This window comes from Megalobrama amblycephala, linkage group LG12, assembly GCF_018812025.1.
Source record: "Megalobrama amblycephala isolate DHTTF-2021 linkage group LG12, ASM1881202v1, whole genome shotgun sequence".
Classification (NCBI taxonomy): domain Eukaryota; kingdom Metazoa; phylum Chordata; class Actinopteri; order Cypriniformes; family Xenocyprididae; genus Megalobrama; species Megalobrama amblycephala.
The window spans coordinates 23,504,055-23,648,233 of record NC_063055.1 but is presented as its reverse complement, the minus strand read 5'-3'; the positions used below and the strand labels follow the sequence as shown (position 1 = coordinate 23,648,233).

Here is a 144,179-nt window from a genome sequence, read left to right as displayed (position 1 = left end):
TCATGCTGCCTTAAAATGAGGTCAAAACAAGGTTAATTAGGTCAATATCTATATATACAGACGTGGACAAAATTATTGGTACCCTTGATAAATATGATCAAAGATGACTGTAAAAATAAACCTGCATTGTTTATCCTTTTGATTTTTAATTCATAAAATTAGCAAAAATCTATTCCTTTCATTGAAGGAAAAGTGAAAGTGGGGGAAAAATCACATTATGAAATAAATATTTTCTCCAAAACATGTTGGCCACAATTATTGGCTCCCCTAGAATTTTTTTATGAGTAAAATATAGTATATTCCCATTAATATTTACATTTTTTTAGCACACCAGGGTGATCATGAACATGATATTGTCCAGCCATGACTTCCTGTTCTACAGGAGTATAATCATGAGGAAACACAATGGCCAAATTCCCTTAATCATTCATCACAATGAGTAAAACCAAAGAATATAGTTCTGATGTGCAGCAAAAGATTGTTGAGTTTCACAAAATAGAAAGTGGCTGTAAGAAAATAGCTAAAGCATTGAAAATCCCCATTTCTACTATCAGGGCAATAATTGAGGTTCCAATAAACTAAAGATGTTACAAATCTGCCTGGAAGAGGACGTGTGTCTAAATCATCCTAATGCGCGGTGAGGAGGAAAGTTTGATTGGCCAAAGACTCTCCAAGGATCACAGCTGGAGAATTGCAGAGATTAGTTGAGTCTTGAATCTCAGAATGTGAAGGCCAAGTATGGTAATACTCGGAATTTATCCTCTGCATTTAACCCATTTCAAGTTAGTGCACACACATTAGGAGTAGATTTGCCCGGGGAGTGATTGGGGGTTAAGTGCCTTGCTCAAGGGCACCTCAGTCAATTCCTGCCGGTATTGAGAATCGAACCCGCAACCTTTGGGTTACCAGTCTTCCTAACCATTAGGCCACAACTGCCCCACCAAGCCTGAACACACAGAAAACCATCCTCTGTATCTTACTGAAATATTATAATATTTCAGTAAGAGTTGGCAGTATTCTTGAAAAGCCTGTTTTGAGCAAGTTAAGTAAAAAACAAATGGTTTTATCATCATAATTTTATTTACAATAGACAGAAGAAACTATACATTAATTTAATACAACTTTCTTTCAAAATTTACTGTACAATCCTGAGCAAAAAATAAAATAAAATAAAATAATAAAATAAAGACGGGCCAAGCCAAGAATTGCAAAATATTTAGTGGTCTTTTAATGGTCTTAACCATTTTAATCACTGGTGATTTGCACAAAAATTGTAGATAAAGTAACTTAGCACAGAAGCCTTCCCCAACTTGCAGGGCACAGGAAGAAAAGTTATTGAAGTGTGTCAATCCACTCAATGTTAATGGCTTCAAACAGTTCATGAGTTGTTGAAAAATGTCTTCCAGTTTGTTTGAGTTTAATGTGAGACCAAATATTTACTAGGGTTCAAATCTGGACTCTGACCAGACCAAAACATGAATCTGATGGACTTGTTCTCAAGCCACTTGGTTGTTTTTGAAATTTGGGCAGGAGCATTTTCTTGTTGAAAAATAACATCTGATCATTCCTCTTTAGATAACAACTTTTCATTTGTGGGAAGCAAACCATTCTGCAATATTCTCCTGTACTCTGAAGCATTAAATGTAAAGTAGTGAGGTAGCTCAGCAATACCAGCAAAAGGCTCCTTACACAATGACAGCTCTTCCTCCATGCTACACTGTGGTAAAAATGCATTTATAATTATATTTCTCAGCATATTTTTGAAGACACTGCTCTGGAGCATCACCATGCAACTTCCACACACAAATTCTCATATTCTGCCCAAACTTCATTCTGTCTTTGATGTTTTTCTGAGACACCAATGGCTTTTTATGTAGTTGCATTTGCTTAAATTTTGCAGATTTCCTGACCAATATTTTGTGGACAAATAAAAGTCAAATAAAAGCTTAGTCTTAAGCCTTTTTGAGCTTGGCCCCTTTTTTTTTTTTTTTTTTGCTCAGGAGTGTACGTATAACATTCAATATATCTGGAATATTCCAGTGTGCCATAAATGTTAATATTAAAGCGTGGATGTTGTGTGCAAAATGTTTAATTTAATTATTAAAACATTTTTTGTTTGTCAGAATTCTTTTGAATAGCTGTCAGTTGGAGAAACATGCCGTTTGCCCACATAATAGTGTGACCTGACCACATGGTGTACGTATGTGAATAAGGACATACTGTAGTCCTCACTTAACCACCCACCGCTGACGTCACCTCTCTGCCTTGTTCACGTAGCCACATATAGGTTTGGGCAGCAACATCAAATCTAATCATTAGAGAGTCACCCTTCCTATAAAACATAAAAAGACACAGACCATAAATAGTTTATAAAGTAGCTAACCCACAATGTCTGTGTATGTGTGTGTTTAAGCAGCAGTTGAAGGTCTCAGAGTGCATGGTGTTTATTGATTGGTTATCAAGCCCTACAGTGTGAAATAATGGCTTTGAAAGAGAGGTCAAACTCAGCTGCTCATTTCTGAGTTTAATCAGCCTCAGTGTTGCACACAGTCCCAGTCAAACACTGTTGCTATTGATCCCCCACAGACACACACAGAACTAAAGCATATATAGCCACAGAGCTGCTTTATATTTATTTACCCTGTTTCAAACATTGAATTCAGGAGCAGCTCATTTTGTAGCTGATTGACTATTAAATACAGTTGTTTATAGACCGATCACAGATCATCAAGCGTGTTGATCAGTCACACACTCTAACAAAAGAGGGCCCAATGTACTGTTAATAAGACGGAATGTTCCGTATTGATTTTTCACAGGTGTTTTACCCTTATTTTGAAATATGCATTGCATTGTGATTTAAGATGAAAGGAAATGGCCACCAGAAATGGTTTATTTCAAACATTTTCCATTTGGACAAAGACAAGGACAAGGACAACTGACTACTGAACACTTAACATTTCAATTGGCTGACTGTTTAAAGTAAAAGAAAATATGCAGGAGTGAAATTTGATTTGCTTCTAAGGTCAATATAATTGATGAAAAAGGAAAGATTTGAAGGGATATTTCACAAAAAAAAAAAAAAAGAAAGTCTTGTCATTTACTTTGCAAAGAGCAAAAAATTAGATTTTTACGTATTCCATTTCAATGCTACTCAAATAGAGTCCAAGTTTCTCAAACTGGTACTTAACTAGTGATAAAGTACTTTACACCCCTATGTGCACTGTAAATATTTTTTTCTCTTATGGCATTAGTATTATTTGTTTTTCTCTTTATTCTGGCACTCACAGCATCAAACAGAGTCCACAGTGAAACACCACCTGTCACAAAGCTTGGAGAAACATTGTGATTCATTTTAGAGGCTTAATGTGAATAATATTCCACATATGTGTCGCCACATGGAGTTTTAGAGGAAAACATCTGATTGTAGATTTTCCACCAAGATAAAAGTTGTTCGAAGATGCATCTTTTTGAGAGCAGCTTTGGTAGAGCTTTTATATGTCTTTGAATTGAATCAATCATTTACATCAGAAAAATAGGTCTGACTAAGTCAGTTCTTGCAATGTTTTTAATTAAGTAATGCCTAGCAAACAGTTAGTATTCTTGTCAAAGCATATTTTAATGCACATTTGGCCCTTGCAGTATGTCGAAATAAAAAATGTACTCTCCCTTGATGAGTCGATGTGTTTTAATTTACTCACCCTCATTTCTTCCAAACCTGTATGACTTTCTTTGTTCTTTCAAACACACAATTTAAAATGTTAATCTCTTTTATATAAGTGAAAGTCTCCAAAAATTAACAAAACAATGTATGTACCATGAATGTATCATAAAAGTTGTCCGGACTATATTCCAAATCTTTTGAAGCCAGCTTTGTGTGATAAACAGACTTTAATATGACTTCAAAAGACTTGAAATATTGCATACAAATTGTTTGGACAACTTTTATACATTAATGTGAGAGGAAAGAAAATTGAAACAATATAAGGTTGAGTAAATGACTACTGAATTTTAATTTTTGACTGAATGAACTCTTTGAATTCATTCATTAAATACTCACCCTCATGTCGTTCCAAACCCTGAAAGACTTTCGTTCATTTTCAAACACAAATGAAGATCTTTCTGATGAAATATGACAGCTTTCTGTCCCTTCATAAACATCTGTGCAACTGAAACTTTGAGGCTTCAAAAAATTCATAAAGAGTAAAATTAATATGAATTAAGCAGTTTAGTCCAAATTTTCTGAAGAGACACAATCACTTTATATGATGAACAGATTGAATTTAGTCTTTTATTCATATATAAACATTGATCAGCAAACTTAAACAAAAGCTCAAAAAAAAAAAAAAACCCACCTGTTTGAGGCGCGAGAACAAACCTCTTGCGGAGACTCAAACGTGCTGTGTAACACATGAGAACGAACCTCATTGGTTCTCGGGCGCATCAAGCAAACATGCTTAAGCTTCCATTCACCTCAACTGATGTGTGAGTTGATGAATGTTTATATATGAATATAAGCCTAAATTCAATCTGTGAATATAAGCCATAATTTGGACTAAACTGCTCAATTCATATAGATTAGTTTTACAATCCCTGACGGCAACATAGTGTCGGACCAGATCTGGCCCAAATCTGGGCCGCATGTTATCCACGTGTACCAGATGTGGGCCGGATTTGGGCCACACTATGTTGCTGTCTGGGAAAGTGGTAGTTATGTAACTGTCTATGATGAAAGGACAAAAACTCTCAGATTTCATTAAAAAGATGTTCATTTGTGTTCCGAAGATGAACGAAAATCTTACGGGTTTGGAACAACATGAAGGTGAGTAATTAATGACCGAATTTTGGGTGAACCAAGCCTTTAATTTTAGACCAAGATACACACATACACAGGAAAACTCACCACAACCACAAATACATTTGTTAGGAAGGCTTTAAGTGTGTATGCATGTGTGAATGCGAACATACTACTTCTGTGTTTTAAAAAAAAAATCCATCCAAGCATATGTAATTGGACTGTGAAATCCTTACAGAGGCATGCCTGAGCACTTGTACTCTGACAACAAAAACATGTTGGGGTAAATTAGGCATAGATTGATATACACACACACACACGCTTGCATCTGCTCAGGTAAGTAATACAGAGAAACATTGTTTCACACAGCTCTGCTAATTAATGATGAATGAACTGCTGCACCACGTACAAATGATGTCTGATCTCTGAGGAGAGAGAGCTTGTACTGACTAACAAACACTCCATTCATATTCCCTCACTCTCTCTCTCTCGCTCTCTGCCTAGGGCCTACATTTTACTCTGAACACTTTGCAAAACACAATTTAAAAGACAAGGCAAAACATCATAAAATAAACACTCCACGATACAAGCAGCCCATGTTCATCTACATATAAAGAGACTTTCTCTCGTACTGTAGATATAGCAACCGTCTCTCTGGTGCAGTTTAAAGATCATTCGTCATTACTGGAATGTTCATATCCGCTTATGCTTCTGGAAAATTACTTAATTTCAGTTTACAGCAGTGTCACTGACTGAACGAGTGTGGTTGGATTTGAGGTGCCGCGGTGGATAGAGAACATACTAAGACTCCATTAGTCAAAGTTCAGTTACTCAGATTATCAATAGATTTTGTGCTTAACAGGCATTCGGCATTAATCTCATTATTGCAGTATGTGAATGTCGGATGAACATCTGCCAACCCTGCCAGCCAAGAAGCATTACTGTAGTCATAAGACTCGAATGTTTGCAGCTATACACCTCTAAGATGAGCTCCAATGGGTTTCCATGCATCCGCGGGCAACTAAGCAGACAAGGCTTTGGATATAGTGGATATATTTTGATATTGTTTTGAAAATGAACAATTCTGGGCCGATTTCTTCTTTGCAGGTGTTTGATAGAAGCTGCATCTTACTCAGGCTTTCTGGCTTGCTCCCACATATCGAAAAAGCAAGATGTGCCACTTCTCTAACTGCTATTGATGTTTGGAGCTCTCTTACAAAAATATGGAGAGAAATATCTGCTTGTGGAAATAGTCTGGTGTTTCTTTGACTCTGGGCACTTTTGGCCTTATACTTTTAGAAAAAAGTACTTAAAACACTCTAACTAGTTTAATGTGTTAACTAACAATGTCCAACAGTGGATATAGATACATTACAGAATTCAGTCATTTTTGACATTTTTTATACTTTGTATAATTTATATTGTATTGTTTTACTATTATGTGTCATATGTCTTTGTGTATATTGCATATTTGGCTGCTGTGTACTCGTGTCCAAGGCTACCTTCAGACTACCCAAAAAAATCACATTTTTGGCATTTTCAGATTTTATCCAAGTGGTGTTTTGAAAGTCTGGACAGCAAAAAAAAAAAAAAAAAAAAAGAAAAAAGAAAAAACTCATGAAATCTGATTTTTAAAAGTGATTTTTACAGATTTGTCTCAGTCTGGATGCTCTGGCTGCTCACATCGGATTTCAAATAGTCTTTTGCATCACTCAACATGACACAAAGCGATACCGTCAAAACCGGTAATGGAAATGCCGGAAGTATTCATAAAGTATTTATATGGTAAACTGTAAAAAAATATTTTCATGATTTGTTATCATAACATTTTTTCTTTTTGTCAAATCAACTTAGATAATTAATGTAGTTCACATAACATAATATTTTGAGTTTCTGTTGATTAAATCAATCACCTTTATTGTATTAACTCAAATTTTTAATTTCAATGAACTCAAAATTTTAAGGCAACCAGGTAACTTTTTTAAGTTAAACCAACGATTATTTTTTATAGTGCATTCAAACGGTATGTCCAAAGATTTCGGCCAGGACTACAGCACAGAACATCACAAAATATACCAGTCTCCTTCATCTTACTTGTGCGAGATGATCGAGATGCGAGATCATGGAGAGTGAGATGATGCACCTCCATTTTCCCTGCATCCATTTTGAAAGCCTTGTCACGTGGGATGCCTACGTCGATACCAAAGGAACCCATGCAGATAGGTTGGTTATGTCTGGACACACAAATCTTATTAGATCACTTGCAATTAACAGTGTGGACAGTCTGCTTGAAAAATCTGATTTGCCTACAGTCTGAACATAGTCCAAGACAAATTTACTTAACTGGACAAAACAGTTCTCTGATGGAAATGGTGGTGATGGAAATAAAATGACTCCTTTGTCTTGTTACAATTAAGAATAATTTAATAGCTAACATTTTGGTATCCTAAAAATACAAAGTTAAATTAGATTTTTTTTTAACACCTTTTCTATAATTTGACAAAATTGCAGTTGATTGGAAATGACGCCAGTAAAAATATTTGGTTCACAAATTATATTTACCTTGTTTTTTCTTTGTTTTTCTTCATATCACATCATTTCATTTAAAGCTCTTCAATGCTACTGTTGTTTACTTGATAGACTTGCACACTAATATATTTGATAAAACTTTATTAGGGGCAAAATTGTTGTGATGGAAAGACGCATGTGTCTTGTAATTTAGATATAATATAGATATTGAAATGGTTTATGATTAATTCACTTTGCGTTTAGATCATCATAGTTTTAAATGTAATAATCTATATTTTTATAAAGGACTTTGTTATTTTAATGTTTAAAGTCTTGGAATGGGAGAAGGGTAAAACAATAAAAACAAGCTTTAAATAGCAACTGAAAATTAGCAAAAATAAATCATGATGATGGCATGTCAAATTTAACGTGATCTTTATTTTGTAAGCTGCAATTTTAAATTGGTTGTTTTAATAAAAATCAACCCCTGAGACATAAAAAGTGCTCAAAGTTATGCTTAAACATATTAAATGCATAAAAAATGTCATGATGTAAACACTGGGGGAAAGTGTATTGATTTAAATAGAGAAGTCATTTATGGACATTGACAGAAATACTGAGAATATAGAATGATTGTATATACGGTAAAACTAACAATAGAGAGCCCAGAACACAAGACAGTAGCGTAAACTAGCGAAAGCAAGAAAGTGATGTACATCCCCTATTGGCCAACAGCAATAAGCTGTCAGCCATGGCTTTTCAGCCTGATCGGACAGAATTATGCTTCCACTCGGTATATCAGCCAGCCAGACACAGCTCACTGTACATTTTTAGACAGCGGGAAATCAGAGGTACTCCAGTCGACGTGTTAACCCCCCAGTTACAGTCATTTCCTTGCTGCTTTCTTCTGCAAGCCCCAGCATTTGTGATTAGCATGGCCTTTGCCCATGATTCTCGACTGCGTCCACCCTTGCAGAGCAAGCATGCCCGCCTGAGACTCCAGTGGCAAAACTCACATTACATATTACGTGCACCATGGCAACTTGAACCTCAGCTTTCACGGATCAACTTTACCAGCACGCTAATTAGCAGGTACACTAACCTACCTGTCTAAAATGCCAAAAGGCTAAGGGAACTTTTAAACGTGTTCCAGAGAATATAGCACCTAATGAAGTCAGGTGGCCAGAGCTACCCCATTCATTCTCATCTAAGTGAAAACAGGTGTTTTAGCGTTTGCAAATGAACACGGTCTGTCTAGGTAGGATAATTTCTAAATCTACACTTTTCTATCCCTGCTTTTGTTTAAATTTAATCTTCTTAGATGAAGTGAGCGCATAATGAATGTTAACCTATTTTACAGTTCTGTCGTCATTGAATAATTGATGTTACACAGTCTTGCTGAGAAAGAAATAATATGTAGACATATTAAAATAACTTTCCCAAGATAAAATAAAATTGATTAAAAAAAGGGATGAGTGAAATTAAAGAGTGAGCGAGAGAGGGGCCCTTAGGGTTTGGCTTCGTATTTAAATGAGGAGATAAAGCAGAGAGAGTTCTGTGAAGTTAGTAGACCATTTATTTAATACTAAGGTCTACACTGCTTCTGTAGTATTTATGAAGGCTGTTAACCATTCAGCTGCGTCTCCTTTATTTTATTAAAACCTGTGACTCTCTGACCCTCCAGTTAAAACCTTGAGATTAATACTCACTGATTTAACCATAATCGCTGTAATAAAATAATAGTTATTGCTACAGCAGAAATCATGGATATTACCGATGAACAACAGAGAGGGTAGACATAGACTGAGTGATTTTGACTGTTGCAATCATAATCGGACTTATGACCTGTAACGCTGCCTAAATCATAATTATGCACTGTTCGCTGTTGGCCAGAGGAAAACTGGCCCCCCGACTGAGCCTGGTTTCTCTTAAGGTTTTTTTTGGGTTCCTTGCCGCTGTCGCCTTTGGCTTGCTTAGTTGGGGACACTTGATATTCAACAATGTTTTTGATCTGCCTGCATTGACACCATTGTATGCAAACTTAACTGAGCTGGATGATGACATCATGTTTTCTCCAGTGCTGATATATAGACAAATTAACTAAATTAATAACTATTGATTTTTACAATGGAATGAATCAATACTGAATTTACTTAAGCTGGACAACGACACCATTTTCTTTAAGAGCTGCTGTGCAGCCCAAATTATTTACCTGCTACCACTGTAAAGCTGCTTTGATACAATCTGCATCGTAAAAAGCGCTATATAAATAAAGGTGACTTGACTTGACATAGATGACGCTTGTCTGTAGCAGAGTTTAACCCTTTGTTGTGGAGATACAGGATTTGTAGCAACTTCACTTTTTTCTTTTTCAGCCTAAAACATCATCCACACAGGTGGTTTAAACATGACAAATGTAAAATTAACTTATCATTAAACAAAGACAGAGGTGTTGACGGTCAATTTGACCTTATTCATTACAAGACTCTAAAAGGAAAGCAGGCAAAAAGAAGAGTTATTCTTTTTATAGTTAAGATTTTTTTTAACAAGGGAGAACATTCAATTGATCAAAAGTGACAGTAAAGACAATTATAATGTTTTTAAAAGATTCCTGTTTCCTGTTTTTTTTTATCTTTATATTCATCACAGAATCCAGGTATTTCAGGTATTTTTGGGGAGAAATGGACGCCGTGTGCTCCGGACCAAAGAAGAAAAGGATCATCCAGACTGTTACCAGCAACAAGTCCAAAAGCCAGGGTCTGTCATGGTATGGGGTTGTGTCAGTGCCCTTGGCAAAGGTAACTTGCACTTCTGTGATGGCACCATTAATGCTGAAAAGTACATAGAGATTTTGGAGCACAATATGCTGCCTTCAAGAAGACATCTTTTCCAGGGACGTCCATGCATATTTCAACAAGATAATGCAAAACCACATTCTGCACACATTACAAAGTCCTGGCTGCGGAGGAAGAGGATACAGGTACTTGACTGGCCTGCCTGCAGTCCCGACCTGTCTCCAATAGAGAATGTGTGGCGCATTTTGAAGCGCAAAATGTGACAATGAAGACCCCGTACTGTTGCCCACCTTAAGACTTGTTTGCAGCAAGAATGAGACAAAATTACACCTGAAACACTTCATCACTTGGTGTCTTCAGTCCCTAAACGTCTTTTAAGTGTTGTGAAAAGGTATGGCAACATTACAAAGTGGTAAATGCTTTACTGTTCCAACTTTTTTTGAAATGTGTTGCAAGAACCAAAATAGGTTTTGTTTTTAAAAAAAAAAAAAAAATATATATATATATATATATATATATATATATATATAAATATATATATATATATATATATATATATATATATATATATATATATCATGAGGAACACATTAAATAATGTGCTGTTGTATTGTCTGCAATGAAATACAAGTCAAAGTAAATTTAGAAATCACTACTTTCTTTTTTTTATTTGTGTTTTCCATACTGTCCCAACTTTTTCTGATTTGGGGTTGTATTATTTCATTTATATATATACCTACTTTTAACTTCATTTAACACCTTGTTAAAAACTATTAACATGCATCACACAGCTGTGTTCATAACTATGTGACAGCTAAGTGCTGAAGAGCGTTAATTACAAAAACATGCCTGAATAGATGTATGTGGTGGATTTTCAAGTGGATTTTTCAAAGTATGCAAATTTGCAAGCTTCATTTGGGGAGTTTCTGAGGATGTCATATAGTAGTTCTAGTAGTAAGGGGGAAAAGCATTGTTTTTGAGATATGAGTTGAACAGCAAAGCTGAATCAGCAAGCAAAACTAGTCTACTAAGCTCCAGAAAGCCTGGCTTGCAAATAAATCTCTAGTGTTAGTTAATGCCATTAACTGCAGTTTGATGCTGATCGGCCTCAATTTGCAAGCAACTGTAAAATTACCTGAGCGCCTGATGCTCAAAGCATGCAGACATGAGGGGGTGGCTGCATTCATTTAGAAAAGCTCTGAAATCAGCAGGGTTATGCTGGATGAATCTCAGCACAGTTCACCAACTCCGACCACAACCATCAGCAGAACTTATGTGTGTGTGTGTGTGTGTGTGTGTGTGTGTGTGTGTGTGTGTGTGTGTGTGTGTGTGTGTGTGTGTGTGTGTGTGTGTGTGTGTGTGTGTGTGTGTGTGTGTGTGCGCACGCGCCTGTGTGTGTGTTCATGTGCGTGTGCTTAAGTGAGATGGATGGCTTCGACCCTGAAAGAGGACACCTGCCCTGCTCGCAAAACTCATGACAAGTTACAGCATCTCGAACAGGTTTTGTTGCCTTCAGGACACATAGAGGACAGACATCAGAAACTTGTGCCAACATGTCTTCCAGCTTCCCTGTGACACATGACACGCATCCTCACAACCATTCCACTCACATCCTGAGAGAGAGAGAGAGAGAGAGAGAGAGAGAAAGAGAGAGAAAGAATACAAGTAGCTTTAATTCTGGTTTCACAGGGGTCAAACACCTGCACAACTAGCCCCAGAGGAGCAAAGAGATGGAGAATGAAGGGAAGGAGGGATGAAAAGGAAGAAAAAAACAGGGTTGAGGTGATGAATAGGCCTGACTGCAGCTGTTCGATCGAAACGATTGATCGGCACGGACGCTGACTGATAGTTTCACCTTCCGTCAAACACACAAGGAGCACAAGGAGAGATAGAGTCTGATAGGAGTGTGGATTAATGCTGGGTGGGGTTGGGGGGAGGCACATATAAATTAATCTAATCTTTCAAAACGTCAAGTGAATCTCAGCGCCAGAGTTATTTTCCACAGCTGTCACATAGAAGATTTAGGCCTTTTAATGAACTGGACACCATCTGGAAAATGTGTTTCTTTGCTTCATAAATGTCAAAATTATGCATTAAAGCTTCATATTTGCTTTCTAATTATTTGGGATGTTAAAATACTTTCTTTTATTCCAGATTAATATGCAGAGACATCTATAAGTACTGTAGCTGTTTGTAGGTTGATTTTCCCTGAAAAGTCTAAACACTGAGGCCCCAAGGCACTATAAAAACATCACCTCTTCTGACCAGCCCATAGCAACATTAGATCAAACCATGGGGTACCTGTTTGTCCGAACAATGGCATTCAGAGAGCAATGTTTTCGGAAACCTGTTTGAAAACTGTTGGTGGTACTTCTTCTGCTCTGAGAATGTAAATCAACCTAACCTTCTAAAAACACAAAAGTGAGGATTTTAAGTTCTTCTTGGGCACACAAATTTTTATTTTGTCTAAAAATTGTGATGAAAATGTGCAGTTTTGTTCTGCTAAGATGTTTGTTTGGTGATATTTGGTGATATAATAATTGTGTGTTTTAAAGTCAGAATTGAGGGATATAAAGTTGCAATTGCATGTTATAAAGTCAGAATTGACCCTTCACCAGGAGTTTGATTGACAGGCGATCTAACAAATCATAACACTGAATCCGCCATTTTGTCCGACAAAGCAGTCAGGGTAGTTAGCAGATTAACACAGGTGGACTTGAACTTGAAAAATGGTATGTACTGACGTCTTTCTGCGATTGAAACAACATTCCTTATGAAGTTCATTCATGTTTATTTGATGCTATAAATGAACTAGTAGGAAGAGATGATTGGTTCACGAGCTGCTTGAACTGAGGCACTACAGCAATCTGTCACGACACATTAAAGAAATTTAAATTTAAATTTCTTTAAAAATGACAAAAATTGAAATTTGAGACTTTGTTTCATATCAAAAGTAACTTGCACTATCTTGTATGTCGATGCGTTGTCAGTGTCCTCTTTGCTCCGTGATGTATTTTTCACTGACTTTATTAATTCTGACTTTATTTCTCGCAATTCTGACTTTATTTCTTGCAATTCTGACTATATAACTCGCAATTGCATGTTTTAAGGTGACATTTATTTACAATCAAAGCTGCTAGCTAAGGAGATTGCAATAGCTAGGTTACCTTTTTAACTTTAAAATAGGTCAATTTGAAGTCATTATGCAAAAAAAGGGTGTTCACCTGTTTTGAATTAATTTTTGCTGGCTAAGTTGGCATGAACTGTAATAGTATGCTATCTATTCTCTAAATGTATGTTATAGATTATTATGCACAATTCAATGATGTGTATGCTTCTTTTTTTTTATTTGACCTCATCTTTTTTTCTTTTCTTTTTTTAAAGACTTTTTTAAGACTTCTTTCTGGTATGGAAGGTTGTTTCCGCCACCGAAAAAAAAAAAGAAAAAGGTAATTGCGACTTTTTATCTCACAATTCTGTAGTCTGGCTATCACCAGACCAAGCTCAATTTAAAATTGAACATTGGTCTGGGAAGTTTGCTATGTATTTCCTACTGCACAAGAGGCGTGATCAACGAGCATTAGTCACCCAGTTGGATAGTCCTTCAACCAATCAGATCAACGATCCGGGTGACATACTTTCCAGAGCGATGCGAAAACTCCAGACAGGTTTACCGTGTGTCTCAGTCAGCTCCCTAGTTCAGTAGTCAGGGCACTGTTAAGGGAATCAGCCACATTTACTTGCATGATATACTGATTCACGACCTAGGGAACTAGGAGCTGATTGAGATGCAGGGTTAGTTTGTATTGGTTTGTAGCATTGATCCATGGTTTGCAGAAGCAGCAATGGCATCGAGCGATTTTTGCAGGTTGTGAAAAAAAACATGAAAGTGATCGGTATTTACACCCACTCGAGCAATTTGTTTGCTAACTAAAGAAATCATTCAGTATCGTCGAGAGTTTAAAAGGCGACTCTGATACTGTTCTGGTTCAGTGTAAATGAACGCAGAATATAGCCGCCCTAAACTACGTCATTGTCATGACAACCAAAAAGAATTCCAGTCAGCTCAGGCGGCGCGAGATTCAAGAAGCAGGAGACGAAACATATAGAGCAAATAATAAAAATATTGTCTACCATCAAGGGGCATTGAAGTAAAAGAGTCCTGTGCTCACATCGTGAAGCAAACCACCAAAATAACAGCAGAGAATCATTGTGTGTCATCAATCGCTGTTTGTAATCTTCCTATGAAGAGACTGTCGTATTGTTATTTTGTTATTTTCGAGAGACGGACGTGCGAGAGACGGGTAGATCAGATAGAGTTTGAAAGCTGCTTGCCGTCGCTTCTCTATCGTCATTGTGTTATACCCGCCAATAGCGAGCAAGGTGGATAAGCCAGTCTGTGATTGGTTCCCGCAAAAGTGTAGCAGCGCAGCAGAAATGAATGCACAAGTTTCCAGACTGAGTTGCCGAGCGAAATCAAATCGCCGGCAGATCAGGCTGGGTTTACTCAGACTAACAATTCTGACCTTTTTTCTCAGAATTGTGTGATATAAACTCACAATTGTGAGTAATAAAGTCAGACTTGCAAGTTATAAACAAGTTATAAACTCACACATTCTGACGTTCTGAGTTCATATCTCGCAATTCTGACTTTATTTCTTGAAATTCTGACTTTATAATACGCAATTGCGAGATATAAACTTGCAGTTGTGAGAAAAAATTCAGAATTGTAAGTTAAAAAGTCACAATTACCTTTTTTATTTAGTGGCGGAAACAAGCTTCCATACTCTGGTGATGTATGCTGGACTTTTCCAATCATTTAGTCCGCTCAAACCACGTCCCTTTCTTACAGTCTACTGCAAGCAGGCATTTAGATCTGCCTCCATCCAATCAACAACCGATGAATAGAACCAAGTCCCTGCCCTATATTTTTTCTTTTTCTCAGATGTACATTACAAATACGAAAGAAAATATATGTGCCTACTTCCATTTCATCACAACTTTACAAATCACTGTGTGCTGAGGGAAAGTAAGCTTGAACTTGTTCACAGCCAACTAGTAAATGTAAGGCTATTATTAAAACAATAAAAAACAGGAGTAAAAGTTCCGCTTTTTCTAAATTTGTATGAATTACCTTTAAGAGCCAAGATTAAATGGCCCTATTAAAGTTGTCGTTTAAAAAAATGGAACATGGATACTATTATGCTTTTGCCAAAGTAAATTATTGTAGAACTAATTCTCTATGCCAGTGTCTATTCACTGAATCATGTTCAAATAGATGTTTCAAAAATTAGCAATTTTCAGTTTTATTAAGGAGAGTGAAGGGCAATGTTCACTCGTGGTACAATTACTGCAGCTGTTACTGTCAGTTTTAGCCCAAATCCTTCAGTGAATGCAGCTTTATGACAGACATTAATTTGATGGGGTATAAGCCATTAGAGGCTGCATCATTTTATACTGCTGATAAAAAAGAAATGAAATTACTGTGCTGCAGTATCGGCTTCTCACTGGAGTGTCTCTTAGTGCTTGGTGGGGTGTTTTGGTTGAGAGTGGAGGAAAGATGGGTCTTTTAAACCACGCTTGAAGTGCTCTGCATCATTTACCTCACAGAGGGTGTCCTTAATAAAATAATCTTAATAAATATATATTGTATGCAGACTTTATTCCCCTTTCACGCTGAGTACAGTTTAGGTTGCTGTAGGTTGTCAGGTCCCTGTATTGTCGCTAGTAGTTGCTTGTACTGCTGGGTTAGTGGGATGCATTACTGACAATAGCTTTTGAAAATATCATAAAATGCTGGTCAAAAAAAGATGTCATTCTATTTTGACAAGGAATCAGTTTTTAGTGCTGCTACAGTGCTGACATTCTGCATGGGAAAGTGTTTGTTTATAAATTGCAGCAGTGCTTAATGCATCATATCATGAACAAGATGAATGATTATCAAAGTGTTTCTGACATGGTTTTCAATGCATCATTTTTTATTAAATCGCAATATGTGGGCAGAAGATAAATCATAGAGCACAGTGAAATCATTCACAGTGACACAACACCCAACATGAACAGCCTATTTTTAAGACTTAGCTTACACTACCATTCAAAAGTTTGGGGGTGGTAAGATTTACAGTAAACAAATATACAGTAAAAACAGTAATATTGTGAAATATTATTACAACTTTAAAAAAACTGATTTGTATTTTTATATATTTTAAAATGTAATTTATTCCTGTAATGCAAAGCTGAATTTTCAGCATCATTACTCCAGTCTTCAGTGTCACATGATCCTTCAGAAATCATTCTAATATGCTGATTTGCTGCTCAAGAAATATTTATTATTATTGATGTTGAAAACAGTTATGCTGCATAATATTTTTATGGATACTACAACATTTTAAATGTCTTTTCTGACACTTTTGATCAATTGAATGCATCATTGCTGAATAAAAATACTTACTTACTGACCCCAAACTTTGAATGGTAGTGTACATTATTGTGTCAGCGAAGTAATTTGTTAATTAACCATGTTTTGACATTTTAAAATGAACAAATTTATATAATTAGGTTAAAGGTGCTACAGAGGATGTTTTGTTTTATACATTTTTGCAGTATTACTTGAAACTGTCTTTACTAACTGATAAAAGACTATTTATTAGGTGCACTGAAAGGAATAATATTAATATACCTCATCTGTGCACGAGGTAGGGCCTTAAAAACATCAGCCAATCGTTTATGCGATCATCGCGTAAACGATTGGCCCTCTGGCTTGTCAATCACTGCCATGACGTTCCTTGTGAGAGACGTGCGCGGCTGCGCGCTCCAGTAACTTTCCACACTCTACAGGTGCCGCATGCAATGTTTTTGTCAGGAGACAGGAGTAACAACTACAGATTATGAGTTACCTGCGGTGAGTCCGACATAATGAATCCACTAACACGACACAGCGAATGCCGGTGGTAAACACTCGTGTTCCAATACTCGTGCACGAGTTTTGGGAGGCGTTCCCTCGAAATGAGTTGTGAAGGAGGGGGGTTGTTCTTACGCATGCACTCATTTCAAAAACTTTTTGGTTTCTCAGTCAACTAAAAGATCCTCTGTAGCACCTTTAAATATAATTATATATATTATTAGGTTAAAATATTTATTTAAACATATATGATGAAAACATACTGCATGACAAGAATCCCCCTTCTCAAAATTGTTGAATACTGTAACTGGACTTACCCACATCATGTCATCAATGATCCCAGTCTCTTGTGTCTCTGCAAACTGCCAATTCTCATTGAAAATGAATGAGTTCCAGTAAGTTTAGTCTTATCTCTCTCTCTCTCTGATGGCAGTCACATTTGGTGTGCTGTTACTGTCACGGCAAGCTCTTAAATATTTCCTTTTTCTTGTGTTCTCAGTGTGTATTCTTCACAAAAATCCAGAACTGGAGTATAAATGTGTTTTGAGTATCCATACAGCCAGGGAACACTGATATAATTGCTGCCATTTTATCATTCTGTTCTCTAGCCATTTGTCTTGCTGTCTCCATCCTCTGTTCTCATGTTTTTTTTTTCTTTCTCACTGTTCTGGCTTACTAATTAAGCACCAGCACCATGGGACTCACTTTTTTCCTCTTCTCACCCAAATACAGGTCACAAGCTCTCACAACAGGAAACATCCTGGCGCACACAGGAAGAGGGAAGAGAGAACTGTAAATGGTCTTTTTGAAACTGAGGAACATCAGGTGAATCCTGCTATGCACCACTGAAGGTTTTTGTTGATGAACAAGATTGAGATGTGCAGATGTCTAAACATAAGTTTGGTTTCTGTACTCTTCATCCAAGACAGAAGAAATAAAAATAAACAAATATTATCAGCGTAAATGTATAAATACAACCCCTCACATCAGCATGGTCTCGGCAGATTCACAGGAGCAGGTGGCTAAGAGGGCGACTGTTTCTGTGTACTTCTGCCCGTGTGTGATGAGGCGCACCTGAACTTATTAGTGCCTCATCACCACTGCCATAAAGTCTCCTGCACATCTCTCTAACAGGACACGGGTCTCCCATGTGTATGAACAAGGTGTCCTCGAGGTCCAGGGAGGGCATGACATAGCCAGACCCCTACGGAGACAATGACCGCCTGGTCATGTACCTCTGTACCTACCGCCCCCCGCACAACCTGACCTTCACTTCCCAGTGGACATTTTAAACTCTTGTTATTTCATTTAAAATAAAAGCCTCCCCTTGGTTTCTCACCACAAATCCCACTGTGTTTGGATCATCTTTGTCAGCACACACACGTTCACTCACATAAGCCATTTGTCAAAATGCTTCTGCCCAGAGTGACGTCTGTCAGCATGATCTGCATATGGAATTATCATACACATTAGGCTACATATTGTACATACATGTATAAGAATGTACCATTTATAAAAAAAATATACATTTTTAAAAAACAGCCTTTTTTTATTTTTTATATGAACCAGGGACTTTACAAGTTTTTTTATGCAAAGGACCCTCAAATATGATGGTCACCTTTTGAGGGACCCCTTTCCTGAAATATAAATATACAGCTCAGGGCCCTCATTTATAAAGCGTGGGTACGCACAGATTTGATCTTAGATTGTGCGTCTGCTTAAATCCATGCCAACGCTCATACTTATTTATAAAAAGTATTATTTACTGCAGGTTTTTGGAAATCTAAGCTATTATTGCAGCTCGCCATTTTAGGATTTGGATGATGATTGGTGATCTTTTATATGTAAATGACATTAATTAGGTGTCGTTTACAATGCAGAGAACTGAAACCGCAAGTTCAAGATCATTTGCGATTTATAGATTTTACATCTTAAAGAGAGGCTCGTTTTCTGTGTATGTTCATTCTATGAATCACACATACGCACATCTAAGAAATGATCATAAGATGAAATTTAGGATGGTTTCTGTGCAACATTTTTTTTAATTGAGGCCCCAGGGGCGGCGTTTACATATGGCAGAGTATGGCATTTGCAATACCCTGGCATTCAGACAAAATAGGGGAAATAAACAGCTCATGCTTCTCTGTAGTTCCGTTGCTTGAGTTGGTCTTTAGCAGAAATTGCAGATTTGAAAAGCAAATTTTAATCAGACAAAACACACTGAGTCACAGAAACATTTGTTTTTTGAATACACTTGTTTGTTCACCTTGAGCTGACAGTTTGAACATTGCTGTTTCATTGTATAATTTAAAGATCTGAGGTGAATTATCCATTGTCTCATAAGGGCCACAAAAATGATATTCAAACTTGCATTAAAGGAGTTTACCCAAAAAGAGCACACAAAAAGTATTCTCATCGCTTCATAACATTAAGGTAAAAACCACTGTGGTCACGTTGATTATTTTAACAATTCTGGACATTGAATGTGGTAATTTCTTTGCTTTCAATGGAGGAAAATAAAAACCTCTTGGATTTCATCAAAATATCTTAATTTGTGTCCGAATATGAATGAAGGTCTTACGGGTGTGGAAAGACATGAGGGTGAGTGATTAATGACAGAAATTTCATTTTAGGGTGAACTAACCCTTAAATTTCTGTTTACATTAAATAAATCACATAATCAGTACCTGAGATTAAATTGTCATACTTTGTATGTTGTTCCAGCCTTGGAAATAAAGTAGACGTTTTGTAAAACTGAATCGTTGCATATCGCCGTTGCGGCTGGTTAGTACAAAAAAAAATACATTTTATCGCCTGTCATGTCGCGTCTACATGGTATAGTCTGTGCATGTCTGTGGACTCTGTGCATTCTTTTATTATGGTGGATTTTTGTCCACATTTTGCTTAGATATAATATGATTACTTGTAAATGTCATTGTTGTATGACAAGAGGGAATTATGCCATATCCTAGGTTTTTGTATAAAAACGAAAAGAAAAAAAAGATAAATATAAAATATTGTAAAAAATATTATTTGTAAAATATTTACTTTCTTTTAAAGTTGACACTTAATTTTTTTTTTGTATCTTAAAGTACCTGTCAATATACTGTAATAAATTAATTTGTGATTATAAAGTAAATCATCAGAAAGACCAGTGCTATGAGAGCAGAACAAAACACTAATAATGTAAAATACTAATTTTAATTAAAGTCCCCTTGAAATCAAATTTTTATTTTTTCAGCTTTTAGTATGAATATGTTAGCCTTAATGTTATGAATAAGCTGGTGTGTTCCAAAACAATAACAAAATTCGCATTTATGGGATATAAGCATTCAAAACTTAGTCTCTCACTTATGCTAAAATGGGTCACAGATTTTCATGACATCACACGCACTTCAGCTTCTCGTCAAATCTTCTGTCCAATCAAATACTTTCAAGAATCTGAAGTCCCACCTACGGTGGCCCAGTAGTGCACAACACAACGAAATAAAAAAAAGCAAACATAAGTTTGTGGCTTTATTCCGTTGTGTTGTAGCTTGATTTCGTTGTGTTGTGGCTTTATTTCATTGTGTTGTGGCTTGATTTCGTTGTGTTGTGGCTTGATTTCGTTGTGTTGTGGCTTTATTCTGTTGTGTTGTGGCTTTATTTCGTTGTGTTATGGCTTTATTCCGTTGTGTTGTGGCTTTATTCCGTTGTGTTGTGGCTTTATTCTGTTGTGTTGTGGCTTTATTTCGTTGTATTGTGGCTTGATTTCGTTGTGTTATGGCTTTATTCCGTTGTGTTGTGGCTTTATTCTGTTGTGTTGTGGCTTTATTCTGTTGTGTTGTGGCTTTATTCCGTTGTGTTGTGGCTTTATTCCGTTGTGTTGTGGCTTTATTTCGTTGTGTTGTGGCTTGATTTCGTTGTGTTATGGCTTTATTCCGTTGTGTTGTGGCTTTATTCCGTTGTGTTGTGGCTTTATTTCGTTGTGTTGTGGCTTGATTTCGTTGTGTTATGGCTTTATTCCGTTGTGTTGTGGCTTTATTCTGTTGTGTTGTGGCTTTATTCTGTTGTGTTGTGGCTTTATTCCGTTGTGTTGTAGCTTGATTTCGTTGTGTTGTGGCTTTATTTCGTTGTGTTGTGGCTTTATTCTGTTGTGTTGTGGCTTTATTTCGTTGTGTTGTGGCTTGATTTCGTTGTGTTGTGGCTTTATTCCGTTGTGTTGTAGCTTGATTTCGTTGTGTTGTGGCTTTATTTCGTTGTGTTGTGGCTTGATTTCGTTGTGTTGTGGCTTTATTCCGTTGTGTTGTAGCTTGATTTCGTTGTGTTGTGGCTTTATTTCGTTGTGTTGTGGCTTGATTTCGTTGTGTTGTGGCTTGATTTCGTTGTGTTGTGGCTTTATTCTGTTGTGTTGTGGCTTTATTTCGTTGTGTTGTGGCTTGATTTCGTTGTGTTGTGGCTTTATTCCGTTGTGTTGTGGCTTTATTCCGTTGTGTTGTGGCTTTATTCTGTTGTGTTGTGGCTTTATTTCGTTGTGTTGTTGCTTTATTCCGTTGTGTTGTGGCTTGATTTCGTTGTGTTGTGGCTTTATTCCGTTGTGTTGTGGCTTTATTCTGTTGTGTTGTGGCTTTATTCTGTTGTGTTGTGGCTTTATTTCGTTGTGTTGTGGCTTTATTTCGTTGTGTTGTGGCTTTATTCCGTTGTGTTGTGGTTTTATTTCGTTGTGTTGTAGCTTGATTTCGTTGTGTTGTGGCTTTATTCCGTTGTGTTGTTGCTTTATTCCGTTGTGTTGTGGCTTTATTCCGTTGTGTTGTGGCTTTATTTCGTTGTGTTGTGGCTTTATTCCGTGGTGTTGTGGCTTTATTTCGTTGTGTTGTGGCTTTATTCCGTTGTGTTGTTGCTTTATTCCGTTGTGTTGTGGCTTTATTCCATTGTGTTGTAGCTTGATTTCGTTGTGTTGTAGCTTGATTTTGTTGTGTTGTGGCTTTATTCCGTTGTGTTGTGGCTTGATTTCGTTGTGTTGTGGCTTGATTTCGTTGTGTTGTGGCTTTATTCCATTGTGTTGTGGCTTTATTTCGTTGTGTTGTGGCTTTATTTCGTTGTGTTGTGGCTTTATTCCGTTGTGTTGTGGCTTTATTTCGTTGTGTTGTGGCTTTATTTCCTTGTGTTGTGGCTTTATTACGTTGTGTTGTGGCTTTATTCCGTTGTGTTGTGGCTTTATTTCGTTGTGTTGTGGCTTTATTCCGTTGTGTTGTGGCTTTATTACGTTGTGTTGTGGCTTTATTTCGTTGTGTTGTGGCTTTATTCCGTTGTGTTGTGGCTTGATTTCGTTGTGTTGTGGCTTTATTTCGTTGTGTTGTGGCTTTATTCCGTTGTGTTGTGGCTTTATTCCGTTGTGTTGTGGCTTGATTTCGTTGTGTTGTGGCTTTATTTCGTTGTGTTGTGGCTTTATTTCGTTGTGTTGTGGCTTTATTCCATTGTGTTGTAGCTTGATTTCGTTGTGTTGTGGCTTTATTCCGTTGTGTTGTGGCTTTATTCCGTTGTGTTGTGAACTTATGTTTGCTTTTTTAATTTCGTTGTGTTGTGCACTACTGGGCCACCGTACCCACCCCTCCTATGCTATAAACAGACGCTGAAGCTGTGGCTGAAATCGGTCATTTGTTCACACATTTACTAGTTTCTATATGGTGAAAGGCACATAGTGCACTATATAGAGGATATTCAGACAGTATAAATATGCTTTCCATTGAGGCGAATGACGTCCGTTTTCACGTTAGTGTCACGTGAACGGCCACAGTGCAAGCACAGTCAGCTCGGGTCCAGAGACACAAGAGCACAAAGCGGATCATATGCGCGAGTCGGCACAAACCACAAAACGTTCAGACACATTTGATTTCTACAAACAATGTTATATTTTAATGCAAGATGGAGGATAAACGGTTAGAAATTATGAGGAAAATGGGGTTTTACGAGCTCAACGGCTCTGGCCGAGCTGTGATCTAGGTGAAACGCTATTGGCTATTTTGAAAAAAAAGGGAGGAGCTTCTAGATATATCCCACCCTATCTTCCTGTTTCATTGGAAAATTCGTCAACACAGTGAATAAAGCTGCGCTTTCCAAGGCACTTCAGTGGACCTTTAAATATATAATTATACTACATTTTACTGTTTTTTCCTTTCTGAACTTTTCCACAGATACCCCTGGGGTCCTCAAACGCCAGTTTTAAAATCCTTGCCATAAACCACAAAGTAAAAAGATGAATATGGAAAACTTTGGCAGAACACCAACCTATACACCCTGGACCAAATAACACAATTCAGAGTTTCAAAGCTAAAATACTCATAAAACTTTGTATCTCCCTCATCTTCTCATTGTTTTTCACTTTTCTCTCTCTTTCAGTCATTCTGTTCATCTGTTATGGCTCTGTACTCATCCTCTTCAGTGCTAATGGCTCTGTGACGGGGCCATCTGTTCACACACACTGGACTGTGTGATGCTAAATGGCACTAGTGTCCTAGTATATGATAATCACAACAAATTTAAATAGGGTGTGTAAATGTGTTAGCACTGGGCAAATGAGATTATTCTATAACACTACACTGCATGGTTACACTGGAGCAATGGACTGCATGAATAAACTACAGCATAAGACAGCACTAAACTGCAGACTAAGATGCACCGCTGATCCATTTAATGCATCGTAACACTTAAAAGTGCAACATAACACCATAGCATAAAGTCCAGTGTAAACCACAGTATTAATTAGGCGATTAGACCACAGGATTAAACTCCAGCTCTGGATCACAGCAGTGGAGAATTTTGGCAGCATCTGAAGGAATGTGACCACTGGAGTCATATTAGCTTGGCGAGTCCTACAGGACCAGATTAGAACATCAGAAACTACAAACCCTCACATACTGAACTATTTTCTGCATGCCAGTGGCACATTTTCGGGAAACGTCAAGGAATCTGGGTACAGACTCAGGTACTTAAAGATGAGTGAAGGGAAGCTTCATGTGTGCCAGCAGCAGTCTGGCCTATAAACCAGTAGATGTGACTCAGATAGAGGCTGTTTATTTTAGACTTGCCATTTTAAACCTCTTGTGCTGTTAATATTTTATGTCTGTCACTGAATCAACAACATTCTCAGCATGGATTTCCCTCACAAAAAATATAGTTCATGTAATTAAATTAAACATATGACAGCCCCAGAAACACTCATAAATAAGAATTTAGATCAAATGTGACTTTTTAAAGAGTCTAGCTTCTTTTCATTGACTTCTTCACAGTATATTTATAATTGTTCCCATGGCATTGCTCAAAATTATATCTCCAGTCATGATTAAAACGACTAAATTGATGAAAGATGAAAAATAATAATGTGAATAAGATAAATGTTATATGATATATAAAATATATATATATATATTTTCTTGCCCAATTAAGTACATTTTGTAATATCTTTTGGCATTTGAAGTTTTAAAATAAATATATATTAAATTTGAAAAAAAATATATATATATTTCCTGTACCATGCTGTTTACAACATATATATATAGCAAATATTTCACAGATATTTTGGCCAAGGGCCATAACAGTCCTGCAGTAGCAGAAACGTAAGTAAAATATTCTCTCTCTGTTTATTCAAAGGTACTATTTATGTATATGCATCTAGAGTTAATTTCTATACTGAACTAACATGCTGTGGACACTAAATGACTTGCCTGAGGTAAATGTAATGCTACGTCAGATATTATTCTGCGGTTGAAACACTGGTTGAGAGATTACACGTAAACATATATCTATGCATAGATCATCTGTTCTTCTTCTGCTCTTTTTCCTGTTGTGGCGGTTAGCAAACAGCTTTGCATTACTGCGCGCACACTTCTGGATTGGAGTGGATCGCCTGTGACTAAATGTATTCGTCGTCTGACTGTATGCACTGAACCGTGATGGTTCAGGATGAATACATGTACTGTTTCACCCCTAATACTAACACATTTTAACATCAAACTGTATAAATTAACATTTGTTATGTATTATGAAGAAACGTGAATTAACATTAACAGTACTATACTTGTGAATTAACTAACCTAGATTGGTAAATGCTTTAAAAAGTGCTGTTGTTCATTGTTGGTTCATAATACTTTATGCGTTAACTGATTGTAAAATGTTAATTTTTTCTATCATAGTGCGACTTTCCATTAATTTCTATCACTGAGCTAATGATATTTTCTATCCCCTAACCTTAAATGTAACCCTCACATAACCTTGCTGCATTAAGACATTATTTAGTATGTTTATTATGACATTTTCCTTGTGAGGTCTGTTGGATGGTCCTCATAATGTAGGATATTTCAGGTTTTACTATCCTTGTGGAGCCATTTGGTCCCTACAAAGTAGGCAAAACCAGAACCAACCAGCCCACATACATCTGGTGTTTTCACCAGAGTATGACCCCAAAGAAAACAACAACAACATGCTTTCAGACCATAGCAGTACCAGATTTAGTACTACTATTAAATGAATAATTGATATTAACAAACATGTTAGTTTGATGGGGGAAGAATGGCAGAGGGGTGAGTTAAATGTTACCATGATGCCAGCTGAATTATTAAGATCTGCTAGGTTTAGCTGTGCAGCGTTTCCCTCCAGAAATATCTTGGTGTCCTCTCACATTATTATGCTATAGAGGTTCTTGTACCCACGAGCAGACAGAAAGATTTCTCCTCAGTATTACTTGCTGTTTCTTTTATCCTTGTTGTCAGTGGCATACACCCAATTCACCTATTGGCTTGTCTCTGTTGTTCTGAACACCACAACCCTCTCGGGTCTCTGGAGGGACGAACTCTTCTGTGAGCATGTTAAGAGCCAACTGCAGGTCACAAACATTTATTGTCACTTTGCAATTTGGGGCTGAAACCTTCCATTTTTGCTACACTTGAAAAATGAATGTCCTTTCAGACATTGCTATAGGCTGCAGGATACTGTATGTGACAAACTCTCTTTCCCTCACACACATACACATAATTTTGTGCGTGTGTGTGCTGTGTGTACTGTGCTTGAGTGCTGGGAGATTGCTATTAATGCATCACAATTTAGCCGAACTGCATTAAAGTCCCAACCAGTGTTTTGGTGCAAATTTCCATTCGAAAAACTATGAAGACAACATTTCCAATCTCTATCCAATCTTTCCTCCATTACTGTTCATCTGCCTGGCTGATATGAAAATAATGAGGAATGATGTGTTTTTATCAGCGAACAGTTATGTAGGTCATCGATGTTAAACTTTAGAATAGTGGGAGGCACACTTACATGATACAGCCAGATAAAGCATGATTAGTATGCATTCATCTGCCTCTTTTTGTAGCTATGTGTGTGATGGTGATGATAATGCTAATTTATAATCTACAGATGTTTTTGATTATCTACTCACTTGTAATTATATGCTGATTTATTCAATAACATTTGCATTTTAAAAGTAAAACCTTTATAATTAATAAAAGTAATCCTTTCTGAAATAATAAGCATTGAAACCTCTGTTGCATAATAATTTAGCTATATGGAATGCAGTTCTGAATATCACCATGGATGTGATTTGAATTAAATAATCAAAGCCCTGCTGAATTCAGATCAACAAAACAACTCTGAGTGTGTTATTGCTTACAGTATAACAGTCCAATAAACAATAGGTTAATATTAAGCAACACTGTATTTCAAGTAACTGTGTTGTTTCTTCACCAGCGAAAATGGTTCCAAACTAAGTCAAAGCTGTATTATCAAGCAATACACAGTAGCAGTGTTTAAATCTGTTTTTGAACGAATCGGTTTAGTGAATGATACAAAGACTCACTGATAATGACAGCCGCTTGTTTTCTTTGAGAACAAATCAATGTTTTGAATGATTCAATTGACTGAATGATTCAGTGACTTGTTCCAAAGACTATAGTATAACACAAGACTCGTATTGTTTTGAATGGGAGAAAGTGCAACGTGCAATACGGAGGAATAAGTCCCGCCTCATAAATAAGAGCCAATCGCCAATTGGTAAACTCATCGCATCACTGCAGTGGCCATTAGAAGCTCCGGTTCCTATAGAAACAGACAGACGCGGCTCCGAAATGAGGCACAAGAGATGCGCATTTAGGACTGCGCATGTGCATTAGTTTGATCCAGCCTGAAAAATACAGTTTTTCTGTCATGATTCGAGCATTTAGAAACAAAATTTATGAGACAGTTGTTGTCAGATTTCATTGGTGATTTAAAATATGAAATTTAACTGAAAGCTTGGCAAACAGCTTTGGAGAATTTGATGTTTCCCCATTCAAAGAAATAGGAGCTGCACTTGTCCGAGAGGCGTTTCAAAGATGGCCACCAAGTGAAATGACTTGTCTTAAAGGGACTTTGCTTGTTCTTAAAGGTATAGCAACTTGTCTCCAGCTACTAGCGTTACCTATGTAACCTGCAGAAAGAGTCAGTGAAAATCAGGCACTCTTGGAATGCCTCTCATCCAATCGGATTTGAGAACTGTAACTCATTGTATACTATTTTGCAAATGGCAGCAGGTAAACATGTCACACCCATCATACAGTAATCACATTAATAGCGATTAATCGCATCCAAAATAAAAGTTTGTGTTTACATAATATTTGTGTATACTGTGAATATTTATGTATATATAAATACACACACATACATGTATTTATTTAAGAAATATTTACATGTATACATGTATTTTATTTTGGATGCGATTAATCGCGATTAAAACTGCAACCAACGGTGCTCACCCCTCCATTTCTAAGCACATAGAGAAGCTACGGTGGCCGTCTGGCTGACACAAGACAGATGTTGTCATCTGAGACAGCAGAGAGCAGCCATCAAGCAATGAGGTTTCTTCTTACTTCTAACAAAGAACGGTCTCTGCTTCTAATAAACCAGACGACTACTACTACTTCTTCTTTGTGCGTATTCAACGTAGTGATGATGCAAGCTGCCTCTAAAAACACAAACGATTTAGAAGAAGACCAACATAGTGACAAAATGTGCTCTGTAGAGCAGTTTGTCCGTTTAGGGCTACTGTAGAAACATGCCGGCACAAAATGGCGACTTGACATGTAAGGGGACCAGCAGTGTATGTAGATAGAAATGACTCATTCTAAGGTAATAAAAACATAACGGTTCATTATGTAAGGTCTTTATACACCACTGAAAACATAGTTATGCATATTATATTGCATTTCTGTCAATAGATCCTCCCAAATATACACATTGCACCTTTAATCGTTTGACAGCACTTATTCATATACATGCACCTCTTGAGTACTCATGTTTTATATACACACTTTCATACATGAATACAATGTGCTTCATGCACAAGCATAGTCATGCAACAACTGTGCGACGATTCTTCCCGCTTTCTCTCTTGTCTTCTTTCTTTCTTATTTATTCATCTAGCTCACATTTTATTTTCGTCAGTGCTGTCAGAGTGTGTATGGTATCTCTCCTGGCCTTTTCCCTCTGCCGTCAGACTTCATTAAATCTGCAAGTTGTATTTGCATAAGCGGCACCAAGTCTCAACACCTACATCCCAGGGTGACGTGTCATTTTCTGGTGTGTGCGAGTGAGAGACAGACAGTGCGGTGGCAGCGTCTGACAATATATGCATGCAGCTTTGTTCACCTGTTTGTATTTTGCCAGATTCCTACTGATTCAAGGTAGCCCAACAATCCCAGATGCTTTAGAAGTGAGCTACGCCTATTATTATTCCACATTGTTCTGTTGAATTTTAAAACTCACTGTCTCGCTGTTGTGCGGGGGGAATTTCTGCTGTGGTGAGCTTCGGTGTACGTGCGCCTGTGGGTGTGTGTATCATGATATCATGTATTACGATATCAGCATGCATCTCCATACACGGCCTATGCATCATTACACTTTCAAATATCTCTCTTTGTGCCTCTCTCTGTGCTGCCATTGTGGTTGGTATTAATAAATTGTATTTTGGGCTAATTTCTCTAATCTCTTAATGACATGCGCAAACGTTCTCAGGATTTCCTCAAAGCTCAATGGCACGAACAGATCTGAGCATTCGATTAGACAAATACAAAATGCAATTTGTTGTCAGAAAGGGAAAGACAGAGAGAGGTGGCGCATATACAGCATAATGTTTACACTGCAAAGAATTATTTTAGTTCCTTTTGAAACATGAGGGTGTGCATTTGGAGTGAATGCGGTTTTGACTTTAGGAGTAAAGGTCAGACAACATGATACATATATAATGCTGATTATGTTCTTTTCCCGTGTATCAGTACCAGTGGAGGAAAAGCGAATAAATAAATCATGTTATTTGTGGCACAATAAGCCATTAGGTTTCACTAGCTTACAGCCTCTGAAATCAGAGTACGGAGAAAAATTATTTTCGACATTTTTAATTATTGAATATAATACTGACACATGTACTCAATAGCAGTTACCAGGCTGGATAAAAACATTGATAATAAAAGTGATAACCTTTAAACTTTATTCTGCTTGTTTTGAGAATAACACTTTGATCTTTTACACTTTTACATTTTCTAGAATATACTGGTACATCTAATCTGTTATTTCAGACTGTGGGGCTGAAAAGCTTTAATTTAGAAACAAAACAATATACAGAAGTCCGTTAGAGGTCCAGATCGATTTTACATGTTTAAATGCTGTTTCAAAGATTCCACAAGGAACGATTGGACCTTCTGATCAGGTAGCGCAGGATGGAACTGTGGGAAGAACTGAAGGGCAAGGAAGGAGAGCATGTCGCCAAAGAGCTTAAACTCCATTGGGTTGCAATGGTGTAGATGATCCAAACATCTTCTGTAAAAAAAAAAAACAACAACAACTGCATACGTACATCGAGACCCCCCAGCCAACACATTCCAGCGGCTATAGATCCACACCCAGAAGATCGAGTGTCCAGAAGGCCAGGAAGTCCATCGAGGAGGACACATTTACTTTAGGATGGTCCTAATGTTTATGATGGATATATTTCTGGAGATCAGTCTGTTCCTCAGACGTTTTGATTTCAAATAATCTTCGTATGACTAATACTGATCGATCCTGTTAGCTGAAGCCAATGGTGTCTCTAGTTTGTCTTCACTTTCAGCACTTTTGTCCCGGTAAGTTGGGTCTGACGGTTCTTTGGAGCGTAGAACTATCGGGTCACCTGAAATAGAGAATGAGTTTATGTTTTTTCCATTAGACACACCTGCACCTGTGTTTACCAGCACATCTGACTCCAGTAAATCCAAAATATTAACCATTACATGGTAAAACCGAACAGTGAAATTAATTAAACGAAATGACTTTGTTTCACTCAAATAAAAATGAAAGGTCATTGTACTTAATAGAAAAAAAAGTTGCGTGAACTCAAAGTTTGATTGTATTAAACTGAACTTAATATGATTGAGTTGCAGCAGATTTCTAATTCCCAGCATGCTTTGTGGCAGACTGTACAAGGGAAATAAATACAATTAAGTGTTATTTTGTGTGTTTTTGCACAAGATTAGCATAGGGAGACATAAGTTAGTGTTTAATGTTGTGTTATGTTTGGATTTACAGGGGGTACTGTTTTGTAATTTTTGTAGGGTTACCATTGTGGTTAAGAGTAGAGCCTGTGGTTAGGTTGAGGATGGGCTGCAAAGCTTTTAAGACCATATATACTTTATGTGGTTGATTATATACATGCAAGTATATAATGAAAGTCTCTTTGATAGTTATAATAACGTGTTATTTGCTATATATCATTTAACCATGAAGATCTGAATGTGATGTTTATGTAAATGAACTATATGTAATTAACATTATGATGAGTGCGGCGAGGGTGAGAAAAATGCCGGTGACGTGATTGTTAATGAGAGACACCTGTGCACTACTCTGGCCTTGCTCCAATTCCATGGCTCTCGGCCCCACCCCACTTGTTACAAAATTTTTAAGTTCTACTAACTTAACAAAATCAGTTAGTTTACTTAAATGTTTTGAGTATTCTGAACTTGAGTTTTACAGTGCTCCTGTTCTGTCATCATTTTGTGCCAATGTTAGGTTTTGCTTAGTCTTACGTAACTTTATTACTTTGAGTTTGATGAACTTAAACCATTTACGGCAATCGGTTTCCTCAAACCATTAAAGTAACAATAAAGTTGTTAAGACTTAGTTAGATTTGTTACCTGAATTCAAACTGAATGAATAAAATAAACTTAAAATCTTTAAGTTGAGTTTAAAGATTGACTAAACCAACATTAAAACATAAGTGAATTTAATGTATATGAGTTTACAGTACTCATACTTATTGGTTTTAAAACTTAAATGGTTTACAGCAATCGGTTTCCTCAAATGGTTTGAGTTACTGTAACTTATCTGGGTTTTACAGTGTATGAACTATACTGCCTCATTTCGTACAGAGGAAGAAGTCGTCTGGTTCTCCATCTCTGTTAGTACAGATTTCATTAATGCTTGACATTTATCTGCACAGACTTGTTGTCCTGGCTGCTGATGGGCATGGTCCACTGGAGCTGTGGGTGAAACAGTTGGCGCCCAAGCAAACTCATTCATTTAGAGCCTGGCACCTTGCCTTTCAAGTTGGCACAGAGGGACGACTGAGGAGAGTGGCATGGCACAATGCCCGATACTTGATCCACCCTCTCACTCGTCCTCTTTCTTTCCTCTTCCCGGTGTCTCTTTCAGTTTTGGCAAGTTTTATGTTGCGAAAGGTGTGCTGGCATAGAACGAACAGTTACCGTGCTGATCAATCATTTTAAACATCCATAATTAATCAAAGCATTTCTCCTCTCTTATATTTTCACAGACCTGTGCTGAAAGGTCTTTGGAATATATAGAATCGGCAGGTGTTCCAATACTGAATACAGACATTTTTTGAGTTTATTTAAAAGCATTATGGAGTGAGTTAAAGAGCTGAAAGTTCAGTGCTGTAGGTCTCATTTTGAGCACAGTTGCATCTGTAATGAGAATTAATGTGTTTGTGTGGGTTTATGTAGATACACTTTTAAAGGTCCTGATAAAACCTCTGGGGATGTCTTCAAATGTAAAAATGATTCATAAAGTAATTTCTATTTTTCTATAAAAAAAGACAATATACCTGCTGTAATATAAATTAAAAGAAAATGTTAGTGCCGCCATGAGGCTATAGGGTGCTGTGGGTGGTTTTCAGCGTGTTGCTATGCTACATTGTGGGACCAAAATCTACCCACAAAGAAAGAGACAGAATGTGTGTGTGTGTGTGTGAGAGAGAGAGAGAGAGATCTGACAGAGGGCTATGTGTGTGGATGGTCCCAGTTAGTACAAAAACCAACTAACACATACGCATGTACACTTCTGTTAATTTTGGACATATCACTTCATCTTAAGGAACATCAAACACATTCAAGTACAGTTCATCACACACATGTAGGCTCACGTGAATTCACTGTGATGAAATATGGATCATTGTTATGTGTATGTCACTGATCATATCAATCATTGATCATACCAGACCCTCTCTTTCTCTTCTGTTCTCCTCTCTTGTTTTATTTTTTATGTCATGGAAAAATATATATGAAATCACCATGACGCTCTTTTTTTAAGGTAATGTATGCAAACGTCTCCATGTATCTATATACACACACACACACACACACACACACACACACAAACCATGTATTTTGCTATTCCTAAGGTAAAAACGTTTTTTAACAATTTTCCTCACATTTTCCGCTTGGCAAGAGTTCGTTTTACCCTGCTCCAGTGACTGAAGATTAGAATAAATGTTGACATCATGTCTTCTGGTCACTTCATTTTATTTACTGCTTTGTTCTGCCTTTGACTTTTTCTGTTGAGAAGAGTCTCAGTCAGTCACTTCACATCTGTCACTCATAACATAAGTGCTTGTGTGTTTGTTGCTAGGCTTGTCTCTCTTTCTTTGTCTCTGTCTCTCTTTGTCAAGTTTCAAGACGCTTTATTGGCAGGATAAAAAGGGGTTGTCTCTGTTTCTCTGTTTTGTTCTTCTTCTTTTTTTCCAAAGCAGGCTCTACTATGTTTGATGTCAGTTCCAACAAACTTCAGGCTCTCTCCACATGAACTCCTAAGGTATGGTACAGAGCGTGTTCACAACAAGAAGAATTAGGTCACTGAGAGAAAGAAAGACAGAGGCTTTGTTCCAAAATCGAGTGAGCTGCCTACCTAGACAGTATTTCAAATACTGACAAACGCCAGCCACATTATAAGGCAGCATTGCTTGTATCTTTCACAGAGAGGGCAATCAATGCAAAAACACTGTAACAAGCCCAGTGGAAAAAAAAGATGATGAACAAAGTGAGATAATATTAATTATGAGTCCTAATATTTGTGTGTAATATGTATTTTATGGTGGAGTGGGCAGTATTATCTTAGCAATATGTTAATGCCAAATTATTATGTTGTGCGTTTTCTGTTTATTCATTCAGAAATTGGAGTTTAAATGACCCTGACAGATTTCAAAGTAACGGCATTCTCAGGCCAAAAGTACAGTGTGTGTGTGTGTGTGTGTGTGTGTGTGTGTGTGTGTGTGTGTGTGTGTGTGTGTGTGTTTGTGTGTGTGTGTGTGTGTATACTAACCTTGGTGGTCTTCACCTTGTTGCCTGTGCTGCAGCTCCAGCCTGTGAGGTCGGGCAAGACTTTACACTCCTCACCATCCAAACATGGCTGCATCTGACACCACCACTTCTGAGCTACTATAGACGCTACACACACACACACACACACACATCACAGGGAACATGAACAAGACCACTAAGGTTAGTACATACAGACATAGTCACTTTCTGGAAGTATAGGGGTCATATCATTGAATGGGGGAAAAAAAATATCAGGCAAAATGTTGTGCTGATCCTGGCTGGGTGTAGCACCTACAACTCTGCATATCCTTTTGAAGAAACTCAACATTACAAATGTATAGGTCCCAAACCAACTCAGTGTGGATTGTTTTGTGAATTTGTCACAATGTAGTGCAGGCTCATGCTAACGAAACATTTAGAAAGACAATTTACAAATATCACTAAAAATATCATGTTATCATGAATCATGTCAATTATTATCGCTCCATCTGCCATTTTTCGCTATTGTTCTTTCTTCCTTACCTAGTCTGATGATACAGCTGTGCACATCCAGACGTCCTGCCCTTGTCTAATGCCTTTCATAATGTTGGGAACATGGGCTGGCATATGCAAATATTGGGGGCGTACACCCCGACTGTTACGTAACAGTCGGTGTTATGTTGAGATTCGCCTGTTCTTCGGAGGTCTTTTAAACAAATGAGATTTATATAAGAAGGAGGAAACAATGGAGTTTGAGACTCACTGTATGTCTTTTCCATGTACTGAACTCTTGTTATTTAACTATGCCGAGGTAAATATAATTTTTGAATCTAGGGCACCTTTAATTTCTAAGGTTTGGAGAAAGGGTGGAAAATCGACCTAAAAAACTAAATTACTAGGGCTGTTGATTTAAAGTGTTAATTTAGTACACTTAATTATAAAACATTAATGCATTTAATCATGCTCCCTGCCATGTACACTACTACAAAAATCACACGGCGCTTTACCACTGTGTGGTACTAATCGGCTCTTCTCGCTTTACTTTTGCTTTTCCACTGCAGTTTAGTACCGCTTCAAAGTGGGTGGGATTATAGACTAATCTTATATTTGCGCAGCCTCTGCTGCCATGGATCTGCTCCTCAGCTACCAACGAGAGGAACATCTGCACCTCGTATAGGCTACTGGTGATACAGCCATTTCTTTTTTCTAGTTGCGTGCGACAGTCATTTAAAGCAAGTCGTTTTCCGAACAAAGGATACTGCGGTGGCTGTTACTGATTATTTAAATCTAGCGGGTTTGGTGTCTAGTGTTTCAAATCCAATGACGCTAGTAGTGACGATTCTCTTTGAACAATCAGTGATCGGTGATCGATCGTTACAGCACGCTTGGAACCTCAACTGAGATGGTGCTATTTAAGTGAGCCGTACCAGTCCGTACAGAGCCGTCCCATGCAGTGGAAAAGTGCCAAAAAGTGAGCCGTACTGAACCGTACCATGCAGTGGAAAAGTGCCATTACGAGAGCAGGCAGTACAGAATGAGTACTCAAACAGGATGAGACAGGACAGCAGGGGTCCTGAGATGCGTTTTTGAAAGCTAGACTGTTTTAAGTAGGCACAGTATTTTATAAACGTGCATATTATGATGCAAACGTGACTCAACAACCAAAGGTGTCCATCTAGTAATTAATTATAATAATTAATGTAATTAATGTAATTAAAATTCAAGCCCCATAAATTAAGATTATTTTTGTACCTTGACTTAAGCTAAGTGGACTCCAGGGAAGGACTTAAAATAATTAAAAAAGAAAATAGGATATGACCCCTTTAAATACAGAGGATCATGGATCAGCTCAGGAGCAAGAAAATGGCAAACAGATGAGGAGCTATTTGAGATGATGCCGAGAGAAAGAATGAAGCATGAGATGGGGTGAAACGTGGCTTATTTGACATTTCCTCTCACGCAGAGCGCTGTGTGTAGAGACACTTGAGCTATTTTTTCCTGAGCTTACAGTCAGGCAAAATAAGATAACGATCGATTTCTCTGTCAAGTGGACAGTGTTGACACAATATTAAATGAAACAGCCAGACAGCTGAGGGAGACAAAGAGACCGAAAGACAGAGAATGAGAGAAAAAGAGACGGCGGAGAGAGAGAGAGAGTGAAAGATGCAGCGCACAATTTCTCGTTTGACCCTTTATCATCATACATATAGGGGCAAATTTGCTAGTTGCATCAACAATCCAGTTAATCCAGACAGCAAATGCACTGAACCAGCTCTGTCAATGAGTATTTAAATTAAGTCATTATCTTTTTTTTCAGCACGCTATGTGAATTAGGCTATTATTAAAACTCAGCACAATTTGCCTGAATAGAATTGAAATGAACTGAAGATCCGTTTTACCATCCACACAGGAAGGTGCAGCCCTTGTCGTTCCAGCGACTTGTCCTGGGAAGCAGGAACACTTAACCGTCTGTGATCGCTCCTCAATCTTATTTCTGTTACAGCAGCGGTGGGCTGCAATCACCTCACATGTGCCAGCCTTCACGTGCACTGCAACAAAGAACACACACACATTTCAGAAGAATATTTGTCTCTGAATGACATCGCAGTCAGCATCTCATTTACACAGGCACACCTGCAGTCAGTCATTTCACCACAGTCTGTTACCGAATAGACTGTCCCGCTGTTATGCTAGGTACAGCTACGTTTTATGCAATATTTATAGTTAAGCCGTCAAACAATTAATTTTCTATATATAATATACAACTTAAAAATATTTTAATTTGTCATGTAATTCATTTGATATTTTAAATTATTATAAAATTAATCACATTTTATTTTAATTTATTTTTACATATTTTTTTATTACATTTAATTTCAATTTAATTACATTAATCACATTAAAAATATTTCATGGATTTTTTAAATATTTTTCAAAAAAAATTTTTTTTAAAGTTTTGTCTTTTCACAATGTTTTTTTTTTTTTTAGCATCTTACACCATGAGCAGCACCATTTTTCTTAAAATGTCTTGTGAGTTAAAAGTAGTTTAAATTAAATGGTTGTTGTAAGAACCTTTTTTATTATGGAATTTACATACACATCAGGGGGCATGATTAGTTGCACACATTATTTGTTGTATTATTTTTTATATATTTATTCGTACTAAACTGCAATGTTAAAATGATAGCCATAATTGATAGATATCTTTTATAGCAATACTTTAGCCTACTCAAATAATCTAGGCCTGTTTTTCTTCTGCAGGAAACATACGAGCTTCCTGGTATTTTTTGCAAACTTTAATTAAAGCTCTGAGGGTCACGGAGATTAAAAGAAGACATAACCAAAAAATTAATAACAGAACTGCTCTGGGTGCCCGACGGCTACTTGCTAGGACATCAAAATTATTGAAATTCTAACAGAGATCTTCACCATCTCACTATCTCAATATCACATCAATGAAAAGTGTTTTTCTCTTTCTGAGTGTTTGAAATTTGTAGCCATGCCTTTGAAATGTTAAAGCTGAAATTGCAAGGCAGAAAAACACTGAGCTCCATTAGAGAAAGGAGAAAATGGCGATAATGAGTTAAAAACAAACGTCTGAATTCATTTTTTTCAAATATCACTTCTGATCTTTCTCAATCCACCCATCTTGTCTGGAGCATTCAAAACAGTTTATTGTGGATCAGTACAGCTTAGTGGGTTTCACCCTACAAAGCACTAGAGGCTTCAGTTGAAATTTAGCCTAAGCTATTGAACATGCCCCTAATGTTTGGAGCGGGTCTTAGCATCAGCCGTCGTGTTTACAGGGGGATACTCTTCTAACGGTGAGGTAGTGTAAAGTTTCTGATACTTGTTTGTGGAGGGAGTTTTAGTACAGGGACAGTTATGGGCACAAAGATCGATACTGCAGCTTTGGGGCGCTTTTCTTTAATATCGCCCAAAATAAAAACTCTACATCTGTGCTGGGCCATCTATTTAAAATCTCAATTGCTTGGTCCAGATTTATTGGCTATGAAAGTAAGTTGTGCCTTAGTTTTTGGCTTTAGTGTCTAAGAAAAAACATAACAAAAAAAGCCATGTTCTAAAGCAAGCTGTTTGTTCCAGTCAATTCATATGTAGTTTTTGGATATGGATAACATGACATCATAGTTCTGCTGCTGCATTTCCTTTATAACTAATAATAGAGATACAGGACGGACAAGTGCAGACAGAATTGGTGTACAAGTAAAGGCCTATTCACAACAAGTGAACATTTTGATGACATTTTAAGCAAAACATTAGATCTCTACGAACTTCTTGACATTGAGTGTGAAATATTAGACTGTGGTTACTCGTTTTTTATTCAGTGGTTTATGTGTGGATGCTGAGCAGTTAATTCAGAAAGAGAATTACGCTGAATAATAAAAAAAAAAAAAAATCATTTTCTTATTTTAGTGCAGTAAAGCTTTGTAAACGTCCATAAAACAAAAAGATAAATTTGAGTTGCAAAATTGGGTATAATAAGACTTAGAATAGGTTTCAAACTCTAAAAAATGCTGAGTTGTTTCAACCCAAATTTGGGTCAAATATGGACAAACCCAACCACTGGGTTAAAAATTTAATTAGTTGGGCTTATCCATATTTGACCCAAATTTGGGTTGAAACAACCCAGCATTTTTTAGAGTGTAAGTTTATTGTTCTTACCCCACTGAAAAGGTTTATTTAACTTATAAAGGTAAATAAAGGTAAATAAATAATATATATATATATATATATATATATATATATATATATATATATATATATATATATATATACACAGTGGGTACGGAAAGTATTCAGACCCCCTTAGATTTTTCACTCTTTGTTATATTGCAGCCATTTGCTAAAATCATTTAAGTTCTTTTTTTTCCTCATTAATGTACACACAACACCCCATATTGACAGAAAAACACAGAATTGTTGACATTTTTGCAAATTTATTAAAAAAGAAAAACTGAAATATCACATGGTCCTAAGTATTCAGACCCTTTGCTCAGTATTTAGTAGAAGCTCCCTTTTGATCTAATACAGCCATGAGTCTTTTTGGGAAAGATGCAACAAGTTTTTCACACCTGGATTTGGGGATCCTCTGCCATTCCTCCTTGCAGATCCTCTCCAGTTCTGTCAGGTTGGATGGTAAACGTTGGTGGACAGCCATTTTTAGGTCTCTCCAGAGATGCTCAATTGGGTTTAAGTCAGGGCTCTGGCTGGGCCATTCAAGAACAGTCACGGAGTTGTTGTGAAGCCACTTCTTCCTTATTTTAGCTGTGTGCTTAGGGTCGTTGTCTTGTTGGAAGGTAAACCTTCGGCCCAGTCTGAGGTCCTGAGCACTCTGGAGAAGGTTTTCGTCCAGTATATCTCTACTTGGCCGCATTCATCTTTCCCTCGATTGCAACCAGTCGTCCTGTTCCTGCAGCTGAAAAACACCCCCACGGCATGATGCTGCCACCACCATGCTTTACTGTTGGGACTGTATTGGACAGGTGATGAGCAGTGTCTGGTTTTCTCCACACATACCGCTTAGAATTAAGGCCAAAAATCTTCTATCTTGGTCTCAACAGACTAGAGAATCTTATTTCTCACCATCTTGGCAAACTCCATGCGGGATTTCTTGTGTCTTGCACTGAGGAGAGGCTTCCGTCGGGCCACTCTGCCATAAAGCCCAGACTGGTGGAGGGCTGCAGTGATGGTTGACTTTCTACAACTTTCTCCCATCTCCCAACTGCATATCTGGAGCTCAGCCACAGTGATCTTTGGGTTCTTCTTTACCTCTCTCACCAAGGCTCTTCTCCCCCGATAGCTCAGTTTGGACGGACGGCCAGCTCTAGGAAGGGTTCTGGTCGTCCCAAACGTCTTCCAGTTAAGGATTATGGAGGTCACTGTGCTCTTAGGAACCTTAGTGCAGCAGAAATTTTTTTGTAACCTTGGCCAGATCTGTGCCTTGCCACAGTTGTGTCTCTGAGCTCTTCAGGCAGTTCCTTTGACCTCATGATTCTCATTTGCTCTGACATGCACTGTAAGCTGTAAGGTCTTATATAGATAGGTGTGTGGCTTTCCTAATCAAGTCCAATCAGTATAATCAAACACAACTGGACTCAAATGAAGGTGTAGAACCATCTCAAGGATGATCAGAAGAAATGGACAGCACCTGAGTTAAATATATGAGTGTCACAGCAAAGGGTCTGAATACTTAGGACCATGTGATATTTCAGTTTTTCTTTTTTAATAAATCTGCAAAAATGTCAACAATTCTGTGTTTTTCTGTCAATATGGGGTGCTGTGTGTACATTAATGAGGAAAAAAATGAACTTAAATGATTTTAGCAAATGGCTGCAATATAACAAAGAGTAAAAAATTTAAGGGGGTCTGAATACTTTCCGTACCCACTGTATATATATTTTGTATACTTTTAAAACAAGAAGGAAAAAAATACCAGTGCAGTACAAAATATATAAACTTACTTCAAGATATATTGTATAAAAACAAGCCTTTATACCTTATGCAATTTTGTATCTTTTATCTTGTTTTAAGGATGTTTAGATATTGTTTATTGCTGGAAAACAAGACAAAATTTAAAAGTTTTTATTAAATTTGATACATTTTGTTAAAAATTCTGAATTGTGAATAGTTTCTTGCAGAAAAAAAAAAAGTAATATTTTTTGGTGTCATTTAATTGCATCAGACTTGGTTTGAACAGACCTTAACCGGCAGTACAGCATGAGGAACAGGCAAAGCAATGTGTTGTAAAGGACTAAGATGAACCAACCAACATGATCAAATGTTACATCAGTGTTAGAATGTAATGACCTTTAGCTGAACATGAAATTCTTGTGAGTGCTGGAATGGAATATCCTTCTGAACAGAGCATGCTTTATGTTGCTTTAAGGAATGGCTCTGTCCTTCAGTGGATGGGCAGCACAGGGTGAAACAGCCAATCAATTCAATCTGCGCACACATTACCTCACATCAGATTAATCCATCCTGACTGGGTCAAAATGGGGGCTGACGCTGCTGGTCAACAGCCTGTGCTGTGTGTGTGTGTGTGTGTGCAAAATGTGAAAATGTCAACCGTCCCGAGAGATCGACTTCTCAGCTGAGAAACGGTTCTTTCAACCATATTCTTTCTCATCATGCATCTCACTATCTGCAGTGACAGAGCATTTCATTTCTGTGTTCCCAACATGATGGGATTCCACAATATGGCCCCTGAAGATTTGAACAAGGGTGTTGTTCTCTCTCTCTTTCTCACACACACACACAGCGCCTGAGAGGAGTTCGGGTCAGGGGTCTGAAAGCGTGTGTTTGTCCTTGGGGAGTTATGTTTCTTTATTTCTTTCTTTCTCATCATTTCTCACTTTCTCACCTCCCACTATCTCCTTCTTCTCCCTCTCTCTGTTCTGTTTTTCATTTATTTCTATCCTGTAAAATATGAATTTCCTACTCAGAATTGTTGTCTTTTATCAAAAAGGTTTTTGCTGAAATCTATCTATCTATAGACATATTTTATTTTAATTTCATTAATAAATATGTACTATATTATTCAATAGTAAATCCATTTTAAATACTTTATTTAATAATATAAATATTTATGTAATAATATTAAATTTAGCATTTTAATATGGTTTTTTTTCCCCCTTTCAGTTTTGAATCTATTTTATAGTGAGATGTTCTCTCATTCAGTGGAGGTTTTAAAGGATTAGTTCACTTTCAAATAAAATTTTCCTGATAATTTACTCACCTCCATGTCATCCAAGATGTTCATGTCCTTCTTTCTTCAGTCGAAAAGAAATTAAGGTTTTTGATGAAAACATTCCAGGATTATTCTCCTTCTAGTGGACTTCAATGGACCCCAAGTGGTTGAAGGTCAAAATTAAAGTTTCAGTGCAGCTTCAAAGGGCTTTAAATGAAACCAGATGAGGAATAAGGGTCTTATTTAGTGAAACGATCTGTCATTTTCGAAAAAAAATGTAAATGTATATGCTTTATATAAACAAATAATTGCCTTCCAAGTGGTTCCGCCAAAATCGCACTTTCGTATTCTTCAAAAAGCTTACGCTGTATGTCCTACGCCTTCCCTATTCAACTTACGGAACGAACGCAGTGCCAGTTCCATTTTTTCCGTTTATTTTTTCCAGAATAATCCTGGAATGTTTTCATCAAAAACCTTAATTTCTTTTCGACTGAAGAAAGAAGGACATGAACATCTTGGATGACATGGAGGTGAGTAAATTATCAGGAAAATTTTATTTGAAAGTGAACTAATCCTTTAATACCAACTTATCAAACTCCACTGATTGAAATGTCAAGATATAAATATTGTGAGTGTTGGATCCTCTCAGAAGGGTGAATTATATTACTCAGTCATTACAGACAGAAATCCTTCAATTCGTGAGGGAAACATTGCGAAACTCAGAGGGAGCGCTGCCCAAATCAGCTGTAAATGCCAAATGCAAATATTTGTGTAATCGGAATGAGAGGGCGATGGCTTTCCTGTATCGTGGGACCTCAAGACGGCAGGGAGACAGGTTTGATGCATTAGAAATCATCAGGATGGAAAGAAAAGATTTGTATTCTGCACCTTACTAGCCACAAGAGATGCTGTTAATTGCTCAGTATGTTAATGATATCGTCATGGTGTTTGCCGGCTTTACTTAGACATTTCACTTAGTCTCCAGAAACTGTCTATCTTGGGCTCTCATGCATCACTGCTCTGGTTTTGATATCTCTAGGTTTATCCTGCCCAAAGTCAAATACACAAAAGCTTCACACACAGTGAACCCTTCGCATAATATGGAGGTGCATTACTTACATCGCTTTGGCACAGTTCTCAAAACAGTCTTAACATTCTCTCAACTGAGTGCAATTGAAATTGTCACAACTGTTCGCTGAAACATCAGAACTCTGTTGCATGTCTGCAAAATGTAGTTACTCACCCAAAACAGTTAATTCATGCTTCAAAACCTAGTTTTTGTGTCAGTAAATTGGTCAATGCCACCAAAATAAAAAAGTCTTTTTTGTCATCGTGTGAGCCATACTGGTCAAAATGTTCAGATGTTTTTTCATCATGGAAATATTTTTTAAATACAAATTTCATGTGCTTTCTACTTTTTTACACTGTCTGTTTTCTACACTATACAAGAAAGTCAGATTTGTCTATCTGAATGCCCTTGTGTCTAACACTGAGATTTTTAGATTTTTAGATTTCAGCATTAAGTAAAAATGTACTAGGAAAAGTCAATACTGTAGTACTCAAAAAGAAAATGGACATTTGGTCCCACTTTATATTAGGTGTCCCTATCTACAGTACATGTACTCACATAAAAAATAAGTACAGTGTACTTATTGTGTTCATATTGTATTGTAAAACACTTTTGCTGCTATTGAAGTGGAATACGGGTAAGGTCAGGGACAGGTTTGGTGGTATGGTTTAAGGGTGGGTTAAGTGGTAACGGAAGGCTCAACAGTGTAATTCTAGGTTCAATTAGCTGTAATTACATGCAGGTTTAAAAACGTACACAATAAGTGCATTGTATCAAATTATTCATTTAAATGTTTGTACATATTAGTTAAAGACTGAACATTTTTATATACACAGCACATATTTGTAGAAATGTTTTACATGTAAACTGAAAATTCACATCTATTATGTCTTCCCCTGACACCACACATTCTTACATATCTTGCTCTTCCATAACAAGCAATTGTGAATTTTCAGTTAATATGTAACACATTCTACAAAAAAAAACTGCTGTTGCTGTTTAGGGATTTAGACGTTCCTCCATGTTCAAAAATGGCAGTGATTGGGAAAACACCATATAGCTGCACATATAGCTATACACTGATTCATTTATGCTCTGAAGCTTCCTGAAGCAGTGTTTTGAAATCGGCCATCACAAAATAAGTCGTTTTTTTTTTTTTTTTTTTTGGCACACCAAAAATATTCTCGTCGCTTTATAATATTAATATTAATATTGAACCACTGTACTCACATGAACTGATTTAAATATGTTTTTAGTACCTTTATGGATCTTGAGAGAGGAAATATCATTGCTCCCTATGCAGGCCTCACGGAGCCATCGGATTTCAACTAAAATATCTTAATTTGTGTTCCGAAGTTAAAGAAGGTCTTACGGGTGTGAAACGGCATGAGAGTGAGTAATAAATGACAGAATTTTCATTTTTGGGTGAACTAACCCTTTAATGTTTTGAGAAATAAAAGTCTCATTCGAGAACTGAGCCAAAGCAATTGAGAAAAACTCTATTTAGTTAGTTTCTTGATGTACAGACTTATCAGGGTTGGACAAAATTCTGAATTTAATTCACAAGTGTGAATTTGAATTCATTTGGCCACACATCACAGGGTGTTGAATTGAAATGGAATGAAACTCTAGATGACGCAGGATGATATGTCACAGCTGATTGGTTCCTGCTGTATCAGCATTTTCTGTAGTAGTTGTGGCGCGCTTTCAGAAACCCTCCACCTTCCCCAGTTCCACCTGTATAGATCTGCTATGGGTAATTCATGTATGCTATTTTGTATATCAGCAGCATGTTTTATTTATAGTAGCAGCAATAACCAATAGCAGCAGCAGTGTAGCAGATCTATTCTGCCAAGACCACTGTCATACACTGTCATATCCATTACCATGCCAAAAAATATTTTTAACTACTAGTTTTAATACTATTTTTCTCTACATCACAATGTCCACCAGACTGTTTTCATGTCAGTTTCTATAATTAAATACTGGCAAAATTTGAATCCCTTAATTATATGTTGATATTATAATTGGCTTCATTTTAAAGACTTTTAGTGAAATGGCAATCTGGGAAATGAAGTTTTCTTCTACCATGGGCCTTTAAATTAAAATATGAACAAATTTTCATAGTTGGTATTTCAGACATTTTTTATTAATATCATATAATGTTTCTGGAAATGCCTTCTGTATTATGTATGTATGATAGCATGTTTATGAATAATAATGAAAAATGACATGAATTTTACACTTACAGAGATTATAGCAGTTTTAAATGCAACCTTAATTAAAATTCAGCTCAAATTTTGAAATTTTGAAATTTTGAAGGCCTCTTAAATTCTCAATAACACATTACTATAATTTCTAGTGGTCATTATGATGATGATGATGGAAAGTTTCTGATTTGCCAACCCAAAACACACAGCCTTCAAGAAGCAGTTTATCTGTATAATTATACAATCCCACACTGATATATCAAACAGTTTCTTGTTCAAAGATCTCAAATGTCTGTGGGGAAACTGACAGTCATTATGTCTCTGAAGGCGCATCCCCTGTGGCGTAGCTTTAAAATCATCTCTTTAGAAGAAGAGCCCTCGAATGCATAAACATATTCATATACACATGCACAAAGACGAGCTAAATCATTTTACAAACATGGGCACAGATCCTTTAAGGAGGTTCACACAAAACCAGCAGAGACAACATGAAATATACAACGGTAATTGACTAAAAAAAGAAAGAAAGAAACAGTGTTTTTTTAAAACTGTGTCAGGTTCGGTACAGGAATCTAAATGTAGCTTGGGTTTCTTCTCTAATCAAACACATCTGAAGCAGTAATCAAGTTCTTTGGGTTCATTTGAAAATCACATTTTATAGTGCAGGGCTGAATCTAAACTCTGGAGGAAGGAGGATCTTCAGGAATAGGATTGACTATAACTCTCTATATTCATACAGAAGTATCCTACAGATAAACAGAGCGAGAAAGGAAAAAGGAAAGAAAAAAATACATAAAAAGAGATATTCTACCAATAGAGAAAAGCACAAAGCCATTGTTGAACTTACTGTGTTATACTAGCAGGTCTAAAGCTTTCATTTCATTATCGATCTTTTGGATGGCTTTAATATATCACTGAATTCACTGTGTTTGTGTGTGTGTGTGTAGTAATAGTAGTTGTGCATTGAGTTGTTTGTGCACTGCACTGTAATACACTTTGAGCAGATTGCTGGCAGGTATTATTAAACAATGCAGTGAACACAGACACATGTTCTCATATAACCTGTTTGACTGTTCATAAGACCATGCATAAAGAGACACGTTGCTGAAGCTAATGGGTTTTTGTGAATCTTGCTCTGTCTGTAGGTTTGAAAACACATTCAAATTGAAAATATTTCTCAGCAATACAGACTTACACATTACAAACTATTGCACTCAGGCAGAGAGAAATAATGTCATGAAGTGCTAGAAATGTGGCAATGTGTTGTGCTTATATGGTTTTCATAAGGTCATGTTTTAGGGTCAATTTTATGTCCCAGTAGCTGATTTTTATTAAACCTAACACATTGAACTTTATTTTTGTTATATGAAGGCCACATTAAACTAAACTAAAATAAATAAATAAATAAAAGTGTACAGTTAATGTACAGTACTTGTATACCAAGGAGACAACAATGTCCTTGAAGAGCATGAAATATGAGACATGTGATGAGTAAAGTGTAATTATCATATACATTTTTATTGTGCATAATTTCCAAAAGCTGTAATTTTGTCCATTTATGAAAAAATAAAGAAACAAATACATATCTTTGTATTTTAGGACACATAAAATGCTAGATATGAAAGTAGTCTAAGTGAAACAAAAGAGCCTGCCATTTTATTCCAAAAATGTTTCAAATATCATTTCAACACAGAATATTATTCCACAAAATAAATAATTTAAATGCCCACTTGAAAGGTGCACGCTCCTTGAACACAGTCTCAAAAGGAATGATTAATGTGGCAAAATGTATTTGTTCATCACAACAGTGTTGCTTTGAAGTCATTTTAAACTCATTTCAGATTATTATTCCGTAAAGGCTATTTCGGACATCTTTGCTAACTGTGACTGTCCATATATATTTATTTTTTGTATTAAATTACTGGTACTATAAACGTATCCACCTGCTAACTTTCATACACGATCATGGTGGAGGGGTAACTTATGTAAGCGCGCTTACTGCTAACATCTGTGATATATTATGTATGTTGAGCACAGCGATCACGCAAACTTATGTCATTCATACAGTAACTAAAAATAACTCCCCAAATGGCACTAGCATATTCTGTACATGCAATCCAATACATTATTCAAACTTGATAGCGTGTGTGATCGAGCGTGTATGTTTTATTTATTTATTTATTTTTGGTCTTACGTATATATATTATAGTGTGTTGAGGGGGTGTGCTGGTTTAGATGTCATATATAATATAATATAATATAATATAATATAATATAATATAATATAATATAATATAATATAATATAATATAATATAATATAATATAATATAATATAATATAATATAATATAATATAAATCTATTGATGTATCTGTTGTCTAATATCTGCTTTGATTGCTTGAGGACTGAAAGGTGAGTCTGATGACATCTGATCTCCTCTGGAGATCCAACCCTATAAACATCCCCAGAGACATATTTCACTTTTACAAGCGGATTTTTCCTCCCGCTTTGTGAGGGGGAGTTTCATGACATGGCTATTAAAGCCTGTGTCATTTTATGGCCATTTCAATCAGGCTCTATTTCAGAGGACAAATTGAGCTCCACCCCACAGCAGGGTTCACCAGATCCCCACACACATCACAATTTATAGATTACAGAATACCCATCATAGAAAACTTTCTGCATTTTTACATTCTCAAAAAACGTCACTTAGTATGATTCATAAGCTGATTTCAAAGGACCAAAACATGCTATCTTTGTGGGGACATTTTATCCCCATAACGTAGGGTTATGGGCATCTTAAGGGATACTGTATAAAGTAAAAACATGAAAAATGACCACAGTCATCATCATTATCAGGTGGATGCTGACAATGCTCTTTAAATGTTGTATTTTTGGTTGGGTTTGTTCAGTTATATGTGTGTATATGTGTCTGCCAGAGCAAGTTTCACCAGCCGTGTGCTTTATTGCAGTCTGCATCAGTGGAGGCGTGTTAAAAACAGACGCTAGATGGATTGGGAATATGGGTGTCCCATTAAAAACCCTTTTAACCTGCTCTCTAGTGTTGTCCACTATACAATACCCTGCTCTACTGTAACAGCTCTCTCCACATGGAACACCAGAGTGGTTTATCTCTCTCTTTTATTATGATTTTTTTTCCTGAGATAGTGAGCTGCAAAATTTTAATTTTTGCAACGCTTTTACAAAGTCTGCGATGTTTAAATACAGGCTACGCTGCTGCAGAGCAAGTACAGGACCTGCTACTGCCAATAGGTACACAACACTCTGCTGTGAGCAAGTAAGACATGCTGCTGCCATAGCATACATGAATTATCCGTAGCAGATCTATACAGGTGGAGCTGGGGAAGGTGGAGGGTTCCTGAAAGCGCGCTGCAACTGCTACAGAAAATGCTGACCAGTATTTGAAGTTTGAGCAGTGAGCTCATTGGCTACTGATACAGCAGGAACCAATCAGCCGTGCCCTATAGGGAATGATGTGATTGCAAGGAGATTGAGTTAAGGACATATTGTCCTACAGAACTTTGTATTTTTCACAAAAAACAAGCAAACAAACAAAAAACTGAACATTAAAATGCATCAAATACACAGAAGTGTCCCATATTCATGTTTTTTTTTGTGAAAAGTGCATTGTGTGTGTATATGTAAGTGTGTATCCTGGCTGTCACGACAGCCACTTCTGAACGGCCCATTAACCAAGAAAGGATGAGTCACTTTAAGAGGCTTTTTAATCTGTGGGAGGGACTGATCTTGAGCTATCATCCAATCACAGTCTGCACTTGTGCAGTTATTATATTCATTAGCGCAGATGATTATGAAGCCTTGATGAGAGGAAACGCCCTGCTGCTCTCAAGCATTGCCGACACCTGGAGCAGTTACACTACTGAGAGGGATAATGGAATTACACCTGCACCAGTGCACTGTCTTTTTCTCTCTCCCTCTCTCTCGTTCTTTCTCCCTCTCTCTCGCGCATTTTCTTCAGTCATTAAGAGGTTGTTTCTCTATTAAAGTACAAGCCCATTGCTCCTTTGTTGTAGTGTCTATTGGAGCATGTATAAACCCGATTAAAGCAGGATGGTTCTTATGAATCCTACTTTCCCTAATGAGTTCTACAGATATAATAGCTCTGTTTCAACAGTTAGTGAGCTGCCTACCTATACAACATTTTAGAATTTATTTATATAACAGTATATAAATAATACTAAAATAACACTGTATACTGCATTCACTATCAAAAATTGCCAGCTTGGTCTTAGTGTTAATATGTAGGTATTAATACGTAACATAACACAGATACAAAACATACATTTTTGTATGTTTGGTTATATGCTGAAACATCTATGTATTAACATTTGAAATGTAATGACAACATTTAAATGTAAACATTATTATGTATTTAAAGCTAAAAATATTTATGAATCTTTTATGTAATTAAGATGCTCTTTTACCATTTTATACATTTTAGATCACTTAACCCAGACCCCCAAACATAGTCAATTTATAGAGGATTTAAAAAGAATATAAAACACAATGGACAGAAATGTATGGGAAAATTACAATTTTAGTAATTTTAAAAAGATATTTTGAGCCCCTAATCTCACTACTTCATCTAAACCTACCCATAACAATTTCTTATACATACTGTAAACAGACAATTATTTATTGCAAAAATGTCAAAAGAGGTAATGTCAAAAGTAGTCCAAATGACAATGTGTTGCAGTCGCACTCCTATCTGATGGTATATAATCATATATAAGTACCTTTTTTAAAGGTACACTGTGTAACTTATTTTAATCAAAATTAACCAAATTTAAATAATTTATTATTTTAAATACAATACATCAGTCAATACATCATCCCTCCTTCTTCCAAAATGATGTGTTTTGTCTTACCCTGATTCACTATGGTAACCCTATTATAAGTGTTTATATTTTAGACCTGTTGGGATGGTTTCCGCTGGACATTGCGTACATACGTCACTCGCCCGTGCCGTAAGATGGGGAGAACTGAGGTATTTTAAATGTTGAAAAAGCTGCCATTTGTATTACTCAACAGGTGAGTAAGATATGTTATTGAACAGATGAATTTCCATATGGAGTTCATTGTAAAGCATTATCTATATTCATCCGCAAAGTCCCACAGAGCCGAAGCACAACCAAAACAATGTTCTTCCACAAAATGCAGGCAGTTTTGTCAACCGCTAGATGGCCAAAAGTTACATAGTGTACCTTTAACTACATTAGTCAATGAAACCTGTACAGCAGTCTCTGGAAGTTTTCCACTTACGAATTTGAAAAACAATTTAATAAGGCATACAATGCAGCTATTTAAATGTCAAAAACTATTTGAATGTCTTTGTGTGCTAATTTCCCCACAGAAATTTGGAGAAAAAAACAAAAAAATAAATAGTATTCCATCTGCACCAGCTTGTCATTGTTGTTAGCTTAGCAGCATGCTAACTTATGAGTGAATTTTCCTTTGCACTTCCTTCAAGGACCATTATAGACAGATATATACCATATAATACATATTATAAACCAGCCATTTATGAGGATCCATTTTGGTTAGGGTGATGTTTTGGAAAGCTCCTGCCTATGTAGGTAGCAGACAGCAAGGCAGCTCACTAGGTTTAGGAAGAGAGCTAATGTGTCATTTTGTGTGTCATGAACAGGTGAGATGATGACGGTGTGCGGTAAATGCAACAATTCCATAAGACTAAAGCTTGAATCTGTCAGGCAACATCAGGCAATTGAACCAGCCTGAACAGTTGTTGTTGTTTACTGTTTTCCCTAAGCAGATTTCTGTCATGTGTGATTATGCGTCACTTTTGAAAATCTCTATGGCTCTGAGCAATAATGACCTCTCTCACACAGAAAGTAAGCGTTTAGACATCCTGTTCCCAGAATGTGTCACAAATATTACTATGACAGATGGCGAGAATGTGCTGTTTATGACATCACTTCCTATGTAGATCATTAAATATCAAAATATGGCAAAAAAGCATCTCTCCGACTCTCTCTCTCACACACATACACAAGCTCTCTTTCTCTCTACCCAGAAAGAGTATGCAATATTAAAGTCGGATTAGGGCAAAAAAAGCGGATTAGTAGCATTTGTGTTTTATTTAAAGTTCTAATATTAAAGGACTAGCAAATATAAACCCAGCTTAAGCATATTTCTCTCACACATTTCAGATCACTGCCATGTTGGGGATATTTATTCTCACTTTTGATCTGGTTTGTGTCTTGTCTCCTTCCGGTGCAGCTGGCAGCGAGAGGTCTGTGTGCGGCATTGCAGGTGGAGATCCGCTCTACTACTCTCTAATCTGCTAATCTGTTAAAACATGCTGTCCTCCAGCATACGCTCTCTTTGGGACAGTGTGGTGTTAGATTATTTAAGCCCCCGTAGCAGGAGACAGGAGATCATCCCATCCTGATAACTGTGAAATGGAGAGGTTCATGTAAAATGACGGCTGAGCGCAAAATCTGCCCAGCAAGCACTTTTCTCTAACCCGTCCCCCACCACTCTCTGTCTCTATCAGGGCATCGACAGCATTGACGTTAATTACAGACCATCGAATGGAGGTAAAAAGCTCCATCCATCAAAGACAGACACTGAAGATGTGTGAATTATTGAGAGTGTGAGACACGGTAAGGATATAAAATACAAACACTTAAATCCCACATTGAGATTTTCATTGACTCTGAGAAGAGACACAGAGGACAAGATTCATAGGGTTGTATTGGGAACAAAATTTTTTCTTCGCTATGATGCCAGACTCTGAATCCTCAATAATGATACTAAATTTTTTGATAATCCCCTTTACTTGAATGTACTTCACAATGGAAAAATTATTTTCTTTGTAACTTTAAATAACAAATAACTTTAAATAACAAATAACAGGTCAAAGTTTAAACTAATTGTTATATACTATTGAACTAGCATATTGCATATAAAAATTAGTTCAAAACTTTGACCTGCGGAGGGCAGTAATACACTTAGTAGCGTCTACAATGCTGGAATTCAAATAGAGAAGAAGATGAGAGCTAGTTCAAGATGAGCATTTATGATTAAAACTTATATAATGTTCAATTTTTTCAGAAAATGAGTGATGGTTTATCTAGATAAGACCCTTATTTCTCATCTGGGATCGTGTAGAACAATTTGAAGCTGCAATGAAACTAATTTTGACCTTTAACTGTTTGGTGCCCATTGAAGTCTACTATATGGAAAAAAAAAAATCCTGGAATGTTTTTATCAAAAAGTTTAATTTCTTTTCGACTGAAGAAAGAAAGACATGGGCATCTTGGATGGCATGGGGGTAAGTAAATTATCAGGAAAAGTTTATTTAAAAGTGACTAATCCTTTAAGCTCTCGTCTAGTGATCCCAATGCTCCAAATAGCAATTAAACATCGAAAAGTATGTTTATTTGTATGTTTTCTGAGAGGAGTACCTTTTCTTTGACCATGAAAAATGCTGTTTTTATCTGCTCGCTTCTGAATGACCGGCACTTCCCTCAGCAAAAGAAGTTTGGTATTGTTGTAAAGTGCAGCATTCCAACTTTGTGAATATTGCAATGAAGCAATTGTTGCTGCCCATCAATCTAGGAAGGCCATTTCCAAACAATTTGAAGTCCATCATTCTACAGTGAAGAACACAGAAAACATCCAAGACAGTTGCCAATCTTCCCAGGAGAGTGGACGTCCAAGCAAATTCACCCCAAGGTCAGAGAATCTACAAAAAGCCCTAGCGCTACATCTCAGACTCTACATGACAGCACAATTAGAAAAAGACTGAACAAGTATGGCACAAGTATGTCTTGTTTGGAAGGGTTGCCAGGAGAAAGCCTCTTCTTTCTAAAAAGAACAAGGCAGTGTAGGTTTGCAAAGTTCCATCTGAACAAAGCACAAGACCTCTGGAACATTGTCCTTTGGACAGACGAGACCAAAGTGGAGATGTTTGTCCATAATGCACAGCGCCACGTTTTGCAAAAAACAAACACAGCATATCAGCACAAACACCTCATACCAACTGCCAAGCACGGTGGTGGAGGGGTGATGATTTGGACACCTTGCAGTCATTGAGTCGACCATGAACTTCTCTTCATACTGCAAGTACTTTAGAGCCAATTGTGAGGCCATCTGTCGGACAGCTAAAGCTTGGCCGAAACTGGGTCATGCAAAAGGACAATGATCCCAAGAACACCAGCAAATCTACAGCAAAATGGCTGAAAAAGAAAAGAATCAAGGTGTTTCAATGGCCCAGTCAAAGTCCAGACCTCAACCTGATTGAAATCCTGTGGCAGGACCTTTAGAGAGTCGTGCATAAACAAATGCCCGCAAACCTCAATGAACTGAAGCAATGTTGTAAAGAATAGTGGGTCAAAATTTCTCCACAACAATGTGAAAGACTGATAAAGTCATACTGAAAATTATGACTTCAATTTATTGCTGCTATAGGTGGTTCCACAAGCAATTAAATTATAGGGTATACTTAGTTTGTCACACATGGCTTCTCCATTTTGGCTTTATTTTTGAAAGGGAGTACTTTCTTTTTCACATGACTGTATGTTGGAAAAGAGGAAATAATTGGGTGTACTTACATTTTCACAACACTGAATTTACATAACATTTAATGAATCTCACGTGCCATTGCATACATTTTTGTGCTTCATGTCACAGTGCCTAAAACAAAATGCTAATATCATACTGCTAAAGTTTTGTTTCCACAGTAGTTTTACTGTATTATATGCCATACAACCTTACATATGTTTGTGTTTTTTCTTGTCCTGTTAACAGAATGCATATAGACTATGGCTTTCTGAAATATTCTGAAATGCCAGACAGATGCCTGTGGGAATAGACGAGAAGAGAACATGGCCAGACATGAGTATCACACGGCCTGTCTGCTGTGGTCAGGCCTCTTCCAATAATCCAGAGGTCAGTGTTCCTTCCTTCTCAGCCTGACCCACATTTACACACCTCAGTCAAACCCCCAGTGCAAACAGCCAACTCTCAAACAAATATTCTCCAATACACTTCAGACCCTTGAGATAGACAAAAGGAGGGGTAAAGAGAAAAAAAGTGACATTTTGACGGCTGTCCAATCCCGTTGAAGCTGAAGATGTTATTCTTTCGCTTCAATTTGAACCTTTCCCCTTTCCTGTCATCCCGCACTTCTGTGTTTCTTACTTCCCTCCGCAATCATCTCTTCCTCATTTCCGTCTTGTCATCCAGAGTCTCATCAAATGTCAGAGGACAGCGTGCTGTCCCAGAGTTCTGGCTCCGTCTGCATCTTGAAATACATATTTGTGGTGTGACCGATCTACCTCAGGTCCAGTGGAAGGGGTCAGCACTTTTATTCAAAACCCTGATGAGACCACCTAGTGATGGAAATGTCCCAGGAGACGCCACTCTCTCTCACCATCGCTTGTATTTTACATTTTTTTACTCAGTTGACCAAAGCTCTTCAGAAAGCCCTTCACAGACTGGTATGAGCAATAGAAGAATAGGCTGATTTTATTTGACAATGCTGTCATAATTTGCTCTCGCTCATGTCGTTCCAGACCTGTGTGACTTTCCTGAAATATATTAGATGAGTCTTATCGATTCATTTCAAGCTACCATTTTCCATTTTGCAGTGTTGTTAAACTTGAATGAAAATTAGAAATGTTGCCTAGGCAACTAACTGAAAATAAAAAAAAGCTGAAGTACTAAAATTACTAAAACGGAATAGAAATATATAAAAACAAAAAAATAATAAAAACATCAAAAGCACATAACAAAAGTACTAAAACAAGCTTAAAGTTAAATGAAAACTATAAATATGTAAATATAAAAAATATATAAAAATAAAAGCTAATTCAGAATATTAATAAATGTCATAATAGCATACTTAATACTAAAATAACACTGCTTTTTTGGAGCGTTTTGAACCCCCATTGATATAGACAGAATCAGTTGAGACATACTTCATCATACATGCGTCATCTTTTGTGTTTCACAGAAAAAAAAGCCATGCAAGTTTGGAACAAAGTGAGTAAATGACAGAATTTTAATTTCTGGGTGAACTATCCCTTTAAGAGAGTAAGAAGAGAATATTTCAAGTCAGTCTGCTTTTCCAAATTCTCTAAAATAGAAGTAGCTTTTCAGTACTGTTTCTCTGCACTGGAGGACCTAACATTAAAAACATTAATCTATTAGCAGGTTCACAGGTTGGGTATGATAATGTTTTGCATAGTTATATAAAAGTTCCCTTTCAACAGCTCTCTCTCAAAATAACACCTCCACAATGTGAGCACAGGAATCACACTTATCAGCATGATTTTCTTTATGCCATAAAAATAATGTGTCAGCACCTTTTCTCATGCTGAATTCTGCATGAACACATGTTTGATTCTGCGGTAATCAGGACGCCTGATGGATAGGAAGCTGTTTTTGTTTATGGAGAGTGTGAGCTCGCTGCCATCTGCTCAGAGATTAAACACCATGCTCTGATGGAATACATGAATGCCCATCAAGCTCAAAGCAGCCTGCTTAAGACACTCATAACCACCCATTTTAAATCATTTACTCCAGTGCATTCTTAACACACGCACACACACAGAAAAGTCTCTTTTGACCAATCAGGGGTAAGAGTGCTAAATATGACCAGAGGCACTTCTTTTCTAAAGCAATAGTCTCGCTAGAATTATAGTCAGCAAATTATAAATAAAAGCACAAAAGACGTAATAATGTTGTTTTGAATAATCAAACACTAATGAAGCCTAGAGCCAGTTGCTTAAAAGAGTGCCGCAGTCTAAAAGAAATTGAAAGTGAATGCTAATAATTAATTAAACAAGGGTTGCAAAAAATACTTTAAAGCAGTGAAAATTAACTAAGCTAAGATGAAAGCTGAAAGTAGCTAGTTACACTACACCTTACATGATAAACGTAGCTTGCTACATTTAAGCTAGGCTACTATATATAGTTTTATGAATATTAAATATAAACATAAATACTTAAAATATGCCATTTAATCTAATACGTGCAGTAAGTGGTTTCAATTCATTGTATATAAATGTTCCACTTCATCTAGCGCTCTTCTCGTACTGTATTCTAAAGTAACCTGTTACAGAGGCTATAACTAAATTTTGGCATGTAGATGTCTTCAGGCCAGGGCACTTATCAAACATGTGAAGTTTGAGGCAGATTGGACATTGTATGCTTGAGTTACAACAACTTCCTGTTTCATGAATGATAATAGCATGCTTTAGCACTCAGCTAAGTGTTGCTAGCATGTTTTAGAATTTTTACAGCATAGCAAAAATTAGCACTCAATTCACAGTCTTAAACATGACACTTCCTGTTGCCAGTGGGTGGCGCTATTACTATAGCTTAACTGAATATTGTCATGTAGATGTGTTCAGGGCAGGACTCTTATCAAACGTGAAGTTTGGGGCAGGTTGGACATTGTATGCCTGATTTACAACAGCTTCCTGTTTCATGGCGAAACATCAGACTTTGTCAGGCCGCCACGGACACACCGTTCAACGAAAACTCAAGATCTTTGCCATTTAACATCACTAAGGCCTTAAGATTAGACTGACCAAATATGATGTTGATCTGGTTAAACTCTATGAGGAGGTAATCACCGTGTTAAACATGACATTTCCTGTTGCCCACAGGTGGCGCTATGATTGTATGCCCGAGTTACAACAACTTCCTGTTTCATGGTGAAACATCGAAATTTGTCAGGCTGCCAAGGACACACCCTTTAGTGAAAACTCAAGATCTTCGCAATTTAACGTCGCAAAGGACTTTAAATTAGACTGATTAAATTTGATGTTTATCTGATAAAATCTGTAGGAGGAGTTTGTTAAAGGTGCCCTAGAATCAAAAATTGAATTTACCTCGGCATAGTTGAATAACAAGAGTTCAGTACATGGAAATGACATACAGTGAGTCTCAAACACCATTGTTTCCTCCTTCTTATGTAAATCTCATTGTTTAAAAGACCTCCGAAAAACAGGCAAATCTCAACATAACACTGACTATTACGTAACAGTTGGGATCATTAATATGTACGCCCCCAATATTTGCATATGCCAGCCCATGTTCAAGGCATTAGACAAGGGCAGCCAGTATTAACGTCTGGATCTGTGCACAGCTGAATCATCAGACTAGGTAAGCAAGCAAGAACAATAGTGAAAAATGGCAGATGGAGCAATAATAACTGACATGATCCATGATTACATGATATTTTTAGTGATATTTGTAAATTGTCTTTCTAAATGTTTAGTGATTTAAAGGGGCCGCGCGCTGAATCGGTGCATAGTTAATGATGCCCCAAAATAGGCAGTGAAAAAAATTAATTAAAAAAAATCTATGGGGTATTTTGAGCTGAAACTTCACAGACACATTCAGGGGACACCTTAGACTTATATTACATCTTGTAAAAACTGGTTCTAGGGCACCTTTAAAGTACAACGTCTGGAAATGGCAAAACTGCAAAAATTTTGCAGAGAAAATTCAAAATATCTCACTCCTGTTGGGTTTTCAGATTTTGCTCCTAATTACCGAATTTCATACTTGTACGTGAAATGTAGCGCAAAGGCGCTTTATTAAAATTTTATAGGTGGCGCTATCGAGTCATTTTCCCACACCTAATTCTGAAACCCATATCAGATGTAAATTTTCACCACTTCTGATACGTGTGCGAAGTTTCATGAGTTTTTGAGCATGTTTAGGCCTTCAAAAATGTGATTCATTTCAGAGAAGAATAATTGACCGAGCAATTACAATAGTGTCCTCACACCATCGGTGCTCGGGCCCTAATAATAAGAAATGTCTCTTGAGCAGCAAATCAACATATCTGAATGATTTCTAAAGGATCAAGTGACATTGAAGACTGGAGTAATGTCTGCTGAAAATTTGCTTTGCCCTCACAGGAATAAATTACATTTTAAAACATATTAAAACAGCAGACATTGTAATACTATTTCACAATTTTTACTGCTGATCAAATAAGTGCAGCCTTAATGAGCATAAGAGATTTAATTCAAAACATATAAAATTCTTACCAGCCCCAAATAGTAGGCTAATGTAAAATACTGGACACACAGCTTGACTGATGAAATATTCATAGACAAAATATACCATTTGTCAACGCTTCCCTGATATGTAATGAACTAAATACAATAGCTTTGCTACTGAAGTGACATGATTTCAAAAATAGTGACACTAAAGCCCAAAAGTGGTGAAAAAAGATGCTTGAATAAAACTGAATGAGGCTGGGGAGCTCTGGGAGGGTTTGATGGTAGTGTGACCTACATGTTTTATCCAACAGATGAAATGGAGCAGCGTGCTTGAAAGTTTCACATTTTTAATTCTCCTTCTGTGTCTCTCACAGGCCATATGGGTGTCTTGGACAGGCTGTGAACAGTCACAGAAAGAGCTCACACACAGCAGTGAATTCATGCTAGAACTTAAGAAAAAAGGAGTTAAAGAATTGTGAATCTTTTTTATAATCTTTTTTCAGACAGTCTGAAATGGTCTGCTTTTTTAGAATTATTACAGAACAAAAAGACCTTCAACGGTATGACATGAACAGCAAAACTCATATACCACGGAGATCTGATACGTCAGTCGCAATACAACAGCTATTGAATATAAAAAGAGTATGTACGTGTGACAAATGTTTTCTCTATATATCATCTCATTTGCGAAAATGATCTCAAAACTGAAAAACAATGTTTTATACTGACAAACACTGAGTGAAAAAGCTAATTTTCTTTGTCACAGTTATAGTGAAAGCAGAGTGTTAATCACTGTAAAAACACAAATAGCAGCAGGGAGAAAATTAACAGCTTCTGTTGATATGTTTTATATAATTTTCTAAACATACATTACAATTCTTAATTACTCAAAAAGCCACGCTGACATCTCAAAGATCAGTGCTTGAACATAGAGAGAATGTGACTCAGAAATGTCTGGTTTCATTGTTGATGTTCAAATACACAGAAAGAGAGAGAATATAAGAGAGGTGGCAGATTGGGGATAAAACAAGGTTAGGGGTGACAGAAATCATAAAAACATGACAGCACCTTCGGTCAGTGAGCTGTGTGACAATGTGACCGTCACACACACTCAAACACACAATCAGTGTTGGAGAAACAACTTTAAATCTCAAAGCTCATCATTTTGAGTGTTAAACAGTAAAAGCTGCTATTGGAAAAGAAGCTTGCTATGCTACAAGCAACAAATAGCAGTTACATTGAAGCTACCCACTGAGCAAATTAGGTCCAGAAGACGTCTTTTTGAGGTCTTGTCTCAGGTTGAAAAGACGTCCACTGAGGGGCCAGAATGAAAGTTTTTATGACGTCTTTTTTTGACGTCTTCTGAACATCCGATATAGACGAACACGCAGAATCACCAAAGGAGAAAAATCACAATTTTTAAGCCACCATCGTGGAGATGAGTGTTTGCTTTAGTTGGGCTCTTGACCCTTGACTTTTTCTATTAGATTTTGTTTGGGCTGTTGTAACAGCTAATCAAGCAAAGAAAAAAGATTATCAGGTGTTGGTTATGTTTTCACATAATCATTATTTGACCTGAATCACTGAGCTCATTTAGAGCCCAATCTCTGAGTTAGATTTACATTATTGATTACAGCGGCACTGTGAATCTACAGCAGAGGATCTGCTTTTACAACATGATTCAGAAAAGGCGTGCTGAACAAATAAGAAAAAAGTTTTTTTTTATTTATTTTAGGCACACACAGACATCAAGGATCATCCTGTGAATCTCAACAGTGGTGACCATCAAAAAGCATGTTGCAGTGCATTCTGGGAGCCACCAATCAAAATTCACACATGGCTCCCATCATGCATTGCTTCATGAATAAATTATGAGCTTAACTGTCTTAGTAATTTTCTTTCCTTTGTCACCGTCATTGAGATTCACAGGCTGATTCTTGATGTCTGTGTGTGCCTAAAAGAAGGATTTTTTTTTGCTCAGAACAACTTTTAAGAAATCCCTCAGATTATATTGGTAAAGCTGATCTTCTGCTGTAGAATCACAGTTCTGCTGTAATCAATAATGTAAATCTAACTCAGAGACTGGGCTCTAAATGAGTTCAGTGATTCAGATCAAATAATGATTATATAAAAACATAACCAACATCTGATCATTTCTCTTTACTTGTCTGGCTGTTATGACTCCATTAACAGCCCAAACAAACTCTAATATTAAGAAGGCAAGGGTCAAGAGCCCAACTAAAGCAAACACTCATCTCCACGATGGTGGCTTAAAAATTGTGATTTTTCTCCTTTGGTGATTCTGTGTGTTCGTCTATATCGGATGTTCAGAAGACGTCAAAAAAAGACGTCATAAAAACTTTCATTCTGGCCCCTCAGTGGACGTCTTTTCAACCTGAGACAAGACCTCAAAAAGATGTCTTCTGGACCTAATTTGCTCAGTGGGTATGTAAGGGGGCAAAAGTCTTTAAACACATTACTTTCAGATTATATCATTTTAATCAGAAAAGTATTTGTGGCTAGTATCTGGCACAAAAAGGCTTTCTGAATGAATGACTCTCAAATAGGATGCAAGTGTTAAACTTTGACAAATAAATTTACAAAACTCAAAACTCTAAAAACTTATAAGTTTGTAATCTCCACTAGAGTTTATAACATAGTTTGTAGCAAACAAAAGCAGTGTTTAACAAAGTATTTTGTTACAAAAAAGACTCAAGATGCTATGCAGTGACCTGAATCAATGAGTCGTGTCTTTTTAAATCGGTTCATGCACACAAACAATCCAAAAGAAAAATGATTTCCAAACATAGTTATTGAAGTATTTTGTTACAAAAAGTAGTCTATTTTGCTAATAAAAAAAAGAAAAAAAAGAAATATGCTAGCCTACACAGCGACTCAAATTGCTGATGCGATTCTTTTTGAACAGGTTCATCTCCATGAATCTTCCAATTGAACAAATTCACTAATTAACATTGTTTTTTCAGACCAATGCTATATATTGAACAAAGGAGTCAAAAATGTAGTTAATAATGTTTTTTGCCATTCAAAAAAACCTTCCAATGCTACTTTTTAGACTAAAATATAAAACGAGTCGAAAACAGTTATGTACTAATTAACTGAATCAGTTTCCAGTGCTACATATTAAACTAATACGAGTCAAAAAGGTATTTTGCTACACAAAAGATGCAATATGCTACAGTTACTCGAATCTTTGAATCAATTCTTTTTTAAGTTTAATTTCTATGAATCTTCCCATTGAACCAACTCACTAAAACCAGTGCTACATATTAAATTAATATATAAAATGAGTCAAAAACATATATTGCTACTGTAGCACAAAAAGCAACATTGAATTATTTCGCTATTAAGATGCTAAACACACAGCGATTCGAATCAGTGAATTGATTCTTTTTGAACATGTTACTCTCCATGAATCTTCCTAATTAACCAATTCACAAGTTTTTCAGACTTTGCTCCACAGTTTGCTCCGCTATAAAGCTTCTTTTTTACAATTATAAACTCTTTCCTCTACGTCCTTGCACCACACCATTCCCACTGAAATCAACTATTCCTCTTCATAGTTTTGATGTCACTGGTCTCAGTGTCTTGCTTAGGGTGGGCAGGTTTAGGAGATGTCAGAGAGACTCATGTTTTACAGGGCAGAAGGGCACAGGACACACACACTCACACACACACACTCAGAGGGCATGAGAGCTCAGGACTGCAGTCATCCACAAGAGCCGTGTCTCTTCCTGCATTTCATCTCATGACACACTCATCTGTCTCGGTCTCTCTTTCCACACTTCTGTCTCTTTCTCTTCTTTATGCCCTTCAATGGATCTCTGCAGCCCTTCTCCCTCCTTTACTCTCTCTCACTCTCTCTAGGGATATTAGTTTTATTGAGAGGATGAGCCTCATAAAGAATGACCTACAGTAGCAGCAAACTTTCTGGCTATATTCCCTGTGTATGTGTGTGTGAAAAATACTTCACTCTCATTTAGCTCATTGTCCCTGAAGCCTTTGCTGCTCGTAGAGAAGAAGAGTTTGGAGTTATTAGTTTTTTCCTCCCAGTGGTTTAGTGTGTGTGTGTTCAGTCACCTTGCTCTGACCTGTTAGCAGTAGTGTGTAATTAACTGATTGTCTATTGAACTATTTCCCACCTCTGATTGGCTCACACGTTCAACTTCTGGACTACTTTTCCAATCAAAATGAAGAATTACTTTGTAGGGATGGTGGCCAACAAAAGCATGCAGATTTCATATTCTAATGACAAATAGGACTGTACACACTCCTAAACTGTAAACAGAGACACTATGTGTGATTATAGGGACCTCCATCAATGCATTCCATGAGTATGTTGTAAAATTACATTAATTACATGTATTTTTAAAGTTACAATAAAAAGCAATTCATTTACAAATCATTGCCTATGTTTTAATATTTCCATTCGTGGTTCCCTCCACAAAAAAAAAAAAAAAAAGTCTGATCCTCCATTCTGCAGCGAGACAAGAGAAGTTCACACAGTGGGTGAGTCATGTTGTCAAGAAATGAAATCTGCTCACCACAAAAGAAAAGAAATAAGCAGGCTCAATGCATTATCAGACCGTTATTTTCAAACAATTCATATTAAGAGTATCAGGCAAATAGCCTAAAATTATGGCACAAGGATGCATAAGCAGCTTGTCTACAAATTCAGCATTGCAACATGCTTAACATAAAAATTAACAAATAACAAGGCTTACATTTGATTTACTACCGATCTAAGAGAATGATAAATTACATTCAAATGTTTAGGTTTTTTTCAACAAGGACTGCTCTTTTGAACTTTCTATTCATCAGTAATAATAATAATTTTTCAGTTTTCAAAAAATATTAAGCAGCACAACTGTTTTTAACACTGATAATTCGGTAGCAAATCAGAATATTAAAATTGATATTAGAAGGATCATGTGACACTGAAGACTGGAGTAATGAATGCTGAAAATTCAGCTTTGCCATTATACAAATTATATTTTAAAATATATGAAAATATAAAACTAAAATTAAAATGACTACATTTTAATAATATTTCATAATTTTACACTTTAGTTTTTACTGTATTTTTGATTACATAAATGCAGCAGTCACTCCCCGGCTGAAATAAAGGTGAGAAAAGGACCTAAGCGCAGCAGTATAAAGTTATTAAACAGAACTCAAAAACCAGAACTCAGGGCACAAGAACAGAACAACCGGGGTATAACGTGATGTGAACTGACTAAGAACTGAAAGAAACACAGGGTCTAAATACACAACCAAACCAATCAATGAAGTGAACCACAGCCAAAGCAAAGATGAAGGTGGGAGGAGCCAGGGCAGAATTCCCAGCAGGAGGGCCAGGACACAGGCCAACGGTGGAGTTGAGGGAGGGAGGAGCCATGGTGGAGGCTTGGCAGCTGGAACCAGAGGGATGACTGACTGAGAAGCAGCTGGTTGAGGAGACCCAGGTGAAGATGACAAACTGACTAGGCAACATAGAAGTTCCTGAAGGGCAGGGCAGCATCGCAGCAACAAGCCACCGATGTGGAGTCAGTGCCAGAGGACTGAGATGAAGGCGGAGTGACTGAGGACCAAGGCGGACCTAGGGGGAAGGAGGAGCCCGACTGACCCAAAGGGGTGAAGGGACAAAGCACAGCTGCAGTCCCAGAAGTCCATGGCGCAGGTAGAGCGACAACTGACCAAGCGGCGCTCAAGTGACAAGGAAGCCCAGGGAAGTCGTAGGGACAATGGACCCGAGTGGAGCCGAGAGGGCGAGGAGCCAAGCTGGAGCCAACTGGTCAATAGGCCGAGGTGGAATGATGGACACGGAGGTTCTAGGCTGAGATAGTGGGACGACTCTCCAGGGCTGGGCTAGCAGACACAAAGCCCATAGCACATCCAGGCAGGGAGGTGGAGCCAGTGTGGGAGAAGCTAAAGGGCTGAGAGGAGACAGTGCAGGCAGGGCTGAAGGACTGAGGAGTGCAGACAGGAATTTCACAAATAATTCTCTAGGTAGACACAAGAAAGACAAATCTCTCAGGAAAGACACTCTTGGCCAACACAGAACAGGCAGATATTTCTTAGTAGGCTTACTTGTCACAGACAGAGGTGATGGAAGTGAGAGGCAGGGCGGGAACACAGACTTCAGTAAGTTAACTTGGTGCTGGGTGATGTAACAGGTTCAGTGCAGGGTGACAAGACAGGCAGGATACACTCAAAGTCAATCAGTAAATCTTTTTTCACCACAGTAGAGGAGGTAGGGCTCTACTTCATGCCCTCAAACTCTACTGAGATTCCCACTGGGACTGACGATGTGGCCAGCTCACACACCTGGTCAGATGTTTCTTCGGGCTCGGACTCCGGGAAGATCATTGGCACAGTCTCGCGACGAGCTCTGGCTCTGCGTCTGCGTTGGGCTCAGGCTAGTCCTTCGCTGGGGTGGTGGCGATGTCTGGCACACTCTTTTCTTCTTCACTCTAGAAGATGGTGAAGGGGGAACCATTGTGGAGGAGTATCCACTCCATGTACTCCTTAAAAGTCCCTAGAGGCTCGACACTAGGCAAGCACATTCTCGTTTCAGTGTTCAAGCTTGTTTGGAAAACCACACACAGGCAGTCATCATTGTAGTGGACAAGGTGGTAGAGATCCAAAAATGCCAGTGTGTGATTCTCTAGGGACTGGTTCCCATGTGAGAGGAGGAGGATATGATCTGCTGTTAGATCCATTTTTGGTCAGTTCATTTGTCACAGTCTGGTTGACATAAAGGCCAGGAAAGGATCTAAGAGCAGCAGTATAAAGTTTTTATTAAAAAATAAATCAAAAAACAAACACTCAGAAAACAAGAACAGAACAACAGGGGTATAACGTGAGGTGAACTGACAAAGAACTGAAAAAACACAAAGGGCTTAAAAACACAACCAAACCAATCAATGAAATGAACCACAGGTGTAACTGAATCAGTAACCAAGGCGACACACATGGTAATTAACACCGACGGAAAAACTAGAACAAAAGAAACATGCACAAAACACAGGAAAACTGAATATATCCCTGACAGCAGCCTTGGTGAGCATAAGAAACTTTTTTCAAAAACAGAGACCCTGAACTTTTGAATGGTAGTGTAACTTGCCCACAAAACAGCTAATCAGAAGCTTTTTGTATATATCAGAATCAATATAATCTTTAATTATTATAAGAGAAACAAGTATTTAGGACAAATGAACTCTCATCATTTCAGCAGCTCTTTCTACTGTAACATTCTGCAGTGGCCTCCACATGACCCCAGAGACGTCAGTGTCCTGCGGTCCATCAGCGCTTCTCCTCATAAATAGAGAACGTTCTCTAGACTATTTTAAGCTGATCTAAGCATCTACCTACCACTGAGCCGTCTACAAAACACACTACTTTCTGTCTTTGGGTTGTGCTCATCTTGTTCAAATTTCTGGTTTAAAAAGATATAAGAACCAAACAAAAACTTCAGATCCTTAAAATAAAAATAGAAGGAAAATATTTATGGTAATAGCACCCCAAATCTGACTTCATGCAATCCACATCAGCTGTTTTTTAATGAGATGGGTCATTAAAAGGATCAAAGTTTAAATGAAAATAAAACAATAACAACAGGCTTGACCGAATGAACTTTGACCTTGACTTACCGATGTGACTGCGGTGAGAGGAGGCGTCCGACAGGTGACCCCAGAGAGACAGAAGGGTCAAAAACACCAGCAAGAACCACGCGCACACCCTCTGTACCGCCCGCTGCTGCATTCTGAAACACACAAACAAACCATATCAGCACAGGAGCATTACACTGATCAGAAAGGCTATTAGACCGCATGTTTCTAAAGGGGATCTCATTCTCTCCTCTAGCGCTATCTAAATGTCATCATGCTCTCGCTGAATGTGTTCTGATACACTGCTGAGTGCACCAAAACACTGAAATATACAATTACTTACAGAGAGAGAGTAAGCTTTCAGGGTGGGTCTGGGTGTTCAGGGCAGATAATAAACCCCTAGTGGCTGTTGTTGGTACTGACGGTGGTACTCTTCTGAACTTTCATGCCTATTTGTTAAGGCTGCATTTATTTAATCAGAAATACAGTAAAAACATTAATATTTTGAAATATTATTACAATTTAAATCTGCAGTCCGTAAGTTTTACCTCTTGTCGCCATCTCTGTTTGAACCCTGCAATTGCAGTTATTTGCGGAATTATCATCTTTACGTGGGTTGTGCATCAATACGGCCCCTCATTATTACAAGCTTACCATTGTGAATCAGGCTAAGGTAAGGATATTGTTTTGAACACTGGCTGGTTATGTACTTGCTCAAAATTCGATTTTATAACAAAAAAAGTTATAGACTGCAGCTTTAAAATAACTGTTTTCTATTTTAATGTACTTAAAAATTTAATTTATTCCTGTGGATGGCAAAGCTGATCTGCTGATTTAGTGTACTACTGCTTAAGGAACATTTCTTATTATTATCAACGTTGAAAACAGTTGTGCTGCTTAAAGGTGCCATCAAATTGAAAATTGAATTTACCTCGGCATAGTTGAATAACAAGAGTTCAGGACATGGAAATGACATACAGTGAGTCTCAAACTCCATTGTTTCCTCCTTCTTATATAAATCTCATTTGTTTAAAAGACCTCCGAAGAACAGGCGAATCTCAACATAACACCGACTGTTACATAACAGTCTGGATCATTAATATGTACGCCCCCAATATTTGCATATGCCAGCCCATGTTCCCAACATTATGAAAGGTATTAGACAAGGGCAGCCAGTATTAACGTCTGGATGTGCACAGCTGAATCATCAGACTAGGTAAGCAAGCAAAGACAATAGCGAAAAATGGCAGATGGAGCGATAATAACTGACATGATCCATGATATCATGATATTTTTAGCGATATTTGTAAATTGTCTTTCTAAATGTTTCGTTAGCATGTTGCTAATGTACTGTTAAATGTGGTTAAAGTTACCATCGTTTATTACTGTATGCACGGAGACAAGAGCCATCGCTATTTTCATTTTTAAACACTTGCAGTGTGTATAATTCATAAACACAACTTCATTCTTTATAAATATCTCCAACAGTGTAGCATTAGCCGTTAGCCACGGAGCACTATCAAACTCATTCAGAATCAAATGTAAACATCCAAATAAACACTGTACTTACGCGATTAGACATGCTGCATGATGAACACTTTGTAAAGATCCATTTTGAGGGTTATATTAGCTGTGTGAACTTTGTTTATGCAGTGATAGAGTCGAGAGTTCTGGGAGAGCAGAGAGCGCGAGCAATTAAAGGGGCCGCAGCCTGAATCGGCGCATTTCTAATTATGCCCCAAAATAGGCAGTTAAAAAAATTATTTTAAAAAAATCTATGGGGTATTTTGAGCTGAAACTTCACAGACACATTCAGGGGACACCTTAGACTTATATTACATCTTGTAAAAAAACGTTCGATGGCACCTTTAATATTTTTCTGTAAACAGTGTAAAATTTTTTTCACGAATGGAAAGTTCAGAAAAACAGCATTTATTTGAAATATTTGAACATTTTTGTAATATTACAATGTCTTTCATTTCATAAAAAAACCCATCACAGTTCACACTCTGACCGAGAATAATTGAGACTTCTGAGGAATATTTGTGTTGGGTCTGAAATTAAATCGCAAAACTACATAGACCATTGGTTTAGATGGAAACTCTGCAAAATAAAAATCTTCTTCTTTCCCGTTTCTTTCATATCCTGATACTATTTTAATTCTACAGACAGATTTAAGTATTTCATTTGGAGAGAAAAAAGAAAAGTAGATCATTTATTCACAAAAGTGTGAAATCTGAAAATGCAAACGATACAAACAAACTCTATATATACATGTGTGTAGTTGTGTGTGCTTATGCTATTACTGTAAGCATTACTCTAAAATTCTGTATCACACATCTGAGAGGAAGTTCAGAAGACATCATGTGAGAGAGCATTTAATAGTATCAGCCAGCCAATAAGAGCACACTTTCATCTTCTGTGGAAAACAGACGGTTAACAGAATTTTGTTACAAAGAGAAGTTTGTGTACATTTTCTATTGATCATAGCAAAAGCTATTTATCCAATGATGATCAAATGATGGAGAAAAGTCTTATAAATGGGCACATATCCAAAAACATGGCATTGATGAGAATCTGCATTTTAAAGAGCTGATTCAGGTGCTTGGACTGCAGTGGTGGAGCGATGTTCAGTGTTGCCAAGTCCCCGGATTTCCCGTGGAATAGGGCTAATTTAACAGCATTGCCACGGGTTGTTTTTCATGTCCGCGGATACTAACGTGATACTTAGCCCCTGGAATGCTAATTTTACCAGGGGAACCCCTCCAAAAGAATGCAGATTTTACCCCATGGGATGCCATTTTTACCAGGGGACCACCCCTGAAACGTTAGTTTTGAGTAGCAATCGGGTGGGTTTTGTTGTAAAAACCTGGCAACCCTGGCGATGTTGTACAGTAGTTTCTGCATCCTCCACAATCTCTAGCATGCAGAATCGGCTTGCAAGATGGGGAATTGTGCTGTGCAAATGACGTTCAGCACTAATTTTGGGCATGTTTGCACCATTACCTGATTTGCATAATTCCTTTAGTGAATTGGGTGCTAACACAACACAAACAGCATGCACAAATAAATGACATTATTACTGGGCACAGTTCATTCTTAGTGAACTCTCCCCCGTTATTCCCCCCTGCAGTTTTGTAATGGAGGTCTGTGAGTTGCTCCTTTGATTAGTATCAATGTGTTTAATAATGAATTTGCCTTTTTACATTCATGGTACACAATGCACACATAAACTAATGAAACTTCAGACACAAATAGCTATTCAGCAGATTGAAATAGATAGATTTTGTGTGGGAAAAACAGAAAAGTGTGTGTGGAAGAAAGAGAGAGAGATAAACAACATGAAGAGGTGATTTGGAAATGGTCTGCCTGGCTAAGGGAAGTCTATGAGTCGCTGTGGGAATGTGTCAGATTATGCAGATTTAGCGTACTAATTATCTTTCAACCAGCAGAGCTCACTAGAAATCTCTCCTGTTAAAAGCTGAGGGGTGGGGAGGAAAGCCCCTGCCTGGAGGGAGTTATTACAGTGTGCAGGTGGACAGACAAGAAAACACAAAAAAATACTGACTGTCATTTATGTTCTCACATCATACCCAGAAATCTGCAGTTTAATCTTTGCACCACTAGTGAAACCAGTCCTTTTCCAAACAGGTTTCCCACATACTCCCTGGCCCACATTGCTGTACAAACAGATAGTTCCTGGGTTTACTTATAGTTCTGTCATGACAACTCTCAGGTAATTGAGATTGGCATGGTAATGGCTATGGCAATGTTAATGTATTTGGTCTTGGCGGAATAGATCTGCTACACTGCTGCAAAGCAAAGCAAGTAACGAGACTTGCTACTGCCGATATATTCACAGACATTGCTGTGAGCATGTAAGACATGCTGCTGCTGCACATACACAAATTAACCCCCGTAGCAGATCTACACAGGTGGAGCTGGGGAAGGAGGAGGGTTCTGAAAATGTGCTGCAGACTGCTAACAGCAAAAAAAGCCAAGATAAATGTTTGAGCTGCAAGCTCATTGGCTGCTGATGCAACAGCAACCAATCAGCCGTGCTGTGTAGATAATGATGTGATCGCTACCCAGCAGCCTGCACCGTCTAGAGTTTCATAGCAGAACTAGGTAATCACTGCATATTAAGTTGGGATAGAATTATTTTAGCATAGAACATTTTAAACACACTCATATTAACATTTAATTCTGTAATCAGTATAGGCATGTGACGGTATCAAATTTTCATGTTGCGATAATTGCTGAAGCTTTTATCATGGTATACGGTATTATCGCGATATTGAAATAAGTTCATAGTATAAGTCAAGGTGTCATAGTATAAAAGGTTTAAGAAGTCTTTTTCTTATAACAAAAAGAACTTTGAACGCTATTAAAAATATTACAATAACGCAATACATAAAAAAATTAAAAAGTAACATTTTTCAAACATATTAAAGTGTAAAAGAATTATAAAGAACAGGTAACACTTTACAATATATTAGTTAATGCATTAACTAAGATTAAGAATGAGCAATAGCTACATTTGTTAAAGAAAATATTATTTTTTGTTAATGTTTGTTAAGAAATACAACTGATCATTGTTAGTTTTAGCTCAGGTCCCTTATAACTTTTGATTTTAGTAATGTTATTAAACATTAACTAAGAAATTAACATTAAGATTAATAAATGCTTGATGAGTGTTTTTCATTGTCAGTTTGGTAGTAATGAATTAACATGTTAACAAATGAAGCCTTCAGTGTTACTGAACAATAACAAATAATCAGAACATTTTCAGTCATTACAGGGCATGCTGTAGTCCAGATTAAAATATAAAAATGTTAAAGTTTGAAAATAAATAGTATATTAAGTCTTTAAGTATTAAGTCTTTGGTGCTGTGATGAACAACATTGCAAATACATAAAAAAAAAAAAAAAAATGAATGGCTGTTTGAAGCATTTGAAATACTGTTCAGTAGCACAGCTGCTTTTTTTATGGTATTTCCGGGGTAACCGCAGCATTTCAGCAGTTCCATCAGCATCCTTTGCTGTCCTTCACTTGTTCCGCCATGTGCTTCTCATGCATGTTGGGCTTGTTTACATGCGCATATCTCTTTGACGCAGCTTACAGCGGTGCATTTTATTATTTGTGCATTTTATACTCTTAATGGGGAGAGTATTCTTAAAATGCATTATAAAAAATTGAATAATTCGATATTTTGAAGTGCCCGTGATAACAATATTGTGCATATTCATTATCGTGATATATCATATTACAGAATATCGTCACATCTAAATCAGTACTATAAAAAAGTAAATAGTGAAATTAAAATTTACAGTCAAGTCTCATTCCATTTAGACTGTAATCAGTCAAATTTTTTAATTAATATCCACAAAGCTTCATTACACAAAGCTTCATTCCTAACATTGTCCTTTCGGAATCTCAACAGACTGATCACACAGCAGAAGGGCATTGTGCATGTAAGTGTGAGTAGTTGTTGTTGGTGGTGGTGTTTGTGTGTTGAGTGTGTGTATATCTGTGTTTGCTCTGGCTGCTCTTCTTTGATAGCTAAACTTCCGCTGTGTGTTCATTAGTTCTTTAGGAGCTCTCAGTAAACACTGCCAAACACCCACTGGCTAGCGTCATCAACATGTCTCTGCATTAATACCAGTCAAGCTTAATCACTAGCAAATCTACAGCAAGACTTTAATTGCTAGCTATTTAGTGTTTGCAATTCACTTTTCAATGTCAGAAAAAGGCGAAGAGTCTTAAACGAATGTGAATTTTCACTTTAAAAGATGTTTACTGTACTGGTATGGGTTTTTTTAACCCTTTTTTTCATATTTACTTTTTTTTTTTTCAGTTCTCCGCTAACAAAGGCCTGCAATTGCAGCAAATTTACTGTTATTTTTCAGACCAAAAGGTACACTGCAAATGACATTGACTGTAAAAGAGAAAAAAATAGAGAGAGAATGATTATGGTTGGAATTGCGCAACTTTTTCTTTTCTTTTTTTGATCAAATGATTCAGCAAAAACATTTCACTCACTTCTTTCCTGCATTCAAAAGTATGACAATCTTTCTTTGCCAAATACACTAAACTGTATTGAAGATAGAGGTACAGTATTTGTTAAACTGGTAGAATTTTAGAGTTAAAACCTCAGTAATTTTAAGGAAAAGCGGCAATATTTGAGAAATTGCAAAGCAGTATTTGAGGGTAAAGGAGTTTAGGATTATATAGTTGAACATAGTTGTTTTCAAAGACATAAGTACTGTACAGTATTGTAGAGTAAGATTAAATTGCATGATAGAGGAGCAGTACTTCAGATATAGGAAAATATTTCAAAGACAGAGCAGCAGAATTTCAGAGACAATATTTCGGAAACAGAGAAGCAGTATTTTAGACAGTATTTCAGAGAAGGAGAGGCAGCAATTCAGAGGTACAGCATAGGAAACTATTTCAGAAACAGAGCAGCAGACTTTTTAGATGTATAGGACAATAATTCAGAGGTATAGGATGGTATTTCAGAAACAGAGCAGCAGTATTTCAGAGATAAAAGTGCATTAATTGAATGTTAAAGGATGTATCGTGAGATACGTTTTCCAGAGATATGGCTACAGTATTTTAGAGTTATGGGTTGTATTTTGAGCTGGAGATTTGCATTTCAGAGGTAAAATGGCGCCCACTTAAAGGTATAACAGTAATATTTGAAGTGTGAGGGAGCATGAGTGTTACTACAGTATAACTGTATTAAACCTATACTTGCAGTGAGGGTTTTTTTTTTTTTTTTTTTTTTAACCCAGTTAGTGTTTCACAGTACAGCAGCTGCATCTTAAACATTTAGAGAGAAAGAGAGACAGGCAGGCATTTCTGTTCCATTCATTTAATTAGTCCCACTGGAATTTTTGCAGATGGTGACATCATCACACGCAGACATTTCTGTTTCATTTTCTCCCCAAATACAGTATATGTCCACATCAAACCTCTCTCTCTTGCTCTCACTGTTTCTCTTTCTCTGTCTCTTTCTCATGCAGCGTCTTAAATCATGCCCTAATGGTCCTGTCCTTACTCGGTTGGCCAAGACTGAAACAATCATGCCATGTCAGAGAGCTCACATCATTCTCTGTAACATTTTAGGTTCAAACACTAGCTAAATCTACAAAAATAAATAAATAAACACACACACACGCGCGCACACACACACACACCACCTCCATACAACTTTTGCATTGTAGACCTCATTATGACCGACAGACCAAAAGGCATCAAAGAATATTCAGCCATCACCTAAAGCCCCTTTCATCTTCCCTTCCTGCTTCTATTCAGACAGGTTTTCCAGTCCTGTAACAAATGCTGCAGGCTGGTAGCTGTGCTGCTTTGTGCACTATAAAATTAATGTGTTTGTAGTTCTTCTGTTCTGCCTCTACTTTCCCTTTTTCTCTCTCTCTCTCTCCTCTCTCTCCCCCTAAAGGAACAATCTGCATATCTGAACACAAAGCTGCATAAGAATGTCTAAAGATATTAATGCATCAGCACTCATAAGAATGTATTTTTTTTTACCTATCAGCAGTCTTTAAAATCAATGAACAATGTGAATGTTGGGGCCTAATGTGCAGTAATCAATACTGACATGTCAGGTCATGCTGGCAAATAAAAATTTGTTTTGAAGTGACCTGTCTGGTTAAATATTTAGTAGTTCATTTTATTCCCAGACCCATCAATATTTTCACCGTCTACAAAGCCATAAAAATGCTAAATCAAAATTTCAAACTGGGGTACAGGGCCACAAGGGAGTGCTAGTGAGTTTATGAAAAAAAAAAAAATCACATTTTAGGGCTGTCAAAGTTTATATGTTAACTTAAAGGGTTAGTTCACCCAAAAATGAAAATTCTGTCATTAATTACTCACCCTCATGTCGTTCCACACCCGTAAGACCTTCGTTCATCTTCGGGACACAAAACACTGCTTCATGAAGCTTTACGAATCTTTTGTTTCGAATCAGTGGTTCGGAGCGTGTATCAAACTGCCACGTGATTTCCGTAAACAAGGCTTTGTTACGTCATAGGCGTTTCGAAACGTTTTGAAATTTCAATAGTTCACGTGACTTTGGCAGTTTGATACACACTCCAAACCACTGATTCGAAACAAAAGATTTCTAAAGCTTCAAAGCTTCATGAAGCAGTGTTTTGAAATCACCCATCACTAGATATTGTTGGATAAAGTCGTTATTTTTTTTTTTTTTTGTTCACAAAAAGTATTCTCGTCACTTCATAACATTAAGGTTGAACCACTGTAGTCACATGAACTGTTTTAAATATGTCTTTAGCAACTTTCTGGGCATTTGAAAGTGTTAATTATCTTGCTCTGGCCTCACTGAGCCATTTGATTTTATCAAAAATATCTTAATTTGTGTTCTGAAGATGAACGAAGGTCTTACGGGTGTGGAACAACATAAGGGTGAGTAATTAATGACAGAATTTTCATTTTTGGGTGAACTAACCCTTTAAGACATTAATTAAAAATTATACAATATAATTTAAAAGACATTTGCCTCCTTTTTATATAGCGTATAGCGTATTCGTTTACGAAGACTATTAAAGTCGTTCTCGCAATTTCACCATCTATAGATTAGATAATGCTCCTTTGGTGGCATTTAAAGGTCCCGTTTTTCGTGTTTTTTTGAAGCTTTGATTGTGTTTATAGTGTGCAATATAACATGTGTTCATGTTTCGCGTGTAAAAAAACACAGTATTTTTCACATAATTTACTTATCTGTATACGGCTGTTTCCACTGTCATAAAAACGGGCTGATGACTTCCTTGTTCTATGAAGTCCCTCCTTCAGAAATACGTAACGAGTTCTGATTGTGCCAGCGGTTCCTGTGTTGTGATTCGACAGCAGTTTAGCGCATCTTGCCCGGAAAGGTCACGCCTCTTACCATAACGTGGAGATGCACGCGCTCAGTGTTATTGTAAACATGTCTTTAATTTTACCCTATCAATTTGAGCCGGAATCAGACCCGGTGATTGGACTGCGGGATGAAAATAACAGCGTTTCGACGACATGGCGACAAACACACTCTACAAACGCAACTCTTGCGTATTCCTGTGGGCGGAGGTTAGTCAAAGAACTGTTTTAGTGACGTCATTAAAGAAGGAAGTAGAGGGATGTAGTCCAAACTGGCCGTTCGATGTAGGCGACTTCTGTTAAATAAAATATCTCGCTTGGCATTGAACTTTGAGCTTTAAAATTTTACAGATTTTATTTATACTCTAACAACAACATTACACACTAACTAAAGTTTAAAACATGGGATCACGAAGAACGGGACCTTTAAATCAGCGGAATTTGACATTAATACACCACAAACATAAAAGTTTGCAATACATAAAAACACATGAAGATAAAATTCAATACTGATCCAGACAGGGCAAGTCAACTGACCCCAAACTCCCCTACAGTGGACCTATCCATAATGTTGAAACCTGAATAGTGCTTCAGGAGAAACCATGTCTCAAAATAGTAGAAGAAGAATCTGTTGAGTTATCTCCCAAAAGGACGAAGCTTTTAAGAGACTCCTGGGTCTTTATCTGTGTATGTGTGTGTAATCTGTATAACCCCTACACTAAAACGCAATGTCTCGGTTGTGGGTTGATAAGATCAGTTAGTGTGTATCAGTTTACTCAAATTGCCAAAAATCATGTCCAACACACTGGTGGATATCAGCCTCAGAGTGAACCAACTCACTAGAATGAGAAAGACAGACTTTGTGAGAGAGGGGGTGGAGGATATTTTTTTCCACATGGATATTTTTATTCGTCTGATAGGTGTTTGTGGCCAGTGAGGCTGGCAGTGACAGTGCTGGTGAAAATAATGACCATGAGTTGGCATGCGTTCTCTGTCATGTGGCAGATTCTGTCAGGTAACGGACATCTGATGAAGATCTGAGCTAGAAAGGGCGACTCACTTTCTGTGCCAGTGGACCGAACAGGTGGTCGAACCTGGCCACCAATAAATATGATGCTTTAAATCGGCCATTTGATCCCACCCACACACACCTGATCTCAATCACACACTGGCACCAGACATGACAACCAATTAAAAATGAGAAAACTGCGGCCAGGACACCGACACCAGACAGGAGGGCAGAGCCGGAGGAAGAGAGAAGCTCCTGGAAAACAGAACGGAAGACCTCCTAATGAAGTCACGCTTCAAGAAAATACTCATTAGGACTCTACAATGCCAGTCATTATCCTTAAAACAAACATGGCAACTTGTTATAAATGATTTCATGAATATCAATGCAGAAATTACAACTTTTAGTTGTTTTCCTCACTAGATTTCAGATATTGCCATCTTTGTGGGGACATTATGTACCAATGTAGGGTTTTCAAGGACCACACACACACACAGTTAGTTTGCAGTTTTCAAACTATCTCTGTCACTGTGTGTGTGTGTGTGTGTGTGTGTGTGCGTGTGCTTGTGTTTGTGTGCGGCTGATGGAGCAGCTTCACTGATGCAGCACAGCCAAGCGCTGATATTCTCAAACCCAGTGTGAGGAGTTTTACACAAATGAAGTCTTTGCGCAGGATAAAAAAGTATAAAACAAGATCAAAGTGAAGCAGCACGGTGCATCTGCAGCCTTTATATTCATCTTTCAGGATTTACAGGGAGAGAAAAGTCCCTCCAACACTTTGAACCAAAGCAGGATTGGTTCCGGGACACGTTTGGGAATTTAAGAAATATATCTGAAATGCAAATAGCACAGCGTGAAAGTCTTTGAAAAACAATCAGCGTGTGGAGACTGAGGGGAGAGGTGGAGAGAGACCACCGATATCAGGTTTACTCAGAAACCCCTCAGCCTGCCCCCAAACAGGCTCTAATCCACTTTAAATCCACACTCTGTTCGAAATGAGTCCCATGGATTCAAATAGGATTGACCAAGTGCTACTTTGAACTCTGTCGGTGTCTTGGCCCAAGTCAAAATGCCTCCTAGAGGAATTCTCTGGCAGTAATGATCAAATGTCTTAGGAGCATCTCGCTTTCTCTCGCTTACATCTTTATCTTTCTCTCACTCTTTTTTTCCCCCTTCTGTTTCTGATTGTCATACTTTAGCATTAAAGCCTTCCAATGGGAAATTCACATTAGTCGTTTACACCTGGTAAGTATCCATTTTTTTGGGGGCGATCCAATTACAAGAAGGATGCACGATAAGACAAAACGTACCTAGACTAGTGCTGGTGCAGGTATATATTCACCCTGAGCATTCAGGGCAGACTATCTTGGCCACTTTGAGAAACTACAGATGAAATATGCACTAAAGGTTTATGAGTCTACCGTAGCATCAAAATGGGCTGTGAAAACCGTGCTAGTGCTGAAGGTGCTGAACTTGAATGCTGTGGTTTAAGAACAAAACCTAAAATGGAGGTTTTTCAAGAACCAAAAAGCAACAACATGGGACTCTGGGTAGTTTTAAAAGTTAATGAGAGACTCTGTGGGGCTAGGTGCACGCATGCTGAATCATTTATGCAAGAGCAGCTCAGTGTCTGTTTCTGGTGAGGAAAAAAACACTCTGCATGCAGTTATGAATTATTGAGAACAGAAAGGAGCATCCCAATGGGAGAGCATTCCAACTCTCACTGCACATAGGAGAGGACAGGAGATGAGAGTAGATGAGACAAGAGGAGAGGAAGTGAGACGAGTGGAGATGAGAGGAAACAAGATGAAATGAGAGTAGTTGAGAAGAGGGCTGATGAGAGGAAATGAGACAAGAGGAGAGGAGGCGAGATGAGAGAAAAGAGACAAGATGAGAGAAAATTAGACGAGAGGAGATGAGATGAGGTGATGAGTCAAGAGGAGGGCAGACAAGATGAGAGGAGATGGAGGAAATGAGACAAGAAATGAGATGAGAAGAGGGAAAGAGACGAGAGGAGTGGAGATGAGAGGAAAAGAAATGAGACAAGATGAGAGGAGGTGAAGATGAGATGAGAGGAAATGAGACAAGAGGAGAAGAGGCAAGATGAAAAGAACTGAGAGAAGATAAGAGGAGAGGAAGTGAGATGAGAGGAAACGAGACAAGAGGAGAGGAGGCAAGATGAGAAAAAAAGATGAGACGAGGTGAGAGGAGAAGAGATGAGTCAAGAGTAGGACAGACAAGATGAGAGGAAATGAGAGGAGGAGAGGGAATGAGACGAGAGGAGAGGAAATGAGAGGAAACTAGATAGGGTGAGAGGAGTTGAGAGGAGGGCAGATAGGGTTAGAGGAAATGAGACAGGAGAAGAGGCGAGATGAAAAAAATGAGAAAAAATGAGAGGAGGCAAGATGAGAGGAAACGAGATGAGGAAAGGAGGCAAGATGAGAAAAAAGATGAGATGAGGTGAGAGGAGAAGAGAAGAGATGAGTCAAGAGAAGGGCAGACAAGATGAGAAGAAAATGAGAGGAGGAGAGGGAATGAGACGAGAGGAGAGGAGATGAGAGGAAACTAGATAGGGTGAGAGGAGTTGAGAGGAGGGTAGATGAGATGAGAAGAAATGAGACAAGATAAGAGGAGACAAGAGGAGAGGAGGCAAGATGAGAGGAAACAAGATGAGGAGAGGAGGCAAGATGAGAAAAAATAAGACGAGAGGAGATGAGATGAGGTGATGAGTCAAGAGGAGGGCAGACAAGATGAGAGGAGATGGAGGAAATGAGACAAGAGGAGCAGAAACAAGAAATGAGATGAGAGGAAATGAGACAAGAGGAGAAGAGGCAAGATGAAAAGAACTGAGAGAAGATAAGAGGAGACAAGAGGAGAGGAAGTGAGATGAGAGGAAACGAGACAAGAGGAGAGGAGGCAAGATGAGAAAAAAAGATGAGACGAGGTGAGAGGAGAAGAGATGAGTCAAGAGTAGGACAGACAAGATGAGAGGAGACCAGATGAGAGGAAATGGGAGGAGGAGAGGGAATGAGACGTGTGGAGAGGAAAGAGAAAAAAATGAGAGGAGACAAGAGGAGAGGAGGCGAGATGAGAGGAAATGAGACAAGAGTAGAGGAGGCAAGATGAGAAAAATATTAAGAACACGATGAGGTGAGAGGAGAGGAAATGAGTCAAGAGGAAGGCAGACAAGATGAGAGGAAATGAGAGGAGGAGAGGGAATGAGACGAGAGGAGAGGAAATGAGAGGAAACTAGATAGGGTGAGAGGAGTTGAGAGGAGGGCAGATAGGGTTAGAGGAAATGAGATGAGGAGAAGAGGTGAGATGAAAAAAATGAGAAAAAATGAGAGGAGGCAAGATGAGAGGAAACGAGATGAGGAAAGGAGGTAAGATGAGAAAAAAGATGAGATGAGGTGAGAGGAGAAGAGAAGAGATGAGTCAAGAGAAGGGCAGACAAGATGAGAGGAAATGAGAGGAGGAGAGGGAATGAGACGAGAGGAGAGGAGATGAGAGGAAACTAGATAGGGTGAGAGGAGTTGAGAGGAGGGTAGATGAGATGAGAAGAAATGAGAAAAGAGGAGAGGAGGCGAGATGAGAGGAAACAAGATGAGGAGAGGAGGCAAGATGAGAAAAAATAAGACGAGAGGAGATGAGATGAGGTGATGAGTCAAGAGGAGGGCAGACAAGATGAGAGGAGATGGAGGAAATGAGACAAGAAATGAGATGAGGAGAGGGAAAGGGATGAGAGGAGTGGAGAGGAGAGGAAAAGAAATGAGACAAGATGAGAGGAGGCGAGATGAGATGAGAGGAAATGAGACAAGAGGAGAAGAGGCAAGATGAAAAGAACTGAGAGAAAATAAGAGGAGACAAGAGGAGAGGAAACGAGACAAGAGGAGAGGAGGCAAGATGAGAAAAAAAGATGAGACAAAGTGAGAGGAGAAGAGATGAGTCAAGAGTAGGACAGACAAGATGAGAGGAGACCAGATGAGAGGAAATGGGAGAAGGAGAGGGAATGAGACGTGTGGAGAGGAAAGAGAAAAAAATGAGAGGAGACAAGAGGAGAGGAGGCGAGATGAGAGGAAATGAGACAAGAGTAGAGGAGGCAAGATGAGAAAAAATAACGACACGATGAGGTGAGAGGAGAGGAAATGAGTCAAGAGGAAGGCAGACAAGATGAGAGGGAATGAGACAAGAGGAGAGGAGAGGAGATGAGAGGAAACTAGATAGGGTGAGAGGAGTTGAGAGGAGGGTAGATGAGATGAGAAGAAATGAGACAAGATAAGAGGAGACAAGAGGAGAGGAGGCGAGATGAGAGGAAACAAGATGAGGAGAGGAGGCAAGATGAGAAAAAATAAGACAAGATGAGGTGAGAGGAGATGAGTCAAGAGGAGAGCAGAAAGGTTGAGAGGAAATGAGACGAGAGGAGAGGACATGACAGGAAACACGATAGGGTGAGAGGAGTTGAGAGGAGGGCAGATGAGATGAGAAGAAATAAGACAAGAGGAGAAGAGGCAAGATGAAAAGAAATGAGACAAGATGAGAGGAGACAAGAGGAGAGGAGGCGAGATGAGAGGAAACGAGACAGGAGAGGAGATGAGATGAGAAAAAAATAAGATGAGATGAGGTGAGGGGAGATGAGTCAAGAGGAGGGCAGACAAGATGAGAGGAAATGAGACTAGATGAGAGGAGAAAAGATGATAGAAAATTAGACAAGATGAGACAAGATGAGAGGAAATGAGACTAGAGGAAAGAAGAGGAAATGAGAGGAGAGGTGAGCAGACAAGATTAGAGGAAATTAAATGAAAGGACAGGAGAAAAAATGAGAAGAGAGGGATGGCAGATGAGATAAGAGGAGATGATGAGAGCAAACAATATGAGAACATGAGAGGAAACGAGAAGAAAGAAGATGAAATAGGGAGACAATAGTAAATAGGAGATGAGACAAGATGAGAGGAAATGAGACAAAAGGATAGGAAATGAGACAATAAAATAGGCAATGAGAGGAGATGAGATGAGAGAAATCAGACGAGACAATAAAATGAGATGAGAATATATGAGAGGAGAGGAGACAAAACAAGACGAAGAAGACAAGATGAGATAAGCCATGATGTGGAGAGGACATAAGATGAGAGATGAAAAGAGGAAAGAAGGTGCAAATAATTATTGAACATAACTGAAGCAAACATTTTTTAAATCATTTCTGTGATTAACAAACATACTTAAACAACTATTTTTCAATATTTGACTAATGAAAAAGAGACATGAGAGATCAAACAATGGTGTAAAACATGTTTTAACTCAATCTGTTTTGAAGGGATTTCTCTCTCTTACCAACATACATTAACACTCCCTGCAATCAACCTCAGGAGGATTTCATGCACCATTTTCCTTGACAAGCACAAGTTTAAAAGCAAGCAGTACAGTTTCCTCCTTAATAAGCTCTGCATCAGCACTAAAACACAAGGATGGTGCCAAAAACGCAATGCAAGACCATGAAGCTGAATGAGTTTTTACTTCTGTGACAGTAATGAAAAACCCAGGTCCCACCAGGTTCCAACAGCATTTGATCACTGCATTACCAGTGAGTTTTCCATTACTTTTCCAGTCATTCATGACGAATGGATAAGGAATCGGTCAGTTTGCTGTGGTGGAATTATTATTGATATATTTACTAATGTACATTAGTACATTTGTACTATACGTACATTAGATTTGTACTATATGTACATTAGTATTTTTATAATAAAATATAATTTTTATATTTATTTATATTTAAAATATTTATTTTTTAATAATATTTTATATGGTATTTCATTGGAGCCCTCTTACACATGCATACAGCACACTATGCACACATCACACTATTTGTATTCCTGAGAATACCTAACCATTTATTAATGGAAATGTTCATATTCTGACACAAAACTATCTTGGTCAGCAGAAACAAGTAAACTAGTCTAGCAAAGAGCCTCAACAATTTGAAAATTATGAGTATGCATGTATGCATACACACACACATGCGCACACACATTTCCATAGACACAATGATTTTTATATTGTACAAACTGTATATTCTTTCCCCTAACTATAAACCTGTAATATGTCTGAGGAAGGGGTTCAAGCTTTCTGATTGGCTGGCTGATTTGATTGGCATGTCCTAATGAGCCTTTATAAATAAGGTGACTTATTTTTCACAGTTTGGAAAACAACACTAAGATTGAAAGTGTCTATAATATTGTTTAGGTAGGCAGCTCACTAGGGTTTTTTTTTTTGGTAATACTTTATTTCAATAGTCTACTTTAGACAGTCTACTAACTATAAGTAACTCTGCAACTAAGGGTGCGTTCACACTTGTCATGTTTGGTTCGATTAAAACGAACCCTGGTGCGATTGCTCGGTTAGTGCGGTTCATTTGAACATATGTGAACGTTGCCATCCGAACCCTGGTGCGCACCAAACAAGCGGACCGAGACCGCTGAAAAGATGGGTCTCAGTCCGCTTCCAAACGAACTGGTGCGGTTCGAATGATATATGAACGCAACACGGACCAAAGACATGTAAGCGAACCAAAAACAGGAAGACGAGACCCTAAAATGGACAGAATCCTCACGTATGTCGGTTTATGACGCGAGTTTGCCCATGACAGGCATCAGACGCGCGTCTCCACGCAGCAGATCGTTTGTGTGTGTGACGGAGGGATTCTCGCCGCTGTTTTGACTACTTTACACATTTTATAAACTCTTCACGAGTTTTCAGCTGGCCAAAATACCATCACATCCAGGCTACGGACAGCTACGCATAGGGCTGGGCGATATATCGCATGCGATTCTCACGTGCATTTCGTCAGTAAAGCCGGTTCCCTGATTACCGCTAAATCGCCATCACCTGCTTTCAAATGGAGCGGCATTTAATAGACAGAGCCGTAGATCACTGAAAAGCCACGCAATATCGCGTTCATTATCGAAGGCGATTCATCTGCGATAATGAACGCGATATTGCGTGGCTTTTCAGTGATCTACGGCTCTGTCTGTTAAATGGCGCTCCATTTGAAAGCAGGTGATGGCGATTTAGCGGTAATCAGGGAACCGGCTTTACTGACGAAATGCGCGTGAGAATCGCATGCGATATATCGCCCAGCCCTAGCTACGCACACACAACGAGCGCATTTACCTCAGCAAACAGCACTGTTTTGGATGTTCGGTAAGTTCCATCTCAAAATAGGCAATACGTCATAAAATCCGACCAATCACGTTGTGAATGTATCCCTATGCCTGAAGGTTCGGTATCTTTGGTTCGGTGATAAAATTGACAATCTGAACGCTAATCGGACCAGGACTAAATGTTTTTTTTTTCTTCTTTGGTCCGGACCAAATGAACCAAATGAACCGAACTACAAGTGTGAACGCACCCTAAATGTCAATTACCAGGCATTAGAGTATTAGTGGACTGTCTGCTTAATATCTGCTAACACTTTATTTTGATGCTCCTCAACAGACATTCTATTGACTAACTCTTCAAGTACATCAACTTATTCCACTAACTCTAACCCTAACCTTATAGTCTACTAACACTCTAATTGAGGGATAGTTGACATGTAGTTGCCAAATTAATGAAAGTTAGTTGACATCTAGTTGAAAAATTGCTTATAGTTAGTAGAAAGTGGACTGTCACGGGTGAGCGTGAAGTATATCCACAAAAGAGACGACGTGACGCAGAATGAACAATTAAATAGACTTCAATAAACACAAAAGAAATAACAATACACACTAGTGTTGTCAAAAGTACCAACTTCGATGCCAAGTCAGTATTGAAATTTTAAAAATGTTATGCTTTGAGTGCTGTTGAGTGGTTTCGTAAACACCTCTGCATGGCCATTGTGTTCACACACTCAACATATATGTTTATGATTGGCTACAAAGATCAACACTTCAAAAACATGTTGTAAATCGTCATCACCGAGCGCTTAGATACACATAGAAGCGTTTGAAAGGAGACGTCTATCAGCAGACTGGTCCATTAATAGATTTCTGCTTTCAAATGCTCCCGCTTTCAAAATGCTTTCAAATTCAAACTCTTACGTGTGCTTAAACAGAACATGAGATGACTGTGACATGGACTATCAAACTGTTTCTTTTTTTTTCTTTTTCTTTTTTTTTTACAAACCATATTTTGACAAGCATGGCAGGGTGAGAGCCGTGAGAGAACGGTGCGAGGCCGGTGGGGTGATTGCTAAGGAGTGCCACCTGCACACTGCACCGGTCTCGTATCTCTCACGGAGGAGCTCCGGAAGCATAAATGGAGGAGCTTTGACAGTAAAGGATGAGAGAGGACCAGGCCTGGATTTATGTTATGTTTTTATTATGTTTGTGTGTGCGGCAGTTGTACATGGGGGACGGTCACCATTTTCATTTTGTATTTGTTTATTTTGTATTGAAGTGTGTTGAACGTTCGTTGGTTCTCGCCTCCTCCTTCCAACATAAACGAACCGTGTTACACATATATTTTATCTTGATGAGCAGGGCTTTAAATGTTGACTGCTGTATATGAGAAGACAGATTCTATTACTGTTTCAAAAGTGTATGTAGTAATGTTTTTCTTTCATGTAGTGATGGTCTAAATTTTATTTAAATATTCAGATCACATTTGGCTTTACTCAATCCATAAATATGCACTCTGCATATCTGGGGCAGTGATGGTAATGAGTAAAAAATTCTAATGACATCTACAGAGGAAATGTGAGTGGAAAAGGTCAGAATGAGCACATGAGATTATCCACACACACATACAAATACACAACAAAAACAAATCCATCTCCTTGCGTCTCTCTCTTTCTCTCACTTAAATTAGCACATATATAGAAGGGAATTAAAGGGATAGTTCACCCAAAAATGAAAATTTGATGTTTATCTGCTTACCCCCAGGGCATCCAAGATGTAGCTGACTTTGTTTCTTCAGTAGAAATTAAACCAATAAATCCAAATTAAACCCTGCGGCTCGTGACGACACATTGATGTCCTAAGACACGAAACGATCAGTTTGTTTGAGAAACCGAACAGTATTTATATCATTTTTTACCTCTAAAACACCACTATGTCCAACTCTGTTCAGCATCCGGTTAGTGAGGTCAAAAAACACGTTCTGCTGATGGAACTGATGCCTCGCGCTTTGCTTTAATGAGTGCGAGAGATCACTTCCGTTGTCAGAGTGTGTTCAGACCTCACTAACCGGATGTGGAGGGCAGTTGGACATAGTAGTGTTTTAGAGGTAAAAAATGATATAAATACTGTTCGGTTTCTCACACAAACCGATTGTTTCGTGTCTTAGGACATCGATGTGTCGTCACGAGCTGCAGGGTTTAATTTGGATTTGTCTGTGCATGTTTTTTTGACTCTTATAGATGGAGTTCCCATTTACACGCATTATTCGGCTGACAGACCACGACAGTTGGAGTTAAAAATCATCATTTGTGTTCTACTGAAGAAACAAAGTCACCTACATCTTGGATGCCCTGGGGGATAAGCAGATAAACATCAAATTTTCATTTTTAGGTGAACTATCCCTTTAACAGTCTAAGACCACACTGAAAATCTGAGATTCAAAATCTAATTTAAGCTAAAAAAGGTAAAAAGTAAGTTTTAGGATTTTGTTTTAAAAAACAGTAGAAAAAGAAATAAGGTCAATTGAATATGATATACTGAAAATCCTGCACTACTACTAAGTCACATATCAAATTTGTGACATTAATCGTGTGAATGTACATTTTGATAAATGTACCAGTAAAAATATTTATCTAAACATTAGAAAAACATAATGTAATTGTTATGCTGAAATTAAATTATAAATACATAACACATAAACTACCGGTCAAAAGTTTGGAATAATTACGTTTGTCTCAATGTTTATGAAATAATTCTTTTATGCTCACCAAAGCTGCATTTATTTGATCAAAAATACAGTAAAAACAGAAATATTATTACCATTTAAATGAACTGCTTTTTTAATTTATTATCTTTTAAAATGTAATTTATTCCTGTGATGGCAAAGCTGAATTACTCCAGTCTTTAGTGTCACATGATCCTTCAGAAATCATTCTATGATGCTGATTTACTGCTCAAGAATCATTTTTTATTATTGTCCATGTTGAAAACCGTTTTCGCTGCTTAATATTTTTGCAGAAACTGTGATACAATACCATTTAAAATTAGTTTTGTAATTAAATGTTTATATTCATTATTAAAGATTAACATGAATTTCAGAATGTTTTATCTTTTTGATGTATTTTGAGTGACCATGTTATATTACACTATACATAATCTCATACACATTTTAATTACTCAAAAATGCAAATTAGAAGCATTGTCACTAGCAGTCTCAGAATTTTAGAGCTTACCCAGACTGTGTCAGAATGCGTGGCATGTTAATACCATGATGACTGCGACAAATCTGCCTCTGTGTTTAAGTAAATAATCATCTATAAATCTGTCCCCAGTAATCCATCATTTCATCTGCTCCCACCAGTACATTACCAACAGCATAACAGCAGCCTGATCCAAATTCTCCCCTGCTTCTTTTCACACGCCACGCCTCAGCATTTGCGAAGAAGGGAGTGTGCAAAGAACAGAAGTGCAAAAAGCCAGAACCTAAGCAACCTCTCACCTTGCAGAGTCGAGTTATATTAAACCTGCTTTTAAGACTGCAAGGGCTCAATAAACCCAACCCTCTCCACATGCACTGCATATCACTCCCTCGCTGTTAATTAGCATGCTGTGTGAACCAGGTGTGATTCTAGCCCTCTCACTCTTTTTATGCCTTTCTTTCTTTCCGTTATTCTTCCTGTGTGTTCACGGTGAACCTTTAACACTGGGGTTTGCGTAATTACCTGTGTTATGGCCTAGTCCGTCTGCCCTCCTGCCTGCGGAGAGCTTATGAGATCGCTCACCCCACCTCTAAGAAACCGGGCCAACACTGCTGGGTTTTATTACCGGCTGGATGGTGCACTAATAATGTCTCTGCTATCATACTTAATGAAACAGTGTGCACAAGACTAAATCTCATTCATGCTAATTTTATAGGCGTGGCCGCTGTAAAAAAGACGAAGGCTTTGCATGATAACACACTCACACTTAACCAGGGGTCCTCGTAAGTCTCTTGAATAATTCCTGCCACACTTCTGCTATGCATGATAAATCAGACACATTTTTTAAGATACACTCTCTGCCACACACACATCCTATCATATGGGAGTGAGTTAATAAGGGAGGGAAACTAAGATCAAGGAAGATGTGGCTCTCTGGTTCCAGACTCCAGAGTCTCATTAGAACAGAGGAGAGTCACAGCAACATCAGAAACATCCCACATCCCTCTATGAAATAATTTGGGCTCTTGTAATTAATGTGACTTTTGTGCAAACCCTGCAGCTGCCAGATCGAATAACAGGAATTGGCATTAGACTGTCATAGAGAGGTTTATAGTGTTTTGTCTGGGTCTGAGCTGTATAATTTATTCATGCTGATCATTAAGGCTGAATTAATGGCGGAAACGTGAAAAAGTATTCTGCCAGTTCCTTCCTTGTGTCATCCTAAGTCTTTATATAACCCTAAACATTAGAAAAACGCTACTAAAACAAGTGGATAAACCTGCTGTTGATGACAATGACACATGATGAATCAAAGTTTCAATGACTTGAAATCAATTGGTTAAAAAAGCAAGAAATGATGTCATAGAGAGGACCTCTGCAGACCCTCATGAGTGTGTGGCAAGGTCAAAAGGGCTGCATCTGAAATCGCATACTTTCCTAAGATTTCTTTATTTTCTGGTTTTGTTTTTAGTTAGTTTAGAGGGCGGGGAATTAGTTAGTGAATATTTTGGTTTTGTTCTTTTCGTTTGTTTAGCGCCGCTCATTTTCTTTTTCTCCGTGGCTTGTTTCAATTTATTATAATTTCTTTGCTTTGTATATAGCTGTAAATAGAGATTTTTGGTTGGTGTTTCCATTTGTGTAAACTTATATTCCTTTGTAAATAAAGCGAACCACTTTTTGTTACATTGTTTGTCCTTGTGTCACTCACCCACAGTACTTCCCAGAGACCAAGACTATAGGTTGTTTAATTTTTTTATTATGTGCGTCTCCCTCATACCTCTATGCGACCAGGGGACGTAACATAATATGGGGGCTCGTCCGGGATCCTTCCTCAGTATTGGGGAAGTTCCGGTAGTTAGCAGCTTGTTGTTTTGCTCTGGGGACGTGTGTGGTGGAGTGATTCAAGTGACTTTAGTAAGTATTGCAGCATTGAATTTTGTATGTTGTGTATTTAGGGCTCGTTGTCGTAAGCTTCGCGATGTCCTCGAATGTACGTAGTTTTATCGAGAATCCGACATTAGATCTTTTTGAGAAATGTCGTAAGGATGATTTAGTGGCAATAGCTGAACACTTCCAAATCTGTCCAATTCGGTACTTCCAAGTATGTCCGAATTCACAGTATTCATAAAAGAGTAGGCAAAAAGTACCGGATGACCTACTACTTCCAGCGAGATTCTTATCTGTGCATATGGAGGACACTTTATTATTCCATGAGGCCATGGGAGAGGATTTGTGAATGGCAGTGAAAGGACGCAACTGACGCTGGTAGATGACAACATGGTGAATGTAGTACTCCCAGATTACTTTCATACTACACACATTCATACTATGTAGAACATACTTTTTTAGCAGTCGCAAAGTGATTACTTATTCAAAATAAGTACATAGAGATAGTTTGACCCCCTTATGACAAGACAATGGCAGTTCAGACTATAAAATGTAATATAAATGTAAATCCCAACAAATGTAATGATATTTATGGATTAATAATTCACAATAATTAAAACAGAAATAAAATAAAACAGAAAGGAAGTTCACATTAATAATTCATTGATTTATATTACATTTGGAAATAGCTAAATGGAAAAAAATGAAATATTTTTACTTGGACAGTTGAGCCACATTAACTTTTTTAGAGTTAATAAATAAATAATAAACTTTTCTTGATGGTACTGTATAATTTTTTTTTTTTTTTTTTTTTTTTTTAAACCCGAATGAAACCAACATGAATACAAAGAGCACATTTCTAAGAAGTGCCTTAGAAACGTGCTCTTTGTATTCATGCTGGTTGTATTCACAGGACTTTATTTTTTTATTTTTTTTATAGATTTTCCTTTTCTTGTTCATGGATACTTTTATTCAGCAAGGATGCATTAAATTGATCAAAAGTCACAGTAAAGACATTTAAATTAAGTTTTCTATTTGAAAAGGAATTTTTTTTTTTTTTTACTTTCTACTGATCAAAGGATCCTGAAAAAGTTTATCACAGTTTCCACAAAAAAAAAAAAGTTTTCAATGCTGCCTGATAATAATAAGAAATGTTTTTGAGCACCAAATCAGCATATTAAAAATGATTTCTGAAGGATCATGTGACACTGAAGACTGGCAGATGGCTTCTGAAAACTCAGCTTTATTTTAGTAATTACTAATTAGTTTAATTTTTGATTAAATAAATGCAGCCTTGGTGAGCTAAAGAGATTCTTTTAAACAAACAAACAAAAAAAAACGTACTAACCACAAACTTTTGAACGGTAGTACACGTATACAAAAACATCCAAATGTTCTTTTTTTGTGGGGCAATATTTTTTTAAAAAATTGTGCAGTTGTTTAAGTGTATGGGCTTCATGAAATATACAAATGAATGTGATGAAGGTGATAGAGAGAGAAATTTGAGTCTGCGGTAAAGTGACGGCCCAGCTCATGTGAGTCTTCTCTCCGGAGGCCATGCTGATTTTCACAGCCAAACCTCTACCTGCCGGGATACTCGACACCATGGCTAACTTTAGCAGAACATGCCACTGACTCTCACAAAATGTGAGAGGCTAACAGCTGTGTACCATAACTAACAAGACTTAGAGGTCATCCAGCCGTAACAGATCCGAACTCTGATGACGCCCTGTCAGGATCTGTGAAGAGACAGGAAGACGTTTCAGAAAGAACAGAGTGTGTACATGGACATGAGGGAGAGAGAAATGGAGGGTTTCTGATTCTTCAACCAACACATATCGTGTCCACCAGGGGCCCCTTATATGAAAGCTTGGGCTCTATCTCTCCATCTGTCTTTGTGGCTAATGGAGCTTACTCATCTGTCATCTGCCTGTTTTACCCTGTTATATGCAACACCTAGAACAAGAGAACGCTTTTAGACAGAGTTAAGCTCTGACATCACACTGTCTGATAAAACAGACCTGTCTGAAGGAGAGAGAGAAGAGCATGAGGGAATTGGCAGCGTTTCAGGTCATTTCAGGTGCCAGGATCAATATTTCTAGAGGATGTGTGAAAACTGTAATCTTTAAGTAACATGAGCTCTGGAACAAGTCAGTCCATTGAATAAGAGCATATGGAGTCCAACTATGATGAAATGCAGAGGAAAGATTGTCAATCACACAAACAATTACATACCACATAACTGTACAAAGTAAAAATTGCCTTAGTATATACAAAAAAATGGTTCGAAAGCTGTCACTGGAATGGTGCTCTAAAAAGGTTCTAATACCATTTAGGTACTGATATGTATACTTTTGGTACCAGTATGTACTTTTGAAGTACTAATATGCACTCTTTTGGTACAAAGGTGTATCTTTTAGAACGGTACCTTTTTTTTCTGAGAGTGTGAAGTAAAAAACTGCATTATATTTCATTGTACTGTAAAATACTGTCAATTTTATTATTTTTAAAGTAAAAACTATAAATTGACGTTTACTTTATGGAGAAAAATAGTAAAAGGACAAACAAAGTGACACATGACTTTATAGAAATAATTTTGTTTCTTCTAATTTTGTTATCAGAAACATATATTAGTGTTTTTTGTTAAAACTACAGCTGCCATTTTTTTTATTGTAAATGTAACAGAATATTTTTACAGTGTTAAACATCAAATATGTTCAAACTCACTATGATTGTTGTTTCATGTTTAACATTTTTACTTTCAGTGTGGACAAATTACTTGTCACTGCAAACGTAGATCCCACATAGAAGCGCTGCATTGCGTTTACTACATCAACAGTGTAGGAGAACGACAGGGAAGAGAAGAAATTGTTGAATAAATTCATTATTTTTGTTTTGTTTTTGTGCACAAAAAAATATTCTCGTCACTTCATAAAATTAAGGTTGAACCACTGTAGTCACATGGACTATTTTAACGATGGCTTTACTACCTTTCTGGGCCTTGAAAGTGCAATAACATTGCTGCCTATGTGTAGTTCAGAAACCCTTGGATTTCATCAAAAATATCTTAATTTGTGTTCCGAATATGAACAAAGGTCTTACGTGTTTGGAACGACAAAAGTATGAATACACAGTGCTTGAAGTGGGCTGATATGTGTCAGTACGCACTTCTCTATTTTTACCTTCAGTTTTCCATGCATATCGGCACTTCCGTACAGAAGCCCGCCACGCCCTCCCTTCTTCAGGAACACATTTTGAACTGAGCATCGGGAGTACCGGCACTATAAGTACATAATGACAGAAATTACATTTTTTGGTGAACTAACCCTTTAACAACTTGCCTTCAGTTCACTATGTTACAGATAAAAAGTCACAATTACCTTTTTTTTTTAAATTACAGTAACAAGATATGTAATGATTTCAAGTAAAAAAAAAAAAAAAAAAACTTTTGAAACTCCATCCTCACAAGTTACAGTACATCAGTTCTTTCTCTTCCCTTGGAGCTGTTTTACAGAAGAGACTTTGATGTGACCCCATTCACACCAAAATATCTCATTAAACTTAACTAATTAACAGAACGAAAGTTAAGAAAGGTTGAAAGACTGGTTTGAGTTCAAAGCTCACTGAAGTTTATTGGCTTGTCTACAGATAAACAGTGTTTAATGTAGAGCAATTAATAGAGAGATAATAAAACACGCTTAAGAAAATCAACACATTATCAAGAAAATAACACATTACTGTATTTGTGGTTATTGCTATATGTCTGCAGGGGCGTAAATTTCATCTGACAGTTGTGGGGGACAATAAACATACATTTTTTTAAGAGCAGTTTTTGAAGGGGACTCAAATAATACAGCCAAAATTTTACTTATAAAGGACATATGTAATGTTACACAGAAGAAAATCTTACTACTATTATTAGTGTGGCATGGAGACTGTGCCATTATGCTCAATGTTTCTCTTTGGTTAATTTTTCTTCTTCAAAACCATTTATTTATTGGAATATTTTTGAAGTTGCTTACAACCAAGTCACCAAAATACAATGAATACACATTGAGCAAAACCCAACACTTATCACAATGTTAGTTGTTGTTGGTGTGGGTGACTTAGTATCCAACAAGCTATTGTAAACAAGCTACCAAACAAGCTAGGTAACATTATGATCGCTAACATAGCGGACTCACGGAAAAAAAAAAAAACATCAGTTATCATCTTTTTTTTTAAATGTTATGACTAATTACTATATATATATTTTTTTAATAATTAAAAATGATTATTATTTTAAAATAATAATCATGAATAATCATAGATGCAAATGGAATCCCAGAATTAATTACAGAAAAATGTGATTCATTACATTAATTTTTATCAATTTACAGCCCTAGTAAAAATATTACAGTATTTGTAACTTGAAATACTACTGTTAAAGGATTAGTTCACTTTAAAATGAAAATCACCCCATTATTTACCCTCAAGTGGTGTAGTAAAGGTGTATATGACTTTCTTATTTCAGAGGAATACAATCGGAGTTATATTAATAATCACCCTGATGCTCCTAAGCTTTATAATGGCAGTGTACAGCAGTTCAAAGCGCTTATGCTACGTCCTACACCTTCCCTGTTCAACTTATGAAACAAGCGTCAAACGTCAAATGTCAAGCGTCAAACGTCAGTTACGTTTTTTTTTGTAAGTTAAATACGGAAGTCGGAAGCTAGTTATTTTACTTTATAACGTGTTAAATATGGATATTTTCCTACACAAATGCATTGCTTCACTTCAGAAAGCCTTTATTAACCCCCAGGAGCCATGTGGAGTACATTTATGTTGGATAGACGCACTTTCTTGAGTTTCAAACAGGTGGTTTCCGTGTACTGCCATTATAAAGCTTAGGAGCATCAGGGTGATTATTAATAAAACTCCGATTATATTCGTCTAAAAGAAGAAAGTCATGTACACCTAGGATGGCTTGAGGGTGAGCAAATCATAATTTTCATTTTAAAGGTGCCGTAGAATTGAAACTTGAATTTACCTTGGTATAGTTGAATAACAAGAGTTCAGTACATGGAAAACACATACAGTGAGTCTCAAACACCATTGTTTCCTCCTTCTTATGTAAATCTCATTTGTTTAAAAGACTTCAGAAAAACAGGCAAATCTCTATCAACATAACACCGACTGTGACGCAACAGTCGGGATCATTAATATGTACACCCCCAATATCTGCATATGCCAGCCCATGTTCAAGGCATTAGACAAGGGCAAAACGTCTGGATCTGTGCACAGCTGAATCATCAGACTAGCAAGCAAGCAAGGACAATAGCGAAAAATGGCAGCTGGAGCAATAATAACTGGCATGATCCATGATAACATGATATTTTTTGTCATATTTGTGAATTGTCTTTCTAAATGTTTTGTTAGCATGTTGCTAATGTACTGTTAAATGTGGTTAAAGTTACCATCGTTTCTTACTGTATTCACGGAGACAAGAGCCATTGCTATTTTCATTTTTAAACACTTGCAGTCTGTATAATTCATAAACACAACTTCATTCTTTATAAATCTCTCCAACAGTCTGTAATGTTAGCCCGTTAGCCACGGAGCATAGCCTCAAACTCATTCAGAATCAAATGTAAACATCCAAATAAATACTATACTCACATGATCCGATGCATGCATGCAGCATGCATGATGAACATTTTGTAAAGATACATTTTGAGGGTTATATTAGCTGTGTGAACTTTGTTTATGCACTGTATTATAGTCGAGAGCTCGGGGGGTGGGGAGCGTGAGGATTTAAAGGGGCAGCAGCCTGAATCAGTGCATTTATAATGATGCCCTAAAATAGGCAGTTAAAAAAATTTATTTAAAAAAATCTATGGGGTATTTTGAGCTGTAACTTCACAGACACATTCAGGGGACACCTTAGACTTATATTACATTTTGTGAAAAAACGTTCTAGGGCACCTTTAAATTAAACTAATCCTTTATTAATCCCCAAAAAAAAAAAAAAAAAAGAATGAATGGATGGATGAAAATGACAACAATCCATTTAATTTATAAACTCAATAAGGATTCTTAGATTACGTCTTGGTGTTTGATTGTTACTTTAAATGTGTGTGTCACTGTCTACTGTACTGCCACTTTACTGCACTAATGGCCTTCAGGACCTAAGCAGTACTTTTTTAATGAATCTCTACAGCTGTTCCGGTTCCAGAATCCTTCTCCAGGTTGATGTCTCTACAGCTTAAACTGTAATCACGGATTTGAGAGCACAGAAACATTTATCCACGCACAGAGCAGCGAAGTGGCTCGACTTGTCTTCTGCACTTTTTATTATCCTTTCAAAAACACAAGTTGTTCTGGATCACGGCCAATCCGTTCATAGCACCGGCTTATTTGCATGTATTTACATAAGTGGAAGCTTATGTCCAGAACTGCCCTAATCCTCTTTATTCAAAGAGAGAGACAGATAGAAAAAGAGAGCTTTGACCACTGCCTGTGGTCCAAGGTCACTAACAGAGATTTGTGACAGAAGAACTCACTGTTAAAGCAGCACATGGTGATCACCAGATGGGCCGGACAAACACATGTATGCTGACAAGCCATACAGAGATATTGCCATACACTGACTGCGGCAGTGACTGCAGAAAAACAATATCTGTAAATGAATCACTGAAGGTGTCTGGACCTCATCAAACTCTGGTTTGCATTATAGGTGAAAGTGAGAGAGGAGAATCAAATTGTCGACCTGTTAGAAAACCCCAGTGGGCCACATGGAAAACTACCACCTCTGCCTCCATCTTTCTCAATTTCAAATGTAATTTCAGTTTTCAATTTAGTGAGCTTCATAACAAAAACTGTATACAGTATTTACAGTGTGTTTAAGAAGCATGAAGATTTGAATAAATAATATTAATATGAAGATAAATGCATTATATATTTAGTTTTATGGTTTAATATTTTCTTTATTAAACCATAAATTGATTATTTTTATTATTTATGATTATTTATTTATTTATTTTGATAGTTTTATTTCTATTTTATTTTTACACTTTCTGTTGTTGTACTTTGCATATGGGAAAAGCACATTATAAATACAAAATCATTTTTATTGTTATTGTTAGTATTATCATTTTTTTTATTATTGTTTCATTAATAATAATAATACTCAGTAATTGAATACATTTTTGATTTTTGATTTAAAGTTTACTCTGCACTTATTTCATTCTATTTTATTTTTTATTTACTGCGTCTGCATTTTCTGTGATTATTTATTTATTTATTTATTTTGATAGTTTTATTTCTATTTTATTTCTATTTTTTTGCATTACACTTTCTGTTGTTGTGCTTTGCATATGAGAAAATCTTATTAGAAATACAAAATAATTTTTATTGTTATTGTTACTAATTTACTGCATTTATTTACTGCATCTGCATTATTATTATTGTTGTTGTGATTAAATAATAACAATAATAATTATTATTATTAATATTATTAAAGTGTGTATATATAATTATCATTATTATTAATATGGGGTAAATGAAATTAAATAAAAATAATGGGGGAAAAAAACGGTAATCAAACAAACAATAAAGAATTACATTACTGATGTAATATTAAATATTACAATTATTCATATTTTAATTATAAGTATTAAATTAAAAGAAGGATAAAGATAAAAAATAAAACTAATATTGCAGATAATTCTAAAAATGAACATAAGCGTAGTGATTCTTGTGCCTTCTGATCTCTCGCTCATCCTCTGTGAGAAGACAGGCATTACAGCAGGTAGAGAATCTGGTCTTTGTTGTAAACCCTTGGTGCAATAAACTACATTATATTAGTATTCTCTGACTGCAGCCCCTCTGTAGAGCAGTGACAGCAGGTCAGATCCAGAGGGGCCGAGGGCAGAGGCTCCAATAGCAAACTCTGCTTAGGGCTCTACCATGTACTGTTATGGCAGGGCTCATTGGAAACCACATCAAAAAAGGGGTTACAAAATAAAATAAGTGTCTAAGCTGTTCAACAAATCAATGCTATTCTCAGTCTCTACCTGTACTCCAGATCCACACAAAGTACAGTAGAAAATCATATGTAACTATATAGCTACACAACTAATTGCAATATTTTTAGCTATTTGACAATATCCGTCACCATAGTTTTTGCTTTAGCTCTAAAATAGCTTTAAAAAGTAGGCAACACAAAATAAATCTAGTTAAAAAATAATCAAGCTTAAAAACTTGTGCTTAAACTTAAATATTTATCCGCATATATGTTTACTAAAACATTTTAATAAATGAAAAATGCAATGCAGAGAGTTACAAGGACATTTTTGAGTGCTGATGCAAATGAAACATTGATTGAATCATAGTTTTGATCACCACATCAGTTTTACTACATACTACATAGGTGCCCTAGAATTAAAAATTGAATTTATATTGGCATAGTTAAATAACAAGAGTTCAGTACATGGAAAAGACATACAGTGAGTTTCAAACTCCATTGTTTCCTCGTTCTTATATAAATCTCATTTGTTTAAAAGACCTCCGAAGAACAGGCGAATCTCAACATAACACCGACTGTTACTTAACAGTCGGGGTGTATGCCCCAATATTTGCATATGCCAGCCCATGATTGAGGCATTACACAAGGGCAGGACGTCTGGATGTGCACTGCTGAATAATCAGACTAGGTAAGCAAGCAAGGAAAACAGCGAAAAATGGCAGATGGAGCAATAATAACTGACATGATCCATGATAACATGATATTTTTAGTGATATTTGTGAATTGTCTTTCTAAATGTTTCGTTAGCATGTTGCTAATGTACTGTTAAATGTGGTTAAAGTTACCATCGTTTCTTACTGTATTCACGGAGACAAGAGCCGTCCTTATTTTCATTTTTAAACACTTGCAGTCTGTATAATTCATAAACACAGCTTCATTCTTTATAAATCTCTCCAACAGTGTAGTGTTAGCCGTTAGCCACAGAGCATAGCCTCAAACTCATTCAATATCAAATGTAAACACCCAAATAAATACAATACTCACATAATCCGACGCATGCATTCAGTATGCATGACAAACACTTTGTAAAGATCCATTTTGAGGGTTATATTAGCTGTGTAAACTTTGTTTATGCTGTGATAGAGTCGAGAGCTCGGGAGAGGGCGGAGAGCGCGCGATTTAAAGGGGCCGCAACCTGAAATCGGCTCGTTTCTAATTATGCCCCAAAATAGGCAGTTAAAAAAATTATTAAAAAAAAATCTATGGGGTATTTTGAGCTGTATTTTGACACCTTAGACTTATACTACATCTTTTAAAAAAAAGTTCTAGGGCACCTTTAAACCAAAGACGGTCTGAATGTTCTCATACTCATAAGGAAAGATTACAAACTTAGTGGCAAACTAAGTCACCTTAAAATTGCTGTGATTTTAAATTAAGTTTACTTAATTTTATATTACCAACAAAAATAATTGTAGATACTGTCTATCACTCAGCCCTAAACACTGTTACTGTACATATGTGAATTTACAAGGCAATTCAATTCAAAATGTCTGTAGAGCTCTATCATGCTGTCACTTGCACAATTAACATGTTTTGTCTAAAATGTGTTTGCTTATGCCTTGTTGATCCCGCCAGCAGTGGCAAAACATTAGCGCCTGTTGTGCTATTATTTAGTTTTCAGCGCTTGTTTATTGATTGCTGCGAACCACAGTTAAACAGCAGGAAGTCAAGTGGAAAAGTGTTTCATTTCCATAGTGTTTCTTCTCCATCTTCCTCTCTATACATCTGTCCACACTTTCTGCAGAAAGACCATCTGGTCATTCATTTTCAACATGTTACTTCAGTCCTTCTCTTCTCACACACACACACAGGATGTTTGCAAACATTATCGATGTGCCAGGGTGAAGTGACTCACAAAACATTAAAATCAATCTGTTAACTGTGACATATATATATAACAGATTGATTAATATATATGTATAATATATGAAACATGAATTAGAGAAAGAAAAAGGGAGAGTGCATACTAAGCATTTCATTTTCATTTTGCGCGCACACACACACACACACGTACATGCCACTAAACAACAGCAATCCTGAAATGAATCAGACAAACCATCTTTAAACTAGAAGAAAGATGAAGCAGGCAGCTGCAAAGCTTCTATTCAAACTTCTGCGAATATCCTCACATTTTTGCATTTCCTGTGTTTGTGCAGTAGAATCAAGAGCTTTACGTGGTAAGTCTACGAGAGAAAAGGCTGAAATAAACATACAGTCGTGCAGAGACACTTGGGGAAGGATTCCACACCAGCCTCTGTTTTCATTTTTGAGCTGCTTATCCATTTCTGAGTTTCTGATTCTGTGATCTGAAAGCTTCTCTGCAGCCTCTCAGCTCCTCCACTGTTGGGATGTTTGGCTGATGCTTCAGTATAATCTAATCTCAAACATCGTGCAGAAACGCAAAAACAACAGAAGCTGCCATAACAGCAATTCAAGACAATCTCACAAGACACAGAGCCTCTCGTAACATTCAAAAAAAATCACACCTTAGTGTAAACAACACTCCAAATGGGAGCCAGAGAAGGAAGCACAATGTTTTCTTTCTTGTTTGCATCCTCTTTCTAAGATTATTTTCTAAGAAATTCATAAATAACTCAAACCAACACAATGAAAATAGGAGAAACAGAAAGGGTGATTTGTCAATTTTATGGAAAAATATATTGACATCATACACAAAGTGAACAAAACTACTTTGAATTTGATCAGTTGATCCGATTCACAAAACCGGTCTGGGGTGCGTTTCCCAAAAGCATCGTTGGTGAACTATGGTCGTAAGTCCCATTGAACTCTATTGGTAACGACGGAACTTACGACCATAGTTCGCTTTGGGAAACGCACCCCTGAATGATTCGTTGGGACAAAGTGAATCTGAATCCGGTCCTTGATTTCAACTCAACCCTTTTGTGGTGTTGCATAGAAGAAAGAAAGTAATACAGATTTGGACCTTTTTGAGAAAGAGTAAAAAAAAAAAGAAAAAGAAAAAAAAGACATACATTTCATTTGTGATTGAACTATCCCTTTAAAGGTACAATTTGTAGGACCTGCCACTAGAGGGCACACTACCAAAACAATAACAATCGCGTGGTTTGATAATGCTAAGATGGTGCATGGAATGATGGGATTTGTTGTCTTCTACCCAATCGCTGACGGCCATCAATCAGACGGAAAGATAAATAATGGATTTAACGGATGAGGTAAAGTTTTATATATGTATAAACTATGGATCAGACGCGTCCTCGCGCGGGTCTAGAGACGCGATGCCCGCGTTTGCCGTGTAATACTAGCCACTAGGATACTAATACTAATACTAATACTAATCGTGTTGATCGTTATAATGGCATACGTTTTCTGTAAAGATACGAATCAAAACAACTCACCTGTCGAGTAAAACACAAGCGAGATCGGCCTCTCTTTCTAGGTGAAGTTTGTCGCGAAGCTCTCTCCATCTAGAAAATGCAACACTGATATTGATCCTCGCTCTTTCTCTCCTCTTGTCCTAAACTCTTCTTGGGTCGTTTGGTTGGCCCGTACGCTTACGTTTACGGGAGCTGTCCTTGTCGACAGAACCAGCGGAAGATGGTAAACAGTAATTATGTTCCATAAATAAGTAACACAATCCACCATAAAACGTGCAAGAAGTAAATAAGGAACTGCTTGAAGCAAGCTAGTGGTTTGCTGGACGCTAGACACTACTTCCGCATTTGTCCACGACACTGTTGTCATGTGGTTTCTACGTCAGTAAAGGCGGTAACAAAGGGTAACTGACGTCATTGACAGGCGACTGCACTGCCCCGTGTCACTGTTTAGAATGGGAATTTTCTCATGATTTACAAGTAGTTGAAAACATTAGAGATATTGTTTGTAATCAGCTGGACAAAATATATAACACTAGCCTAGTGGTTTTTGGATATTTTACTGCGAATATCTTACAAATTGTACCTTTAAGTTTAAAAAAGTGTTACTCTGTGTTATTTGCATTCTTAGCTTTCGCAATATTGATGTTTTGCAGTATTATTTTTCATTTTACAATATTATTGTTTCCAATAAACTGAACTGAATGAACTAAACGGAACTGAATTGAATCTGTAATGATTTTAACAGAACTTAAATGAATGAACTGAATTGATCTAAATGGAACTGAAATTAATCTAACTGAAATGAACTCAACATGAACTGAATTGAACTAAACTGAACTGGGGCCATCTGCAGAAACTTAGCCACTATTGGCACTTTTCCACTGCGTGGAACGACTCGGCTCGGCTTGGCTCAGTTCGGCACGGCTCGCTTACTTTCGCTTATGCTTTTCCACTGCAGTTTAGTACTGCTTCAAAGTGGGTGGGATTATAGACTGATCGTTGTAGTTGCACCACCTTTACTGCCGTGAATCTGCTCCTCAGCTACCAACGAGTCACCTCGTGTACTAACCATGATTTCTTTTTTCAAGTTGCGTGCGACAGTCGTTTAAGGCAAGCTGTTTAAAAAAAGTTGCACGAGCAAAGGATACTGCCGTGGCTATTAATGACTATTTAAATCTGGCGGGTTTGGTGTCTCGTGTTTCAAATCCAATGACACTAGAGATGTTCCGATACCCCTTTTCTGATACCGAGTACTGATCCGATACCAGGGTGCAGGGCGCTAAGCCGGTTCAAGGAAACCGGAAACGAACGAAATTTTGACCGGAACGTAACCAGAAACGGAAACTGAATCAGATTTAATCGTTTTGAACAGAAACACTCATTTGAAATGGCCATTAACCAGGCTCAGCTGTCAAGTCATCATAGGTTAGGTAAGTTACAATGGCAATGCCCTGGCATTAGTTTTTCCGTTGACATATGTCACCATTAGGCCTACATGAAAATGAATGTCAAGTAGGCTAATATGCAGCTTTTTGTGTGTTTTGAAACCAGCGAAAATTACAGGATATGTAGAAACAGACATTCTGCTTGTTTTCGTTATTTAAATGTCTTTTGTAAATGTATGAATTATGTCTGGGTTTTAAATTACGACCATAAACCATAAATTACAAAGTAAAGTTTAGGAAAAAACGTTCCAGTGGTCGCGACGGCACCTCATGCGCGTGCACACAAATTCTTGCATTGCTTACTTGATATCGCAGCTGTTAAATATTAAAATAAAATACAATCAACCAAACATATAAAACTTTACACTGCTCAATTCAATTCTGTAATACAATCTGCCGTCCTGTGACCACCGCCTGACTGTGCTGTTATGTGAAGAATGATGTCGATAATGCGAGTGAAGTACAAAGCTTACATAATAGTTTAGCATTCGTCTCGAAAATGGAAACAGTGCCGAATGAGAAAGGTATGCTTCAGATTCACTTTAAATTAATTCGTTTAGCATCTTACCCTGTTTTTCACTTCTTCACTGCTCTAAACAGTGGTTGCTTATGGCAACACAGCACAACTTCCTGTGTTTGCATTCTGAGAAGAATTGATTTCCGATTTGCTGCGTTAAGCAAAGATAGCGGGCACAACTAGATATTGTTTAAGAAAATGGTATCGGATCGGTACATGAGTTTACTCGCCGATACCGATGCTGGAATTTTTTCTGGTATCGGTGGTATTTCCGATAGTATCGGAATCGGAACAACCAACCCTAAATGACACAGTAGTGACGATTCTCTCTGACCAATCAGTGATCGGCAGTGTTTATATGTCACATTTATTTCGCTTGGAACCTCCACTGAGGTTGTACTATTTAAGTGAACAATATTGTTCCATACCGAGCCGTCCCATGCAGTGGAATGCACCAAAAAGTGAGCCGTACTGAGCCGTACCGAACTGTACCATGCAGTGGAAAAGCGCCATATGTTAAGTAGGGCAACCTTTTTATGTAACTGACTTTAAAAAGTTAGGACAAGTCTTGAATAAAAAATGAACCTTTAAGACTAGTCTAAGCAATTTATGCAACTGGCCACTAAACTGAATCTAACTGAACTGAACTGTGCAGAATTGAACTGAATGAACTAAATTGAACTAAACGGAACTAAAAGAGGCTTTCGCAAAAGAACCTTTTCATAGTTCCTAGAACTATTGGCTGAAGTACCCGGATTTTGGCGTGTTCACACTGCAGGAACTAGGAACAATTTTAGTTCTAGGAACTAAATTAGCTCCTACTTCAGAGTAGGGTCTAAACCAGCACTATAGGAACTACCAGTCACATAAATGTACACTGATTGATCAAACGCATGTCAAACATATTTACTTAACAAACATGGAAAACAGCGATAACGGCATTTATCTGTTGTCTGCATTGTTGTGTTCTTTTTTCCGCCTCGATGATATGCAATACTGAAAGTTGTCATAGGAGATTTTGTCTCTTAGCCCCACTTTTTGCGCTTATTAGTTCCCGGGGAACTATCCTAGTGGCTAATTCTTATAACTGAGTTCCTAGAACTATTCAGTGTGAAAGCCCCTAGACTTAATCTAACTAAACTGAACTGAACTGAGTTGAAAAGCAAAAGCCAATTAATCTCCACAAACTGTCCACCGTTTTCCTCAAAAGTCTGGCAGCAAGACTTGAAAAGCAGCACATGAGAGAGAAAGACGATGCTATTAGACAGTTGTGTTCCTTTGTGTGTTCAGTTTGTGACACATCTTTACCCCATTAGTTGTAAAGCGCTTTAATTAGACAGTATCACTTTAGTGCTCCATGTTGCAAGGTATATTGCCTCAGAACATCAAGAACATTGTCCTTGAAGAAACAGCTCTAAAACACAAAACATCAGCTGGAAGTGAAGCCACAAGATCTGCCTGTAACAGCCACATGGGGAAAAAGAACTTTTGATTGTTTTTCAAGGACATTGCTCAAGCTACATCTGACAGATCTCACACAGCTGAGGGCACAAACCTATCTCCATTTCATCAGGCGGCATGCTTTTCCTGATCATATGTTTAACCCACGTGTCAGCCTCAATCTTACAGAACTAAACCAAACCGCTCTCAAAACAGTGTTTCGGAATTCTCATATTCACATAAACGCCATGGTTTCCTTGCCAGCTAAACGTGGTGAATTATGGAACAAATCACAGAGCAGTGCCCCTTATTTCCACTCTTAATAGTGTTATTAGATGCTTCAGCGACCTTCTCACATTAAATCAAACAGAGAGTTCATCATTTTCAGAGCTCTGAACCCAAAGGGAAAGATTCTGACAATGGAACCACAAACTCAATTCCCTTCAAGTCATCTTAAAGAAAAGAATAACAAAAACCCAGAGCTTTCTGATCTCCAACCATTAGATTTAAGAATTATTGGATTCTAAAAATTATTGGAATGCAAGACCATTCACACACAGTTGCATATGTGTGTGTGTCTCTCTCTCTCTCTCTCTCTCTCTTTCTCTCTCTCTCTCTGTGTGTGTGTGTGTAAAAGGTGTCCTTAAGCAGGGTAACAGGAGAGGATGGCAGAAGACTTGTCCTGAAGCCAGTTGATGGTACTTTAGTATTCAGCAGATGTTCTTCATGGTGTGTGGTGACAGGATTATAGATGTGCTGCTCTCGCTAGCCTGTCTGAAACAAACACATCAAACCAACAACCAACACCACACTAAACCAAACCTAGCCATCACAATCCAAAACTAATAACTCCCACTCAAAAGCATTACACCTGAAACAATACAGTATAATCACGAGATTAACCATTAAAAATTGAAAAAGACTGCATTTGAAAGTGCCCCAAATATGCTATTTTCAAGGTCCCTGATTTTGTTTTGGAGGTCTCTTACAACAGGTTTACATGCATCCAAAGTCAAAAACACTTTAATTTTCTCATAATATACATTACACATCAACTAATGTCTCAAAGAGTCAGAGTCTGAAAACTTTTTTTTCGAAGATTCAATCTCTCTAAACCCTTCCTTTCCGTAAACCTACTCTGCTCTGATTGGTCAAAGAGCCAGTCTGTTGTGATTGGTCTACTGCTTACAGCATGTGTCAGAAACAAAATGCCTATTACCATATCTGAATTTCAGCTCAGGAGGCTTCCTTAGCATTGAGTAGCATTTGTTACATTGTCACATAGCTATGTAACAGAAAGTGAGACTGGAATTACTGATGACTCGTTTCGGCAGTTAAGAATCAATTCTTTCTTATAGAAGACAATGTCATGCAATTTGATGTTTAAAATTGTGCAGACATTTTACAATCACAAACAGCTATATTACACACTACATCAAAGGTAACATTTGTAAAAGTATAATGGGCCATTTTAAAGGTGCCGTAGAATGTCTTTTTAAAAGATGTAATATAAGTCTAAGGTGTCCCCTGAATGTGTCTGTGAAGTTTCAGCTCAAAATACCCCATAGATTTGTTTTTATTAATTTTTTTAACTGCCTATTTTGGGGCATCATTAAATATGAGCCGATTTAGGCTGCGGCCCCTTTAAATGCTCACGCTCCCCGCCCACGGAGCTCGCTCTTGCCTTAAACAGTGCATAAACAAAATTTACAAAGCTAATATAACCCTCAAAATGGATCTTTACAAAGTGTTCGTTATGCAACATGTCTAATCGCGTAAGTATGGTATTTATTTGGATGTTTAACTTACATTTGATTCTGAATGAGTTTGATGGTGCTCCAAGGCTAAAGCTAACATTACACACTGTTGGAGAGATTTATAAAGAATGAAGTTGTGTTTATGAATTATACAGACTGCAAGTGTTTAAAAATGAAATAACGACAGTCTTGTCTCCGTGAATACAGTAAGAAACGATGGTAACTTTAACCACATTTAACAGTACATTAGCAACATGCTAACGAAACATTTAGAAAGACAATTCACAAATATCACTAAAAATATCATGTTATCATGAATCATGTCAGTTATTATTGCTCCATCTGCCATTTTTCGCTGTTGTCCTTGCTTGCTTACCTAGTCTGATGATTCAGCTGTGCACATCCAGACGTCCTGCCCTTGTCTAATGCTTGAACATGGGCTGGCATATGCAAATATTGGGGGCGTACATATTAATGATCCCGACTGTTACATAACAGTCTGTGTTATTTTGAGATTCGCCTGTTCTTCAGAGGTCTTTTAAACAAATGAGATTTATATAAGAAGGAGGAAACAACGGTGTTTGAGACTCACTGTATGTCATTTCCATGTACTGAACTCTTGTTATTTAACTATGCCAAGATAAATTCAATTTTTAATTCTAGGGCACCTTTAAGATTGCTTCCCGATTCCTGAATTTATATGAAGATGCAAATTTTGTCACTCTAAGAAAGCAGAATTACTGTGGAATTAAATTTGAAAACATTCACATAATTTCTGTAAATGTAATTTTAATTAATACATTTCATGACCAATAAACATGTAATCAAACACACATCATATGGGGTATATTAATGATGATTGAAGACTACTACACTTTCCAAAATGGTCAAATTTAGCCCAGAGCGGCCAACAAATGAAGCATTCTTGCAAAATGCCATCTGTTCAAGTCCATTTGTTGAACTGATAACATTTGCTGAATATTTTTAAATTGCAATGAACAAAATTTTTTTCTCTTGTCATTCCAATTTAACATTCTGTGGAATGTGGCGAATTTGAATCAAACGACAACTCATGAGCTGAAATTGAGTCAATTCTGAATTTTAGCTAACAATTCCTTTTCAAATAACACAAACTACAATCAAACTCACACATTTACACATACAAACCAGCGAAATCAAAAGTAAACACCTTTTTTCACACCCTAAAAAGAAAGGTATTATGACACATTGAGCTTCACAAGTGAACTAATTTTAAACGGTGTGGACACTGAGACACAAAGTATCACAGCATTTTAAAAATACTTCTTTTCCTGCATTTTACTGTGTTACATAATGACATATGGCAATACAATAGAGCAGGGACATCTCATGGGAAGCAATGACATCTTTTGGGAAGGTGCCAGAATATCTGTAGTAATCAATGCCTGGGTTCCATCTTTTAAAATATCACAAAGTTCATAATGAGCTAGTTTATCCCATCAGCACCCTGATCCTGTAGAAGGCTGTGAACTTCACCTGTGACACAGAATCTCTTATTTTATTTAAATAAGACGGTGAATAATAAGACAGTTGCCCTCCTGAAACACAAAGAGTCATTTTGTGCAATATCCTCTGGCTGATATGATGATGCAACATTCAGAAATGTATCTGGCTTACCCTCTGTTTCGCCGGCTACACAACAAGTACTCAAATCACTAACCAAAAACCACCAGTCACGAATCCAAAGTACAATGGACCTCAATAGGGTTGCAAACCCTTTTGTTATTCAGAGCCAGTTCCAATTATGGTCGGTTCCATTAACGGCTCTCTCATGTGAATTTCTTCACTGATGAGAACAGAACACCATAATGAAAATACTTTGACAGAATTTCCTGTACTACTTACTTAGTATGACACAGACAGTGCAAAAGGAGCTGATCTGCCGGGATGGCAACTGCCACCCTAAGAAAAAGCATTGCCACCCCATCTGCCACCCCAGATTTATATATGAAAAAATATGAATGTAAATTCTGGTTCTATTTAGTAAATCCAGAACATACAATGCAACCCGGTGCAGTCTAATTCCTGAACAAATAACTCTTATATGAGCCAGTTCTTTTTAGTGAAACATCCCTAGGCCTCATTCTCATTTGTATGTAAAAACCTTTCTACATGAGAATGAATTTATGAACAATAAGCACAAAATTATTCTTCTTTTGTTATATGACTGAGGCCTAGTTTCAGTTCATGTACCCAATCAGAATTACAGGTTGAACAAAAAAAACTGCATGCAAAGAGTCCTGTCTTAAAATCATTACATTAGTAGCAGTTTTCCGTCTGCTAAATGCTAATTGATTTTCAGCAGTATAACGGAGTATATCTGTGTGAGGCTGTTCTATCCATGCGCTCATGTGCATGTCCTGTTCCAGACAGATACATAGGGGGGCACACAAGGGCATAATCCACCCATGAAAAAAGGATTCTCACCACCACCTGCCCAATCTGGCAACCCAAACTGGCACTGTAGACACTCAATCTGGCAACCCAAACAGCAGCGCACAGCTGGGCGGTGGTCTGGTCCAGCCTCTTCATTTGCTTGTTTGAGCTTCTCTTCTTTTCACAGTAACATTTTTACCCTTCTCATTTATGAGAAAATGTGCTGTCCTGCTTTCACCCAACAGTTATTGCTTTTAACAGCATTAGAAGTAATCTACAAACACTTCTCTTGCTGTAGGGCCCAGCTCTGTACTAGAGGGTTATTTAGGGATATATGTTGAAATTCTGTGAGTAATGCAACATGAAAATTGCTCAGATGTGACCAGAGATATAACTCTGATTCACTCATTAATATTAAACACTCTGTAAGGAACAAGAAAGTACATAAACATTGTACGGCCAGCTAAACCTACATTCTTTATGCTAAATCAAACTGACTAAATCATCCAATGCTGGTTTAGCTTATTTAACATGCTCTTGTGGTCCAACAACAACAAATATTTTAACGCTTGTGTATGGAACCTACATGTACATTTACAGTAGGTAAATGTTTCTAGCTGACAATCCCAGTGTTATTACCTATTGAAAGCTGTTAAAGGTGCCATCGAACGTTTTTTTACAAGATGTAAAATAAGTCTAAGGTGTCCCCTGAATGTGTTTGTGAAGTTCAGCTCAAAATACCCCATAGATTTTTTTTAATTAATTTTTTTAACTGCCTATTTTGGGGCATCATTAACTATGCACCGATTCAGGCTGCGGCCCCTTTAACTCCTCATGCTCCCCGCCCCCCGGAGCTCACGCTTGCCTTAAACAGCATAAACAGAGTTCACACAGCTAATATAACCCTCAAAATGGATCTTTACAAAATGTTCGTCATGCATGCTGCATGCATACATCAGATCATGTGAGTATAGTATTTATTTGGATGTTTACATTTGATTCTGAACGAGTTTGATAGTGCTCCATGGCTAACGGCTAACATTACACACTGTTGGAGAGATCTGTAAAGAATGAAGTTGTGTTTATGCATTATACAGACTGCAAGTGTTCAAAAATGAAAATAGCAATGGCTCTTGTCTCTGTGAATACAGTAATAAACGATGGTAACTTTAACCACATTTAACAGTACATTAGCATTTAATATATATTTAATATAAATAGCAATTTTCCATTCGATGGCACCTTTAACACTGAAACAAAATTGATAGACACATATAAGACTTGCAAAGTATATAGGCCAAAAACATATTTAAGCATTTATCATACTCTCACAATCAAAAGCAACTTTTTGTTTCCAAAAAAAAAAAAAAAGGTCATTTTAAGACATTTTAATATACACAGATTTACAGAGTTATAACAATGTGTGTGATATACAGTAGAAAAGCATTTATCCCTGGACATAATCATTATAAAACACTGTGGGAAAATGATTATGCTTTCTTATATGTATGTCTTAAAATTTGCAAACCTATAAATAACACAATATAATACTACTATTTAGGACTATTCAGAGCTGAATACAACTTAAAGGGATAGTTCACCCAAAAATAAAAAAATTCTGTCATCATTTACTCACCCTCAAGTTGTTCCAAACCTATATGAATTTCTTTCATCTGCTGAACACAAGAAAATATATTTTGAAGAATGTTTATAACCAGACAGTTGACGGTAGCCATTCACTTACATAGTAGGAAGAAAAAATACATTTTTGGGTGAACTATCCCTTTAAGGTCAATATCTGTGGCAAACTGTTGATTTTCACAAAAGTAATTTTGATTCATCCCTCAGATTGGAGCTGAGATTTTGATCTCCTCAGATTGGATAAAAAGGGAAAATACATACAGTAAATAGTAATGCGCTTACAATGGAAGCGTTGACCAGAGGGTTTTATAGCTGAAATGTATTTTATTTACTTTAATCACATTTACCATTGTAAATATCTGGGATGTAAAATTGTCCCTATGAATTGAGATAGATAGACAGACAGACAGACAGACAGACAGATAGATAGATAGATAGATAGATAGATAGATAGATAGATAGATAGATAGATAGATAGATAGATAGATAGATAGATAGATAGATAGATAGATAGATAGATAGACAGACAGACAGACAGACAGACAGACAGACAGACAGACAGACAGATAGATAGATAGATAGATAGATAGATAGATAGATAGATAGATAGATAGATAGATAGATAGATAGATAGATAGATAGATAGATAGATAGATAGATAGATATTTAACCAATGAAACGTGATTTATACTATTACTTACTGTCAGAAATGTAATTTCTTTAATGACGTAATTATCAGTGAGGAGTAACATGATGTGATCTTTATAATACATCCAAATGCACAAGTAAATTGGACACTTTGAGTTCAAATTGTAATTTAATGCCTTTCTCATTTCATGCGCTCTATCCTCAGATAAATGAGGACTCCTCCTGATCCGCATTGATTAACTGGTCTGCCCTGTTTTAATGAATCCAATCGTGACTAAGTATCTGTTGGCGAGATGTCTTTGATCACAGATGATCCTCTAATGGAATCTTTCTGATGCGCTCAGTCAGTTCTCATCCCTCTTTCTCTCTTGCTCCCTCTCTTTCTTTCTCGGCAATGGCCCCTGGAGCAGTTTTGTATGGTAAGCTGTCTGTGCAGTTGGAGAAAAAGCAACGCTTGACACCTTCTTCTGAAAAATGTGGCCAAATCAATGTTTTATGACCCCTTTTGGCTTAGAGCACATTATGGATTTGGGAGGCCTTTCCTTCAGAGCGTTTTTTAAAAACTGTTAGGTCCATTGGAAGTTAACTGCAAAAACACAAGTGAAGCTGCAGAGAAAGATAGAGAGTGAGTTTGAGAGGCAGAGAGAGAGAGGATGTGTTCAACAGAAATGGAAAGAGAATAGACTTGGGAGGGCTACTTTGAAAATGTATTCCAGTACAACTGACTAATTACTTACATTAAAAAAAAATACCTAAAATGAAAATTAAGTAACCTAATTTGACTAACTTTTCTTTTAAAGTCCCCCTGTAGTCATTTATTTTATCTTAAAACTCATCTTTGATCACCAAAATGACATATTTAAAAAAAAATTCCAGTGTAAAAAATTTCTTCATGCCTTAAAATAGCTTGAATCTAACTCTACAGCCTTGCCTCATTTAATATACATGGATCAATGAATATGCAAAATAGCCCCGCCTCCATTCGCTCACGCCAGCTCAGAGGGTCTACTGTTGCATAGTGACGAGCAATTCATTGTTTGTGTTGTGGATATTTAAGAAAAAAAACTTGCTTCGCTTCATATATTCAGTTTAACAGCTGTGTAACTGAACTGCTCACATATTTTTGACGCTTAAATTGGATTCTGAATTATGAATTGGTAAAACGTCTTTGCAAAAGCCACTCGCATTCGTCTGGACTGCTCTCTCACTGAATCACCTGAAGCGATTTCTCAGTAAAATAGACAGTATCGAGCGAACAGGCAGCGCAGCCGTTTTCCTCTGTGAACATGCACTAAATGGATGTCTGACAAACTTGTTGCTGTTTGGAGTTTTCAGATTTAAAAACGTTTAAAACATCTAGAGCTACATTCGTTCTGCGGTACCGTTGCTCTCAGTGATGGTCCGAAAGGTGCGTAATAGTTAAGCTATATATGCTTATTCAACTTCATAGTGTTAAAGGGTTAGTTCACCCAAAAATGAAAATAATGTCATTCATCTTCGGAACACAAATTAAGATATTTTTGATTAAATCCAATGGCTCAGTGAGGCCTCCATTCACATCAATGACATTTCCTCTCTCAAGATCCATAAAGGTACTAAAAACATATTTAAAACAGTTCATGTGAGTTCAGTAGTTCTACCTTAATATTATAAAGTGACAAGAATATTTTTGTGCACCAAAAAAACAAAATAACGACTTTTCAACAATATAGTGATGGGCCGATTTCAAAACACTGCTTCGGAGCTTTACGAATCGAATCAGTGATTCGGAGCGCCAAAGTCACGTGATTTCAGTAGTTTAGCCGTTTGATAGCAGATCCGAGTCACTGATTCGATTCGTAAAGCTCCGAAGCAGTGTTTTGAAATCGGCCCATCACTATATTGTTGAAAAGCCATTATTTAGTTTTTTGGCGTGCAAAAATATTCTCGCCGCTTTATAATATTAATGTAGAACTATTTTTTAATTTTTAATTTTTAGGTGAACTAACCCTTTAAATAAAAAACCCTTTGTGCGGACCGTCAGATGAAATCCTGCAGGCCCGTGCCTTCTCCGTACATGCAATAAATGAGCGCGGATGGATTTCCAGCGTATTTACTTGAACTTATCAGGTAATATCTATGGGTTGACCCATTCCAGAGGCTGCCAAAATCAGAATTTATAATGGACTGAATAAAGCTTTCTCAGAACTTGGCGTGCGAGGACACTCTGACTGACATATGCACATGAATCACGGTCACACGCACATGCTCAGAGCAATATTGTTTAGCTATGTTTTATAGTATTAAAATATTTTGACGGACAAAAACATGAACATTATTGACTTTACTTCAAGTCAGCTGTCACTTTGGCGTGAGGCCTCATGTGCTTGCACACTTGGCACAGTCCTTGACACGGTTTTGTCGGACACAGTAATTAATATGATTAGCCTTTTGCTTGGCTATGTTATCAAACAGCTAATAATGTGTTGCTAATGTTACACAAACCATGTTAACGTTTTGACATGTCAGAGTCAGACAGCTGCCTTCTAACAATCAGTATCCTTACAAACAGTTGTTAAAGACAACTCAGAACATCAGTGGAGAAAGGCATATAGTTTATCATAACATCATAATATACATCACAGACTCGCTATACTGCTAAATCTACACAATTTTTCATATCAACAGAAAATATACCGGGATAACCTGGCTTCTCTCGAGACTCTCCTGCTTCAGAGCGGACATGGTTAATGATATGCTAAAGCCCACTGGCACGTTGTCTTGATTGGTTACAAAGTAGTCTGTGACGTCACAAACATCAGTGATTTTAAACAGCAGGTCCAGGACAAGTCTTTTTTTCCCTGCAGTTTTAAACATAAAATACTCAGCAATGGTGTTGACTTAAGAATTTGCACATGATTTGTCTTAAAGCATATTAAAAAACACCACATAGACATATAAACAACATTAAAAACTTGATTTTCACCACAGGGGGGTCTTTAAACGATCACAAAGTCTTGTATGCAAATAAAGGCAAGAGAAAAACAATATCAAAAGCTAATTTGTTCCCCAGTGTAATTTAAAGGGATAGTTCACCCAAAAATTTAAATTCTATCATCATTTACTCACCCTCATGTCCTTCCAAACCAATAAGACTGGCTAATTTTTTAAATACAAATTCAGATATTTTGATGTAATCAAAATGGTTTCTGTATTATTTTTTAACACTAAAATCATGTTTACCTGCATAATGTTTACATCTTATAGCTTTACTTATGTTTAAAATCTATATTTTTGCAGTTTTTTTTTGTTTGTTTTTTTTAAGAAAATGAGGTACCTTGACACTCTTGACTGAGTTTAACCTGAAATATTTATTTATTTGATTAAGTCAGAGAGATCAGTGGAGAGAGGTGGACATCAGAATTTTTTTAAGCGTATACACATACTCATTAATCGATAAACCTTGGTTCAGTGATCAATGCCTTGTTATTTAGCCATGACAGTACCTGTATCAAAATCAAGATCACAGTATATCACACCCAACTGGAAAATCTTCAAAGAGCTTCTGTTCTCTTCAAAATGAAAGGAGAGGAAAAGAAAGAAGAGGACAGGAGAGGAGGAAATGTGTATACTAAACACTGTGTGTGAAAGAGAGAGAGCGGATAGAACACGAGTTCTAAAAGAGTCAGTGCAAGACTGTTAAAGCTGAGACTGATCCACAATGAGAAATACTTTGAGAAACTTTTCAGGCTTATACCACGTTTTTTTAAAATGACTTTAAAATGAACAATTGCAATTGCCTCCAGGGGAGAGTCTTATGCAAGCACTGCAGTACATTTATATTACAATAATATACATCCTCTAGAGCAGAGGGGAAAATAATTTACTTTGATAGCTAGTTTGATTAGTTTTTTAGATGTTTATGTATGCCTGTGTGATTTTTTTATATTAGATATAGGGCTCGATGGATTAAAAAATTAATAAAAATGGAAAATGACAATTATTGGCATATGTTCATATTAGCTAAGAAAAGTCCCCAAATGAAGATAATTCAAAGACATAATTGTGCTAGATGAGTAAAGCATTGAACAGACCAGGGATTTTCAAAGACCACCAGGGGTTTGCAAATGCAAAATTGGAGGACTGTTAAAAATCTGAGAGGATTTGTTTTTTTACCAAATGTATTGTTTTTTTGTTTTTTTTTGTCTAGCAGGTTATGTTAACTCAGGATATTAATTAAAACTTATGAACATAAAATAATGTTAAAACATTTGTCCAATTTGAAATTTGTACCATTTCATTCCGAAGAATGGTGGGAAATCATGAAAAAATGCTTTCAAATTAATCAAGTAAATATTTTTATTTTAAAGGTGCTAAATAGGATGTTTTGTTTTATAAATTTTTGCAATATTACTTGAAACTGTCTTTACTAACTGATAAAAGACTATTTATTAGGTGCACTGAAAGTAATAATATTAATATACATCATCTGTGCATGAGGTAGGGCCTTAAAAACATCAGCCAATCGTTTACGCGATCATCGCGTAAATGATTGGCCCTCTGGCTTGTCAATCACTGCCATGACGTTCCTTGTGCGAGACATGCACGGCTGCACACTCCAGTAACTTTCCACACTCTACAGGCGCCGCATGCAATGTTTTTGTCAGGAGACAGGAGTAACAACTGCAGATTATGAGTTATCTGCGGTGAGTCCGACATAATGAATCCACTAACACGACACAGCGAATGCCGGTGGTAAACGAGTTTTGGGAGGCATTCCTTTGAAATGAGCTGTGAAGGAAGGGGGGTTGTTCTTACGCATGCGCTCATTTCAAAAACTCAGAAACAGTCTTTGGATTCTCAGTCGACGAAAAAATCCTCTCTATCACCTTAAGTAAGTATTATACAGTAAATATTAAAGTAAATATTTATACAGTCCTGGTCCTGGTCCGAATTATTGGCATCCTTGGTAAATATGAACAAAGAAGCCTGTAAACTACATCTGCTTTGTTAATCCTTTTCACCTTTTATTAAAAAAAAAAAAAAAAAAAAAAAATAGAACATTTTATTCTAGTAAAACAATTGAAAATGGAAGGAGAATCTCATTATGAAATCAATGTTTTTCTCTAATCCACACTGGCGTCCTTTTGGCAAGATAACAGCTCTGAGTTTTCTCCTAAAATTCCTGATGTGTTTGGAGAACACCTGACAAGAGATCAGAGACCATTCCTTCATACAGAATCTCTCCTTAACAATTCTCATGTTGATACACTCTCCTCTTCAATTTTCTATAGGGTTCAGGTCAGGGGTCTGGAATGGTCATGGCAGAATCTTCATTTTGTGCTCAGTGACCCATTTTTGTGTTTTGTTTTGGATCATTGTCCTGATGGAAGATTCAACCATGGCATAACATTTCTAGCAGAGGCTGTCAAGTTTTGATTTTTTTTATCTGTTAGTATTTGATAGAATCCATGATGTCATGTACCTATCTGAACAAGATGTCCAGGACCTCCAGCTAAGAAATAAGCCCATAACAATTAAGATCCAGCAGTTTATTTACTCATACACATGGGGTATGGTTTTTATCCCTGTGTGCACCAAACCCATCTTGTGGGTTTGCTGCCATAAAGCTTTTTTGTTTTGTTTTTTAGTTTCATCTGACCATACAAACTGATCCCATTTGAAGTTCTAGTAGTGTCTGACAACTGAACATGCTGGAGTTTGTTTTTGGATGAGAGTAGTTTTTTTTTCTTGAAACCCATCCAAACAACATGTGGTGATGTTGGTGCTATTTGTTATTTTTTTAGGATTTCTGACACCAAAAGTATTTTCTGCAATTCTCCAGTTGTGATCCTTGGAGAGTCTTTGGCTGCTCAAACTCTCCTCCTTACTGTGCATTAGGACCATATAGACACATGTCCTCTTCCAGGCAGATTTGTGACATTTCCTATTGATTGAAACTTCTTAATTATTGCCCTTATGGTGGAAATGGGAATTTTCAATACTTTAGCTATTTTCTTATGGCCACTTTCTATTTTGTGAAGCTGAACAATCTTTTGCTGCACATCAGAACTATATTCTTTGGTTTTACCCATTGTGATGAATGATAAGGGAATTTAGCCATTGTGTAACCTCATATACTCCTGTGAAACATCATGGCTGGATATTTTCATGTTCCTCACCCTGGTGTCCTAAAATTGTAAATATGAATGGGAATATACTTCAGAATTTACTTACAAGACTTTCTAGGGGTACCAATAATTGTGGTCAACGTGTATTAGAGAAAAAACATTTATTTCATAATGCGATTTTCCCCCCACATTCATTAGTTTTACTTCAATGAAAGATTTTTTTAATGAAAGATCAAAAACATAAACAATACAGATTTATTTTCACAGCCTTCTTTGATCATATTTAGCAAGGGTGCCAATAAGTAGTCCTATACTATTATAGTAGGTATTATATCTACTATATTATATATAATTTACCATTAATGCATTTTGTATTTTATTACTAACTAAAATCATTTTTTATTAATTTAGTAAAGTTAAATCTAAAAAAAAATCGTTGTTTCTTTTTACTCAACTCTATAAACTCCACCCATTGTTGATGATATAGTTTACTACCTGTTTTCTGTTTTCCCTCCAAACACTGTTCCTGTATTGACTGAGTGCTTGACAATACTGTCTGGAAGCCAGCCATGGCCATAAAGAACATTGAATTGAAAAACTGAGATAGTGTGAGTGCTGAAAGAGAGAGAGAGGGGCTAGCTAACGCACTGAAGCATTGCTACATACTGTCCTCTCCTTTTCAGTCTCACTCCTGAACTAAATCCACTAAAAGCTTAAAACTCTTGCCTTCACCCTCCCTTTCCATTTCTCAAATCTGTCCTTTTTGAGTGCAGCCGAAACCTATTTTCCATCTCTTCCTCTGCGACCTCCCCGATGAACACACCCCAAAAAAAAAAAAGTGAAGACAGAGAGAGTGCTGGAGAAGAAGGAGGAGATAGCAGCTCTCCAGCAGGGATTCATGCATCAATTAATGAGTTGGGTTTGGCCGCAAGTCCACCCAAATGTGTGTATGTCTATGTGTGTGAGCAAAGAAATGTGTTACGACTGGCAACAGTAGTATATAAAAAATTCAGGTTTTAAAAGTTGAAATGAATGGGTGTAGGGGGTGTTCTGTGTGTTTTCATGAGGAAGACTCCCTAAGTGCCCTTAAAATGGAGGAAGCAGGAAGTTGGCCATTGTAGACAGGAAATTAAAAATGTATCTGCATTAGTCTTGAAACACTAAGATGCCAATACGTCAGCATTTATCCTCATTATAAGACTGACTTCGCTACATGAGAACCTCTTACAGAGAACACCTTAAATTACACTCTTTATACACACATTTATCAAGTTAAAATGAACTTGGAAACTTCATCATTTATTTTGCTATACATTTCAAATGATTTTAAGGTAGATGTAATTATTTTACTCTTGTCCTAGGGCAAGACTTCCAATCTTCAAATATTAAGATTTATCATAAAAATATGAATTATTATATTTAAATTCATTATCATTTCAATATTCAAACTTAAGAATTTCACACAATAATAAAATGGCCTCAAAATATTTTACAGCCCTTTAACAGAAAATCACAAGGCCGTTCCAAATTAAAACAGACTTTGTCTAGTCAGTTGTCATTCTTTTTCCCGATTCTGAACGCAGACCAGATTTTTTAGAGCTGATATTATATGATGTACACACTGTCATGTCACTATAGCTGTAGGCCATCCAACAAACCTTCTCAGCGACGAATGGAAGACAGACAACGGGGGAAAAAAATGTTTCTCCATTTCCTCTGGTGCTCTTTCTGTTGATGTGCGTGAGCGCTCTAGTCAGAGTGAAGTCAAAGCAAGTCTTGCTGTGTGACATGTCAGAGAATCAGAAAAGACTGGAAAGATACATGGAGGTTTTATCAAACGGCTGCAGATGCGCTGTGAAGCCTGAGAGCAGTGGATGATGGGATATCGTCTCACTCTGCCCAGGGATCTGAGCAACGTCAGAGTACTGCAGCGTCCAAATTCATTTCAGAGAGCTTAAACTACCCACACACACACCATGTAACTCTATGGCAGTAAATATGGTGTGTCAAATTAGAATGAGAAATTGTCTATGGAGATTTGTAGGGATCTTGCAACAGCTTGTCAACTCTGTGACTTGATTCTCATACAAAATCAAACCACAGAGTTTAGGGGGGGAACAAGTTGGAGGCTATTTACTTAATATAGTTCTTAAGAACAGAATGTTTGAAAGCTTGATTCTGATTGGTTGACAGACATTCCAAGGTGCCGACTAATATTCTATACAGTAACTGCTTGACAAAGAAGTGGCATTTGGCCACATTACAGATCCATATAACCAGTGCATGAAGTGGAAAAATAAAAGTGCCGGTACTTCCGATGCTCAGTTCAAAACGCGTTCCTGAAGAAGGGAGGGCGCAGCAGGCTTCCGTACATGCAACGAAAACTGGCGGTAGGCTAAAGGTAAAAATAGAGAAGTGCACCGGCCCATTTCAAGCACTGCATATACACAGTAAAAAAGAATTGTTGGTTTAACTTAAAAAAGTAAGTTATCTAGTTGCCTTAAAATTTTGAGTTCATTGAAATCAAAAATTTGAGTTCATACAATGAAGGCGATTGGTTTAATCAACAGAAACTCAAAATATTATGTTATCACAGGGGTAGGCGAGTTCAGTCCTGCTGAGTTTAGCTCCAACCTTAATCAAACACACCTGAACAAGCTAATCAAGCTCTTCAGGGTTACTAAGGCTATAGGCAGCTGAAGGGTTTTTTTTTAGGGTTGGAGCTAAACTCTGCAGGACAGTGGCTCTCTAGGACCAAACTTGCCTACCCCTGTGTTATCTGAACCACATTAATTACTTTGGCAAAAGTAATGTAATAATTACTTTGGCAAAAGTTGATTTGGCAAAAGAAAAAATGTTATGATAACAAATCATGAAAATAATTTTTTACAGTGTAACTTCACCATTCTCTTTGTTGCAAATCAACGAACCTTCAAAGAGGCCTACAGTCCAACATAGCAAAAGACTGACCGGGAACAAAAATTAAATAATAAAAATCTTTTAGTCTTTTAATTTTTTTGGGCAGCTGGGCATTAACAGATACTTTTGATTCCCAGCATCTGTTAGGTCTGCAGTGATGAGACGGGTGAACGAATGTGCTGTTAATAGCGATCTTTCATCAGTGTAATTATAGGCTGATAATCATGAGAACCCTCTGCGGAACGACCCTGAGCTTGAGTCATTCAACCCCAGAATGTTATACATCTGGGGTTGAATTCAGATATAGAATAAAATAAATTAAGTTGTCTGAACTCAAATCCTAACCCAAAAATATTTAGTCACATCTACAAACTTCACATAATCTTATGACATCAGAGCGTCTACACATAAACATGAAGATAGATGAGCTAAATTACTAGAGCTTTTAGTTCTAAGGAAAGGATGTTGGAAGCGGAATGGTTAAGGATCTATGATGCTGACATAAAGGTTGCAGGTTCAAGCCCCAGTTTATCTCCATTCTGCCCTTAATTAAGAACCCTAACCTCAAGTTCCTCAGGGGATTTCAGCACATCGGCATTAGATGTAATGTGAGTCACTTTATATGAGGCAGGCATCAAACAATGAATCAAGTGATTTGTTAATTAAGTCCAGATCAAGAGATAAAAGCAATTTTGTGTTTGTAATTAATGAAATGAAATGCCAGAACTCACTTAACTAAAATTGCCCAAGCATGCAGTGATGTTACTACTGATATAGCTAAAAATATCTGATTATTCATTTGGAATTATGCACACACAAGAAAAAAGAGTGAAAAACTCTCAATGTAAAGGGAAAAAAGAAGGTGAGAGAAAAAAAAAAATTGATGATATTCATTGTTTTTTCAGACCTGAAGCAGAAAGTCCTCTTTCCAGCATGAATTCCCATAACACCCTCACAACAGAGAAAAGACAGAAAGAGAAAATGAAAAACTACACACAGTAAGAGACAAAGAGAAAACCAAGTGGTTCACTGAAAACAAATTGTTCTGAGTGAAAGCTGTCTCACACCAACATACATGAGAGGAGAGAACAGGATTGGGAGAAAGATAAGAAAGAAAATAGGGAAAACATAAAGAATGAAACAATGCAGTATTATAGCAAACAAACAAGTTAGAAAGAGAGGCAAAGTGGGTCGCTTCCTTTGCAGATAACAAAAATATGTTCTAAGAACGTTTTGCTAACATTCCCATTTATTTAAGGGAATGTTATTTCTGAACATTCTGAAACAATCAGTAACACTTAAAGGATTAGTCCACTTTTAAATACACTTTTCCTGATAAATTTACTCACCCCCGTCATCCAAGATGTTCATGTCTTTCTTTCGTCAGTCGAAAAGAAATGAAGGTTTTTGAGAAAAACATTCCAGGATTATTATCCTTACAGTGGATTTCAATGGCTACCAACAGGTTGAAGGTCAAAATTACAGTTTCAGTGCAGCTTCAAGGGCTTTAAACGATACCAGATGAGTAATAAGGGTCTTATCTAGCGAATCGATCGGTCATTTTCGAAAAAAATACAACCGTTTATGCTTTATAAACAAAATATCACATTGAACGTACTTTCCGCTTCCGCATTCTTCATAACGTTTACGCTGAATGTTCTACGCCTTCCCTATTCTACTTACGGAACGAACGCAGCGCCCGTTTCGTTTTTTTCCGTAACTTGAATAGGGAAGGCGTAGGACATTCAGCGTAAGCGTTATGAAGAATGCGGAAGCGGAAAGTACGTTCAAGGCGATATTTTGTTTATAAAGCATAAACGGTTGTATTTTTTTCGAAAATGACCGATCGATTCGCTAGATAAGACCCTTATTACTCATCTGGTATCGTTTAAAGCCCTTGAAGCTGCACTGAAACTGTAATTTTGACCTTCAACCTGTTGGTAGCCATTGAAATCCACTGTAAGGAGAATAATCCTGGAATGTTTTCCTCAAAAACCTTCATTTCTTTAGACTGACGAAAGAAAGACATGAACATCTTGGATGACATGGGGGTGAGTAAATTTATCAGGAAAAGTGTATTTAAAAGTGGACTAATCCTTTAAACTAAAATGCTTCAGAGAAAAAAAAAAACATTCCATGAACAATGTATAAAAATAATGTTTTTGTGCTAAAATTTAGACCAAATAACTCTGAATCAGCATTCTATTAGTGTTACTGGAAGAATGTTGGCTCATAACTTTGAGAGAACCTTGCCAGAACGTAAGCCTAAGTTCTGATAACATGCTAGCTAGTTTACTATTTATTACAGCTTGACTGAGTCCAGATTAGTCCAGCAAAAACCTCAAACTGAATGATTTATGGCCGTCACACCCATACGTGTTTGTCCCAAAATAAACCTCAAAGGTGGATCCGTTCTTATGCAACATCCTTCAGCAAGCCTTCACCACTGTTTGCTTTCATTCTGGCTGATCCGCAAGGTATGTGTGTGTGCATGTGTGCTATGTGAAAATTCACATCAGACAGTGGTTTGGGTGTAATTAGGCTCAGAGGTGCTTGTTTTGCCTGAATTCTGGCAGACAAGATCAGTAGCCACGACATCAGGGACCCTTAGAGTGAAACTCAGCCAGAAGCACCATATACACCAACCCGCTATGATACTGACACACGCTCAAACACAAACTAGATCACAAGTGTACAGATGCGTCCAGTCAGTGATAACACACTTGACAGATGTAGGAACGTAAGGTGTGCTGATCGATACATCAGTGAATCTCAACCTTTTTTAAGTAATGGACCCCCGTCATATCTGGAACCATCCTCAAGGACCCCAGAATAAAATTGGCTCCTTGGTATCATTAATGTCTTTGTGACAAACAAATGCAATCAAGTGTAATTTACTGCTACATTAGTTGACTTGTCCTATATTCATATAGTCTATATTGTCTTCTTTTATGGAAACATGTCAAATGTCAAAATATACACAAAAAAAAAAATCATATTCAGATATTTTATAAGGACCCCCTGGCATTATGTCAAGGACCACTAGGGGTCCATGGACCCCTGGTTGAGAAACACTGCGATACATCACTGTGCCAAGATACCAAAATCTGCAATGAAATGTAAGATATTTCAGTATGAACACAATTATTTCTCATCGAATTCTCCCAAGACCAAATCTATCTGAGCGACGCTATCCTCTTTCATTTTAAAGTTCTAAGCTCTTACTATATATATATATATATATATATATATATATATATATATGCTGCATCTGCATCTATTTTTATTTCTGTCTTAGAAGAAACACTTTGGATAAAGTTGATACTTAAATGAAGCATAACTGAGAACTCCATCAAGTCTCCAGAGCATAAAGAGTAGCTTTCTCCTTTGGGTATTTCTATTTTATTTGTTTACCTGTTCTTTTCTTAGGCGCTTATTTCGCTCTCTCTCACTGGGAAATAAAGATTCCTTCAACAAATAAATACTTCAACCTACAAACACACACACATGCTTATACACAACCTCTCCACCCAGCTCACCCTGTGACTGAGCAAGTCATCCATTTATACGGTTCACCTCGGGAAACACTGGGGGTCACTTACTCTCTATTACTTTCTTTCTCTCTATCTCTTGATTCCTGCAGAGGCTGTGTCATGACAGTAATGTTAATCTTGTCCTGTGAGACAGAAATGATGACTGAATGAAAGAAAGGAGGGCAAGACTGCAGTAATAAAGTGCTCTCTATCTCTCAGCCAAGGTCTGGTGAACTCTTGAGGTGAGGAGTGAAGCTGTGGTCAACACTGCCCTTATTTTCTCATTGGGAGATCATCTCTGTTTGATTCCACATGATGGGATCATAATGTAGGGTGAGGTTGATGCAGATAGTGTTTGTTTTTGTGAAGGTGCAGATTTCATCTGTCTGGTGTTTTGTTATTCTCTCATTAATCAACACTTTGGCAGATGGCTCAGCTGCACACAAAGCAATCTACTGAAAATAACCAATCACCAATGTGAGAGCCATCAAACTTTCATGCATAAATATTCAGAAGTTTCAAACATCGCCGTTTGTTCTTCTAAATTACGAAATTACCTTCTAAACCAACACATTTTGTATAAATAATTCAGTTTAATCAATTCATTTACATCATGTTTTTGAAGGTATATCAATGTATATAAACTTGCAAATTCACCACTTATGGAAAACTAATGCATAAAAAATTAACCTCATTATAGCTATAGACCATGTCTGCCAAAAAAAAACCACATCACAGCTGCCAACTAAACTGAACAATTCCTCAATTCTACCTACAGTCATCGCACTCAAGAAACTGCAGATCCACAGCAGACTGTTCTGCCAACGTTTTGACAGCATTGTCATGTTTATTTAATAGTTGATAGTCATTCATTTTATATAACTTCCTATTCAGACGCTGACGCCATAAAGTAAAGAATCAAGTAATCATTTTCTTCATTTCATTTTTCATTGCACTCCAAACACATCAAACAAATGTTATGTAGTATTTCATCACCTTATGAGAGGAGAACAGGTGTAAAACACTTTAAATCAATTTGAAGAAAAATATACATTTGTGTTCAAAAACAATCACCTAATCATCCAATCATAATACATAAATACACACATATATGCAAATATATATATATATATACAGTTTAATGAAAAAGAATGGGAACCCCTTGCAGAATCTGTGAAAATGTGAATAATATTTTAACAAAATAAGAGAAATCATACAAAATGCATGTTATTTTTTATTCAGTACTGTCCAAAGTAAGATATTTTACAAGATGTTTACATAAAGTCCACATGACAAAAAATTTTATTTTTGAATTTATTAAAATAACCCCGTTCAAAAGTTTGGGAACCCTTGGTTCTTAATAGTGTTTGTGGTTACCTGCACTCTAAAAAATAAAACATTGGTTCAACAAAAAAAAAAAATATGTTAACGTTTTCCACTAGAATTTTTAACTTAAGCCAATTGGGAGAATTACATTAATTCAAAGCAATATTTTGAGTTGATCCAACATAATGTTTTAAGTAAGGTGAAGACGTTTTTTTGCCACAATAGAAACACATTTCTAAGTAACATGAACTTAATAATTGTCAACATGAATGCAACTATTTAAGTTGATCCAACATAATGTTTTAAGTAAGGTGAAATCTTGTGCAAAAAACATTATATAACACTTAATTTTAGCATTTACTCTCCCTTTCAAGTGCCAAAGCATGATGGGAAATATAAATCCCAGCCTAGTTTCACTTAACTTAAGTTCGTCTAAATGAAAAGAAGTGTTCATATAACTCAAAACAATGAAACACGTTTACACGTCATCAGATTGTATTTTACATTAACAGAACTTAAAATTAAATACATTTTTGATTAACTGAAAATGTTAAACTATGACAAGTCATGATAGTATATCGAATCAATAAGCATAATTTGTGTGTCATCCAAGCTCAATAAAATAACAATTACAAGTAAAAAGTCTAACAGTATTTCAGAACTTGATTTTTATTTCACAACAATATATATATTTAAGTAATGTCTAAAGGTCCCCGGAATTAGTTTTTAGAGTGTGGATGATCTACGACTGTTTTTTTTTTTGTTTTGTTTTTTGTGATGGTTGTTCATGAGTCTCTTATTTGTTCTGAGCAGTTAAACTGAGCTCTGTTCTTCAGAAAAATCCTCCAGATCCTGCAGATTCTTCAGTTTTCAAGGATTTTTTGCATATTTGACCCTTTCCAGCAGTGAATGTATGATTTTGAGATCCATCTTTTGAACAGGATAAAGGTGTTCAAATTTTTCTTATTTTGTTGAAATATCTTCTTCTTTTTTTCATTTAGTACTGCCCTTCAGAAGCAACAGAAGATACTTGCACGTTTCCCTGAAGACAAATTAAGTACTTACCTTGATCTTCAAATTCAAAAAGTTTTCATCCAGGTAACCACACACAGTATTAAGAACCAATGGTTCTCAACCTTTTGAATGGGGTTATTTTAATAAATTCAGCTATTTTTTTGTCATGTGGACTATATGTAAAAAATCTTTTATGTAAAATATCTTACTCAGGACATGCATTTTGTATGATCTCTCTTATTTTGTTAAAATTATTCACTTTTTCACAGATTCTGCAAGGGATTCCCATACTTTTTCATGCAACTGCATTTATATATATATATATATATATATATATATATATATATATATATATATATTCTGTGTAAATGCAAGTGAATTTAGCACTTAAAAACTATTCTGCTGCTGTCAGTGGATAGTCACACACGCACAATGGCACAAACATAATTACACACACTAGTTCTCTGTGAACGCTTTGATGAATTATTCACACCACACTAGATAAATTAGTGGGAGTGAATGAACAGGGTCTGGTCAGCTGACTACGCTCAAATCATTTTAACTGAAACCCAAACCAGCTGCAGAAACCCGAGATTCCCGCTCTGACCCAGACATCAGCCATTCCAACAAGTAACAGTTATTTGTCACAGTTAACAGCCTGTGAAAACACACACAATAATGCAGCTAAACATCTTAATAAACACAAACACACACAACGCACGTGCAGTTCGAGTGTATGAAGTTGGTAATGAGATAATGAGGGAACAATAAGCATCAACTAGCAGCTAAACAAAACATTAGCATTACAAACAAACTCTTGGCGAGAAAGAAAGGCACACGAGGCTAAAAAAAAGAGAGTGATTATGACTGGAAACAAATATTTCAAACCAGGTTTAGGGCATTAAAAATACACCAGGTCTCGAAATGTTCCACCTCAGATGGTACAAGTCAAAAATAATTAGCACATTCTCTCTTTCTCTGCCCCTCCCGTTCTATGATGATTAGTAAATCATTTTCATAGAGTGCCTCTCTCTTTCCTGTCAATCTACAGGCTAATTAAACTTGTTCTGGGTCTCAGGATGGGCAGATCACTGCATTTGACAGACACACCACCATTGCCCCTTTTCAACCATTTACATTGGCAACAGCTTTCAGATCCATCCTGTGAGTGAGAATGAGTTTATCAGCATATAGCGAGGCCTGTCCCACATGCAGTGCTCGGGTTAAACAACTCTTACACTAACAGTAGATCCAGGACCTGCACACAACAGAGCCAAATCAAATAAACTACTACATTCAGCGGTGATTCACAAAGGATTATTTCAGCAGCCAGTATCAGCGGGGCATCTGTGTGTTCCTAAGCCTTTTGCTCCCGACAACATCCTCCCTCATAGCGAACACATAACCAGCTCTGTTAGGAGGAGAATAAATGCGCACTGTGGCCTAAAGGGAGTTATATCAGCCAACCACATCAGCCAAGGCAATGCAATTACTGCGGAAATTATTGTTCCAACTACACATTCATATGGCTATATGCAGTGTTCATTTTTTTCCAGTCTATTATCTCTCTTCCAAAGTGATGTGGATGATTTATAAAGCACTAAATCTTGATTGGTGCAATTTACTGCAAAAACTATTTAAAAAGAAGAAAGTTTTGAAGTGTATGTGAAGCCCACATATTATTATACTTTTGTCTCTGTGGCGACCAGGGCGGGCGAGAGCCGTGAGGCCTTGAGTCTCTCACGGAGGAGCTCCGGAAGCATAAAAGGAGGAGCGACGACAGTGAAGGACGAGAGATGACCAGGCCTGGACTTTACGTTATGTTTTATTATGTTTGTGTGGCCGGCAGACGTCCGTGAGGGTCTACCGGCATTACTTTCCTTTGGTTTTTGGTTTATTTATTATATATTAAAGTTTGTTAAAATGTTCGCCGGTTCCCGCCTCCTTCTTCCCACATCTACGAACCGTGTTACAGTCTCGTTAAACTCACAAATCGTTAAACTGAGTTGGATCTTTTTCACATAAACGATCTGAATGATTCACTCACAAATAAGACTGAAGAAATTGTTCTTGGCTCAATTGAAATGATCAGAGATATTCTGGAGTCAACTCAGCAACTGAAATGATCTGAGTAAACTAAGTATTTAAATTAAGTTGTTAAAAATTAAACCTTTTTACCAAGTGTAAATCAATTTACTGGTTTAATGTATTGTTTAATGTAAAAGCAAAATACAGGCTTATGGGTTATGGGCCAAAGTGTCTTTTTAGACAGGCAAATCAGGGCTGCAACACACTGAACTGGGACAGATGACATGAAAAACACTTTATAAATAGGAAAATTACGTATAACGAAATAAATAACACTTTAGGCCTATTAATAATACTTTAAAAAAGGTGTTTTGTACGGTGTTTATTTAAAAGGAACTGAAAAACGTTGGGAAAACACTTACAAAATGATATGGACTTGCCATCTCACTTGAGTGAGTTGGTGGCCGTATGTGCGCGTGACGGCGCATCTACATGCGCGTGCCAGCCTGCCAGGCTCAGTGTACTGGGACCGAATAAATTTTACTGTTTCCAACCAGGGTAAGCTGATTTACAGGGGTAAGCCTTACTTTTATATGGCATATACTGTTAATGCGGTAAGTCAAGCACACACCCTGGCTCTCCCGCGCGCGCACACGCAAACTCATCAAGCTCATTGCCTTTTTTTACTCTGTATAGTATTATTTCTTAACCACGCTTGACACAAAATAGTCCAGCTTTATAGCTCCCTGGGTGATTCTCGGGTTTACACACAGGCTATAGCCTACCTATTAAGTTTCAGTGACCCGCGTCCGATCACGATCAGAATGCATGACTCACTAAAGCAACTGCCATGGATCACTAAAACAAGCAATACCCGTTTATTTTACTCAACTGATCAATGATTTTTAACTCATTGGAATAGTAAATACCATCTTTGTGAACATCTACGTTTTGGAAAAAAATACATTTAAGCACATGTAAAATGCAAGTGTCAATTTCTGTCAAACCAAAATAAACAATAAAAGCTGCATACCTGTTAGTGCGGTGGTCCGGATTATTGCCCAGCAGCAGAGAGGGGTCTCATTGCCCTTCCATTATGAGTTATTCCATCCACGAACCGGAGAGGCTTCAACAATCCGCACCAAATGATCCCTCCTATATCTAATATGTCAGAGAGAGTCAGAAACCCACAAATACTGAAAAGAAGTTCAGTCCTCTGATCACAAAAGCGCCCGATGTTCCCGCAGGGCGTCCGGGTGCGCGGACACGTAAAGTTCCTTCTCTTGCAGCGTCTCAGATCTTCATCTCAACTCAACGGAGAGCAGTGTGAAACTTCACATCAGCGCTTTCGCTTCTGGTTTAAAAAGCTTTAAAAATGTCTCTAACGGAGCCATCACCCCACGTAGTATCCTGTTGGGCTTGTTTTCACGGTGTTTGTCCGCGCTGGAGACGGTATGCGCTCTGTGCAGGATCTGCCGGTGCTAAAGGCAAAGGTCTGGAGCGCTGTGCTGCGCCGACTCGATCCCTGCTTGCTCTCCAGGGAAGTTAGAAGGAACCCAACGCGCAGTGAATCAGCGCCACTCAGCGGCGTCTGTGACAGCTATCACAAAAGTTCAGGGTTGCCGGTTCAACCATTTATCTGTTGTTTTTTATATTTTACAGGTTCATCTGAGTGGCATAAGACTTAGATAAACCTGCCATTTAATGGCACAAAACTTGCTAACTACATATGTGAAAAACACCATTTGACAGGCTACTAGAAGTCATTCCAAGCATGCCCGACTTATTTGAGTTCTCATGAACACATCAGTAAAAGATTACATTAACAAGAAAACATCAACTTTTACAATGTGTTAATAGAGTAGATTTTCTTAACACATTAACAATGGAAATACATAATTTTGTATTTGTATCTAAACTTTAATGATTCAACATATATTATACTTGAGACAATATGCCTGACATACTTTGTATTACACACTCTATGCATTGAGATTTTAGTTAGTATTGTCTGAAGTATATCTTAAATAGGCAAGCCTGGTTTGTTGTTTTGATTCTTGAAAATTAGTATTTGTAAAATAATAATAATAATAAAATAAAATACACTAGCCCATGTAATGTCACAGCCTTCAAATCATGGATAAATTAAATGTAAATAATCAGTAACACTTTACACTAAGGTTCATTAGTTAAACATTAGTTAATGCATTAACTAACATGAACTAACCATGAGCAATACATTTGTTACTGTATTTACTAATCTTCATTAATGTTAGTTAATGAAAACAGTTGTTCATTATTTGTTCATGTTAGTTCACAGTGCATTAACTAATGTTAACAAGATTTTAATAATGTATTAGTAAATGATGAAATTAACATTAACAAAGATTAAAATATTAATAATAAATGCTGTATAAATGCAGTTCATTATTAGTTCATGTTATCTAATGTAGTTGACTAATGAACCTTATTGTAAAGTGTTACCAAATAATCATTATAAAAGTATATGTGGCACAATTGCAAAATATGAAGATGTATCAAGACTTTTTTCAAGTTCTTTGGTTGGATTTTGATACCTTTGACAATTGATCAATTCTAATATTTAATGAAGTAGTTATTTTTTCGACATAAAAATGGTGTAATTGGGCTAAATGAAGAATAAATGCCAATTTAGAAATGAAAGGCATAATTGGTTGATTAAAAAGTACAGCCATTTTTACCTTGTTACCTTGTTTACCTTATTTTAGTTATCCAAAAACAGTCCGTTATACTTAAGTTGTGTTGGAGATCAATTTTGACTGGGATTCCGGGAACAGAGAAGCCATAACAAAATATATGTATTCTAATCGAGGGTCACAGAAGTACATGGCTGCTTTATTGATTACTTCAGCCAAATGTACAATTTGAAATGATTGCCACTGAATCGAATAAAGTGTCCACTGCACCTGGGTCTCATTTTGGCACCAAAGAGGCATTTGACAAAATGAGACCCCCTCAGTAGATGAAGATTGAGCACTCTTGGCTCTATCGTCTGAGTGCCTCCCCCACAGCTGAAATTCAATAGAAGTCACAAAGAATGATACATATGTGTTGGACTTCTTAAGTGATTTATAATGCTTGCAGTGTGTAGGGTGGACAAGTTGCCACTAGAGATGTTTGGTGAGAGAGTGAAAGAGATATGAAGGATAAACAGGGAGACAGGGGAAAGAGATGAACAGAGAGAGAGGAATAGACTGAGAAAGAGAGGAGAAAGACATTTGGCAGACATTGTTAAAAGCCTTTCAGAAGGCATTTGCTGTTGTCGATACATTTGGCTCAAGTTTATTACACCTGAAAGTAACTAATGCTTTCCATTACACTTCAAAGCCAAGCTTTTCAGAGAGATCTTACCATATCTGCTCTCACTCACTTTCTCTTCCCCAGAGGCTTTGGTGGAGTGTGTCTTTGGTCTGATCTAAGATCAGTTGTGCACGCTCTTCCTGTAACAGCATTAGATGAGGCCGGAAGGTCTCAGAACAGCAATAAAATCAAATCCATCTGTTGGGTCAAAGTGGATTTTATAGGCTGGTCTGCCATGTCGAGCCACTGAGAATACCTGAATCTGAGTGTCAGCCATTGTTTAAAGCTTATAAATCTCAGCAATGTCCCACATGTGGTTCAGGCCAAAACAGATCTCTATTTTTACTGCTGATATCTTATGTGAGTGGCATCTCCTATCATACAGACCGATATGTGTGTGCGTGTGTGTGACAGAGTCAATGTACTGTTGACATGTTTGTTTGCTCTGCATTAGACCCTTTCACAGCAGGAGCGCTGCTAGACAGACACAACTGGGCTAAAGGCTAACAGGGGGGACCGCGCTGGGTTAACAGCTGTGTCTGGGGCAAGAGAGAGAGACAGAAAGAGAGACATACAGTAGAAGCATGAAAATGATAGTAAACGATGGAGAGAGAAGAGCGACTGGTGCCAACTTTGGATTGACACACAAAACTGTCAAATATTATCTTTATAATCATTACAATCACAAGCTGTAATCACTGCCTGACATGTTCATTGTATCTACTTAACTGAATAAGCAGTTTGATCATTGAACCTGCTCTACCTCCTGAGAACAGGCTCAAAAGAACGATTCGTTCAAGAATCGGAAATCACTAATACTCAAGATATGTGCTCCACTGCCCTGTGTTTCTAATGCCATCTCCAACCTGGTAAAGAACAAGAGACTCAGTTATTCAATCACCTGCAAGCTCTAAATAGTCTACATTACTTACCTGTCTGTCTCCATTTTACAAAATAAAACATTCACTAACTGATTCACTAACATCTACCTTCTGAGTCTGGTATCCCCTGACATATATAATGTACATTACATTTAAATTGTACTTAATAAACAAATGTGGAAGGGACTATGTTACATTTAGTTGAACTGAGCTTAGGTTGAATTTTTGTTTAATGCATATTTCCAGTTTGCAAAAAAATGAAGCAAACATTGGTAGACCCTCTGTTTAAGACCTCTGATTTAAACATAAGAGCAAATAGAGAGTGAAGTTGTCGTAGTAGACAGTTTTACCCCTGGAGACAGTTAAGGATGGTGGTGTTGGTGGTGTGTCAACTCATCTGTCAGCACTCATCAGAGTCAATGGCTCCTTCCACAAAACAAAAACCTCAACACCTCTGTGTCTATCACAGTTCCAAACATGAACTATACACAATATTAATTAACCACACAGACTCTCTGAGCCAACATTCTGCCCTTGTGTATTTCACAGGTCTGACAGGGATCATCAGAGCAAAGCTGTGTTTGTGATCTCAGTTTCTGATTAATTGCAGTAATTCGATGACTTACATATACAAACCCGATTCCAAAAAAGTTGTGACTCTGTACAAATTGTGAATAAAAACAGAATGCAATGATGTGGAAGTTTCAAATTTCAATATTTTATTCAGAATACAACATAGATGACATATCAAATGTTTAAACTGAGAAAATGTATCATTTTAAGGGAAAAATAAGTTGATTTTAAATTTCATGGCATCAACACATCTCAAAAAAGTTGGGACAAGGCCATGTTTACCACTGCGTGGCATCCCCTCTTTTTATAACAGTCTGCAAATGTCTGGGGACTGAGGAGACAAGTTGCTCAAGTTTAGGAATAGGAATGTTGTCCCATTCTTGTCTACTACAGGCTTCTAGTTGCTCAACTGTCTTAGGTCTTCTTTGTCGCATCTTCCTCTTTATGAGCCGCCAAATGTTTTCTATGGGTGAAAGATCTGGACTGCAGGCTGGCAATTTCAGTACCTGGATCCTTCTTCTACGCAGCCATGATGTTGTAATTGATGCAGTATGTGGTCTGGCATTGTCATGTTGGAAAATGCAAGGTCTTCCCTGAAAAAGACGACGTCTGGATGGGAGCATATGTTGTTCTAGAACTTGGATAAACTTTTCAGCATTGATGGTGCCTTTCCAGATGTGTAAGCTGCCCATGCCACCCGCACTCATGCAACCCCATACCATCAGAGATGCAGGCTTCTGAACTGAGCACTGATAACAACTTGGGTTGTCCTTGTCCTCTTTAGTTCGGATGACATGGCGTCCCAGTTTTCCAAAAAGAACTTCCAAAAAAGATTCGTCTGACCACAGAACAGTTTTCCACTTTGCCACAGTTCATTTTAAATTAGCCTTGGCCCAGAGAAAACGCCTGCACTTCTGGATCATAGATATGGCTTCTTTTTTGACCTATAGAGTTTTAGCCGGCAACGGTGAATGGCACGGTGGATTGTGTTCACCGACAATGTTTTCTGGAAGTATTCATGAGCCCATGTTGTGATTTCCATTACAGTAGCATTCCTGTATGTGATGCAGTGCCGTCTAAGGGCCTGAAGATCACGGGCATCCAGTATGGTTTTCCGGCCTTGACCCTTACGCACAGAGATTGTTCCAGATTCTCTGAATCTTTGGATGATATTATGCACTGTAGATGATGATAACTTCAAACTCTTTGCAATTTTTCTCTGAGAAACTCCTTTCTGATATTGCTCCACTATTTTTCGCCGCAGCATTGGGGGAATTGGTGATCCTCTGCTCATCTTGACTTCTGAGAGACACTGCCACTCTGAGAGGCTCTTTTTATACCCAATCATGTTGCCAATTGACCTAATAAGTTGCAAATTGGTCCTCCAGCTGTTCCTTATATGTACATTTAACTTTTCCGGCCTCTTATTGCTACCTGTCCCAACTTTTTTTGGAATGTGTTGCTCCTCTGAAATCCAAAATGAGCCAATATTTGGCATGACATTTCAAAATGTCTCACTTTCAACATTTGATATGTTATCTATATTGTGAATAAAATATAAGTTTATGAGATTTGTAAATTATTGCATTCCTTTTTTATTCACAATTTGTACAGTGTCCCAACTTTTTTGGAATCGGGTTTGTACTTGTTATATCCTTAGGGACGCATGTTTATTTTTGTTGCTGGGGTAAGATGTGGTGCTTGTCTCTTCTGTGTATTTTCCTTTTGGTTATGGTCAGACTGTCAGTCCAAATTTGATTTTTGTGCATATCTGATTGAAATTGATGATTTAGCATGTATGAACGGCAACAAAAAAAAATCACATGAAATGCGATTTTTACAAATCCGTTACGAGCTACATTCATATGTGGATTGAAATCCTATTCAAATCTCGTTTCAGTCTGACTGCTCTGATCGGATTTCACATGGTTTATGTGACTTTCTCATGCCATGTAAACCATAAACGTCAGATGTTGTTATAGGAAACATGTTGAAAGTCACTGCAGAAACAAGGTAGTGTTGTTGCAAAGTGCCGGACGAGCAGAAAATGACAATGTTTTGAAACTGGCGGAGACGACAGCTCGGAATAGCACACATACCAACCTCCTACAATTCTGCTGTTGGCATATACTTACCAAAGCAATGCCATTGCCATACAAACCGATGCAGATATTCCAGGAAAACAAAAGAGAGACATGGACACACAAATCGGATCTGAAAAAGTTGTGATACACAATGTGGACAGTCAATAATTTTAGATCAGATTCCAATCGGATACACAAATAATCAGATTTGGACTGACAGTCTGAACGTAGCCATATTGTTTCCCTGTTGCTCCTCCCACTATCCGTTTATCCACTTATCAGCAAGTTTGTCCGAACACACCAAAATGTATTTCCATATTTCTGGTCGCTGAACACTCAGTTTTCACATATAAATGTGAACACAATATAAATGTGACAAGATTTGACATGTGTATTCTCCTGTTCATCAAAAGACATTGCTAATTCAGACAGCAGGTCTGATGCACCTGTTTTTACTGCCTTGAACCAGATCACTTGATTGCTGAGTGTCAGGTTTGGAAAAAGAAGAAATTTAAGAAGATCGCTCTAGTAAAAACTTTGAAATCCAGGCAGCTGTTCATTCTTTCTGTTGCTGTTTCCTTGCCTGACACTGATCACCACCCTGTTGTGATCTTGCAAGATTGGACCTTGTGAATTGGATAGTTATATGTGTCTGTCTTGCACCCAGTTAGCATTTAAAGGGGTAGGTCCTATATGGGGAATGATCTAGCAGGTGTTTTCCCCAGACCTACTGTGGTGAGCGAAGGCAATTACGGTGACACTATCTTTTCCAACAAGTTCCTGTCCGCATTTTTGGTGTGTGCAGTGGCGTACCTGTAAGCAGAAAAGTTTGCAGATGGTGTTGACCTTACCGGCTCACTCTGGCAAGCCCTCTCTGAACCTCCCAGATGTGAACAGACAACTAAGCCTGAAATGTGTGAAGTAACTAATGTGAATAAAAATCTGCTCAAACTTTACGTTGGTAAAGCTCGATTAACCCTTAAAGGGTTACTTCAGGATTTAGCATTAAGCTTTGTATTAGTAGAATACCACTAGTATTTTCGAATTACCGTGCTTTACCCCTTCATATCAGCCCGAGATGAGAGATTTATGCATTTTTATTCTGTAAAAAAGTCTCCAATGACGCAAAAATCGTCATTTTGCGTCATCGGAGGCTTTTTTGGCCAGAGGCTTAAAACTACAGCCAGTAATAGCAGGTAGTTCCGCATTTTTTCACCACGCCCATAACATATGCGCGTTTGAGGTTACTCACGGACATAGATCAAAGATTTTATCAAAAGTGGGTGTCAATTATATTTTTAAGCTTACAGTAATTAACTTTATTTTGTCTGCACAACATCAGTGGTTCATCTCGCAAATTTATCGGTCTCTGCAGTCATCTCAACCAATACAGCAACAGGCTTTTGTGGTAACGTTAGCATAAATATATAAATCGACTAACTCAGTTTTACAGAACAGTGGCTTTACTTTGATAACAGTCAACTTATATGCAACTTATATGTAATTGTCTATCTAACGTTACTTTGCTAAGTTTGCAGTTTTACTGCTACCTACAACACTACATATAGGCTACTGTGTTATCAGTCTAGTATCAGCGAGTCTTACCTCTAGGTGAATACGCTTAGTACCAGATGCCCAGGCTGTTCGTCCTCTGGGAAAGTGAATATCGATCGCGGTGTCCTTCAGAATGGTTCTCTTCATTGCAAGGATATTTGGTTCGTAGTCCTCGTGCTTGAAATGGAGACTACATATTCTGCGGTTTTTTAGGTTTTCTATAACGGTGTCATCTCCAAACTTCGGGTGTATGATGGCCCGCAGCCACTGTTTACATCGCTCCAAATGTTTAACTTAATCGGAAAATGATGGAAACTTACTTGTCCTTTCCTGGTTTTGGGTGTACATCCAGGTACAAAGCAATTTAGCACCATTTCGCTGTAAATGTATGAACTAACTCACGATTTATAGAATTAATATGTAACAAAGCAAGCCTAGTTGTTTGAATTTCCGCCTGTAACCGATAGGCGTGGTTTGGGCGTGGCCTCTCGCAAGGACAGCAAAACAAGTGCATTCTGGGATTTGTTGTCTTTCATCCACATTAGTCAAAAATACATTTTCTGCCTTTTCTCAGTCTAGAAAGCTCCAAATTCAAAAATAATTTCACATTTCTACTACATAAATGACCAATTTTAAATACACATTCATCTTTCCAGGGGTGAAGTACCCCTTTAAATGCATTTTCGCCAATCATTCTTACATATTCGGGTCTTTATCGACCCAAATCTATATCTAACACGGAAGGATCTCTACCTGTCGCGATATTAGAGTAACAATTACAGAAGAATAAAATAAAGCATATTTTGTTACCTTTTGGAGCTTGAAAGGGCTCCGTTTGAGCAGATGTTTTATGCCATCATCACTGTCCTCGTCAGAGCTCATTTCCCAGTAAATTCAGCAAATAATAGGCTAGTTTTATGTTTAAGGTCATGAATATGAGCCCATTCGCGATCTCAAACGTATTCTCAAAACTATATAATTTTCAACATCTTCAAAATCAATATTTCGATCGCTAACAGCTTCACCAGATCCATCCAGTGACAGTTACAGTCATATTTGATTGCGTTCAGTACTTGCTCTGCAGTAAATCGCTGAGCCATTTCATGTTTTTCTTATTATTTAGTTTTCTGTCTGAATGAGTCGTCACTTCAGCATTGTGTTTCAGACATTGCCACCTTGTGGAATAAAGGTGAATTGCACTTATTCCGTCATCTAAAATTCAATTATTGTTGGGAAGAAAAAATATACGTACACACATACACACCTCGGGTCGTTAGCGACCCTATACAATTTTTACAAAAAATGAATACAAAAATAGGCATTCTTTTATAATTTTATGATTTTTTTCTTTTTATATTCTTTATAATGAATTGATTGAGGAATACCAAGAAGGTTTATGTGTAACTTTAAAAAATGAATGAGCAGAAGGGTAGTGAATGATGTCCCGGGTCACTAAAGACCCGAGGTATGCATTTAAGGGTTAAGTGGGATGCAGAGAACAGACCCTTTGATGCAGTCTTACGCTGTGAGCAAGTGCCTGTTAGCAAAATTGTTTGCTTCGGCAATAATGGTGCACTAATACAGAAGTGGAAGACTATTTGTGATTTGTCTGATCATTGTGACATCTATCAAATAGTATTACCCACCAAGTACCATCCTCACATGTGGAAGCTTGTACATAAAAATGTACCTGCTGGTCATTTAGAAGTAAAAACATTTTGGAGTTCAGTCATGAAACTCTAGATGGCGCAGGAGGCTGATAGGTCTTTAACTCAATCTGCTTGTAATCACATATAGGGCACAGCTTATTGCTTCCTGCTATATCAGTAGCCAATGAGCTCGCTGCTCAACCATCAAAAACTTGGTCAGCATTTGCTATAGCAGTGCAGTGCACTTTCAGAAACCCTCCACCTTCCCCAGCTCCACATGAAATTCATGTGTGCAATTTTGTAAAGCAGCAGCATGTCTTACTTGCTCACAGCAGACTGCCGTGGATGTATTGGCAATAGCAAATACCATACTTGCTCTGAGCAGCAGCAGAAATAACCAACAGCAGCAGCAGCGTAGCAGGTCTATTCCGTTAAGACCAAACATATCAACATTGTCATATCCATTTCTATGCCTCAGGGAGTTGTCATACATAAATGAAGTGCTTCTTTTGGCCAGGCTGCAAATACTTTTTGGCAGAGATGCTCTTGTTGTCATATTCCCACTGCAATGGTTTATTTAAATTGTGGAAGTGGTGTTCCTCCTATATTCACAGATCCTAAGCCCCCTTAACTTTACACGCCCAGCACTCAGAAAACCGTGTTGCTTTTTATAGCCAGTGTTTTCTTCTGTATGGAAACTGTCATCTTCTGGTCTTAGCACTTTATGTGTGTTAGTGTTAAGGAGACATTGTAAAAGGCTATGCTGTTTTCTTCTAGAATTGTGTGTAAGGTTAATACGCTACCCCTAGAGTTGTATAAGGCAGTAGTGTACTTTTTTGTGGGATTATTTGCAGGGAGGTGGATGCCATTTTTGTTTGGGAACTCTTATTTTTCTCCTGTTTTAAGATAAAGAGGGAGTAAGGGAAGTCTTTATTTATTTATTTTTTCTTTTTTTTTTTTTGAGAAAGCAAGTTTAAATCCTGTGTATAAAGGACGTCTTTGATTTGTTATTTTGGCCATTTTCACTCCTGATGCCTTATCCCACTTTTTTATTTAATACAACTTTATCATATTCATTTGAATCTTTAAATCAGCGTTATGTTTTGTGCTGTCCTGGAACCTGGAGATGGGAGTCTTCTCTCTCTCTCTCTCTCTCTCTCTCTCTCTCTCTCTCTCTGTCCTTTTTGTCTATTTTTCATTTTTGAGAAACATCTAATACAAAGTTATTACATGAACTATGATTAACTCCATTAAGTCTCCTGAGCTATGAAAAGGCAACCTATAAAAACAGTGTTGTACTTCTAAATCAGCCCAATCAATGAATAAAAAGGTAGATGTGGTAGATGCGATGGAATGGAATTATTTAAAGTATGTGCGTCTGGTTTCAGATCTTGACTGTGAAAGCAGATACATTTAATTAGTGCAGTGCAAACAACTGTCAGAAAAGTTATAACAGAAAATCCACGGTCTTCACTTGTAAATCACAATCAAGAAATTAAATGCCATATATGCTTCAAAAGTTTACTTCAAAAGATTTAAAGGTCCCGTTTTTCGTGGTTTTTTGAAGCTTTGATTGTGTTTATAGTGTGCAATATAACATGTGTTCATGTTTCGTGTGTAAAAAAACACAGTATTTTTCACATAATTTACTAACGGGCTGATGACTTCCTTGTTCTATGAAGTCCCTCCTTCAGAAATACGTAACGAGTTCTGATTGTGCCAGCATTGTGCCTGTGTTGTGATTCGACAGCAGCTTAGCGAATCTTCCCCGGAAAGGTCACGCCTCTTACCATAACGTGGAGATGCACGCGCTCAGTGTTATTGTAAACGTCTTTAATTTTACCCTATCAATTTGAGCCGGAATCAGACCCGGTGATTGGACTGCGGGATGAAAATAACAGCGTTTCGACGACATGGCGACAAACACACTCTACAAACGCAACTCTTGTGTATTCCTGTGGGCGGAGGTTAGTCAAAAAACTGTTTTAGTGACGTCATTAAAGAAGGAAGTAGAGGGATGTAGCCCAAACTGGCCGTTCGATGTAGGCGACTTCTGTTAAATAAAATATCTCGCTTGGCATTGAACTTTGAGCTTTAAAATTTTACAGATTTTATTTATACTCTAACAACAACATTACACACTAACTAAAGTTTGAAACATGGGATCACGAAGAACGGGACCTTTAAAGGAAATTATTACTTTTTTCAGCAAAGATGCATTATATTGACTATAAGTGACAATAAATAAATGTATAATGGTAAAAAATATTTCTATTCATCAAAAATCTGAAGAAAAAAAAAGTAATCACAGTTTCCACAATTCATCACAAAAATATTAAGCATCAACTTTGATGTAGCTGTTTTCAACACTGATAATAAGAAATATTTCTGGAGTAATGGCTGCTGATTCACAAATTCAGCTTCACCATCACAGGAATCAATTGCATTATAACAGAAAATAATTTCAGATCAACAGAAAGTTATTTTAAATTGTAATAATATTTAATACTGTACAAATGTACAAAATGTCCAGGTAAACATCTACCCCTTTCTATTGGCGAAAATCAGATAATTTGTTGTGTAAATACAATTGAAAACATAAATCTGTATTTTAGGTCTTACATCTGAGATCTTCTAGCTGTAGATTGGCTAAAACTAAAATGGTTTCTATTTAAAAAAAAAAAAAAACACTTTATTTTATTTTTTGCTTTAAAAAGCCAGCATTTGTAATGCACTTCATACAGTGGATAGTTCAGTAGTAATGAGCAGGCTGTTCTGTCAGTAAGTCATGGTTCCACATTTACATAAATAGAAACAATGTCTAATAGCAGATGGTGTCCAATCAAAGCTTAAAAAGAGCTCCATATAGCTTTTTAATGGCATTGCTTGGTAGAAAATCTGTAAGCTTTAATTGTCCTGATAATAAATTGTACTTTAACCCTACTTCACTCAAGTAGCATCAAACCTTAAGCTAATGCTGAAAGCATAAAAGTCTTGAGCTTGTAAAAGTTACCTTTTAGTACAAGAGGTTACAGTGAACTGTTCACACTGAACGTTTTCTAGATTCCAATATCCTGTCTGGTTTCATGACTAACAATATCTCAAAACATATCAAAAAGACACATTAAGGGAAGAGTTTCTGTGCTCGCTTAACAAGACTAAATTTTTTAGGGCTCTAGACATTCTTTTAATACCTCGTTATTTTCAGAGAGGAGCTTCAGGACAGATTGTTAGCGATTGTTTAGCAATTTACCTTTGTTAGTGTTAGCAACTCCAGCCCAGAATAATCCAGTGTTGACATGAACAATTTAACAAACCTCAGCACATCCCATTCTGCCATCTGTCTTACCCTCCTCCTCTCTCACACAAAGAAAGTGGAAGAAATAAACTGAAATTGTGTTATGTAAATAAGAATATTACAAAATCTCTTAAGGTGTGTGTGGTTTGCACATGTGATTTATTTTCCATACTACAGAAGTTTTTGGTTTACTCACTGGAGATATTATGGCACTATTTTCTGCTTACAGAACTTGTGTGTTTACAGAACTTTACTTATGGGTGCTGTGTTCATGCCTGAATATGGTAAGTGTGGTCTTGGTAAACCCTACGTTATGGGGACATGTCCCCACAAAGACAGCAATATCTGAATTCCTTGTCCTTCTGGGGACATGTTTAGTCCCCATGAGGAAAACAGCTTATAATTCATACTAAGGTGTTTTTTGTTTGTTTGTTTGTTTGTTTTTTTGAAAATTTAAAAATGCAGAAAGTTTTCTGTGATGGGTAGGTTTAGGGTTAGAATGTACAGTTACAATATAAAAATCATTCATGTCTATAGAATGTCCCCATAAAACATGGAAACCCAACATGTTTGTGTTTGACTGTGTGTGACAGGCTGAGTGCAACAGAAATCATGTCATTCCAAATCTGTATGACTTCTTTCCTTATGCGGAACATAAAAGAGGATATTTTGAAAACTGTCTCAGTGTTTGTTTTTTTTTGTTTTTCTCGATACAGTGAAAGTCAATGGGGTCCACTGTTGTCTTTGGACTCCACTGACTTTCATTGTATGGACAAAAACAGTGTAAACATTCTTAAAAATATGTTCTTCTGTGTTCCACTGAAGTAAGAAGATAATGCAGTAAATATTGTGAAATATTATTAAAGACCCCCTGAAATCAAAAGTTAAGTTTTTTAGCTTTTAGTATGAATATGTTAGCCTTAAAGTCCCCCTGTAGTCAATCATTTTATCCCTTAAAACTCATCTTTGATCACTAAAATGACACATTTAAAAAAAAAAATTCCTGTGAAAAAAAAAAAATGCCTTAAAATAGCTTGAATGTAACTCTACAGCCTTGCCTCATTTATTATATGCAGATATATGAATATGTTAATTAGCCCCGCCTCCACTCACTCGCACAAGCTCAAGAGATCCCCTTGGTGAACTTACTGAGGTAAACACTACACAATGGTATCACTCTTTACAATGCCAGACACATAATGGTAATTAATATGATTAGCCTTTTGCTTGACTATGTTATCAAACAGCTAATAATGTGTTGCTAATGTTACAAAAACCATGTTCCCGTTCGCAAGTCAGACAGCTGCCTTTTAACAATCAGTATCCTTACAAATGCTTTGAACACCTTAACGTCAGTGGAGAAAGGCATATAGTTCATAATAACATCATTATATACATAATACACCCGCTATATTGCCAAATATACCCAATTTTTTATAACAACATAAAAATATACCGGGAATATATTCTCTAGTCTAGAGACTCTCCTGCTTCAGAGTGGACATGGTTAATGATATGCTGAAGCCCACTGGCACGTTGACGTGATTGGTTACAAGGTAGTTTGTGATGTCACAAACACCAGTGATTTCAAACCACAGGTTTGAGACTGTCTCTTTTTTCACTGCAGTTTTAAATAGAAAATACTCAACAATGCTGTTGACTTATGAATTTGCACATGGTTCGTCTTAAAGCATATAAAAAAACACCACATAGACACATAAACAACATTAAAATCTTGATTTTCACCACAGGGGAACTTTAAGGTTATTAATAAGTTGGTGTGTTCCAAAAAAAATTACAAAATTCGCATTTTGGAGATATAAGCATTCAAAACTGAATTCTCTGACTTCCGCTAAAATGGATCACGGATTTTCATGACATCACAATGGACTTCAGCTTCTCATCAGATCTGCTGTCCAATCAAACGCTCTCTAGAATCTAAAGCGCCCGCCCCCTAGAATTATAAATAGATGCTGAAGCTGCGGCTGAAATCGGTAATTTCTTCACACATTTACTAGTTTCTATATGGTGAATGGCACATAGTGCCATAGGCACATAGGGGATAGGGAACGATTAAGACAGTGTAAATATGCTTTCCATTGAGGCGAATGAAGTCTGGTTTCACGTTACGCTGCATTCACACGGGGCGTCAGAGTCAACGCTTGACGGAGGGCGTGTCTGAAGCTTATGTTGACGCGACCGTTATAGTGATAACAGCCAATCACATTACTTTTCAGTGTTGCATGAACGCAATTGGCTAGCGACTGCTCTAGGGTATTTGCATAGGGAGATCTGATTGGATGACGCCTGCGTTGGAGCTTGAAAAGTTGAGAAATATTATGGCAAGCCGTTTTAACATTTAACAGCTAGAGTGGATATGTGTTGCGGATATCTGTATTTCAGTTTTGCCTCGTCAAAAAGAACATTTCGGATATCCGCAACTACATTCTTCCTATCCATAATTGTCATTTCAGATATCCACAAAGACATTCTTCCTAGGACAAATGACGTCACTTTTGCCATTCATTTGTATGGGGTTTATCATTACAGATATCTACAATTCAGTTGCAGATATCCACTATGTGAATTACGGATATCTGTAACTGAATTGTAGATATCTGTAATTCCAGTTTGAGATATCTACAATTTGATTCTGACTAGTCATAGCTCCAGTTCAAGATATCTTTAATTCAACTCAATTCAAGATATCTACATGTTCCTTTTCAGATATCTCAAATTAAGTTTTGACTAGGCGAAATGACGTTGTAGATATCTGTAACCGGAATTATGACTAGTCAAAATGGCGTTGTAGATATCTCAAACTGGAGTTAGGGATAGTCATAATTTAATTGTAGATATCTATTATCAAGTTATAGATATCTTGAAATGAATTTTGATTAGAGATATCTGAAATTTGAGATATCTGTAATTTTCATTCCGCCTAGTCAAAATGTAATTGCAGATATCTTGAATTAGAGTTTTGACTAGGCGAAATGACGTTGCAGATATCTTTATGCAAATTAGGCCAGCACTTTTAGGCGGGAGCAGATCGTGTTGTTGTTCTAATCATTCAAATCGCACCTGTTAACTTGTAATTAGCACTGATTAGCACCATGCCATCACTAGTTATAATGACGTTTGAGATATCTTTAACCTTCATTCTGCCTATAGGCAAAACTGAATTACAGATATCTGCAATTGTCATTTAAGATTTGTGACGAGGTGAATGTCGTTTTCAATGACGTCATTGCAGATATCTGTAATTCAGTTTTGCCTAGTCAAAACTGCATTACAGATATCTTTATCTGTCGTTTCGACTAGTCACAATTAGGCTACGTTACAGATATCTCGAATGACAATTCCAACTATCCAAAATGTAATTACGACTAGTCAGAAAGACGTTGGTGATATCTACAACGTTAATTCCGGATAGTCGAACTTAACTTTTAAATGTTAAAACAGCTTTCCATAGTAATCTTCAACTTCTGCCGCTTGCAATGCGAGTGAAGCGACGCGACGGAACCCACAATTCAGTTCGGCAACGCATGACGTCACCCATTCAAAGTAAATGAGAAGCATTAACGCCGGCGCCCCTTGTGAATGCAGCGTTAGTGTCACACAAACTGCAGCGTACACAGTCTGCTCCAGTCCAGAGAGATGATAGTACAGAGCGGATCATATCCGCGAGTCAACGCAGACCACAAAACGTATCAGACCCATCTAAATTCTGCACCCAATGCTATATTTTAAAGCGATATAGAGGAGATTAGGCGGAGAAATGGTTAGAGATTAGAAGGAAACGAAAGTTTTAAGTTTTACTCTGGCCGAGCTGTGATATATAAATTAAACGCTATTGGCTATTTTTAAAAAGGGGAGGAGCTGTTCGATATGTCCCGTCCTGTCTTTCTGTTTCAGTTGAAATTACGTCAACACATTGAATAATGCAGCGCGTTCTAAGGAACTTCAAGGTTTATTTGTTGGAATACAATTGTGAGCAATTATGCCAATTTTTCCTTTTAAAATAATTGATTTTTATATAATTTATTAAAAGAATAGCTATATAGTAATAGCATCAATCTCAGGGATGGAGAAGAACACAATGGAGCAGGTCATATTTGTACTTTCAAAAATCAATTTGTCACATCAGCAGATCTGAAAACTAAAATATGTAAAAAAAAAAAAAAGAAAAAAAAGAAAAATATGACCAGTAAGGGCACCTAAAATTCACTTTATACAATTTTATAACAAAAATATTGAAGAGGGAGAAAAGCTTTTGCCCTCATAGTAACCATTCCCTGACCATGCCAACACTGCAGACTCCTCCTGGAGAGTTTCAGCACCACATTACAGTGGACAGCTCCAGCTACTGACTCAGGAAGGAATGGATTGACATGATCCTGATGCCAGAATAATTGGACATAAGCCTGGTTTCCTGATGAATGTCAGATGTGGAAAGGATGCAGAATATTCTGCATTATGGTTGCATAATGCAGAATTTTCTGCATCCTTTCCACATCTGATGTTTAACGATCAGTTCTCTTTATTTACTAAATGTAAAACTACTTTATTGCTACAGTACATTTCCATTAAGATGTTATTTAATGTTCTTATTAAGCAGTTATAAAGGAATGATGTGATGCTCAGACGGATCTATTTCACAAGTTGCTTGTCAAGATAAACAGCATGTCTCTCTCTCTCTCTCTCTCTCTCTCTCTCTCTCACACACACAGTCTGATACTGAATCTGTTTCATTAATGTCACAGATAGCATCAAGTCTGAGAATAAAAGCCTATGTGTGTGTGCATTTAAGAAAAGAACGAGAGGCTGTATGTGTGTTTCTGTCTGATAACTGATCATTAATGCATTAAATCAGTTACAGGTAGCATTTTTAAACTTATGAGTTCACTGACTTTCACCCGTCTCTCATTAGCAACGTTCACCTGCTCCTGCCGACAGTCGCCATGTGCACGTCAAGATAAACCACACCATTATAAAACAGCCGTATAAAGCCCAGTAATGCGCACACAGAGCTTTATAGAGCCCAATCCACGAGAACATTTACAGAGCAGCATAACTCAAAAAGAAAAGTAAGGATATTTATGAATTTCTGTATCGTGATGCTTTCAGCAGATTTATTCATGCTGCTATCTAATCTCATGTCGTCCCATTCGCACATTTATATGTTATGATGCAACAAGGTGTGACAATTTAAA

The 144,179-nt window shown here is 37.2% G+C and overlaps 1 protein-coding gene across 2 annotated transcripts; it reads right to left on the bottom strand.

The window, feature by feature from the left end:
- Positions 1-29,469: 29,469 nt before the first annotated feature.
- On the bottom strand, positions 29,470-127,177 carry tafa3b (TAFA chemokine like family member 3b). 2 transcript variants are annotated; one of them, XM_048210772.1, is made up of 5 exons: positions 126,622-127,171; positions 65,266-65,378; positions 35,970-36,119; positions 33,593-33,717; positions 29,470-30,170 (listed from the first exon to the last, which is right to left on the bottom strand). In XM_048210772.1, the coding sequence occupies exons 2-5, from the start codon at positions 65,375-65,377 to the stop codon at positions 30,159-30,161; spliced, it is 399 nt and encodes a 132-aa protein (XP_048066729.1). In that variant the 5' UTR covers position 65,378; positions 126,622-127,171; the 3' UTR covers positions 29,470-30,158. The 2 variants fall into 2 exon arrangements, with proteins under 2 accessions (XP_048066729.1, XP_048066730.1); XM_048210773.1 differs by lacking the exon at positions 29,470-30,170 and adding an exon at positions 30,527-33,126 and having other exon boundaries at positions 126,622-127,177.
- Positions 127,178-144,179: the final 17,002 nt, after the last annotated feature.

Bases quoted from the DNA above. Each gene is read 5' to 3' on its own strand.
- tafa3b (XM_048210772.1), bottom strand. From the start codon at position 65,377: ATGCAGCAGCGGGCGGTACAGAGGGTGTGCGCGTGGTTCTTGCTGGTG. The intron at 36,120-65,265 runs GTAAGTCAAGGT...TCTTTGTTGCAG, and splicing joins CTCTCACCGCAGTCACATCG to TGCACGTGAAGGCTGGCACA. The intron at 33,718-35,969 runs GTAAAACGGATC...GTGTGTGTGTAG, and splicing joins TGCACCTTCCTGTGTGGATG to CGTCTATAGTAGCTCAGAAG.